Consider the following 120911-nt stretch of genomic DNA (forward strand, 5'->3'; position numbering starts at 1 on the left):
CAGCAATATGAAGAGCACTCTGATTATCACAATATAAAACTGGTGGGCGGATAGGAGAGATGCGTAAAAATTGCAACACATTTAGTATCCATTGAAGTTTACAAGTTGTGTTGGTAAGTGCACGATATTCTACTTCAGTGGATGAGCGGACAACGATGGTTTGTTTCTTAGTCTTCCAAGAGACTAAAGAACTGCCTAAGAAGAAACAATAGCCTGTTAAAGATCGCTGAGTGTCAGGACATCTGCCCCAATCAGAGTTACTGAAGCCGAGAAGCTGAATTTCTGATTCTCTTGAAAAAAAGGTCCTTTGCTAAAGCTGATTTTCAGATATCGTAACACATGCTTAGCATCTTGAAAATGAAATTCAATAGGAGATACCATAAATTAACTTAATTGTTGAGTGGCGTACATAATGTCTGGTCGAGTAGTGGTGAGATAGATAAGACGCCCAACCAAACAGCGATATACAAAAGGGTCAGATAGTAGGAAACTTTTGTCTTAATATAGTCTTGGGGTACTATCCATTGGAACAGAGGCATGTTTAGCACCTAATAAACCAGAATCCTCCAAAGATCAAGATAATATTTTCTTTGATATAAACAAATTTTCTTCGCTGATTGAGCAACTTCAATACCCAAAAAATATTTTAATGGACCCAAATCTTTAATTCGAAAGTGTTGGTGCAAAATAAACTTAAAGACAGCAAGTTCAGAAATGGAATTACCAATGAGAACAATATCTTGACTAGAAGGATAGAAATTTGAGTACTAATGAATTTAACAAATAGACTATAATCAGCTAAGGTCTGCTGATATCCATGAGATAGTAAAAGATGAAAAAGTTTGCCATACCACATACGACTAGATTATTGTAAACTATACAGTGACTTCAGTAGCTTGCAGCATTGATTCAGTCAAGGAGATGTAAACTCGGGTGGCAGAGTCATATAAACATCCTCAGAAAGATCCGTATCTAAGAAAGCGTTATTGACATCCAACTGATATATGGGACAATACTTCATAGAGGCCAATGCCAGAAGTAATCTGATGGTGGCAAGCTTGACAACAGTGGAGAAGGTTTCCTAGAAATCAACACCTTCAGTCTGAGTAAACCCTTTAGCCACAAGGCGTGCTTTATATTGATCAACTGAACCATCAGGCTTGCATTTGATGCGATAGACCCATTTACAGCCAACCGGCTTAACGCCAGCAGGGCAATCAACTAGATGCCAAGTTTTGTTCGACTCAAGAGCATCCAACTCATCTTTCATAGCACTACGTCAATTAGGGTGTTGATCAGTGTCCTTAAAATACTTTGGCTCAACATCAGAATGTAAAAATAAAAGAAACTTATGATGAGAAGATGAAAGAGAAGAAAAAGACATAATTGAAGATAGAAGATAATGACACTTTGATGGAGAGAGATTTATGGAGGTAAGAGAGGAATTACACAAGTAATCAAAGAGATATGCTGGAGGTCGGTGAGGTCAGTCGGAATGATGAGGATGGGGTTGGTCAGGTAACGAGAAAGGTGACGTGGGATGAAGAGGTAATGGTGGGATAGTGTCTATTGCCGAAAGAGGGGAGGTTGTATGACTTGAAATAGATTCGGGGGTCATGGGTTCAAGTTGGTTAGGACACGGCAGTGAGAAAGAAAGAGGGGTTGTTGGAAAAGAGAAAGAATTTGATGGAAGTAATGGATATGGGTGTGGATATGGGTGAGGGGTCCAACTGGAAGACTAATTGAATCTTATTTTTTAGAAGGTGTGTTTGGCAATGTTGGGTTGAGTGTATGGAATCGGACATTTTTTGTGACTAAGGGCAAGATCATTTCATAAAAAATTACATTTCTAGAAATCTCAATTCTTTTATCTTCTAAAACATAAACAATATATCCTTTAAAACCATGTTGAAAATCAATAAACACAACCTTTTTGGCTTTTGGATCAAATTTTGATCTGTTTGCCATTAGGGTAGAAACAAAACATAAGCATCCAAAAATTTTAAGGTCATGATAATTTGGTGGATAATTAAATAAAATTTTAAATGGTGTTTTAAAATTAATTGCAGATGATGGAACTCTGTTAAGTAATTAAATAAACAGCATGTTTAACAGTATAAGACAAAAAAGATGATGGTAAATTAGATTGAAACATAAGAGCACGAGTTATATTCAAAATATGTTGATACTTGCGTTATACCCTTTCATTTTGTTGAAGAGTTTCAACACAACTACGTTGATGAATAATGTCTTTTGAAGCATAAAAATCATGTAAAATGAATTCTGCTCCATTATCGAAACGAATAGCTTTGACTTTAGAGTTGAATTGTGTTTCAACTAAAGTAATAAAATTTTTTACATGATTTTGCACTTCTCCTTTTGATTTTAATAAAATAACCCATGTAAAGCGACTAAAAGCATTAACAATCGTAAAAAAAAAATTTATGATTATATATAGAAGTTTGTCGAAACAAACCCAAATATCAAAATGTAATAAATCAAAACTTGCATTGGCTTTGTTAAAACTTTGAGAAAATAAAAGTTTCTTTTGCTCAAAAAGATGACAAACGTCACAAGTCTCATCATGATGCATAGAGATAAAAGAAAAATGTTTATATAAATGATTAAGTCTTTGTTTAGAAAGGTGTTCTAAACGAAATGCCATATATTTGAAGGTGTAATGGGTGGGGATTGGATGGAATTATGGAATGTGTAGTGGATGAATTTTTATTGAAATTGGGTTCAAGGAGATACAATCCCTCTCTCATTCTGCCCAAATCAATCGTCCCCAAATTGTTGCTCTGTAGAGTGCAAGAAGAAGATGAAAAAGTGAGTTCACATTCAAGTGGTAAAGTAATTTTTGAGATGGAGATAAAATTAAAGTTAAAATGAGGTAAATAAAGAATATCATGAAGAACCAAAGATGGTGAAAATTGAACAATGCCTTTATAAGAAACAGTAATTTGAGAACCATTTAGTAAATGAACAATAATAGGAAAATTTTGTGTGTAAGAAAGGAACCAAGAAAAATTTGATACAATGTGATATGTGGCACCAGAATCAATGATTCAAGTGTTCAAGAATGAATCTGGATTTGAAAAATTGTTAACAATAAAAAAAGTACTCAAAGAACAAAGATAATGAATAGTTAAACTTGACAAAAAACCAAGTTGGTTTGAATGACGAATTTTTTTATTGGAAGAAAGTGTCATAAAAGAAGAGCGTTGGGCTGACGAGAGGTCTAAAAGAGGCTCCTGATGAAGTTGCTGGTGTGCCATTTCTCCTTGACCTAGGACAGAGTAGAGAAGCAACTCAGCAATCGAAGAAGATCTGAATTGGTTGGTTTATTCATAGATGTCAACAGAGTTTAAGAGGAGCTCTGATACCATGATAAAATTGTGAAAGAATAGGAAAAGAAAAGAAAAGATAAAATTTTTATTGATTGTTGATTTATTAAATTGTGAAGATAAAACTAAATATATATAGAGCATTGTCTACGAAAGATAAAAATAAAGATAAGATAAGATAATAACTGAATTTATGTATTTTGTTAAGTTGAATTTGTGGACCGTAAGACTTCTTTATTATTGTAATGGGTTAAGGTGATAGAATGATTTAATAGTTATCTTTTTAAACCCATAGTGACAATTTTAGTATTATAGGATCATAATTTTGTCTAATCTACTCTCTATACGTAATATATGAAAATATTTTTTATTATAAAAAATTTGTTAAACCTATTTTCTTAATAACCTACATGATCTATTACAAAATATATAAGTGTAAAAAGGCAAATAAGTTCAAGTCAACCAAACAATAAAGTTGGATAAAAAAGAAACGAGTTTGATTAGGAAGTTTGTGTTTGTTGTATTCATGTGTGTGATATTCCCCTTACTTTGCTATATAGATAGATGGCCATATTTATACACAACTACTAGCACTTATCATCAGTGCTTATATCAAGAATTACACCAAAACTGTTAACTAATTATATTGAGAAATGTAACCAACTAACTAATACCTTCTTAATAATTCTTAGTCATTTGAATTATAACTCATTCACTACTTATATATCATGTTTAATACATATATATTAAGTGAAATTGATTATATTAATTTATTAGTACATCTATATATATTTTCATGATCTATAATCCAAAAAGCACAAATGATAGTAATTAATTATTGATATTATCAAATAAGCTGTTATTAAGGAACATTTCCAACCTCATATACAAGGTAATAATTGATTAAGAAAATTACTTGGGGAATAATTAAAAGGTCTTAATAAGTATCACACCAAACAATTGTGTTTATAATGAAAACAAAAATCAAATTCACACCTTGATGTTGACTAGAATTCTAGGCATGATTATGGGATATACATGTGGCCTCTCCTTATCAAAAGAAATTTGTGTTGATTTCACAATTCTCATTGATTGTGGTCATGGATATCGCAGTAAAGTAAAAAAGTATTGACAAAAAAAAAAAAAAAATTAATGATGGTCACTACATTATTATAAACTCTAATAATCCTTCTCATCTTTTTCAAACTTTATAAGCTTATTTGTAATTTCATTCAAGTTGATTAATGATTAATAATCAGTCAATGATACCTAATGTTGTTAAAGATTCTCTCCTGAGTGGGACTCCATATATATATAATAGTCAATGATATTCAACACTTATATATACATCTTATATATATTATGTAGGCTCATAACAATGTGGCACCTTTTTTTTTATTATATATTTTTCATTCTCTCTCTATTTTGTGTGTGTTTGGAGGGTCAACAAAAGTTAGCTCAGCTGCACCTCCTGTTTGATGGCATGCTCACAAGAATCACCCTTAATTTTGTTGGTTTCTTAATGATGTATAAAAAATATATAAAATAATAAATCTACAGTTTTTTTTAATGATGAAAACAAAATTGTTGAATAAAACTAATAGCAATATCAAATTTAATTTATATAATGAAAAACAAACTTGCCCAATATAATAATTAGGCATTTTTACATAAAAAAAGTATTTGAAAAATAATAAAAAAAATCTAAAAGTAGTTCAAACAAAATTTCCTTACTTTGTATTTATTACTTACTATTAAAATAATTAAATATATATTAAATAAGATAATTTTAGAGTATTATATTCCTAATATTATTTTTTTACATCCTAAAAAGTCAAACTACTATATATATATTTATGATCACCTTATGCCTATAAAAACAAATTGGAGTTTACTACTATATAGTAATTGTATTATTAATATTAATTTTGTAAATTGTGCGTATAAGGTTATAAGGTAATGGTATGTTAAATGTGAAATGGGAGATGAGATCAAAAGCAATAGAGAAAGGAGATAACGACAGAGAAAAGAAAAATAAATAAGAGTTTAAAATAAACTTTAATTATATAATGATAAGAAAGGGACCGTTCCACTAATGGAAAGCCCCATTGACGTAACCATATTAGAATATAAACTATTCTATATGAGAGATTGAGAAAGACACTGTATAATAATAATAATAACAATAATAATAATAATAATATCCTAATCAAGTTAGATTACTCTAAATTAATTCTTTTAAATAAATATAAAAAATTTAAATTTTATTTTGTACATGCAGCAATTAATTAATTATCGACAAATTTTTAAATGAAATTTCGATCCACGATAAATTAATGATTATCCTATTAAATTAAAAGAGAATATGAAAACTCAAAAAATAATATTTACATGATCCAATATTAAAGTTAAGCTCAAAATAAATAAGACCCAACCTACAAAATTCAAGAATAATCTAGATTTCTAACAAAAAAAAGTAGTATATATGCCAGATCCTACTTGTATATAGAATCTTAATTGTATTAATGTGTATCCCTACAAATTAGTCCTTGAATAGGGGGATCTCAACAATAAGTTAATAGTCAAAATCGTTTCTGAAAGATATTTCGATCTTTATTTTAGTCTTTGAAAGACAAAATTAATCGAAATCGTCCCCGAAAGATACATGACTTGGTCACGTTAGTCCTTCCGTCAGTTGGACGATAACATGTCACGTTAAGTGTCACGTGGCATGATGACGTGGTGGATTAATGTCACGTGTCACAAGATGATTAGTTGACGTGTCAGATCAGTGACATCTGGCACACCACGTATCAATTGACATGATGTAAAAAAGCTATTTATAGTCAAAATAATTCTTGAAAGTTCAGACGTAAGTCATTTTCATTTCTAAAATTTTAAAAATTAATCAAATTAGTCCTTATATAATTTTTTTAATTTTTTCTTCATAATATTAAATTTGAAATATTTTTTGATACTACTAATTTTAATAAAAATGTAATTGACAAACAAAAAATTAGTAATCGTATATTTTCTTCTTAAATTTTTTTTCAATAAAATTATCTCTCTTTTAATTCTTCTCAAAATCTCTCTTATTCTTTTCTATTTTAAAACATTTTCTTACATTATTACATTTTGCTGGAATATATATATATATATACTCAAAATTAAAATGTATGTATTTGTTAACCTAAACAAAGTTATATGCTCAAAATCAAAATTTATGTATGTTAACCTAAACAAATTTATACCACTATTTTTTTACTACATCTTTTTTTTCATTATGGTATTACTTACATATAAGATGTAATGATAGTTATATTAAAAGTCAAAATTCAAGAAGATCTATAAATTTTGCTTCAATTTCAAACTTTACAAAATATTAAAAATTTGTTGCTTTTTTATTATTATTATTATTATTATTATTATTATTATATATGCTAAACGAATTATTTCTTAAGCGTACTACATGCAAAGATCATAATAAATTTTTGTGTGTTTCATATGTTTGAGATAGATTATATAATTTTTCTTTTAATATCATTACCATTACATTCTATATGTAAGTAATACCGTAATGAAAAAAAAAGATGTAGTAGAAAAAAAATAGTGGTATAACTTTGTTTAAATTAACATACATAAATTTTGATTTTGAGCATATAACTTTATTTATGTTAACAAATACATACATTTTAATATATATTCCAGCAAAATGTAATAATGTAAGAAAAAAGTTTTAGAATAGAAAAGAATACGAGAGATTTTGAGAAGAATTAAAGGAGAAAGATAATTTTATTGGAAAGATTTTTAAGAAAAGATACAATTACTAATTTTTTATTTGTCAATTACATTTCTATTAAAATTAATAGTATCAAAAAATATTTTATATTTAATATTATCAAGAAAAATAAAAAAAATTATATAAGGACTAATTTGATTAATTTTTAAAATTTTAGGGATGAAAATGACTTACGTCTGAACTTTCAAAGACTATTTGATTATAAATAACTTTTTTACATGTCAACTGACACATCAACCAATCATCTTGTGACACGTGGCATTAACCCACCACGTCATTATGACACGTGACACTTAACGTGACACGTCATCATCTAACTGACAAAAGGACTAACGTGACCAAGTCGTGTATCTTTCGAGGACGATTTCGATTAATTTTGTCTTTTAAGGACCAAAATGGAGATCGAGATATCTTTCAAGAACGATTTTGACTATTAACTCTCTCAACAATCCTAGACAAGAGAAAAAGTACCCGCCTATCTATCTTTCTTACCGTATAAAATTTCTTTCACACTATGATATTTTTCGACCCAAAAATCCTTCCTACCCTTAAATATTAGAGTCCATTATAGGTACCACTAACCATTCACCATCAAAGACTTGCTTTACTTTATTGGAAAAGACGTCGAAACCCTCCTGAAAGAGTATGGATCTCATATTCAAGCTATGATGTACAGACAGTGATACAGACGCGGGATACGACACAACACGAGATACGCGGACACATGAATTTAAAATTTTTATAAGACACGTGGATATTACGTATTTATAAAATATAAAATATTTTTTAGATAAATTATAATGATATTTTGGTATTTTATTGATATTCAAAAATAAATTAATTTTTAGTTATTATTAATATTTTTTAATTATATAAAATATTTAAAATATTATTCTTTTAATAATTAATAATATATACCATTTATAAACTTATTTCAAGAATACATGATAAGAATAAATTAAAGTTGGATACGCTGACACATAATGGTATTTAGATGTATCTAAATGTATCAAGAGAAAAAATTTTATTTTTTATTAATATACGATTTGACACAAAAAATACGCGTGTCGAATAAATATCGTATTTAAAGTGTGTCTGACATGTAGACACGTAGATCAAGCCAAAATTACATTAATAATAATAATAATAATAATAATAATGATAATAATAATAATAATAATAATATGAGAAGAAATCAAGAAAAGGAAGAAAAAACCTGACAATCAAGGTGAGTTAAAAATGGTTCAAGTGTTCAACTGCAGGTATGTTAGGTTAAAGTATACGTGCCTCAAACTTTTGTCCTATATCACGTGTCTTTACATGGATTATAATTTATGAGTACCAAAAAAATTTCTTAAAGTTCCCATTTATTATTTTTACTATTATTGTTGGGTAGGAATCTATTTGTTTAAAATTTAGAAAATTTTTAATATAGTATTAATATAAAATTAAAGGATTTCATATATATTATAACCAATTAGATTTGAACTTTTAAGACGGTGATCAACTCAAGTGTGAAAAAAACAAAAATTAAAGCCACTAATATGTATATATATTGTTTTTGAATTTTATTGAAATTAAAATGATATAAATTAACAAATACTTACAATCTAGATTTTAATTAATTGTATTATATTGTATAAAATTAAGAGTTAACTGCGTAGAAGTTGGACCAAATAAACAAACATATCTTTTCATCAGGGGCACCTAATCTCCATGATTGGCTTTACTTTCATTTGAGAGCATTATTATTAATATTATTCAGCAAATTTCGGTCGTCCAATAATACATTAAATCCTAACATTTTAATGTGCCAACTTCACAAAAGTCTTTTTCTTTTGAAATTGCCCTGCTATTCAATCTCCACCCCAACTTTAATTTTTTTTCCCCAACAAAAAAAAAATAAAAATATTCCCATATTCCTTATTTTGCTAAACTTCCTACCCAAATAGGAATAATAATGTTTTGAAATTTCGGGTGACTAGAGAATTAGTGCTTTAATAACAAGATCCCATTGGTTAAGAATTAATATAGCTATTAGCAGGCTCTAAACAAAAAGGCTCATATAATATAAGACCCCATTTATAATTAACATGTGTTTGGTTTACACACTTAAAATTTTTCTTCTTTATTCTTTTGTTTCTTTCTTTAAATGTACACAAGTTAGTTGATTGTGCCATAAAATTGAAGATAAGTACTTAATAGGGGATTCACTAAATCTAACAAAATAAATGAGTGATTCTGCTACTCTGTTACAAGATATTGGAATATATTGGGCTTTAAATCTAACGAACCTTAGTCTACGACATTAATTAAATGAATCATATCAGTTTGTAATTAAAAAAAAAAAATCATTAATAATAAATCAATACATCAGTACATAGATTAAAAAGCCAAGTTTGAGCTAAACATTTAAACTTAATTATTAATAAATGAGCTGAACTTAATTTAAACTCGTGAGCTGAATCATAAATTTGTGTGTCGTATTTGTATTAATTAATTAATTAATAATAATAATAATAATAATAATAATAATAATAATAATAATAATAATAATAATAATAATAATAATAATAATAATAATAATAATAATAATAATAATATGGATTTATCTATCATGTACCTTAAGATATATGTTAAAATTATAAAATAAAAAAGTTTTAATTGAAAATATAAAAAACAATAAGTTTCTAATAATGCATTTGTTTGTATATATTTATTAATGAAAATATTTAAAATTTTTTACTAATAATAAATTTATCATATGCTAAAAATATAACAATTTATGTGATTTTTTTATCAGCTTAAACTTTAAAAAAATAGTATTATAATGTATTTATTTATATTATTTTATTTCATGCGTATAGGTTAAATATATTGACATATATTGAGAATAAATTATGTATTTATAAGAAAAAAAGTTTAATTTATATCTAAATTGAGATAGCTTACAAATTTGATCTTAGATATAATTTTAGGTATTTTTGGTGAGTCAACCTTAAGTGTCATATATTTTTTTTAATTTGTCTTGTGCATAATTTCTTTTTTCATGAATAACAACGATCAAATTTTAAGTTTTTTTATCATAAAAATTATAATATCATATGCTTTAAAACTATTTAATCGAAAAATTTAAATAACTAATAAGAAAAATGAGACTTATATCTCTAACGCCTATTGTATGATAGCTTGCATACACTACCCTGAAAAAAGTCTCTATATAGATTCGATCTCCTTCCAAGCATTATCAATTCTACGCATGCATTTAGATTTGTCAAAGAAAAAGATGTTGATAATGACACGTAGTTTCTTTTGTGGGTAAAATAGAATGCACGTAGGAGCTAAAGCAAAATAAACTAAAATATTGGTTATTTTAGTATAAAATTTTTAAAAATAATAATGTTATTTGTATATTAAAATCAGTCACTAAAATGAGTTATTAATATATTTATGTATAAATATATATGTAGTTTAGTTTATTTTTAATATATATTTATATTCTAATATATATTTTATACTGATGTCTGACTTTGATAGCTGATTTTATTGGATATGTAACATTACTCTTCTAAAAATGAAAACATTAAATACATGTATATATTAAAATTTAATTCTGATACATGATTAGTGTAAAACAGTTTTATACGTGTATATCTAATCATATAATATCACATCATTAAAAATAATAACTAATTTTAATTTTTTGTTGATCTCGTAAATAATCATTTAAAAAAATAAATGTGATTGTATAACTGTATAAAGTATTTTATATTATAAATGCATTAAAATTAAACTCGTCTATGTTAATGGTAAAACAAATGCAACTCGACAAAACAAAATTGTTGTGTTTTTTTTATTCCCATGTTATCACTCAGTTTCACAGACCAAAAACTAATCTATGTTAGATATGAGTTTCATTTAGGAGTTTGTCTCCGTATTTATTATTATTTTAAAACAAATATGAATATAAGCATTTGATTACAGTAATTAGTTTATCTTTTAGAAAAGATTAGAATTATGTGGACATATATAGTTGGATGATTAATCAATATACATTTATTACCGATATAGCGAACATATTCTTTATGATCATTCATCTCACCACATATTCTTTATGAGGATTAGTTGTACCTCAAAAAATAGCTGGATAAGTTGAAAAAACCATACCTTAGGGTAATTTGTTGGGTATATATCAAATCACATTACATATATGTCTCGCAATCGAAGAATTATTCTCATAAAAAGAACCATAGATAATATTATATAAATGGAAGTGTTTTAATTGGATTAAAACGTTATTTTTTTAACGTTTTGTTATTTATTTTTCGTTATTTGAAAAATGCAATTTTAATGAGAAACAAAAAACTTAAGGAAATTAATTAATTAATTACTACGCTACTTATTATTTATTATTATTATTATCTCACAAATTAAATTTTCAATTAAAGTAATGTAATTAATAAGATTCGTAAGGAAATTATTTGAAAAATGAAGTTACATTTTTTCATTTTATATCATATTTTGTTTACAATAATGTGGACAGAGAAAAAAAATAAGTATATTATGTTTGCACTGCAAATAATAAGACAAGTAATGTAACATTTTCAATTTTTCATTGCATTTTGGATTGGATATGTTTATCCAAATTTAGAAAAATTAATAATTTAAAATTTGAATAAAATATAATTTATATTTCAAATTTTTTAAAATTTATATTGGATATAATTTAAACAAATCCGATCAAAATTGATAATAGTTTAAATAAAATTAATTAAAAAATAAATTCAAATTGATCCGGTATAAAATATAATAGTTTAAATTATATCTACTATTTAATTTTGTATTGTTTATACCGTAAAAGATAAATAATAACCTCCGTTAGTTTGTTATTTACTTTTTCTTCAAACAATATACTTAAAAATACTTTTATGCTCTTATATTATTTGTATACAAGATAGATAAGAATTTTACATTATTACTTATCTTACGTGATATGAAATACAAAAATGTAATTTTTTTAAATATACGTATAAATTTATTATTTATTTATTTATTTATTTTTTTTACCAAAGATAGGAGACTCGAACCCGCAACCTCTTAATTGAATATAGAGAGACTATGCCATTTGAGTTATAAAAATATATTATTTATTTATTTATTTAGAATAATCAAGTTTTATGTCTTATTTAGGCCAATGAGTTATAGCTCAAATGACATAGACTCCCATACTCAATTGAGAGGTTGCAGGTTCGAGTCATATATCTCTCCAAAATTTTAGCCAATGAGTAATAGCTCAAACGGCATAGTCTCTTCATACTCAATTAAGAGGTTGCGGGTTCAAGTCTCTTATCTTTGGTAAAAAAAAAGAAGACTCCAGAACATTTTTTTGGTTAATTTCAAATTTAAATGGGATTTCTTTTATTAACATGAAGTTGGTTTTATCGGTTTTTTTTTTTTCTTCATATGGATCGAGAATATGAATAATTTATTAAGATGCTGGTAATAGTTTAAACGTTTAATACACAACCATCATGTATGTTTACAAAAGTAAAATAAGGAATGAAACGCACGCATGGTTTTTAGTCGGCAAAGTGAATTAGTTCTGAAATTCATCATGGTCCTAAAAGGAACAAAATATTAAATAATAATAAATAAAAAACATAAATAAAATAAAAAAAAATAAAAAAATAGGTGTGCATGCCGTTGTCTTGTATGTATGAGATCCAACCATACATACATACATACATACATACATATATATAATATATCAAGATTTGAAAAATATGAAAATATATATGGAGAATGAAAGTATATAAAGTCCTGTGAACATCAACATCAGACTAATAATTATAATGGAGAGTGAAATGAGTTGTAAATAATGAGTTTGAAAAATTAAATATAACATGTCGGTAGATATTATTAACAAATTAAAGTTGATGTGTCAACAATAATATTATCTCTATCTATTAGCTGGTTACAGCAGCCTCAATGTATGTTGATAATATATATGACTATACCTTATAGCATATTATGCAAGCAAAGCTATTTAATCTTATAGCTGTGACTTTGCTATCCAAAATTATAATATGTTTTCAGCATGTGTGCCGCCATGCATTACGCCTCTATCACCATGGATCCTTTGTTGCTTCCTACTCTTCCCTTTCTTTGCATTTTTTCTTTTTTTTAATATTATATATACACTAAAATCAGTCACTAACATATTTATATATAATTATATTTATAATTTAATTTTTAATATATATTTATATTTTAACATATATTTTATATTGATAGTTAATTTATTGTAAATTTAAATTTTATTTAAAAATTTTAATTAATAAATTACTGTATATATAAAACAAAATTCAATCTCTTGTGTGAAATTAAATAAGAAAAATTATTAACGGTGGTATATATATTTAAGGGTAAAGTATATTTTTTGTCCTTGAAATTTGGTAAAAATTTCAAAAATACTCCTAAGTTTTATTTTGTTTCAATTTTGTCCCAAAAGTTTTCGATTTGCATCAAATATACTCTCGACGGCTAAATTTTCAAAAAATTTAAGATCAATTTAACAATAATGCATGAAAATTATGCTTGATTTGTTTGTGTTGAGGGTTGTTTTTATAAAATTGTTGTTAAATTGGTCTTAAATTTTTTGAAAAATTAGCCGTCAGGAGTATATTTGATGCAAATCGAAAACTTTTGGGACAAAATTGAAACAAAATAAAACTTAAGGATATTTTTAAAACTTTTATCAAATTTTAGGAACAAAAAATATACTTTACCTTTTATTTAATTAATTTTTAGAACTTTTTAATTGTTTGGTTAGAAAAATAAAATATCTAGCATATATTGACCAATTTCATTGTCATTATCGTATTTTATTCATTAAATATTTATTGTGATATTTATATAAATCAAAGTTTTATTTTTATTTTTTTCTTTTGATCCTCGACCTTGGGTGTGCAACTTCACGTGTATAGGGGGATAACCATATAAAAATAAGAAACCTAAGTCGTTCAAACCATTAAAATAATTGTTGAGAACAACAATCAATACAAAGAGCATGAGCAAACCTATGCTTTATAATTTAAGATATCTCATTAATTATATCGAATCGAAGTCTTATACATACTACCATTGAAGATTTATTAAATCAAATTTCGTACCATACAGTAGTAGTAATTTTGTTTATTTATTTAATTTTTGGGCTAAGGGGACCAAGTGTATTAATTGAGTTAGACGAATTGATGCACCTTTTCTTTTAAGAATTTTTTTTTTAGAAAAATACAAGATTGTTATAAATGTTTTGATGACATTACATTTCCAAAATGAATAATATATAATATAATATAATGGGAGGTGCCTTAAACAACGGTATTAGAATAAAAAGTCTCCATGGCAATTTCCATATACATATATATATATATATATATATATATATAGAGAGAGAGAGAGAGAGAGAGAGAGAGAGAGAGAGAGAGAGATTCCCGGAGAACCGTGCGTGGGCTTAATATTAATATTAAACATTTAAACCCATTAATTATCTCAATTGATTAATGTATCGTTTAAATCTTAATCACGATTTCTTGCGAATTAAAAAAATGAGCTATACGTGCAAGACAACTCAGCTCGCGCTAATTACTTTTTATAATCAAATTATTGAACCTAAGCCTAAAACAAAAAGAGAGAGAGGTTAATGGAAATATGGAATGATTGTAATTTGTAAATAAACCTTTGAGAAAAATTCCTCAATTAATAATGTAGACAATGGTTTTCAGTTTTTTTTTTTTTGACAGTAACAACGAAATTTCATCTCTCCCTTTTTTTTGGTGGATACAGATTAATTTTTACTTTATCTTAATGTCTAATTAATAATACTAATTTAAAATAATTTCCTCCTTTTAATAATAATAATATTAATATTTTAAAGTAAGACATACCAAAATCAATTTTTTTTTATCTACGGTATATTTTAATAAATCAGTGACTAATTTATTGTGAATCTGTCGTTTAAAAATTTATCGTTGATCAATGTGTTATTATATGTACAAAATAAAATTTAAATTCTGACACATATTTAAGAAAAATACTACTTATCTTTTAAAATTCAGTCTTTGATCAATCTTTTTAAGGATTTATTATTATTTAATTAATTTAAATATCTACTTTTACATATTAATTATTTAAAAATAAAAGAATACTTATTTTTTATTTTTTTCTCCTCTAAAAACGGAATAAAAGATACTTAGTTGTACTGTATATTTAAATAGACAATAAACTAACTATTTAGCCAATTTAAATTGATTCAATTGTATTTGGACTAGTTTTTTACATAGTAAATTACTTAAATTTAAATCTTTTCTTTTTTCCCATTGGACACGTAGTGAAATAAGCTAAATTTTAATAAAGTAATTTAGATAGAAAGAGAATATCTATATATGGTATTTTGTTATTTATTTAAAGCTCAATCCCTCTAAACATTAATAGCAAGTTATAAAGATGTATTTGGTTCCTCTTTTTCTTTTGTTTGGCATGTCTTTGGAGTTATTATTAAGTATATTATTTTGTAACTTTCGTTTTCTTATCTATACATTGATTAAGTCCATATATAATGGTTATGGTAGTGAAACCCCATAATAGCATGTCGTTTTCATCTTCTTGCAATAATGTTTCTCCTTAAGCCTAGAAAGCAGGGAGGAACAACAATGAAGTACAACAATTGATGGGTCATTTGCTAATTGCTTTGGTCATGTTCCATGTTTAGTGTTTATTAATTAATATTTCTCTATTATTATTATTATTATTATTATTAGGTGGAAACTCAAATATAGTCGACTTTACGTGAAGTTAATAGTTGAGAGCGGATAGATAATTTGACTGATTTGACTAAATTTTCATCTAATTAATCTCAGCTATCAACTTTACATGAAGTCGACTGCATTTGAGTTTCTACCTTATTATTATTATTGTTGTTACATTTTTTTTTCACTTTTCTTGTTTGCATTAGTAGTAATAATATATATCTAAATAGATCTCTAACAAATTTTATATTAAATATTTTTGTTTTTAAAAACTTGTTATTACATTAAAATTCTTATATTTTATAAAAATAAAATATATAAATCATTCTGTCAAATTTTTTAAAATTTTTTTTATTCAAATAAAATAATATATTTGATTAAAATAAAAAATTTTTATATATATTTTTTATAAAATTTAAAAACTTTAATATAATAATTTTTTTAAAAAACAAAAACGTCAGACGCAAAATTTTTTAAGAATCGTTTTAGGTATATACTCATGTAATAAGTATTATTTCAGTGGAAATAAAACACTATTTATGGATACATATTAAATTCAAATTATCGTTATCATTAAAATGAATAAAATGCAATAGGCCCTCATGAACTTTGATTTATGTGTATATTTTAGTATTTTACACCATACACCTGAAAATTGTCATATAGTGGAAGAAGAAAGAAAATAATCTTGATGTTGACTTTTCTTCCATATAATAATTCTTTTACGAAATATGTTGCATTGAAAAAGTACTCTTAATGAAAATAAAGTTAATCAACCTTATTATTTACCATAGGCATTTATATCCATTACGAGTTCGATAAATATACAATATAGTACAACGTTTAAAAAAAAATATTTTATAAAAATAATTTAATAATTTTATTTTTTAATGTATTTAGAATATATGTATTAAAATATTGATTTTTTGGATTTAACTATCTTGTAGTTAATTAGAGATACATTTTAAAAATTTAATAATAAATAAATATTTTAAAATTTTTTACGCATTCAATACATTAAAAATAATTTTAAATTAAATATTTTATTTCATAATATTCTTAAAATTAATATATACTTTGATAGTACAAAATGGCAAGAGCATAATTTTTTTTAATAGTGACATATTTATTATGGTGCATTTATTTGAGTTGTTAAGGATGTTACTCGACGTAAACACTGGAGACCTTAATTTTAATGTCAGTATACTAAATACTGAGTATATTTTTTAAGATTTAAAGGACAAAATTTAGTTGGTATTTTGACCCAAATAAGAGGACAAAAACAAGTATGATATGATAGCTGTTTCATTATTATTCATATATATACTCGTCAAAGGTAAATAGTGAAATCGATCATCATTACATATTTACATTATTATTAGCTATCATAAAACGTCAATGATATATATACGGATTGATATTATTATTATTATTATTATTATTATTATTATTATTTTATGGAGTAAAGTATCGTTTTTGTCCTCAACGTTTGGGGTAAATTCTATTTGTGTTCCTAACGTTTAAATCGTCCTATTTGTATCCCTAACGTTTGTAAAAGTGATTCAATGTTATCCTGCCGTCAATTACACATCATGAGCGCTTTAGTTTGAGTTTTAAAAATCACTTCTTGAAGTTATAATACAAATATATGAGATAAAATCGATAATCTATTCCGAAAAATAGCTCACCAAATGTTGAAACTAATTCCTACAACATTTATATAATTCACTTTTCTAGGGACATATAATTGAATCTAAACACAAATAGTGGGTATAATATTAAAATCGAACACATCCAAATGAGACCTAATTGAGAATGAATACATCCAAGTGAGAATAATTGAAAAATATAATCTGATTTGTTAGTATAATTGATAGTAGGATAACATTGAATCACTTTTATAAACGTTAAAGATACAAATAGGACGATTTAAACGTTAGAGATACAAATAGAACTTACCCTAAGCGTTGGAACAAAAACGATACTTTACTCTTATTTTATGCTATTGTTTATCATTCTTATACCTTTTATATATCATTTCATTTTAATCTAAATTTATCCTTTTAACTTTATCGTCCAAAGAATATTTTTTTTATATTAAAAAAAATTCAATAAATAGTAAGCATGCTCATATTAATTTATACTTTATATTTTTATAATTTCTTTGTGGAAATAATGATAATTAAGTATTTATTTATAAATAAAAACATTTTATTTAAGTATTTTCCTAATATCAAATTTTATATGTTGGTTGAGAAGGAAAATTAAGATCAATTACCAATAAGATTATCTATCACACAAATTGATCATATTTATTTGAAATTGGATAAATTTTTGTAATTAATCATAAATAATTTTATTTATTACACACAAGTTTAATAATTATTATGCATTTCCAATCAAAAGAATAATTACCCTAAAATGATCATTAAAAAAGATAACTAAATGACTGTACAATAATTAAAATGCAATGCAAATAAACATTATTATATAAGGATTTATATAAAATATATAAATAGTAATAATAAAAGGAAAAATGTTTATGTCACAATTGATGAAAGTGGGGTAGATTAGGATTGGGTGAATAAATGAGTTTGACATGACTGTGTGGGGAAACAGTTATATATATATATATACTTAGAATGAAAACGGTCACATATTATATGATTGGACATGCATGATGTCTAAGTTCCACTGGAATTCATTCATTACCCTAATAGTATGTCTTTTTCAAAATTTAATTTAAGTTTTTTCTTTTCATACTAAACCATTCATAATGTAAAATAATTGCAATAATGATCAAAATAATATGAGTTCGTATATGTGACATAACTATGGAAACATTATCATACCTTATATCTATTTTTGATATCTTACTAATTAAATGTACAATTATCGCTTACATAATTGTCAAATTATGTAAAATAATTTTAGTGATAAAATACTTCATTATTCTTTTATAATTGCCTAATAAACTACTAAACGTACACAGATTAATTTTATAAAATGTAATAAATGTAGTTAAGGGTAAATAAACTATATAAATGGTTCATCCTTATGTAAAAACTAAAAACTTAAGATTTTCTTAATCATGCATCATAAAACAATTTTCCAAATAATAGAAAAGTAATTTTTTAAAAGAAAAAAAAATATAAAAAAAAACTCTTATGGGCATTGACAAATGAAAAAAAAGGCCCAACATTTTTTCTGTACAATAAGTTTGGCACTCTGCTTTTAATTGTGGTTGGCATCTTTTATATTTTAAAAAAAAAATTTACATTAATATCTTTTTTTTTGTTGAACAATTTACAATAATATTTAAATATATAGTTATGAAAATTGAGTAATTATGATAGATAATTGTCATAATAGATAGTAATTATTTAGCATAATTTGTTATTTATAGCATTTTCATTGATTGATACAAAATTACTTTACACTAGATTTCTATCATGACATATTAATTAAATTCATAAAGTTTTATCCAAAATCATGGTATTTTTTTCTTTCTTTCTATTCTATTGGATCCAATGAAGTTTGTGTAACTTATCTAGGGTATGAGAAGATAATAAAAATAAAAAAATATTTATAGAAAAACAGTAGTTAAATTATTTGGATGAAAATGTGGTCCCCATTGCATCCATGATCTTGAGATCAAGCCGTGTAACTTGAATCATGAGATTCCCTTTCCATATCCATTACGATACACATTATAACACTTTATCAAACACACCATCTCGCGATATATTAAAAGAAGAAAGTACATAAATAAATAACAAGAATTTCTCCTTCTCGTCTCTATTTTGTACTTTCTATAATTCTATCCCAAAATTGTTGTACCTTCAAATTCCTTTGGTAAAAATTAGAAATTACGTATGACAGAATACTATGATAAAAAAGTAAGTGAATTTTTGTCATATATTTTGTTCAACTATTATTACCATAAATTGCTATAAAAATTCATATGCTATGAATTGTCATCATTTGATATGTCTAATATTTGTATTATTACAAAATAACCCCTCATTCAAACTCCCAATGATACATAACTTCTTTCATGATAATTTCTCAAGGGATTTACTATTTTTTTGGGGTGACAAGGTAATTTAGTATTATATTCCATAATTCAGTATTTATATCTATAAAAAAAAATACTGAAACTCTGAAAGTAAAATTTATAGTAATAGAATTTTATTATGTAATTTCCTAATTTCATATTAATAAATTAATAAATAAATATAAAACAATAAATAATTTTTTTGGTAATATCATAATAAAAAAAATTAAGAATACTCAACTTTATGGTTAAGTAAAAAAATGAATTTATTTTTTTGGCAGGTACATAAATAGGTTTTTATATTAATGTATTAATTCAATTAAATAATATAGTTTTCATATTGTCTCACATTATTTTTTGATAAGTAAAAAATATTAAAAATAATATTATATATTGCTTTTCTAATTATTTTTATAATACAAAAATTTAAACTAGTAGTAGTATAACATATTCATTTTCACAAAGAAAAAAGAAAAAAAAAAACAATCAACACGTTTATTACTCGCTCCCAATTTCTCTCAACCGGATAAGATCCCACCTTCAATCTCACACCGCTAATCCAACGGTTATCCTTCGACAAAAATCCACCTGGACAGGCTCAGAACCGTAGATCCCACTCTCATCACAACCCTTTCCCTTCAACCACCACCTATTTAACCCTAGTTAATTTCTAACCGTCCCCAATGGTTCATCAATCATCACCATCATCACCACCATCATAATAATAATAAACCTCCACACACACACTCGCACCCTTCTCTCTTCTTATCTTCTCTCTCTTCCACACACCACTCTCTCTCTTTCTCTCTCTTTCAACTCTCTTCTTCAAAATGTCTTCTTCTTTTTCTTCTTCTTCTCAGATCTAACACAACAGACACAAGATTCAGTTATTAAGTGACTCACCTTTCACCGTAAAACGACGTCGTTTCAATAGAATTCGAGAGCTTAACAAAATCGAAACCCTAGCCATGAAGAAAGCTGCGTACTCGTTTCCAGAAGAGGTGCTGGAGCACGTGTTCTCCTTCATCATCTCCGATAAGGACAGAAGCTCGATCTCGCTGGTGTGCAAGTCATGGTACGAGATCGAACGGTGGTGCCGGAGGAAGGTCTTCGTCGGAAACTGCTATGCCGTTAGCCCTCCGATCTTGATTAAGAGGTTCCCGGAGCTGAGATCCGTTACGCTGAAGGGGAAACCGCACTTTGCGGACTTCAATCTTGTTCCAGAAGGTTGGGGAGGGTTTGCTTGTCCTTGGATCAGAGCCATGGCGGGTGCGTATCCTTGGCTTGAAGAGATCAGGCTCAAAAGGATGGTTGTTAGCGACGAGAGCCTCGAGATTATCGCCAAATCGTTTAGGAACTTCAAGGTTCTTGTTCTAAGCTCATGTGAGGGCTTCACCACTGAAGGACTCGCCGCCATTGCTGCCAATTGCAGGTTTGCTTAGCTCTTCTTCTTCTTCTTCACTTTGCTTTGCTTTGGTCTTCTTTCATTTCGCGATCTATTGTGCTGTGTTTTGGTTTTATATCATTACTGTTTACTTCATTACTAGAAATTGTACTGTACTTTTTCTTTTTTGGGTTTTGAATAGTTTTTATTCTGCTTTATTGTTTCTGTTAGTTTTATTTTTTGTTTTGTGGTGTTTGGTTGAGAAATCAAATCAAGTGAACTATGATGTTTAATTTCCAAGTCTAAAGACCAAAGTATGTTGAAATCAGGTTATAGGCAATTTTTTTTGTCTTTTTCCGTTTTTCTTATTAATGATTTTTAGTAAAATCTAGAAACAGGAGTAATTTATTTTCTAAAGGAAAAACTACTAGCTAAATTGTTATATGAAAAGGATAACTTTTTCTTTTAATTTTGGACGGTGCTAGTTCGTGAAATGAGATAGAGATTTGTCTGCTATGTCATGGTAGCTAACTTTTTTTTCTAAGGTGAAAAAATTCAAACATTAATTAAGAGAGTAAATTATTTCATGAGGATGAGAAAAAAGGTTGAAATAATTAAAAGAATTTACAATTAACAATAACATTTTTTACTAATGATTTATTCTTCAGTTCAAGATAAAATTAATGAGGATAATAGGCATTAATCCGCCAGGTAATTTTTTAAATTTCTTATGTAGGGAAAAACTCTAGAGATTTCTGAGTTTGTACCCCGTTTTGTTTCGTCAAAAGAAATTCTACCCTTTCAATGATGGTATTGTTATTTGTGTTTTGTAGTTATTCGACTAGTTATGTTAGTTGGGAGCTACGGTGAATTTGATAGAACTAATAACAGTTAAAAAACATATCCCAGTATTGTTAGTCAACGACAATGATTTTTGTGTATTGGGTCAACGTCTATTGGTTGAAAACCTGAACTTTTGATGGTTTTGTTAACCTAGTGCCTTAACCTCTTTTTGATAAACCTACTATCTGCTCGTGTTGTAGGAATTTGAGGGAGTTGGACTTGCGGGAGAGCGAAGTGGAGGACCTTAGTGGGCGTTGGCTAAGTGATTTTCCTGATTCATACACGTCCTTAGAATCCCTAAACATCTCCTGCTTAGGTAATGAGGTCAATCTGTTGGCACTAGAGCGCCTAGTTAGTCGGTGTCCCAACTTGAAGACCCTCCGGCTCAATCGGGCTGTGCCCCTTGATCGGCTACCCAACCTTCTCCGTGGGGCTCCTCAGCTGGCTGAGTTAGGTACTGGAGCTTACACCTCTGAGATGAGGCCGGACGTCTTCTCGAACTTGGCAGAGGCATTTGCAGGATGCAAGCAGCTGAAGACATTGTCTGGCTTCTGGGATGTGCTCCCGTCTTATCTTCCAGCTGTTTACCCTATCTGCTCCCAGCTAATATCACTAAACTTGAGTTATGCTACAGTTCAGAGCCCCGAACTTATTAAGCTTGTCTCTCTGTGCGAGAAATTGCAGAAGTTATGGGTATGTTGGTCCATATAATGTGATCCATTTATTGTAAGTTTCATGTCCAAACAGTGGTAGTGTTTGATTATTGGCTGATCAAGGTAATTTCTTACAGGTTCTGGATTACATTGAGGATGATGGCCTTGAAGTTCTTGCTGCATCATGTAAGGACTTGAGGGAGTTGAGGGTGTTTCCGTCTGACCCGTTTGGATTGGAACCAAATGTAGCATTGACAGAGCAGGGTCTTGTTTCTGTCTCCGAGGGTTGTCCCAAGCTTCAGTCGGTTCTTTATTTTTGTCGTCAAATGTCAAATGCTGCCCTAAACACAATTGCCAGGAACCGGCCTAATTTGACTCGTTTTCGGCTATGTATAATTGAGCCACGATCCCCTGACTACCTCACCCTCCAACCTCTGGATGATGGTTTTGGAGCTATTGTTGAACACTGCAAGGATCTTCGTCGCCTTTCCCTTTCAGGGCTTCTTACTGATCGTGTTTTTGAGTACATTGGGACATATGGAAAGAAGCTCGAGATGCTTTCTGTAGCTTTTGCTGGAGATAGTGATTTGGGACTCCACCATGTTCTCTCTGGGTGCGACAACCTCAGGAAGCTGGAGATTAGGGACTGCCCGTTTGGTGACAAAGCTCTCTTGGCCAATGCTGCAAAGCTGGAGACAATGCGATCCCTTTGGATGTCCTCTTGCTCGGTGAGCTTTGGAGCATGTAAAGTTCTGGGTCAGAAAATGCCGAGACTCAACGTTGAAGTCATGGATGAAAGTGGACCTCCGGACTCGAGGCCAGAGAGCAGTCCGGTGGAGAAGCTTTATGTCTACAGAACAGTTGCCGGGCCAAGATTGGACATGCCAGGATTCGTATGGACAATGGATGACGATTCTGCATTAAGGATCTCATGATTTGAATTTGCTGTGTGGATTCAGAGCCATGGAGGAAGAATCCTGTGTGAGCATTTTTGTTAATGGAAGCAGGTAAATGCTCTGTATTCTACTCAATAATGCAATAATTTGTTAACTGGCCTATGTTGCAGTTATGGTTGGTGTATGAGCTTGCTAAGTACAGGAGATGAGGGTGTATACAGAAGAGGCTTTGAGCTCTATTGCCAATTCATTTTTCACTTTGGCTGAGCTACGGGATCAATGAAGAAACACATGAACTGTGTTGTTTTTATGTGGGCATCAAATAGAGTTGATATATTATAATTTTTCCTCTTTCGTACCATATGTACTTTTCAGATTTTTAGCATAATTTATATTCATGTTCTTTTCACCTTAGTCTCTTTATGTAGCAAGATATTGTGGACTATTGTTATTTATTATTAGCCTTCGCGAAGGAATAAAATTCATGAATATTCATAATCCGACCATATGGTTGTTTGCTGTGTTTAATATATTTGAAGCAACTTGGGTGTTGATTCTGTTGGTGGATGTGGAGTGAAATAAACAATTGTTTCTTTTTCCTCAACATGCAACTTGCAAACCTTGTACCCCTTAGAAACCAGGAATAAAATCATTAATCTCTATAACTGTTGGAGATCGCTTTTCTTATGAATCCTATATCTTGAAACAGTATCTCTATAGAGCCTGAGGAACCGAAAAAGAGAAAAGAAAAAGGAAATGATGCGGTGATGAAGGGCCCAAAATTGTGGCAATGGCGTTTAAAAATGGGAAAGAAAAGAGAAGAAAAAGGAGTGAGGGTGCCTGGTCTGGTAACAGCAGTGGTAGCGGTCAGGTGTGGTGAGAGCTGCTTTTCATTGAATGTTAATCGAGGAGACTCTCTCCTCGACTGGTGAGCCACGTGATAGATTCGCTCACATTGGATTGTGTCCACTCCACACACTTTACCCTTTTTTCATTTTTTAAGTTTATGTAGAATATACTAAACATGAAACTCTTCTCTTCTTTTCTAATCAGTAACCACCAAACGTTCTTAATATTTTTAGGCTATTCTTTAAGGAGTAAACACGAGAGGTTCCTTTCTTTTTGAATTGTGAAATTTAATTATTTGTTACTTTAAAGTTTAAACATGTTAAATAATGGACCTAGTATATTTCTTAGTAATTTCCTAGTTTGATTTACTGAATTTGTATTAAATATTTGAAAGTTTATACAAGGTATTTATATTCCCTTTAATTTGATCATTAAAATAATAAAATCAAGCAGCATTCAAGCAGTGCCGGAACTACACCGCAAAACCTTGTGGAATGGGCGATTTTGTGCTGGTGCGTTTGGAAAGCTAGGAACCGCTTCATCTTCGACCAAGAGTCTTCACTGCCGGAGCAAATTCTGGAGATCAGTCGCAAGCTCACCAATGAACTTCACCCAAATCCCTAGCTCTTGAGCACTTTTCCTTTCTTAGCTTCACTCCATTTAATTTCTAAATGTTTAACTCGGTTGTGAGGTAGTGTTGGAGACCCCTTTTTTCTTGTATTGAAGTGTTAGATATGGACAATTTCTACTTTATCCTTAATGAATAAAAAAAACAATAATAGTAGAATCAAACTTCAAATTTACAATTGCACCCAGTCTTTTTTACTTATTTATTTATTTTCACTGGTAGGTGTTAGCACATATTGCATACTCATGATCATATTACAGTACAACCCAAATAAAAATGATACCGCCTCTACATGATTAAAAAAAGTTACAATGATGAATTTGCTCTCAAAGTTAAAAGTCACCGTCAGTAACATTTCGTCGGCTTTTTTTTTTTTTTCTTTTTTATATTTTGCATCATCATAGCATTGCTTTGCGAGTTTTGACATGGCCCAAAATTGAAGTTTCCAAATAATGCAGAGCCAAAATGATTCTTGAAATAAATAGGTCACACACCATTGATGATGATGATGATTGCTTCGATTCATCTTCAAGGACTAGAATTCTATGGTTCGCTGTTTTATCTTACTGGTTACTAGTGGCAAATAATATTCTCTCTGCACTTGTACACTGAAATACGGTGAAGAATAATTAAACCCGTCGTATCTTAGAAAAAAAAAACGAATTTACAGTTTTAGTAATATGAAATTATTGCAAAAAAATGATAATTATACTAATAATCATTTAATGAACTTGCTAATATCATTCAAATAATCATTTATATTAACATCTCTTCGCAATTGCTTGAAAGATGTAATTTATGTTACTTAATAATTAATTTGAGTTAATCTATTAGTTAGTTTATTAGTCTGTTTAAACAAGTATAAAAAATTCGAATTTCGTATTGTACATGCAGCATCTGATTTATTGGCCAAGAAAAAATCTTTAATGGAGATTATATTTACGATAAATTAATCTTTAATTTGACAAACTACAAGATAGTACCGTAAAAAACCAAAATAAAATTCATGTTACTTTAAAAGATCACATTTTTTATTGGATTATTTCATATTTCATGGTTCTTAAAGTATTTGTCACAGAGAAAATATTCTTGCATTAGTCCTTCATCAATATATGCATGATATGATGACATCATGGGCCTTGTTTTTCTTCACTCATCAATCGTCCTAATCAGTCAACATTCTCTGCATTGACAATCCTACATAATATTTTCGTCACAAACCACTTGTGGAATTTTACCACCTTACTAATAAAGCCTTGGTCACACTCATCATCAATATTCAATACTCTATACATAATATTTACGGATTCTCTTCCAGAGTTAAATAGAGGGTAAAGTACTAAATTAATTCTTTATATTTGGATCTAATTTTATTTTGGCTCCTAAAATTTAAAGTATTTTATTTAAATTCAAAAATATTTTATTTAACTTCAATATAGTCCTGTCATGAAATCAATATTAAATAATTAACGAAATTCAATTTTTAGATATAGAAAATTTATATAACAAAACTCTTCGCTTGTCGAGAGAAATTTTCGGCAATAGACGTGACGATTGCCTTGTCCTCATTGTCGCTGACGAATTTTCTCGTGAAAAGTGAGTTATTGACGATGTTCTCTATGTGCTTGGACTAAGGTTAATGGCTTGCAGTGATGCATCCGCTGCTGATTTGTGCCTCTCGAATTTGTACCTCTTCTTTAAGAAAGAATATTAAATTTTGGAAAAATAGTGATGTTAATTATTAATATTGACTTCACTGCAGAACTACACTAAAATAAAATGAAACTTTTTTTTAATTCAAATATAAACTTTAAATCTTAGGGATCAAAACAAGATTAGGCTCAAATATAAGGGACCAATTTAGTATTTTACCCTTAAATATAATACGAGATGTTACTACATCAAGATTATATCTTATTGTTTTTTTTTTAATACTTTTAATTAATGACAATATCATTTTTCTTTATACTTGGTGAATGCTATAACCCTAAGACCATTTCTAGTGTAGTGTAGTGTGCTAGTTTTTTCACCCTAAACAGTGGGATATATATAATGGGGTTTTAAATTTGAGACAAAAGGGTGCAAATACAAAAGAAATTTCGTGACTTCGTTCTTGGCTCTAATTATATCTCCCACCATCACAATATTTTCAATCTTAGTTCTCTCTTATAATAGGTTGCATGTTCAATATTTTAGATTGGGTTATTCACTTCTTAGACATGTATATAACGTTAATTAGTCAACTAATATTTACCAAATATAATGATTGTTCATTTTGAAACTTGTTTGCGTCTCTTATTAAGGCCATTTATGTTTAAATTAAAATTTCAGGATTTTATATAAACGTATATAGCAGCTAATTCAATTCAACCATGCTTCAAATCAACAGCAATATTATCATTCAATTAAATAAATAAGGTTTATAATATGCATATGTGTCTATGGGACCATCAAATGCAACAAAAGTAACTAATTATTGTTAGGAGGCAGATGATCTTCCATCAAACGTTCAATTTGAGTGAAGGCTTTAGCAAATCGGTGGCCCCTTTGACATTTGTGGCTGAAATCCGGCCTCTCGTTGCCTAGCCTTTCAAAATCAATGAAGACAACAACTACAGCAAGGTTGTCGTAGAATCCTTTTTATTTGGAGTAAGAACATGAAGTAGTTGATCATATGTGAAATTTGCCATCTTTATTATTGCTGCCTTCTGAGCTTCTTTAATAAGTCTCATTGCAATAATTTCATTTCTTAGATAGAATTTTGTGTATAGATATAATTTTTTTTTAAAATATGTATATATTAATTTGAATCTTCTAACATGGAAAAGAATGGAAAAATGACTAAATTTATTAAATACAAAAAGAGTACTAAAAAAGAGTATTGATAAAGTATTAAATTTTAACACATATATTTAAGTTTTTTTTTTTAATTATAGTAAAAAAATATTAAAATAATATAATTTATAAAGATATAAATTCATGTCTTTTTAAATAATTTTTATTTAAATATAATTTTAAATAATGTACTCAAAACAATATTTATTTTATTATAATTTATTTTAATATAAATTTATCAAATATAAATTATATTAACATTAACTCACTTTTTATTAAAATCAAATTTGTAAGATCAATTTAATATAAATTTCTATTTGCAAATTTTAATCCAAACACAATAAAAAAACGTAATTACATATGGCATACCTTGATGACTTAGCACCAATTTAATTCTCATCAACAAGAAGAATATTATGAAAGATAGATTACAAGAAGATTATCTTTTTAAGATTTTAATTCATACACTTAGTACGAAATTATAAAAGTTGCATAAACATACAAAAAGAAAAAGTATGTACTTATGATCATTGTTAGTACAATTCAATAAATATTTTTTAAAAAATTTTTTTATTTTTTTAAAAAATATATTTATTGAGTTATTACATCTTATATACAATGTACTTCCTATGTACTCCTACTAAAAAATTACAATGATAAACTTATATCTATTATTGATAAAAAAAATCTAGATACATGTATGAATGATCTGAATTGGATATACTTACATATGCACCAACAACACGGATCCATCCTTTTAGCTTGAAACCAACGAACAAAACAACTATTCCCAATGTTTGAAATGTATATGATTCTCCTTAATGGGGCACCGATTAAGCAGCTAGAGCCTCTGTTTACTATTTCCTGGAGTATGATTCCTTGTGTTTCTCGTCACAATTTCTTTGAACAGTTCTTCCATTGCATTGATAGATCAACCAAGGGTGTCATCCGTAAGATTCTTTTATTGGTCAATTTCGACTGCATGTTGTGAATTATACTAGATCAAAAATAGACGCATATTATATTATATATCTACTTAAATAGTAATTTTGCTTATTTATTTTTGTATTAAATTTAACAAGTCTGTACTTATCATCATTGTTAGTACAATTCAATAAATATTTTTTAAAAGGATTTTTCATTCTTTTAAAAAAATATATTTGTTGAGTTATTGCATCTTATATATCATATACTCCCTATGTACTCTTACTAAAAAAATTACAATAATAAACTTATATCTATTATTGATAAAAAAAATCTAGATAACATGTATGAATGATCTGAATTGGTTATACTTACATATGCACCAACAGCACGGATCCATCTTTTTGCTTGAAACCAATGACAAAATGGCTGTCACTGATGTTTGCAATGTGAAGGATTCTCCTGAATATGGCACCGATTAAGTAGCTAGAGCCTCTATTTACTATTCCCTGGAGTATGATACCGATTAAGTAGCTAGAGCCTCTGTTTACTATTCCCTGGAGTATGATTCTTTGTGTTCCTCGTTACAACTTCTTTGAACAGTTCCTCCATTGCATTGATAGATCTACCAAGGGTGTCATCCGTAAGATCTTTTTGTTGGTCAGTGTACAAGATGTCTCTGGTACGGGTTGAAGGGTGGATCGGGAACCTGCGAGCAAGACTGAAGCCGGGTCGCTTGGCTGGAGCAATGGGGGGAGGTACCTGCAAAGACACTCCAACGCTCAAATCAGAATAGATCTAAGAGGTGTAAGGTGTGTGGAATGAATGAATACCTGGAGGGACTTGGGTCCTTTATTTATAGGTGGTGATGAGTATTTTATCTTATCTTATCTTATCCGGTTAAGATAAGATGGACGAATGAATTTGAAAGTTGGTTAGGGGCTCAGGGCCGGTTTTAGGGCCTTTTGAGCGAGGTGCGGGTCGGGCCCGAGGTGCCGGGTTCGGGCGTAGTCCCGGGTCTGGGATCTGTGGTTAGGAGCCGTAACAGTTGCCCCCGCAGCGGGAGAGCAAGCGAGGTCGGTCTGTCGCTGGGAGATATTTGTATTCGAAAGTCGATTAGAAGTTCCAGAGGGCCGGTTTTAGGCCTTCCCTGATAGAGAGGCGGGTCGGGACCGAGGTGCCGGGTTTGGGTCCACATTGGGTCCGGGATTCATGGGCTGGATCCGTAACAGTTGGTTGCCCCCGCAGCGGGAGAGCGAGTGAGGTCGGTCTGGCGCTGGAAGGTGTGGTTTTTGACCGCGGGTTAGGTCTTTTTCCACGGGCGTTCGTTTGTTTCTTTGGAGGGAGATCGGTGTCTCGGCCTCGGCTTGCTTTTGGAGGGCTCGTCTAACCGTTTTGGTTTTGACGTGACTCTTCCGAGCCTACTGCGTCCGTTGCGTTCTTCGAGGCATGTTTTATTGGCTTCTTTTCCTGAGGGGGTATTTAATGCGAGGGGGCGTTTTCCTCTTTTGCCCCTACGATCCTATCCTTGCTTAGGGTTAGTTTGTGTCTTTTCACCCCTCCTTTTTGTAATCGTTTTTGCTTTTTAATTGAGTTCTCTTTTTCATTTTTTCTTTTTCGTTCTTCCTTCTGAAAAATCTTCTTTCTTCTCTGTGAAATTGTTCTCTTGGCGTTTGCTTGCTGCTCCTGCTATCAAAGCTTTTTCCCAGATTACCTTCTGCATTATCAGGTTGGCGTGCTTCGCTTTTTCTTCTTTTTGTTTTATGGTGTATCTGTTTGTTCTGTTTCTTCCATGCATTGCTCTGTTTATTTCCTTTGTTGCTTTCGTTTTTGGACCGTGTTTTGTGTTTTGGGAGGTAGTTTTCGAGTCTTTGGAGGGGCTGAGTGTGGTTGTGTTTGGTTAACAGTGGCGGTGCACCACCGTGTTGGATTAGCAGTAGTGGTAGGTTTTTGTTCTTGCTTTTGCGTAGGGTTGTTAGGCTGATGGTGGTGCTCCTCCGTGTTTTAGGTATGCATCGGCGGAGAAATGAGGGTGTTGGTGCTCCCGTAGCTCCCTCCAGGGGCGTCCCCGCTCGCTATACTTGGGTGACTAGCGACGTGTGGGGCGTTCCGTCACGGATGACGGAGGCCGATCTTCAACGCCTTCGTGATCAGGGGGCGATTTGTGGCGGCGGTGAGATGGAGCGGCAGTATGAGCTTGCCCTTCCAGATGTCGACGAGCGTGTTTGTTATTTAAATCTTCATTCGCCCACTGTTCCGGACTGGATGTGGGTTTACGAGTCGATGTTCACTCGGCTCGGCGTACGGTTTCCTTTCTCGCCGTTTGTTCAGGATTTGCTGAGTCGGTGTTCCGTGGCGCCGTCTCAGCTTCATCCGAATAGTTGGGCTGCTGTGCGGTCTTTTGAATTGGTGTGCCGGTATCTCGACCTTCCGGCTTCTGTTCCTGTTTTTCTTTTTCTCTTCTTATGCACTCTCTCGACTAAGGAAGGGAAGCATAAGAAGGGATATATGTCATTCCGTGCTCAGCCTCATCACCAAATTTTTGGGTTATTTGAGGATTCCTTTCATGGTTTCAAAAGGGAGTATTTTAAGGTGCGCCCTGTCTAGGGGCATCATCCGTTTTGGCTGTCGCCAGAGGGCGTACGCCGATTTCTGACATACTGGAATTTCCGTGCTGGCCCGTTGGTTCTGACTAAGTTCACCTATGATTGTTTGTCCCAGGAGGATAAGGATGTTGCCAACGTCTTGTGGCATTTGTTTGGCGAGCGTCCGTTGAACCCTCGGGATGTCATGGGGGATCCCGAGGCTTGTCGGGCGTATATTGGTGTGTGTCTTGTTCCTTTCCTGATTTTTTATGTTTTGTTTTTCCGGCTTTATAACTTGATTTTTCTTTGGTTTCTTTCAGTTGAGATGGCTGGTGGGCTGACTTCTCTGGCTAGGTTAAAGGCAGCGATGGGTCGGGAGGAGGGATCTTCGTCTCCTTCTACCCCTGTCTCCAATCCTGCCGTGGATTCTCAGCCGGTTTCTCAAGAGATGATTTCCTCGGGTGCGCGGGCCGACGCTCAAGTTTCTCCTGGTCCTGCGAACTCTCCTGAAGTCGTCATGGTGACGGCTGCTGATGCTTCTCGGGAGAGAAAAAGGCCTGAGGACCCGAGCAGCGAGACTTTCAAGGAGGAGGGTTTGGTGCCTAGTGTGATGGACCGTCGTTTTGATGCCCCGGGTTTTATCGATCAACACTTGATGCCTGGTACGGAGCCGTTTTTTGATGGTTGCGATGTTTCGTTCCAGGCCAAGTCGGTGTATCGTGCCCTCCTTTGGTCTGCTGTCATTGTTCGGAAGGCTGAGCCTGTGATGGCTCAAGTTGGTTTGTTGGATAAGAAACTCCGTCATTCGCAGGCCGAGATGGTTAAGCTGAAGGAGAAGCTTGAGGCTGCCGAGATTGCGAGGGAGAAGGCGGTGAAGTCTTCTGAGGAAGCCGGGGCAGAGATTCTCCGGCTTTCCGAGGTTGAGACTTCACTTCTTTCTCAACTGGGTGAGGAGCGGCAAAAGGCTTCTGATGCGGGTTCCCAGGCTGCCGTGCTTCTCGGTGAGTCGGAGGCTCTGAAGGCCGAGGTTGTTGCCTTGAAGAGGGAGAAAACGGAGTTGCTGGCTGATGCTAAGGATGCGATTACCGCTACTGAGGAGACGATGAAGGCACAAGCCCTGGTGTTGGCTCCGAGTGTGGATGTGTCCGTGATGGGGGCTTTCAAGACCGTTCGTGATGGCCAGATAGTCGACCTCGAGTAGCTTTATCTCTTGTAATTTTGAATTTTTGCTTTTAGACTTGGATTGTTTTTTGGATATTTTGGTTTGGCCGTGGGCCGTGTAACCGTGACCACGTGATTTTGGATTTCGTTTAATGAATTTTTCGGCCGTTCGGGTCTTTGTATAATCCGTTTTAAGGTTTTTTCGGCCGTTCGGGCCTTTGTATATTCCGTTTTAAGGTTCTTTCGGCCGTTCGGGCCTTTGTATATTCCGTTTTAAGCTATTCCGTTTGTGTTTTTATTTGTTCCCTCGGGCCGTCGTTTGGTCGGGTTTTTCGTGGATATCCGTGTGTTGGGCCTGGGGGGTGATCAGTCCACCGGTCGTGGCCGTGTTTTTGTGCCGTATTTGGGACACTTAGAAAAATAGAAATAGCTTTTAATGGAATTTTTATTGATGGTTGGGCCTCGTTAAAACCCTCCATCTTTGGGGGGAAAGAGTACCCGGGTTTGATACTTAAGAAAAAAAAATTTAAAATTTAAAATTCAAGAGTCATGGAACATAAATGAATAGAGGACAAGGGGGTGACCTAGTGAGGTTGGCCTAAGTGTAGTATCGCCGTAAATTGGCGGCGTTCCAGGTCCTTGGGATTTCATCGCCGTTAAGCCGTTCGAGTTTGTATGCTCCCTTTTCGATTACCGACTTGACTCTGTATGGTTCTTCCTAGTTGGGAGTGAGTTTCCCTTCTCCTGGGGTCGGGGAACCGATGTCGTTTCGTCGTAGGACAAGGTCGTCGGTTGCGAATTCTCGTCGGACGACGCCATGGTTGTATCTTAAGCTGATTCTCTATTTTAGGGCTAGCTCTTTGATATGAGCTATACTTCTTTCTTCGTCAATGAGGTCTCGTTCTGCTTCCTCGTCGTTACCGCCGACCGTTTTCCTGGGGCTTGGGTCTCGGATTTCTACTGGGATGACTGCCTCCACATCGTATGTTAATCGGAAGGGTGTTTCTCCTGTGGTCGTTTGCGGTGTGGTTCGGTATGACCATAGGACCGACCCGAGTTCGTCGGCCCACAGTCCTTTGGCTTCGTCGAGCCGCTTCTTGAGTCTTTTGACGATTATTTTGTTCGCGGATTCCACCTGTCCGTTTGTTTGGGGGTGTTCTACCGAGCTGAATCGGTGAGATACGCGTAGCCCTTCTAAGAATTCTCTGAATTTTTTGTCAGCAAATTGGGTTCCGTTGTCCGAGATAACGGTCTCGGGGATCCCAAATCGGGTGATGATATGTCGCCAGAGGAATTTTCGGCATTGGGTAGCCGTTATGGAGGCTAAGGGTTCGGCTTCGATCCATTTGGTGTAATAGTCTATGGCGACGATGAGATACCTGAGTTGGCCGGGTGCCGTAGGGAAGGGCCCGACGAGGTCGATACCTCAGGTGCCGAATGGCCGTTCTGCCGATATGATGCTGAGCTGGTGAGGGGCGGCTTGGTGGATATTGGCGTGCCTTTGGCATTTGTCGCAGCTTTTGACTATTTGTATGGAATCCCGGATAACTGTGGGCCAGAAGTAACCTGCCCGGATGACTTTTTGGGCCAATGTTTTGCCTCCGACGTGGTGGCCGCAGCAACCTTCGTGGATTTCGCGGAGTATGTACTCCGTGTTCTCGGGTTCGACGCATTTGAGCAGGGGTTGCGAGAATCCGCGTTTGTATAGCTGTCCTGCGATAATGGTATAGTTGGCGGCTTCCCTTTTTATTCGTTTTCCCTCTTTGGGGTCTGGTGGCAGTATTCCGTCGAGGAGGTATTGTAGGATAGGGTAGGTCCAAGATCCCTGCTTTGAGAATGTCAGATGAGCGTTGGTCGTTGTAGACACGGAGGGTGACTTAACGACTTCCTGGATTAGCGATTTGTTACCGTGTCCGGGTTTGGTACTGGCTAGCTTGGAAAGTAGATCTGCCCTGGCATTTCGTTCCCTAGGAACGTGCTGTATGGTAACGTGCTCGAATCCTTCTTTTAGTTTTTTTACCTTGGCGAGGTATTGTTGGAGTAGGGGATCTCGTGTCTGGTAGTCTCTGTTAATTTGGGAATTGACTACCTGTGAATCGGTATTTACTTCTAGGACCTTTGCTCCAACTTCCCGGGCTAAGGATAGGCCTACCAAGAGGGCCTCGTATTCTGCCTGGTTGTTTGAGACTGGGAATTCGTATCGTACTGACTGTTCGATCACGACTCCGTTTTGGCTTTCGTGAATGACTCCGGCGCCTCCGGAAGTGATGTTCGAGGAGCCGTCAACGTGTAGTTTCCATGATTCGGGGGTGGAGTCTCCTGGTGTCATTTCAGCGATAAAGTCGGCCATGGCTTGTGCTTTGATCGCATATCGGGGTTCAAACTTGATATCGAACTGGGATAGTTCGATGGACCATGCTATCATTCTGCCCGCTAGGTCGGGTTTTTGTAGTACCTGCTTGACCGCTTGGTCGGTTCGAACCGTCACGGAATGAGCCTGGAAGTATTGTCGTAGGCGCCGGGAGGCTGTAAGGAGTGCGTAAGCTAGCTTTTCTATGCGTGAGTAGCGAGCTTCCGCGTCCTGTAAGACTTTGCTTATGAAGTATATGGGTTTTTGATCTTTTTTCTCGTTTTCACGGATTAGTGCCGCTTCGAGTGCTTCCTCCGTTATGGAGAGGTATAGGTAGAGTGTTTCCCCTGTCTGGGGTTTGGCGAGGATTGGTGGTTCCGCTAGGGCTCTCTTGAAGTGTTGGAAAGCTTCTTCGCATTCCATCTCTCATTTGAAAGGGGCCCCTTTTTTCATTAGTTTGAAGAAGGGGATCGCCTTTTGAGCCGATGCCCCGAGAAAGCGTGATAACGCTGTCAATCGGCCGGTGAGCTTTTGGATGTCTTTAAGGTTTTTTGGGCTCTTCATTTCGAGGATGGTGCGGCATTTTTCCAGGTTTGCTTCAACTCCGCGTTGCGTGATCATGAAGCCGAGGAACTTCCCTGCCTCCATCCCGAAGGCACATTTTGCCGGGTCGAGTCTCATTTGGTGCTGTCGTAGGGTGTTCATTACGACCTTGAGGTCGTCGGTGAGTTGTTCGCCGGATTTGGTCTTGACGAGCATGTCGTCTATGTAGACTTCTAGCTTGCTTCCGGAAATATTTTGAAATATTTTGTTGACAAGTCTTTGATAGGTGGCTCCTGCGTTTTTCAGGCCGAAGGGCATTACTGTGTAGTAGTATGTCCCGTCGGGAGTGATGAACGCTGTTTTTTCTTCGTCTGGTCGGTGCATCGGGATCTGGTTGTAGCCGGAATACGCGTCCATGAAGCTGAGGTATCGGTGGCCGGATGCGGCATCTACTAACCCGTCGATGTTTGGTAAGGGAAATACGTCCTTTGGGCAGGCTTTGTTGAGGTCCGTGTAGTCGACGCACATTCGCCATTTCCCGTTATATTTTTTCACTAGTACGACGTTGGCTAGCCATGTCGTCTAGGGGAGTTCTCTGATGAAGTTAGCTTCGAGTAGGGCTTTAACTTGCATTTTTCCCTCGGCGGCTCGGTCTGATGACATTTTTCGTCTCCTTTGTGCCACTGGTTTAGCTTTGGGGTTCACGGCTAGCCGGTGGGACATTAGGTCGGGATTTATTCCCGGCATGTCTGCTGGTGTGAATGCGAACAGGTCTCTATTTCGTTTCAGGAGTTGGGAGACTTCTTCTTTGAGATCATATGGGCGGTTCCTATTAATGAAGGTGTATTCATCTTTGGTTGGCCCTATTTGTAGCTTTTCCATATCTCCTTCTGGTTCTGGCCTGGGTTGGCCGTCTTGTCGGGCGTCCAGATCGGCTAGGAATACCCCGGCCGCATCTCGGGATTTCTTCCTTAGGGCTAGGCTGGTGTTGTCGCATTTGGCTGTGACTTCTCGGTCCCCGTGGATGGTACCGACGGAGCCGTCGTTGGTTCTGAACTTCATAAGGAGGTATTTGGTAAAGATGACTGCGGAGAAGTCATTGATTGTTTTCCTTCCGATAATCACGTTATAGGCTGTGGAGTCTTTTAGGACTACGAATTCAGATAGGATTGTCTTCTTCTGGCTGCTCGTTCCTATGGCGATGGGAAGTGTGATTGAGCCATCTGGTTTGAGAAAGTTGTCTCCGAGTCCCGTGACGCCGTTGCGGTGTGTTTGGAGGTTATCGTTGTGGAGCCCAAGTTTATCGAAAGCTCCTCGGAAAAGAATGTTTGAGTCTGCCCCGGTGTCTACCAGTATCCTTCGCACCAGTCCTGTTCCGATTCTAGCCGAGATGACGAAAGGGGCGTCCTCGGCCGAGGTGCCGTGCTGGCAATCCTCTGGTAAGTAGGTTATCGTGTTGTCGGCCGCAACGGTTGGGGTTTGGTTTCTGACAGCCATTACTTTGAGATCTTTTTTCATCGTTAGTTTTGACTTATTTGATACGTCCTTGCCTGTGATGACGTTTACTATGATGGTCGGGTCTTCCTCCGGGCTTTTCCTGGGGGGTTGCTTTTGGGTTCTTGGGTTACGCCCTTCTCTCTCCGGCGACCTGTCTCTTTCCGCGCGTCTTGGTTCTATGATGATTTTGGTAAATTATGGGAGTTTGCCGTCTCGTATGGCTTGTTCGAGGGCGTCTTTAAGGTCAAAACAATCTTGTGTTTTGTGACCGTAACCCCGGTGGTAGTCGCAGTAGTGGGTTTTGTTGCCTCCCGTCCTTTCCTTGAGTTGTCGGGCTTTTGGAATGATGCCTCGATCTGCTATTTGGTGGTATATCTCGGTAATTGGTGCTGTCAGGGGCGTGTAATTAGAGAATTTTCCAATTCTTGGCGGTCGGCTTGTATTTGTCGGTCTGGGGTGGTCTCTTTGATTCTCTCTGGGTGGTGGGTTTTGGCGAGAAGCCGAGTTGCCGTGTTGGGTGTTGCCGTGTTGCCGTTTGTTGGCGGCGACGACCTGGCTGACTTCTTCGTCATTGATGTAATTTTTGGCGACATTCTGGATCTCGTACATGGTCCATACTGGTTTGGTGGTGAGGTGTTTGCGAAAATCTTCGTTCATGAGTCCGTTGGTAAGGCAAAGGCTTGCGACGGAATCCGTGAGTCCGTCGACCGTCACGCATTCGTCGTTGAAGCAGTCGAGGTATTTCCTTGTGAATTCTTCTTGTTTTTGCGTGATCCCCAGTAAGCTGATGGGGTGTTTGGCTTTAGTGATTCTGGTTGTGAATTAGGCCATGAATTTTCGTGTCACATCGTGAAAACTGGCTATGGATCCGTTTGGGAGGGCGTTGAATCATTTGATCGCCGGTCCTGCTAGGGTTACCGGGAAGGCTCTGCATCGGACCGCGTCGGCCGCTCCTTCCAGGTTCATTCTGGCCTCGAAGGCCGTTAGATGTTCCTGGGGATCTTTGGTTCCATCATACTTCATGTCGGTAGGTTTTTCGAAACCTTTGGGGAGTTTTGCTCTTAAGATTCTTTCTGTGAAGGGTGTAGCTCTCATTATTGTATGGTCGTTTCTCATGCGCTTGGTGTTTCGGTACCTCCGATCTTCGTCTGAGTAGTGTTGATGACTCGGATCTCGGGAAGCGCTGCGGTTGTGTTTTTTGTTGTATCGCCGTTCTGGCGATTTCTCGTGCCCGTGGTCGCGTGAGGCACTGCGACTGTCTCTTCTGTTGTGTCGTCGGGTTGGCGACCTACCGCGGCTAGACTTTGATCTGGAAGTTGCGTGGCTTCCGTGTTCGTTGTTGTATTTTTCTCTATTGGTCAATTTGCCTTTGAGTTCCTGGACCCGGAGGCAGAGATCCTGTATGATCTGTGCCGCTTTGTCCCTAGCTTTCTCAGGGTGTCGTTGGTCCGTGACGACGTGGTCGTTCGTGTGGTGGACAGTACTTGCTATTCTTGCTTGGTTTGTGACCTCCCGGTGTTCTGGGGTTGGGTTAAGCGGTCGGGAGTCATCCTGGCTTGAGGGGGTTTCCTCCAGGACGTCCCCCATCCGGCTCGGCTGGCGCAAGTTCCCCACAGACGGCGCCAATGTACAAGATGTCTCTAGTACGGGTTGAAGGGTGGATCGGGAACCTGCGAGCAAGGCTGAAGCCGGGTCGCTTGACTGGAGCAATGGGGGGAGGTATCTGCAAAGACACTCCGACGCTCAAGTCAGAATAGATCTAAGAAGTGTAAGGTGTGTGGAATGAATGAATACCTGGAGGGACTTGGGTCCTTTATTTATAGGTGGTGATGAGTATTTTATCTTATCTTATCTTATCCGATTAAGATAAGATGGACGAATGAATTCGAAAGTTGGTTAGGGGCTCAGGAGGGCTGGTTTTAGGGCCTTTTGAGCGAGGTGCGGGTCGGGCCCGAGGTGCCGGGTTCGGGCGTAGTCCCGGGTCTGGGATCTGTGGTTCGGACCCGTAACAGTCAGCTTCTGTAACATTCTAACTTTTTAAATCAAGTCATTTTTTTAATAACTAATTAATTAATTAAAATGATAATGATTTAAGATTTGAATTTAAAATTTAAACATATGAAAGCACTAGTGGTAGTAAATCTCTAACCGACAGTAAATAACCTTTTAAAACATAGTCATAACTAATTCTACATTTATTAGATTTGAATGATATTTTGTTATATGAAAAGATAAGAATACTAGCTCTATTCCTTAAGTTCAGTATAAAATCAAATTCAAATTAAATTAGGTAGATAAATCGGTTACAAGTTCAGAGTAGAAAATCGCGATCTTATCAGCTAGCCTGATTTACTAATAGTATTTTAGAAATATCTCAAGCTGTAGTTATCCGATTTACTTCGTTTAAGATTTGTTTTAAATCTAATTCAATTATCTATAAATTTTTCTCTAATAGCTAATTCCAAATTACAAACGTAGAAAAAGTTATAGGGCTCACAAAGTGACGATCTAGATTGAAGATTTCACCTAAATGCCTCCTAACATAATCTGCACATACCTGAGAGCTATTTGATCATTCCTTTCTCATTCTATTCCCTTTTTCTATACAAAAAATTCTAGTATACACAAATTCTAGCCATGAAACAAGTCTCTCTTTACTAACAAACCGCATCTATTTGCATCGGAATACCTAGCAGAACTTCACTCGAGGTAGGGGTTTTGTGATAATTTTTATATGTCATATCTTAAATGTTTTTGAATATATATGTTAGCATTGCACGTCATGATATAATGTTTCTTTTCTCCATACCCATTATGCATTATAATAACAATCTTATGTGCATTAAAGAACTGAGGGAATGATCCTTCGGTAAGGGAAGGTGACCCCCAAAGACAAGATAATCGAGATGATCCTTCGGTAAGGGAAGGTGATCAACAAACTTTTGGGAACCTTCGGTAAGGGAAGGAGACTCCCATCAATTTTATATAATAAGATATCTTTGTTGATATAACTCTTTTCTTGTGTATGTCTAAATAACCTTGATTGTAAATTGAACTGAGGGAATGATCCTTCGGTAAGGGAAGGTGACCCCAGAGACAAGATATCGATATGATCCTTCGGTAAGGGAAGGTGATCGATTGAGATGATCCTTCGGTAAGGGAAGGTGATCGCCAAAACGTTTGGGATAAGAACCTTCGGTAAGGGAAGGGGACTCCCACCTTTTATACCGGTTTGAGCTCAATACATTCCATAAAAGCTACGAGAAAAAGTAATGAAAAGTGCAATGAAAAGTGTGATCATGATTGTTCTTCTTTATCTTTTTTTAATTTATGATTATGTTTATTATTGCATTTAAAGATTCTTCTTTTTTTCAAAGTTCCTTTTTGTACGATGTGTGATATTGTTTAAGATCTTTATTTTATTCAGATCTATTCTGTTTGACTTATCTATAGCAATGTTACTATTCTTCTCTTATTTATTATTTATTTCGTCTTGCTTTATGGCCTATGAGAATAGCATACCAAGGTTTATGAGTTACCTTTATATGTTTTAACGCTATAGGCATTTTGTATGCATCACACATGTCATAACATAAGTAAATAAGAAGCATATAAAAGTCACACCACTCCAACTAACAAGGGTTTTTGAAAATAATAATTGGACAACATTGCATTATCACTGTTTTTATTTTAAAACTCGGAGTGGTTGGGGATGGATACGATGACACCATATAGATAAACTACTGAGAAACTTTTGTTTCTCACCCCTCTCTCCATACCATCTTCAGGAACGATGCAATACGAAGCAATACAGTTGAGGTGAAAAGACAAGTGCACTAGTGGGAGCAAGCTATCGAGGACGTAGATAAAAAACATTAAACGTTTACCTTAAGAAGGAAGAATATGCAATTGTTTTAGCCATAGTTAAACAAATTAAGAGAATTAGGATTTCCTATATGTCTTGTTTTATCCTTATTAACTGATTGCAATTGTAACTATTATGTTTCCTTTTTTATTTGGTATAAGTAAAGCTTGTCATTGTTGTACCTTCATAGTTTAGCACACCGATTTTTCATGTTAGTATTTTCAAATCCACTTATATTTTTCAACTAATAACTATTCTAATAAAAACTAATTATTTAATATTTTTATCTATAAATTATTTTATATAAATATTTCACATTTGTTTTAAAAAAAAATTTTCACAAGGTTTTGAATATCAGCTACTAAATATAATCCAAATAAAGCTTAACTCAGTCTAAAAGTATTAGGGTGTTACAACTTCGACCGCATATTGTGAATTATACTAGATCAAAAATAGAGGCATATTATATTATATATCTACTTAAATAGTAATTTTACTTATTTATTTTTGTATTAAATTTAACAAGTCTGTATTATTAGTACTCTTTATTAAGTTTTGTTTTTTTATTTATTTTTCTTATTCATAGCATAAATATTTTTGTTTAGAGTTTTGTATGTTCACTAATATTTATTGTTGTATTTTTTTAATAGAATTTTCTGTAGTCAACATTCATCAATTTTTTTAATCATTTTTATTCATATATTTTTTTATAAAATTTTATTTTTTTATTTGATTTTGTATAATTTTTGCTATACATTCTTAAGTTAGTATATATTTTATTTACTATTGTTAATTTTTATAATTTAAATGATTTATTCTATTAAAAAGATCTTATTAAATATAATAAGAGTACTAAAAAAGAGTATTGATAAAATACTCAATTTTAACACATATATTTAAATTTTGTTAAAAAAAAATTATAGTCCAAGAAGGTTAAAATAATATAATTTCGAATGATATAAATTCATGTCTTCTTTAATAATTTTTATTTAAATGTAATTTTAAATAATGTATTCCAAACAACTTTTATTTTATTATAATTTATTTTAATATAAGATTATTAAACATAAATCACGTTAACATCAATTCACTTTTTATTAAAATTAAGTTTATAAAATTAATTTGATATAAATTTTCGTTCCCCAATTTTAATCCAAACATATACTTTGAGGTCTTGGGATGAATTCGAAAAAAAAAAAAGAACGAGAATTTTAAAGAGAAAAAATAGAAATCATTTTAACAAAAACTTATAACAACTCCATGTAACAGATAATGTAAAAACAAAAAAACAACACATCCTATAACTTAATACATATATAGTATTTAATTAATTTTTTTTTGTGTTTGCTACGGTACGATGATAAATTCATACGTACCGATACGTTTAAAATATGGACAAATAACAATAAGACATGTGGAATTTATTTTCCACGTCAGCATTTATTTTTTTTTTAAATATATTATATATCATCACTTTTACTAAAATATTCTTTTAATTAAATAAAAATAAAAAATATTTATTTATTTAATTTTATAAAAAGACTTAAACATTCTTCCTTTATTTGATTAGACAAAAATACCCTTTTAAATTAATCAAATTTTAGAATTCAATTAATTCTAATTTTATAGTTTTAAATAATTGAAACAACAAAACAAAAATATATTAAAAAAATAAAAAATCAAAATTGTTCTTCATCTGCTTTAAACATATTAAAAAAACAAAAAACTAAAATTGTTGTTCATCTGGATTCAGAAACCTTCTCGTCTCTATGCTCCTCGATCTCTCTCATCGTTTTGGATTAAACTGTCATTTTGGTCCCGGATGACCTTCCTTCCCCTTATCTTCAGTCTTCATTCTAAATCCCTATCTTAACAGCTTCTCCCCAAATCAAAAAAGGAAGTTGAAATAGGAAACCCTAGCTTCTCCACCACCACCGCAAGGAATGCCGCCGTCCGTCGCTCTCAGGCACTACCATCGTCGTCTGGTCGTCCATGCTTCTTCCTCCTTCAAGAATCGCAGCTTCTTCTTCCTCGAGCTCGGCGCGTCAGTTCCTGATATTCATCTGCTCCATCGCGCTCCTGCCGCCGTCCGTCGGACGCTCAGTCACCATCGTCTTCGTCTGGTCGTCGCAGATTCTTCCAACCCACCACCGTCTTCTGAGTTGTGTTCGTCGCCTGGCCTCTGTCTCCATCACGATTCTGCCCCTCTCTTCTCAGACTGCTCAGAAGAAAAACCCATCTCCATTCCAGTTTCCTTCCTTCGAGTTCAGAGAGCAGAAGCTCAACCAAGAAAAAAACCTTAGACTTCGACGGTCAGTTCACTGCTAACTTCTTCTGCGTTTTTTATTTATGCCATGTTCAATGATTATTTGATTACTAATGAGCTCTAGTTCTGCTGTGTTGCTATTTTTGTGTGTTGTGATATTTTTTTGAATGATCTTCTGCTGTGGTGCTGTTTTGTGTGTTGCTGTGTTGCTTTTTTATGTGTTCTTTTTTTTTTTATTGACATGCATCTGAGTGATATCACCACTGTAACTTAACTACTTGCTCTGTTGATGTGCTTTTGATTTCTGAATGTCATGCCACTTGTTATGTTGCATAATCTGATTTAAACGCTTTTGATTCTCTTTGGTTCTTTTCGGAGGCCAAATCTGTGCATTTTTACAGTTTTGAAATACCTTGGACTGTTCTGTTGTTTTGTCCTGCCTTGTCTTGTTTGTGTAGTGCTAGTGACTTTGCCTTATTATACTAATGAAGAGAAGAATTTCCTGGTGTGCATGTGGACATTGGTGAGCTATCAGATTTATATCATGTGAAATCCAAGAAGTCGTAGAGATAGTTTACAGAAATATGAGCTGTAGTTATAAAACAAGACTTGGTAGGATGCCAATTATAACTACCATTTTCTTTTGCTGTATTTTTTCTCTTCATTTTGCTGGACTTGTGGCTCTGGTAATGTTATTGCTTAGGACTGCAACATCAATGACAAGCTGGAATTTGTTATAGTTGTGCATTTAGTAATAATTGTGAAGACCGTTGATTGCTGGGGCTAAAGTGTGTTGTTTATTGTCTGATATATACTGATATTTACATTATGCAGGCGTACAAGGAGTGGATTCTTAAGACAATTGAAGATACCTGGAATCTTTTCCATCACAAATTCACTGCTCTTTGGGATGAGCACAGACATGGTGCGGGTGAGGCATATCTTCCAGCTATATAATATAATCCTGAGGTTCAGCTGCTTGTACAGAAGAAATACATGACAGATTTGTTTCATGATAGTCTTGGGTTTGGTGCTGCCAAAATGATAAGGTGAAATTGCTGATCATCATTTTTAACCAGAATGCTATATGTTTAATGGGACTTATTTTGTTAGTTAGATATAAAACTATTTGAGAACTTATGCTTAAATTGGGCAATTGACTTGATCAGACTCTTTTTGACCAAAATGGCGACAATTTTGATTGTAGTTTGCATTCTTCCTATAAACAATATGGAATGGTAATATTAGAATGTGTCTTTTGCATGACTCTAGTCTAAAGTGCTCGTGTGAGGAAACATATTAGGTATAAAATTCAGTGACAATGTTGGAATTGCTCTCTACTTTCTAATGTGTATATAATCATTTACACTGATGTTTACTTGAGGAACTTGTGATTCACAGTTTAGTCCCTACAATGTTCTGAAAGAAGGCATATACACTTATTGGGCTCCAGAGGTGTATCAATCAAGGTGGATATTGTACATAGATCTTCAAGAACTAGTATCCTTTAATTTTCTGCAACTACAAGAGCCTATTCAAATGGGACAAAGAGTGAGTGAGTTTCACCTCGAGGCATTGCAACAAGATGATGTATGGAAGAGAGTTACAAATGGCACCACAATTGGATATCAGAGGCTTTTGCTGTTTCCAAAAGTAAAATCTCAGCATTTGAAGCTTTTTATTGACAAGTCTAGAGCTGATCCACTGATATCATACTTGGGGATCTACATGGATCCAGTTACCATTTGGAGCAGCATATATGATGATACAGTATTAACAAGCCATTTCAATGCCACTCAAGTTATTCATGTTATCACACAAGACAACTCTCATACTGCTACTTAAACACCTACAATGTAAACTTGCTCAGTTATTTTTCTTGTAGTTGTATGTTACACGGAAATAGAAGAAAATTTTTTGCTCATTTATGTATGTGTGAATTGGTATCTGTTTTTCTCCCCATGTATTTTGTAGAATCTTGTAGAGGACTCGTCTCTCAATAAGGAGAGCACTAATCTGTGCAAATTGCTGTGTAATTTACTTTCATAGTATCAAGAACAAATCTTCCAATTTCCAATGGTCATTAACTTGCACGCATTGGCCTTCAAAATTCCTAAGATAATTTTTTTTTGTTGACATGTTTATTAATAAATCAAAGAAATTAATAAGTTCACCAATATGTATAAACTAAAACTTCAGTAAATTAAAAAATGGAGAAAAATGGGGACACCTTGTTCTTGCCACAGAGAAGGAGAAAAAAATTTGTATTCCATACAACAAAAATGGTAGCATACAAACAAGGAAATTTTTTTTCCATTATTTGTTACCTAAAAGTACAAGGGACTGGCCCCAGAGAATTAAATGGCACCAGGGTCAAGCACCAAAAATGAACTGTAAAGAATAGAGTAAAACAAAAACAAGGTTGGGAAAAAAGAAAAAGAAAAACCACTGACATGCAACACACTTTTTTTTTGTGCTTGTCAGAATCTCTCAAAATTATTCTAGCCATATCAGCCATCTGAGGTGCACTTGAAAGGATTCATTTCCATTCTGAGTCCAGTCCTGAAAATGAGACATATTTCCTCAGTTATGAACAACAGCACTATCAATGGTTTGAAATAGTTCAAATTTTGAGCATATGTTCAGAAAAATACAAGGAAGCAATCAGCTTCACTAGTCTTGGCTACCAAATTCTTTAACATATGTAAGTTCCTTTAATGTTTGTCTCACAAGTGAGAAAGCAAGCATCTATCTACCTGTAGCCGAATATCTATCCCCAGATTAATAAAGGGCATTATAAACTAGAAAATCAAATTGTAGAAAAATTTTAACATGATTTTAGAAAATAGCAGAACAAAAGAAAATAAATTTTGAACCCCATCATGAACACTAATACACCAAAATGCAGATGGTGCATGAAGACACAAGCGAAAAAGGGCCAGTTTTTGAAAGGAGAAGTTGAATGGAAAATTGAACCATGCAGCAAATTCCTAGTGGTGCTAAATAAATAATGAAAAAAAATCAAATGTAAATTAAAAAAAGGGATTTTCGCACTCATAAGTAATATAAGTCTAACTAGAAAAGCACACTCTAGGTAAGGGAAAATATTGAGACGCATTAGGAGAAAGCGTACACGCATGTCACCTTAGATAACCATTCCCATTGGTAGCAGAAAACATTGATGTCCTCTCTCTCCCGGATGTTAAAAAATCTTGCATCCTCTCTGTCCAGTCAGAATTTATTCTGCAAGCAAAATCTGCTACCTCCCTGCATCATCAAAGGTTACCATGCACATGAGCTGGGAGAAAACACGCATCTTTGAAAACATACTAGCATAATCACCACACAAAAATCTTTTACTCAAAATCAGCCAGGGAAAACATGGAAGGAAAATGGAGTGTTGAAAACATAGCCACTACTACTACTAAGGCTTAGCTCAAGTGGTGCTCAAATCAAATGGAAAAAAAAAGGAAGAAACATGAGGGAACTAAATGCTAGGAGAATGGAATAGGCATAATGAACTAAACTTTTTTTTTTATTAAAATTATTGGTCAATCAAATTCTATGAAACCTAAGAGCTATTAGTGCATAAGAATGTTAAAACAGTTTTTAAAACTTAAAAAAATTATAATAAAGTTTTCCAGAGAGAGAAGACAAGAATTCAACCATTCTTACAATGGCACCACTGAAGGATATCCTTAAATATGTTGGCTGGTTTATAGCTTTAGTAGTTGTATAGTTGTATTGTTTCTAGGGAATATAATAAAGCGACCAATTTTTTAGATCAGCAACATAATAGATATGTCACAAAATTTGATACCTTCTATCTACCAATATGCAACAATACAAAGGCTATGGGATCAAAGGCATACAGATCACTACGACTTAGTGAGGAATATGAAAAAGAAATTCCTAAAGTGGATCACAAGATTTACATCCTTAATCATCACAGGACCAACCTCAGAGAGAAGGTCCAAGCATGGTGGTAGAATCTCTTTGGAAGTGTAACAACCCCGGTTTTCGAGTATGCGAGATCTATTCTGAAAGTACGAATTTCTCCGGAAGATCAGTGAGGGGAAAACCTTTGATATATCATCAAGTATCTCAATCCTCATTGTCATTATGTCATCTTTAAGTTAGAACCTTTTCCGAGACAAGCTCGATAATGCAATCACGAGGAATCTAGTTTTTGAACCGTATCGGTTAGGAGTTTTAATTCGATTTTTCGTAAATAATCTCAGTTTGACAAACCGGACTCGATTTATGAGAGGAGAGAGATAATAGGATGATATTATCATTATATGAGTATTAGAAGCCTCTTGAATGATATTATAAGGTTACCTGATCAGTTTTAGTTAAAAACAGAAAACCGGTTTAACCGGGTTCACAATTTACTGGTGCAGCTTAGCACCAGCACTCCCTGATGACTTTAGCAATGCTAAGGCCTCATTATTCATGTTTCATTCTCATAATAAATATGTTACTAGTGTCATTTATGCTAGTAGCTTAGAAAATAATTTTTAGACATGTTTTTGCAAGTGTTCCGATACATCTAGTTTTAGTAGTTATACACCTGAGATATTTTAATATTATTTTAATCCACCTCCAAGCCAACCAATCACAACTCACCCTACACCCCCAAAACCCCCAAGGCTGGCTCATTTTCACTTTGTGGCCGAAAATAGGTAGAGAGAAAAAGAGAGAAAAGTTCTTAGTTCCAAATCTTCAAAGCTTGATTTCTGCTGAACTAAAACTCAAATCAAAATTCCAATCCGACCAAAATGATCCTCTCTTCTTTCTCTACATGATCATATGACTTATCAAGGCTGGGATCAAGGTGAGTTGGCTGTACCATCTCTCTTTTGATTCAGTTTCAAGGAAACATGCTTAAATATGTGTTTTCTTGATGTGATTTAGGAGGAAAAAGTGTTTAAGGACCACCTGAAAGTTTGATTGAATTAGGAGCAGCAAGACCAGGTAGGGTGTCACGAAATTAATCTTGATTAATTGTGTTTGAGATGTGTGAATGTTGTATTATTTGGCTGTGCTAAAAATTGGTTGCATATATGATTGATTTTTGGTGAAAATTTGGTGAAATTCTGATGAAATTTGATGAAATTTAAGCTTTAAAGTTCATGTTCTTGGGCAGCTGGAAAAACGAAACCCTAAGCTTAAATTGAGGTTCAATTTGTGTTGAAATCATGTAGAAAAGATGGGGTTTTAGTGGCTGCTAATTTATTATGAATTATAGTAAAAATCGGTTGCTGAAAAGACTGAAAAACGGGTAAAAACAGAGAAAGAATCTGAAGAATTTATGAAGAACATGAAGAACACTTTGAGTGTGGTGAAGAACAATGAAGAACACCTTTTTGATTCATAAAAGGGCAAGGAAGTAAAATTTTTGGTGTTTAAGGGGTTATATGGTAATTTCTGGAAGTTAGGGTGGTAAAAGTAAAAATATTAAAAGTTACGGGTGGTAAAAAGTGAATTTTAAAGGTTAAAGGTTAAAGTAAAGTTAATTTTCGAAAATATATTAATAAAATAATAAATAATAGTAAAATATTAAATAATAATATTTAATTAAAAATAATATTTTAATAAAAATAATAAAATAATGCGAAAAAGGCAGTTTTCTGTAAAAGTTTTAGAAAGACAACTTTAAGCGCAGAATCTCATAATTACCTTCATAAAGCACTTAGGGAGTGGTAAAAACATATTAGTGAGGCAAAGATAAAGAAAAGATAAAAAGTTGAAGAAAAGATAAAAATCGAAGAAAAAGTCTGTAAAATTTTAACAACAGAGAAACAGACAAAGACTAGTGAACGAACTAGGGCAACATAGCTAGTTCTTGATTTGCGAATAGGGTTAAGTATTATATGAAAAGTTAAACTGTTTCAGTATAGACTTAATGAACCTATACTTGGGGCAGGCTAACTAATCATACCGAAATTTACATAAGCTTTAAATACATACGTTAAATAGAGAAAGCAGAATAAAGTGAGGAAGCGCAGAGAAAGGAACAAACAGAGCAGAATAAAGAGACAAAGCGAAGAGAGTAATATGATAAAGAGTAGAGGACCTATTGAGAGGTCATCTGTTGCATTAAGGCAACCTCAGAGATATCCATATGTTCATCTACTGCATTGTAGCAGTCAGATAGATAATGGTGCAACCACTGAGAAACGCTTTCCTGCGGTACAGATCCATATTTTATTTCTGTAAGGCAGAGGGGTTATTTCCTGCTACAGAAGTACCGTGACCACCTGTTCCATTTCTGTAGTGGCAGAGGGGTTATTTCCTGTATACAGAAGGTGTGTCGGCATACAACCCTGCAGTGGCAGATGTGTTATTTTCTGCGTGCAGTGGACCCTGTGGTGGCAGAGGGGTTATTTCCTGTACACAGGGGTATAGCCAAAAGGAAAGTCATATCCGGCTAGTAATGCTGGGTTACGTCGGGAGCGGGTAGAAACCGACAAATGAGCTCATTACTTGCACTAGGACTAGACATGCATCATTCTTGTCTGTGCATTATTCTCTATTGCATTCCTACTTGTGTTTGATCAATTTCTTTATGTTTGTTTGCTTGAGTGCTATGTCTATGCTTTATTTTCTTGCACTCTTCTGTTTGTGTTCTGTTTTCTGTTTTTCCTATCTATTTTAACTACTGTTTACTACTTTACTGTATTCTAATATCTATCTGCTAATCGGAATCAAATAAATGAACGTAACTAATAACCCCGACCCTACTAAGAACTCCCAAGTTCTTACCCCTTCTCTCCCTTCCTCTCCCCTCAGATGGAGACTGGCGTGATCTTCTATGAGTTCGAGGACCCTTACGTCTACGAGGATCCGGTACATCACAGTTACTTCATTATGGGTTTGGAGCCTCGTATTAGACGATATGCGTTACCTAATCGAGCTTTTCAACATCCTCTGTCTAGCCCGCATTTTGACCCTGATGCTCCTTACGACTTTCCCTTATCCTGGTTACACCCTGACGCACCTGGACATCCTTTTCCTGATGATCCTGAGCACCCTATACCAGCTCAACCTTTGAATGAGGCGGTACCTGAGCCTATCATTCCTGATGAGCCTGAGTTAGCTGATGACTACGTACCTGTGATACCACCAGAGTGGGATTTTCCCCCTGAGCCGATCCCCGACTTTCCACAGCCTGATGAGCCGGCACTACCGGACGGTGGGGTAGCTCCTATATACGCGAACGGACCTGTGCTTGCGAATGGTTTTGTACATAGTGACAGCAGTGTTTCTGGTGGATCTGAGGACATAGTTGCAGCTGTGGACGATGAGGAGGAGGAGGATCCTGAGATAGAGATAGAGCAGGATGAGGAGATGGACGAGCCTCACGGCGATTCTCCGAACGGCCACATGTAGATATAGCTTGACTGCGGAAGGGGCATTCTTTTGATGACACTCTAGTCTGACATTATCTGTTAGTTAGTCTCTCACTTGTGTTAGTACACCCGAGAGCTAGGAGCTATATAGTGGTTAGGCTAGCCTGGGTGCCAGATTAGTGGCTTTTTGTATGGGCCAGGCCCTGGGAGTGTCGTGTATATATTAGCTATGTAGGATGACGAGGATGTAAACTGACTTGATCTGGTGTAAACGCCGCATGTTTTGTTATAGTGTACATGATGTATATTATCAGTTGTGTCTCTATGTTTCTTTATGCCGCTTTTCTGTTACTCCCAATATATGCTTGTTTATTTTACCTTGTTATCCGCAACGATACGATATAAAATAATAAAAAAAAAGCTACCCGTAAAATTGGCATCGCTCTAACAAGGAACAGGCTCATATAGTAAATAATAGTTAATAATTAAGAGGGATAAGTTAGTAACACTTAGCTTCTTGTATGACCATGGCATACTGGGAGTTGGGTCGTTACAGGAAGCATGGATTGAGCCATACTAAACCAATATGAGTAGTTTTAACATGGCAGGAGCAATTTTACCATGGCAAGTTTTCATCTTCCACTCAATGAACAATTTATTAAATCAACCACAGCAAAACACAATATAACAATCAAAAGGTAGAGAACAACACCAAAACAATAATTTATCAAATTAACAAGTTAATAAGATCAATTAAAACTGAAAATCAAAATAACAAGAACAATTAACATTTTAAACTACAGCAAACTAACAACAAAATAAGAACTAGAAAACATACTAACCATGAAAACAACAATAGAAAAAACAATAACTGAATAATTAATACAAGAAAGAACAAGAAGAAGGAAAAAAAATCACCCTAGGATGGAGCAATTCTGAAATTCAAACAGTACAGGGAAAGGGAGGAGCTTTAAATCGCGACGGAGATGGCTGAATGGAGGCAGACCATGGCGGAACGGTGGTTGAAAGGCCGCGGAACAGAAGCTGAACAGAGGCTCGAACACGTGGCATAGAGGACTGAACAGAGGGCTAAGCAGCTCGAACAAGGGTTGGCCAAAAAGGGCAGAACAAGGGTTGGCCAAAAACCAGACGCAGAAGCTTGGCCAAAAAGGAGGCGGATGCGCGGCGAACAAGGGCGACGTTGCGCCGAGGCTGTAGCAGCGGCGGTGGCTGGATGTTGAGGAACGGCGACGAGAGATGGCTGCTTCGGTGCTTCCTCCAAGCTGCGTTCGAGTTCTCTTCTGTCTTCTCTGCGTTCTTCAGTGTGTTCGTTCAAAGGCCAGAGAGAGGGAAGTGAGGGAGTGAGGAGGAGCTCGATGAGAGGAAGGAGGAGAGTGGCTGAGTGAGACTGTGAGAGATGAGAGGCCAAGAAGGTTGCAAGAATTTGAAAAGTGCCACGTTCAACTCTTAAGTAGCAAGTTTAAAAACAGAGCAATTTCTAGAAATTTGGGCAGCAAGTAGCAGCAAAATATAAGCACATGAATCCAAAAATTGCAATTAACATGAGAAAAGCATGGATTGCATGTACAGAGGCAGCATCAAACTTAACTTCACAAGTACAGTTCAGCAGGGAGCAGGTAGAATCAGGTCACATAAAACAAAAACAGCACAGCAATGATCACACCAACATCATTCAGCAAACAAGCAGTATTAAGCCATGTTGGATAATCAAGAACGGAGCAATTATCAGGCCTAGAATCCTCTAACCACAACCTAGCTACCTAACAGCATATATATCTATCTATCCTAACAAATAGAATTAATCAGCAATCTAACTAAAATTAACAACAGAATTAATAAAAGAAAGTAAATAAGCAGAGCAGGAAGCAGTGATGAGGCAGGGGACCTGGAATGTAGCAGAGACAGACTGGGAAATGGAAAGGGGAAGAAGAGCAGAAGTAGTGCCACCCAGAGTTGGTGGTGGCCGGCTGAGCTCGCGGCGGCGCAGAGAGCGGCGCGAGCGGCGGAACGATGCAGGGCAGAGAGATTCAGCTTCTCTCTATGGCTGTGACGAGAGCTGGGGGGGGCAGAAGCGTTTGAAGGGAAGAGGAGAGGCGAGAAGAGAAGAGGGAAGGTAAGAATGGTGGTCAGCTTGCCGGACGGTGGGTCGCCGGACGGAGAGCACGAAGAGAGAGGAGCGGTGAGAGGGGGGTGAGAAGAGGGAAGAAAAATAGGTAGAGAGGGAGGTGATTAATTTAGGGTTCAGCAGCTTCGTTTAGTTTAGCCTTTCTTTCTTTCTTTTTTTTTTAAAGAGACAAAACGACGCAGTTTAGGGGTATTACTTTTAAACCAAAAACTCGCTAAAAAACTGGACGGTTATGTCGGTTCATCGGTTAACTGCCAGTTCGATCGGTTTTTTAACCGGTTTTTTGCCAAGTGGTTTCTGGCCTTATCCGGATCGGCTAGATGATTGGTTCCCGGTTATTTCAGTTGAACCGACCGATCCGGTTCGGTTTTCAGAACCATGGTTACTGGTTAGGGTTCCTCTAACCAACGGCACCGTTTTGAGCAAATTTTAGAAAATCGGTCGGGTCCCAGTTCGGCTCGACCGACCGGTTCTAGACCGGTTCGACGGTCCAACGACGGTTTCTGAATCTTTCGATTTTGATTTATGACCGATTCGTTTTTTATACCGGTTCAGGTGACGGTTCGGTTCGACCAACCAGTTCTTGGCCAGTTCGAGGTTCAACTGCGGTTTTTGAAATTGGGGGTTTTAACATTTGTCCGAGTTGTTTTTAGTATCAAATTTTCAATTAAGCTTACAACACAGAAGTGGTTCAAGGAATCAAAATGTTAGAGTGAAAATTAAGCTTCGCCTAAATTCAACTATAATCGAACGAAAGACAGAAACATGAATTTTCAACAAGAGTCCATAAAAAACATAGTGCATAATAATTATTTAAGTAGAAGAGATGAAACTAACAAGTCTTAGTAGTTAATATAAACTAAACATGACTACATGACAATTACGATTATTTAATTTTTGTTTGACTCCTTTTGTTTATACTTATTGTAATTCCTGGTAGCAGATTCAATGACATTACGCAGCATCAAGTTATGGGGCATTAGAATCAAATCCAACGCAAGTCGCATCCTTGTACCATCATTAACCTGAAAAATATAAATATTTTAGGTTACCAACAAAACCATACACATTAACAATTGAAGTATTTTTTTTTTACCAAAAGAATATTACATTTATTGTATAACTATACGTCTTCCTGTAGTCTGTCATCCAGGTTGCCACCCATAGTGAAAGAAGGTTTCTGTGATGAGGTTAAAGCCAATTTACTTGTTCTTTTCTTCAACTAAGTAGCAATATAAAGAATTTAGGTAATATGATCATCCAATTCAAATTGAATTTCATGTTTCATCTAATTTAGTAACTAGATAAGATTTTAACAGAAGACTTAATCCATAGAAATCGATATCCAAGATAATTCCACTCTGCAATCTTCTTCATTCACGGTTAAACTTTGTTTCTATGTGGTCAGATTTTAATTTTAGAACTTGGTATAAATTTGTTTCCATTTTTTTTTGGGCAATTGGATGAATTGAGGCAAATATATGAGGAACTGCCAGAATTTCTCCAGCATGTTGCTATGGTGCATTCTTTAATTTGTTAAAACAAGTATTTATATTTTTTCTTCATCATGAACATGGTATATATTTTTGCAGGTTTCATCATTAGAATCGGCACAATTTCCTGTTATATTCAAGGACAAGCCTATTCCTTGTATAGTTTACATACAGCAGATAGGTATTTTGATTTTATTGATTATATTTGTATCCTTAAGAAGAAAGTAATGGTCCAATGGGTCACTTAGTACATATCGTTTTGTCTTTAAGTTCTTCAGGGTCTTGAGTTCAAATCCTGCTAAAACCTGCCTTTGGTTTTATCCTTTTTTATAAAGAGAGTACCCAATTCACCTATTCCCAAGGTTCTGAAAATCGGACCGGATCGGCCGGTTCAACCGGTTTAACCGCGAACCGCCATGCAAACGGTCCGGTCCTCCTCTAAAAACTGCAGTAGAAAAAACCGCTGGAAAATCGATGAACCGGTCGATTCTGCTAAACGACGCCGTTTTTTATTGTAAAAAAAAAAAGTAACCCGACCCGACCCGCTCCTGGAGCACCCCCCTTCTTCTTCCCCGACCCCCATTCATTCATGATTCATCTCACTATCTGAAGTCTGAACCCTAGCCGCCCAGTCGCCCTCCATCGTCGCCGCGGTCTCAGGTCGTCAGCGCCACCACCGTCGCCTGGTCCGCAGCCCCAGTAGCCCTCCATCGTCACCTGGTTCCCTGCCCAGTAGCCTTCCATCGTCTTCATCTTCTCAACACCAGTAGCCCTCTCATCGTCTTCATCGTCGCGTGGTCCTCAACACCAGTAGCCCTCCATCGACCCCAGGTGAGTGACTCGTCCTCTGCTCATCTTCTTTGTTCTTAGCCTCTTCGGTCTTCTTCAGTCTTCAATATCTGTTTGTTGATACTCTGTGAACTTCCTCTGTGAACTTAGATTTTTGTTCAATTTCTGTGAACTTCGATTTCTGTTCAATTTCTGGGAACTTCGATTTCTGTTCAATTTCTTCGGTCTTCAATTTAGTGTTTTGCACTTTTGCTGCTCTGTAACTGTTAATTTGTTACTCTGTTTTAATTTGTTACTTTGTAATTGTTAATTTGTTATTCTGTTTTGTTAATGCTGATGTGTATATTGAAGCAGCACAGAATGAGGTGATTGTTAGGGTGAGTTGCCCTCTTGATTCTCATCCGGTTTCAAGAGTGATCCAAACATTCAAAGATGCACAAATCAATGTTATTGATTCAAAACTCGCAGCTGCAAATGACACCATATTTCACACCTTTGTAATTAAATCCCAACAAAGATGTGAACAGCTCTTCTGGGTGTGAGAGAAATTGGAGTCTTTTTGACCAGATTCATACAAAAAGAAATAGATTGGAGCATGATAGACTGAATGACATTGTTTATGTTACCTATAATTTGCGTCTTATAATTATATTTTAGGATGTGTATTTATAATTTATTTATTATTCTATTCTAAAACGGTTTTTCTGATTGAACCACCAGTTGGACCGGTTAGACTAGTAAACCAATGAACCTAATATTCTGAAAACCGATTCAAACCGGCCAGTTGAACCGGTCAAACCGTGAACCGATAAGAAAAACAGTTCGGACAAATAGCATAACCGCTCATTTTAGAAACCGGAATTGGACCGTTGGACCGGCCGAGAACCGGTCGATCGGACCGAACCGGGACCCGACCGGTTTTCACATTTCAACTCACCGTTTTGAATTTTAAATTTAAAAAAAAAAAAGAAAATTGAAAAAAATAAAAAGAGCGTCACCAACACCAAGTCACCGTCTCCCTCTCTGTCTCCCACTCATCTTCCCTCTGCATCCCTCTCTCAAAAGAAAAAACCGTAGCCTCCATCGCTACTCTCTTCTTCAAGCTATCACTGCCGCCGTCCTACCGCCGCCGTCGAATCTGGTCTAGCTGTCGCCCCACTGCTTTAGCGTCGTCTCCGCTCGTCTCAGCCGTCGCGTCGCATCGCATCGCATATGCTCGAAGCCGCCGTCCCACTGCAACTCGTCTCGTGTCGTTTCTCCGTGGAGCAGCCGCTGTTCCGCCGCGTCGGTTCTGGTCCACCGCGCTCCAGCCCTCCTCTGCTCCAGTTCTGCCGCGCTCCACCCTCCTCTGTTCCAGTTCCACCGCGTTCCACCCTCCACGGCTCCAGTTACGCGACGGTCCAGCCACCCCTTCTCCAGTTCCGCGACGGTCCAACCACTCCTTCTCCAGTTCCTCAACGGTCCAGCCACCTCTTCTCCAGGAACCCTATGTCTATACCTTAATCATATAACTGTTTCAATTTAGAAGATTCATATGCTTCACCCTTTTACTTCTGTTATGTTGTTGCTCTGTTTACTTTAATATTTTTGGTTTTATTGTGGTTTTTTTTTATTGAACTTGTTAAGTTGATAATTTGCTAATTTATTGGGCTGCTGTTGTCTTGATTTGTTAAATTGTTGGGTTGCTGTCGCTGAATTTGTTGGATTTTTCTATTCAAGTTTTGTTGTTGTTTGTTTCATATACCTATTATTGTTCTTCAGATTATTGGGTTGCTGTGTTTTTTTTTTTTTAATTGTTAATTTGTTGATTTTTTAAATTGTTATTGTGATTCTTGGGATATAGATTGCTTTTGTTTTTTGTTATTAGGTTGTTGGTTTTTCTATTCCAATCTTGCTCTTGTTAATTCATTAAATTATTGTTATTGTGATTCTTGCTGTTGAGATTGTTCTTGCTAGTGAGTATATTAATTTGGATTTGTTGAAATTTGTTAGACTATAACTATATTTGGTGTGTTTATAATAGAGGAATAGAGAAAGGGGCAGCTAGCATTGTTTGATTTGTTTCATTGATTGTTGTTTCAATTCTCCCTCTTTTCTGTTGTAAGAAGCTCACCCTCTCACTAATTCAATCTTCCTTCTTAATGGTTGTGAATTTGCTTATTTTATTGATGGTTGAATTATTCACAGTATACCTTATACTTTTCCTAATTCAATATAATTGTTGAGTTTGCCTGCATGGTTATATGATATCAGTTTATTTATGTTTATTTTATTATAAAACGGTTTTTTCGGTTCAACCACGGTCGAATCGGTTGAACCTATAAACCAGTGAACCAGTAGCTAGAACGGTTCGATGACCGGTTCGGTTTTCAGAACCTTGAGTGAACCAGTGACTAGAGCGGTTTGATGACCGGTCCGGTTTTCTGAACCTTGCCTATTCCGCAGCCAAAGTTGTGGGCATCATGGTAAAAGAAAGTGAACAGAGCTAATAAATGTTCATGCTTTAAAGTCACCAATCACAGTCTAACGGCTAATTTCACCTGTAGTTTTTCAGATTTGATGTGGCTATATTTGATGTAGAATTAAATATATTGTGATGGAGATTCTCCTGTACTAGTGATTGAAATTTAATTTAGCTTTGATTATTGTTTGTTACTGTAAAATTGTGTTCAATATAGGATATTTGATGTGTATCTTTGAAGAAAAACTTGAAGAAACCACTCTGGAGAAGCTTGTGGATTGGGAATACACAGTATGTTGATGTTTGCACCCGGTAAACAAATTTATGTAACTGATATGTTCTATTTGGACAACGTTAATTTCAAATATAGTTTTGTGACGCAGATGCAGAGACAAAAATTTTCAACATGTACACTAAATAAATAATTTTTAATAAATTAAAAGTATTATTAAAAAAATTAGTCTCTTCCATAAGAAAATCAATCTTTTTTTATCTTTTAGAAATGTATTCTATCTAACACTTTTGAAATTTAATTTGAGTGATTATTCAAAATTTTATTAGAACAAAGTGTATTTTTGGTCGGAGGAAACGAATTCTAGGAATATTTTTTTTCTTTTTAAAAGCACAGGCCCAAAGAGAGAGAGACAGAGAGAGAGAGAAGAAGAAGAAACACTTGGACCAAAGAAAAGGTTTGTAAATCACGTAAAGCAGCAAGAGATTTTTTTGATCAAAATGAAAAAGATAAATGAGAATATGTTAGGAGAAAGAGAAGTCTTTGAGTTTGTATATTATGGTGTTTGTTACTTGTTATTATGCTGATATTTCATAAGTTGCCCACCATGTGTTTGATATAAGTTCCCAATCACGCCATTCCCTTGTTTTCATATGGATAATTACTATTTTAAGAAGATATATTGACTTATCAATCATTTGCTCTTTATTTTCTACTTTGATTGTCAACAATGTAGCTTTTTGTTAACGATTTTACGTTCATTGATTCAATCACATGACTTGGTTGTTGTTTAATGCATGGTTGGTGTTTAAGGTAGGTGGACAAACCCCATTTTGTTATGGATATAGCACATTACTATTTGGATGGCAATGCTGATGCTGTGGAGTTTTGTCCACATGATTCGTACCACCATGTTCTGGCTGCCTCGACATACAATCTCCAAGAAGGTGACCGTCCCAGTCGACATGGAAGCATTTCTCTCTTCAGTGTTGATGGCAGTGACATAGCTGGTGGTGATGACCACCTTGACTTGGTTTGCAGTGTGGAGACCTCTGGCATTTTCGACATAAAGTGGAGCCCGCCTGGACAGCATTCGAATCCTTTTCTTTCTCAAGCTGATGCTGATGGATACTTGAGAATTCATGTGCTGGAAAGTAGCTGTAATGGGGTTGAAGGTATTGATATATCCTTCATTAAGCTTCCTTAACACTATTTGAATATTTCAAAACCAATCCAACTCTAGATCTTCATTTCCTTCTAAGCTTGATAGCAGGTATTATTTGTAATTGTAGCACTTTTGTTTTCAATTACAATAATAGTGCACTAGGATTTGGTTTCTCTATGACATACGTTTCTATTTTGCCAAGGAATGTTCCTAATAAGAGTTTTTTCAATTGATAAATATTGATGCTATGGCAGGGATTAATCTAAAGCATATGATCAGTGAAAAAATCAGCGACTCTATGTGCTTGTACCTGGACTGGAACCCTTCAGGCAAATCCATGACAGTGGGGCTTTCTGATGGCTCTGTATCCATTGTTTCTTTCCTTGAATCCAAGTTGGAAATACAAGAAGAATGGAAGGCACATGACTTTGAACTCTGGACAACCACATTTGATATCCACCAACCAAATTTGGTATATACTGGCTCTGATGATTGTAAATTCAGTTGTTGGGATTTAAGGGATGGTCCTTCCAATCTGGTATTTCAGAATTCCAAAGCTCACAAAATGGGTGTTTGTTGCATTCAAAAGCGTTCTCATGATCCAAATAGCTTAGTAACCGGTAGCTACGACGAAACCTTGAGGGTATGGGACTTGAGAACAATCTCAAAACCTGTTAATGAGACTTCAATTGGCTTAGGGGGAGGAGTTTGGAGGGTGAAGCACCATCCGTACATTCCAAACTTGGTCTTGGCTGCATGTATGCACAATGGTTTTGCAATTGTTTCCATCAAGGGCAACGAAGCGCAAGTGTTGGAAACTTACAAGAAGCATGATTCCCTTGCATATGGAGCAGATTGGCAGAAAGGTGAAGCAAATCACAGAGTTGAGAGAACCAAACCAATTGTGGCTACTTGCTCATTCTATGACAAACTTGTTCGGGTATGGAAGCCAGAAAATGAGATTAACTTGTAAGCTTTATGCTTAATGTTTGTAGCAATCTGGAAAAAAATGTAATGCTTAACTATTTATTTGTTGAATCATATGATTGCAGGAAGGTTGGAAGCATGAGTGACACAAAGCATTTCCACTTTTTTATTATTATTTCAAATCCCTTATTTATTGATTCCTTAACCTAATCAATGAAGAAAAAGATAATGATCATCATTATTTTAGGATTTTACTAATTTCATCAAAGAGATAATCTACATAAGAGACTAAGTTAATTTACCTTATTATAAAACTCATGACTAAATTAATTATTGAATAACAATTAAAATAAAGTTTATCGAAATATGTTGGTGAAGAAAATTCAAAAGCTATTGGACCATATTGGCACGACGTTGTTATTGTCATTTTATTAACAATGTCAAAGTAGATAATTATAAAACTCGACTTAATTAATCAATTTTAAAAATTTTAAGGATTAAATTGATTAGCTAGATAATTTATTAGTGTTAAATTTAATTTTTGTTTGATTCTAAAGTATTTTTCAAAAAAAATTACGGATGAAAAAAATTATTTAACAGTTGTTAAAAAAAAGTATTCCATCGTTTAATAGTTGTGCAAAAGAAAATTATGAACGGAAAACATTGTTTAATTGTTAAAAAAAATTCAACTATAATCTACTTCTAAAGTTTTTATTAAAAAGAAATTAGTTAAAAAAAAAGTGATGGTTTATGAGCAAAACATACCAGGCCATGTGGGCCGAGGGTGCAGCAGCCTGTTAACCCTTTACCCTCTAGCCTACACCCAAGTCCCGAGACCCAACTCTCAACTTGGAGAGGACAGGACAGCATATTGCAAACCCATTTAGCCCAACCAAGAATATCCAAACCCATGTTCCATCACAATAATGCCCCTACTCAGGTCACAAGCTCACGATATTAAGTTCGAAAAATGTTACACCTTCTCATAAGTTTTATAAACCCGTGTACTCTAATATATATATGACCGAGGTGAGACTTGTCAAGCGAAGAACTTAGAACAATGTTATAAATATTTGAATAAAAAATTTGATCTCTAAAATCTATTTTAAAAATATATATATCTGATTCTTTTCGCCTCATTTTTAAATCTTTTAGAGGCTTATTTATTGTTAATATTTTTTGTAAATTTTTTTGTCAATAATATAAATTTTCGAGTACCATTTTAGTAGTTTATTTTAGATAATTATAAAACTCGACCTAATTAATGAAATTTAAAAGCTATAAGGAGATTTATTTGTTGTTAATATTTTTTGTGAATTTTTTGTCAATATAAATTTTGGAGTACTATTTTACTAGTTTATTCTAAATAGTTATAAAATTCGACTTAATTAATGAATTTTAAAAGTTATAAAGATTAAATTGATTAGCTATAAATTTTATTAGTGTGAAATTTAATTTTTATTTGATTTTAAAATTTTGTTTTCCAAAAAAATACGAATAAAAAAGATTATTTAATGGTTGTGCAAAAGAAAATATATGAAGACAATTTTTTTTAATTGTTGTTAGAAAAATTCAATTATAAAAAAAAATAAAAGGCCAAAGGGCTAGTGTAGTGACCGAGAAAACAAATCAACAGACACCCATTCAAGTCCAATTGCAACATAATAACGCCTAACATTACCAATACTTGGCAATCATCATTACTTCTCATTAATTATATAAACTCTTGTTCTTCAACATACATCACCGATGTGGGACTTCAAACTTAATGGCGGAAACCGAATTGTATTTCATACTTGGCAATCGTCTCACTCTACTCCAACTACCTCCGCAACCGTCTTCGCGCTTTCTACCCTTCCATCCATCCAATCTCCTCCGCTTCCTGTCCAACCTCGCCGCTCCTTTCCGATCAATCCACCACCGCCAATGCATACCTCTTCCTCTCCCTTCCAATTTCCGCGACTCTTCCATGTATGCTCATTTTCATTTTCCGATAACTTCTAACTGAATTGAAATTGATGTCACGTGCTTCGATTCTACTCGTGAATTTAATTTCTTCTATTCTACTAAGATGTTGAGAACTTCAATAAAGGATTTGGATAGAATTTTTTGTATGGATATATATATTTTTTTAAAATATGTATATATAATTTGGATCTTCTAACAAACATTAAAAAGAATTGAAAAAATAATAAATGAGATTTAATGGCTTTAAGATTATTTGATGAAATTCACTATCAATTCAAGAATATTTACCACTTATTTTTATTATTTGAAATTGAAGCCTCTCTACTTATTTTTAAAGAATTCACGCCATGCATGATTGTTAATTATATAAAGAACAGACTGATTTATTAAGTTGTTATATTTGTATTTTAGACACATTTAAAATACAATATTCATCTAATATACATGATTTTTGTGTTTAATAGTATCTTAAATAAAAAAATATTTTTTTAATATATTTAAATATATTTAAATTTTATCAAAAGTTTTGTTGGAAACAACTACAACTACTACTCATCCCACAACACCTTCAGACATTAAACATAGCAACATTTTGCATCTTAGATACCCATGTTTAAATTAATTTTACTAAAGAATAACAAAAGAAATTATCTTTTAATCTTAGTACAATTGAAATAAAATATTATTTTAACTTGATTTATATAAATATTTGGAGTCCTATTTTTATCTCTTTTAATAAAGGATATAGGTATTTTTTTACTATAGTAAATGATAAAAGCAGATTTACTTAAATCTTTTTTATGAAAACTAGATCTAAGATATCACAATTAATTATTAATTTTATAAATTTTATCAAATTACAATTTAAAAAATAAGTAAACTTACATCTACTATTAATACAAAAATAATCTAGGTAACATAATGCAGCATCTTAACATATTTAGATCAGAAGTTCATTAGGTTCAATTTTGAACTTGATAATGCCGTGGAGTTTTACCTTCGGGATATGGATTTCCTCGAAAAATTAATGCTTTCAAATTAGGATGTTTTTTTTTTAATGAAAGTAAATCTATATCTATTATTAATGATAAAAAAAAATCTAAATAACACATGCTAGCATATTTAACTTTGTTCTTATATTATATTTTAAAATAAATTTAAAAATAGCATATTTTAACTTTGTTCTTATATTATATATTATTTTTTATTAATATCAAAATTTATTTTAAATGCTTTCAAAAAATAATTTATATTTTATATGCACATATCTAAAAAATTGAAATTAATATATATATATATCCAAAAGAAGAATATGCATGAATTTTTGAAGTTTAAAATTAGAGTAAGATATGAGCCAAATGTATAATTAATTTATTCTTATATATTTAGACTAGGATAATAATCAAAATTAAATCCAGAATGAGATATGAAAGGACCAAAATAGTAACTCCATATGAGGATTTCTCATGATGAGTATCGCTTTCTAACATATAGAACACTAGTTTAGAACGTCCCACCAAACCAGAAAACCTTAGCTTGTAGTATATCCATTATTAGATTACTGAGTTACAATTTCGATATAAAAAAGGGAAAAATATACAAAAATTAATCTTTAATTAATTAAAAATTAAAAATTAAAAATTCTCTTTGACATTATGATCAAGAATAAATTAAATAATTAAACAAAACTAATTAAATCAAAATCAAACACAAAGAACCCTGCATCAGCAGTAAAGTAAGGTCTAAAAAATTATAAAAATATTCAAAAAAAAAAATAATTAAATGTTCACTTTTGAGACACCAACATAACTAAACTTTTACCTTTCAAAAAATTTATAGACTTCCAATGATAAGTGTTAAATCAAATATTCATCTCTCACTTTCCAATACAAATTAATACTCATAATAATTGAGGCTATTTATATCAAATACATTATCTTCTTTTAACACCTTTCAATGACATCTTTTCTTTGCTAACACCAAATAACACTCTGTTCTCATATATATAAACTACTGTTTTATATATTTCTGTCGAATAATGTATCTAATTCCAGATTCATAATTTTAAATTGAGAATATCTTCTTATATATACCATATAACAGAAAATAACAATCTTAGTGTATATTTATTCAATTTCATCCATATATATTACCTTGTTTTGATAAAACATTATTTAAATCATATGCATCAATTAGAGTTAGGGACAACATAAATGATGTGTTGTAGCAAAATTATAATCAAGCATCATTATGAATAAGTAACTAACCGAACTAATACGTTATTTAAGCATAATAGAAAGGATTACTATTATTTCTGTGCTGCTATATGAATATATGATTTTTTTATCCCCTGACGCCATCCTCTATGTGAAGTTGAGGGGAAAAACAAAAAAAAAAAGTGGTTAAAAATTGTATCGAAGCATGTCAAATAATAGTAAAGAGTAAACATTTATTTTTTTTCTTACTAATTTTAGATAGAACATTTTAATTTATAATAAATTTTTAAAAAGTTTAGCAAATTAACTTTTAATTAGTTAATATTAACTTTTTTTATTACTTTTATTAGACATTCCTAAATAATGTTCTGTGTTACTTAGATTGACTAACTTGTTGTAATTTTTTTTAATAGGAGTACATAAAAAATACATACATAGTATATGAAATGTAATTACTCAATAAATATATTTTTTTTTACCAAAGATAGAAAGATTCGAACCCAATTTCATTGTCATAGTCTCTCTATACTCACCTAAGAGATCGCAGATTCGAGTCTCTTTATCTTTAGTAAAAAAAATATCTGCTGAATTATTATACATTATATACTATATATTCTTTATGTACTCTTACTAAAAAAATATATTAATAAAAAATAATAATAATATGCATATGTGTCTATAGAATCGTCAAATCCAATTGTAATTAAAGAAACTAAAATGTTAACAAAAAAACCAATAAAGGTAACTAATTATTGTTAGGAGGCCGATGTTTTCCATCAAACGTTAAATTTGAGTGAAAGGCCTGGCCCCTTTGACATTTGTGGCTGAAATCCGGCCTCTAGCGGCCTAGCCTTTAATCCGGTCTCTCGCGGCCTAATCGTTCATAATCCACAAATAGCACAACTACGGTCATGTCATCGTGGTTGATCAATTATGATTGTTGCCTTCTGATCCCTTTTTTTTTTTTTTTTTTTTTTTTTTACTAAAGATAGGAGATTCGAACCCACAACTTTTTAATTGAGTATGGAAAGACTATGTCATTTGAACTATTATTTATTGGCGCCTTCTGAGCTTCTTTAATAAGTCTCCTTATAATAATTTTATTTTTGGATAGAATTTTGTTTATAAATATAATAATTTTTAAAATATGTATATATTAATTTGGATATTCTAACATGGAAAAAAATGGGAAAATGACAAAAATTTATTAAATACAAAAAGAGTACTAAAGAGTACTAAAAAATAGTATTGATAAAGTATTAAATTTTAACACATATATTTAAGTTTTTTTTTTTAAATTATAGTCAAAATTTATTAAAATAATATAGTTTACAACGATATAAATTTATGTCTTTTTAAGTAATTTTTATTTAAATATAATTTTAAATAATGTACTCAAAACAATATTTATTTTAATATAAAATTATTAAATATAAATTATATTAACATTAACTCACTTTTTATTAAAATTAAATTTGTAAAATCAATTTAATATAAATTTCTATTTGTAAATTTTAATCCAAACATATGCTTTGAGGTCTTGGAATGAATTAGGAAGAGAAAAAAAAATAGGAATTCGAAGGAGAAAAAAGAGTGAGTGAATGAATGAAATGATCAGTGTATAATGGAGAAAAAAGATTTGTGTAATGGAGAAAAAAGTTACTATGACTCCATTCTCTGCCTTTTCATTATTGACAACTTGAATGAAGTTATTCTCAGCTTTTAAAATACCATCTATAGATAACAAAAAAAACTATGACAATCCATAACGCATTGGATCTCTATTTAAATTATAAAAATGTTATATAATTGATATATTTTTTATTATTTATTGTTCATAATTTTCATGAGATAAAAAATATCCTTTACCAATCGAAAGATTCTCTATATTCCTTACCAATGTAAAAATAGCTAATCATAAAAAATCAAATAGAAACCATCCTAACAAAAACTTATAACAACTCCATGTAACAGATAACATAAGAACAGAAAAACAACACAGGTATAACTCAATACATACATAGTATTCAATTAGGTTATTTTTTTTTATCAAAGCGTTGGACGATAATGAGATTGTGTTAGTATTAAACATAGGTTTAGACACCAAAAAAATGAGTTTGTTGAGTTGTTAAACTTAATCCAGCATTGCCCATTATAACATTATTAATCCGAAATGATAAACATGAGAATTAAACACAAGCCAGCTCATTGCCAATTAAGCTAATTTCATTTTCTATCTATATGCTACTAATGCATTTATAAAATATTTGGAGGGTTATATGACCTTCCATTGCCAAAGAGACGAAGCTCCACCTCTAACAACACCTATACTCGAAGATTGAAGAGAAAAGTTGATGAAAGGCTCTCTCCACTTTTCTAAATGAGAACAAGACAGTATCAATCTCTTAAACAATGCGAAAATCCGAAAACAAAATTTGAAAGTATTACTTCCGATATGGCCAATTGTGTTTATAATAATTCAAGTTAGTTGTTGCATGTTTTCAAATCATAAACCCCAAACAAGGCACAATAAAAAAACGTAATTATATATATATGGTATACCTTGATGACTTACACCAATTCAATCCTCATCAACAAGAAGAATATTATAAAAGATAGATTACAAGAAGATTGTCTTTTAATTAAGATTTGAATACATACACCTAGTAAGAAATTATAAAAGTTGCATAAACATACAAAAAGAGAAATTCTTTTGACAAAATTTTGTTTGAATAATGTATATTTAGACACATTATGTATGTATGTGTAGCATCTCCCTCTAAAAAAACATTCATACATAATGCAAATTAAAAGGATAAAAAGAAAAGATGAATCCAACTGCAAATATAATCAGAGTTTTAGTGGTAGTGCAAAGAAGAATAAAAGAGAAAGGAGTCGCCACGGCCGCTGGACGTAGCCATAACTACTATCCATGGACAAGACTACATTTTCAGAAAATAACCATTTATAAAACTACATTTATTTTTGCTAAAAATCTGTAGTCATCGAGAAGGAGAGAGTTAATTATTATAGGCCAACGAACTAGTTTACACGTTTCTAATTAAATATTTTTAGTAAAGAGAAACCAGTCGACTTCACGTGAAGTTGATAATTAAGAGTCTTAAATGATTTGACTGATTTGACTAAATTTTTATTTAATAGCTCTCAATTATCAACTTCACATGAAGTCGATTGCACCTGAGTTTTCACCTTCTAGTAATTGCAGTGACTAATTTTATAGAGTTTATATAATGTTATTCTAAAAAATTTAATTTTTTTGTTAATTTTCATAATTTTATTAAATTTTTATAATTTAAAAGTTAATAATTAATTTTTTTATTAGACAAAAACTTGTAATTAAATCTTTGTTAATTATTATTTAAAAAAATAATCCTAAAATATTTATTTTAAAATATTTTATAATTCATCGTACGTTGATATATCAAATATAAAAATGAATATTAAACAAAGAGTATTTTTTAACAATAGTAAATAGAAAGGACCTTATTAAACATATGTGTGTATATTGTATATTGGTTTATGAAAATTATTATCTCCATTCATATTTTGTTCATTTCTTTTTAAATTATTTCTTGCAACAAAATTAGACATAAAAAAACAATTGAAATCAACAAAACATATACATTAAAAAAGTCACCAAATATAATAATGAGATCCATCATCCTCTTTTCCCAACATAAAAAAAAAAAATATCATCAAATACTTGCCAGAGTCTCAAAGTATGGGTAAACTTTAACATCTACAAAAGAGTTATCTTCTTCTTCGTAGAAAATTTTGCAGCTATGATTCTTTAAATTATAAGACACTAGTTTTTTGTAACCAACTAACAGAATTGCACATATTGATTCCTCTTGTTCATCTTCATTTGGTGGTTGGCAAATAACACATAACGGATCAGCGTAAGTTCGATCTACATGACATTTTAGAATCCATTCACTGTAATCTTCTTTTAGCTCCCAAAAATCATATCTTCCACTGTAACGACATTCCTCTATAATTAAGTACAGATTCCCTCCACTTTCTCCGAAATGCTTAACTTGTAATAACCCTGTACGTGGTATTGGTAATACTGGTAATTTCTTAAAGCAAAGCCGATCAATATCGAGATACGCTGAATGATCGTACCAATGTATAGCGCCGTTGCAATAAACACCACCATCATCATGGCAGGGATCAAAATTTTTATTTGGGAAAGAAAGACGAACATCAAGTTTACTCCATGAACCTGTCTGTGACGAATAAACACTCATCTTGGGCGTGGTCTTTGTGCATTCCAAAAAGATAACTTTATAGTGAGGAGATTTCCAAGGTTCGAAGGCAAGATATGGCCTCGAAAATCGATATTCATAGCCAAATTTGTCTATACGAACGCAACGGCCAGTTGGTGAGTTGTTTATGTAAAAACTGCATTGCTTAACAAGTTTGTTAGACCATGGCATTGGGATACTATCCCAGAGTGTTAGACCATTGCATGATCGAAGAAGAATATAGCTGAGTGTTCCTTCGAACTTAACATGAGCATTGAGCTGCATGAACCTGCTGCAGTTGTTGAATGGGATCACGCAAGCTTTCTTATCCCTCAAGCAATCGAGTGTTTTTTGGCACAACATTCCAGATGGGTAAAGGTAATAAGGGTTAGGGTTAGGGTTGTTTTTGTGTTTGTGTTTGCGGCATAATCCAAGAGTGTGCCAATAACAAAATTGGGGATTCGAGATCAGAGACATCCACTCCTTGCACACGCACTTGCATCGGAGCGCATCTTTAACCGGCAACCGGAGAAGGATTTCTGTTAGCAGATTCACGTTTCCAATCACATCATCATGCATGATTGATGATGAACAATGATTGTATCTGAAACTAAATGTTCGTGATACTTATACATATTTCATGTTACGTAAAATATGCATCATTTGATTTTATTTAGCCTTGGGATTAGGTCAAATAGTTTTACGTAGTTATAAATAGAAAAATATTTAGTTACTCTGTTGGTCCTATAATTTCGCGAAATTTTCAATTAGGTCTATATATATATATATATATATATATATATAGTGTTAGAATTAGAAACTTTTAATTATCTGGAGGGATAGAGGCTTCTCAGTGGTTATGTTATTTAATTTCTATTGGTTAATGGCCAACGAAGCTCTCCTGCCGAACGAACTTTGCCATGGCAGACATATGTCTGAAGACGATCGTTGTGTTATTTGTAATGAAATTGGGTCTTTGCTCCATGTAGTACGTGATTCCAAAGTTGCACATCATACATGGAAGAGCTTACAACAGATTGAGTCCTGAGAATTTCTTCAACTAAACAAGCTAAGTCCATCAAAGACTCGCTGTTGGTGGAGAACTTTTCGAACCATTCTCCTTTTAAAGGGGTTTCATGGCCCCTCCTCTTTGCAACCACCTTGAATACTCTTTGATTACGTCGAAATAATTATAATTTTGATAGGACCAATGCAGTGTATGAGGATAAAATCCACGATCTTGTGTTCCATCTTGCTAAAGATTACTTACCATCTAGCCCAAGAGGAATGTGGTCGTGTGAGAAGGACAATTGGAGAGTTTTATGAACGGCAAATTAGGTGGCACCCACCTAGTTTAGGGACTGTTAAACTAAATACAGGTTGATCAGTGGTTAATGATGATAGAGCCTCTTGTGAAGGGATTCTTAGAGATGTTGAGGATAAGTTTTTAGCCTGTTTCACTGCTAATCTAGACTCTTGCATTGTTACTTTGGCTGAATTATGGGCAATTTTGTTTGAGTTTGGATTTGGCAAAGAACATGGGCTGCTGTTACGAATTTGGAGATTGAAGTAGATTCTAAGCCAGCGATTAATCTCTGTCTTCATTAATTGGTGGGCTTACACTCCGCAAAACCTTTAGTTGCAGTCATTAGGAGTCGCTGCAGCACGCGATAGGAATTAACGTCTGCACTATGAATTCAAAAAAGCAAAAAATTCATACGTTGACTGCCTAGTATCTTTGGGACACAGCTTGCAATATGGATGTCATGTTTTTCCTCTTTGTCTTCCTGTATCTCTTTGTTTTATGATTAATCTAGTAAGAGTTTCTTTTCCTAGAGTGATTTCCATGTAGCTCCTTTGGGTGTTCTTCTACCCCATTGTTTATCAATTTTTTTTTTCAAGTTATAAACCTCAAATAAGGCACAATAAAAAAATCATTACAAATGGCATGGCCTTGAAGAGTTATTAACACCAAATTCCCAACAATAAGAAGGATATTATGAAGAATTACAAGAAGCATGTCATTTAAGATTTTAATACATACACTTACTAAGAAATTATTATAAAAAATTTGCTTAAATATCCATCACAAAATAGAAAAATTATGTTGACAAAATTTTGTTTTAATAATGTATAATTGGATACATAAATGAATAGTATCAAACCTTTATTCACAGATTAAATATTAATTTCAGCCCAAAGGTGAAGCAATAATTTGGAGAATAAAGGGTAGAAAACACATTATTTTTTTTGTCTCACAAGTTGCCACACCTCGGTTCATGGGTCTTTAGGTCTGCTTCCGATGGAGGAATGGAGAAAGGGCCATGACTCATGAATGGAAGCAATGACTTCAACTGAGGAGATAACAAGGCAAGGACAAGGAAAACAACAATGAAAAAGTAGATAACGAAGCATTGTCAGCAAATGAAGGAAGAAGAAACGACGAATTATTGGCTATAAGAGAGACAAAGAGCGGCTGGTCAACTAGAAGGAAAGTTGAGAAGAGAAAAGCTTAAGAATTAGCACAATTTATTATTTTTTACCAATATTTTTAATTATTATTTTTTTAATTTAATAATTTAATAATATATTTTTAGTCCGCACTTTTGTTAATTTACTATTGTCTAAAAATAATAAATTCATATTCCTTGATTGGAGAAATTGGTGCAAGGAATAGTTGTATTAAAAAGCATGGTGGCATTTACCTTGGTCCCTCTTAATGTTTGTCTAACACAATTATATTTTTTTTTTTACAAAAACACCCTTAGTCAATTATTATAATATTAGTACTATATCTTTTATTTATTACAAGAATAACCCAATATTAGTCATTTACCATCATATCCCTATTTCTTTATTGGGCCAATTAAAATTATATTAATGACTAATTTAACAAAACACTAGAAACTCTGAAACCTCTTAGGGTTGATATGGAGCACGCATCTGATAATGGAGGCAGCAATGGCGGTTTCGACAGTGGCACAAGAGAAGTGCGACCACCGGTAAGTCCTCTCTATTGCATGAATATTGTATTTTATCACATAGTTTCTTCTTCCTTCCACATTAATGGTTCCTGTTCATTTTTTCATAAATTTAAATCCGTTTCTTGTACATAGTTGTCGATATTTTCTGCTTGGCCATTGATGTTTTTTCTTCCTTTTGTTTGTTTAATCGATATTGAGTTTAATAGCATAAGGGAGATTGTTTTCTACATTTTCAACGCTTTCTTCTATTTTACTTATTTTAGAATTTAATAAGTTAAAAAAAATATAGAACCAGAACAGTGCTATTATTTTCATGTTAGTGGTCTCTGCACTTTGATTTATTAGAATACTATTTGTTTTATATTTTTCCGGTTGCAAATAAAATTACTAAGTAGGATCTTGAAGTGGATGATAAAATGGAAGAAAGAGTATTCTTTGATGAGATGATAGAAGAGTCAGATGATACAGAGGAATTTCAAGGAATGTATCAAGATGAAATTGAGCAGGAAGCTGTGAATTCTGAGGATTTAGGGGAGCAAGAATTTCAAGCAATATTTGATGGGAATGATTTTTTACATGAGGTGGATGAATTATATCGAATAGAAGATATTGAAAATATTGCCATGGTTGATTTTCTGAACATAGGTGCTCATGAGATGGAATGTTTTCATTTTCCTAATCTTCAGATAGCATTTGATTTCTATAACCATTATACAAAATCTGTTGGTTTTGGTGCTAGAAAAAGTAAGACTTGAAAAAATAGCAAAGAAGAATATGTGAAGCAATTGTTTGTGTGCTCTCGTGAGGGATTTAGACCAGAGAAATATTATAATATGGAAAACAGAAAAAGAGAGCCAAAATCGGAGACTCGTTGTGGTTGCCTGGCTAGGTTTGTAGTTCGTTTTGTGGCTTACACTGGAAGATGGCATGTGGCTTTGTTTGTTGAATCGTACAATCATGATTGCCTTGATCCTAGGTTAGTTGGTTTTCTTCCTACACATAAAAAAATGGCAAAAGCTGATGCTAGTCAAATGAACAACATGAAGGATGCAGGCATTAGCACACCCCATATATATGCTATGTTAGCTAATCAAGCAGGTGGTTATGAAAATGTTAATTATACCTTAAGGGATATGTATAATGAGATTGCTAGGTGAAGGCGTCATGTCCTGGGTGATGCTAGAGCGGTATTGCGATACCTCAAAAACCAGAAATCTGAAGATACAAACCTCTATTATGAGCACATAGTTGATGCTAAAAGGGTATTGCGAGCTTTATTTTGGTGTGATGGAAGAAGCCAATTAGATTATGAAGTATTTGGAGATGTGCTTGCCTTTGATGCGACATACAAGAAGAACAAGTACTTGTGTCCGGTAGTAGTATTTTCCGGTGTGAATCATCACAACCAAATAGTGGTATTTGGAAGTGCTCTAGTTACCGATGAGAGTAAGGAGGTCTACGTGTGGTTATTACAACAATTATTGGCAGCCATGAAGGGAAAAGCACCTGTATCTGTGATTACAGATGGTGCTCCATCAATGAGGTTTGTAATTGAGACGGTATTCCCAAATGCCCATCATAGATTATGTGCTTGGCACCTCATTCGGAACGCCACAAGTAATGTTGGAAACCCAAAATTTACATCTATGTTTAAGAAGTGCATGCTAGGAGATTATGAAATTAGTGTGTTTGAGCAGAAGTTGTTTGGAATGGTTGAGGAGTTTGGTGTAGTTAAAAAGAATTGGATTATTGACATGTACGAGAAAAGGCATATGTGGGCCACTGCACATATTCGAGGCAAGTTTTTTGCAGGATTTAGGACAACTTCTCGATGTGAAGGTTTGCACTCTATTATTGCAAAATATGTTAAATCTCAATACAATTTGGTTGATTTCATAAAGCATTTTAAGCGGTGTCTTACCTACCTAAGATATAAGGAGGTTGAAGCTGACTATGTTTCCATATCTGGTCTTCCAGTACTTAAAACAGCATTAGAACCTCTGGAAAGGTCTGCATCAAATTTCTATACACGAGAGATTTTTTTATATTTCGAGGCATGCTTGTTAGGGCTGCAAGAATGAAGGTTGTGCAAGATGTGGCATTTGATTCATTTGTACTTTATACAATATCTAAATATGGAAGTCTAAATAGTTCATGGGAGGTGTCTGTAGATAATGAAAGGACAAAATTTAATTGTTCATGCTTAAGGATGGATTCTTTTGGAATTCCGTGTGAGCATATAGTTTGTGTGCTGGTGTTTCTTAACATCCTTGAGCTGCCAAAGTCTCTTGTGTTGACAAGATGGTCGAAGAATGCCAAGACAAGCACTTTCGATTCAAGTGGCGTTACTTGGGAGTCTATAATATTGAGTCAATATGGTTGCTTGATGGATTGGTGTTGGCAGTTGTCCTATGTCGCTAGTCGAAGGCAGGAGAGATTCCACCTTGTTCGAGATACTGTTATGAGCCTAATCGAAGATTTCAAGATTGAAGATGAACAAAAAAAGCAAGTTGGTGCTGAAGCTGATTATTCAGATGGTATTTTTCCTAAGAATCCACAAAATTGTAGGTCTAAGTGTCGTCCTGGTGAGAAGGTAAAACGAAAACTACAACGATGTAGTATTTGTCGTATGGAAGGGCACAATAAAAAATCTTGTCCATTGGCAAAGGACATTCAGCAGCAGACCAATGCAACTTCTTATGGTATAAATAGGAACCATGTTGAGGAAGGTTTGGATGCAGATACAGAAATGGTAATACTTACTTTAATGATTTGCGTACCACAACATATTAATTATATAATTTTCATTAATAAGAGTGGAAATTGATCAATATTTTATTTGATATTGCAAGAATTTTGGGCATATGATCTTGAAGAAGATTATGAAGAACAAGAGTTTTGGGCAGGAGATTCTGATGCAAGTGCCGACGTGGAACTTAGTGAAGAGTTCTCGATGTAGTATTATATAAATTATTATTATGTGATATTTGAATAAAACTTGAGTAATTGAACTTTGTGTATGAATTTTTATGATGAACTTGGAAGTGGAGTTTGCTTAATTGCTATGAAAAAAGTGAGATTTGAGACAAGATTGGTATATTTACAATAATGAGTACATTTTGAGTTACGGCTTACAAGAGACGGTTTTGTGATCCTGTAATTGTAAGATGCAGAACTCAGCAAGAAGAGTCTTATTATGATTAGTTAAAGTGTGAAAGATTGTAAAAGAAGTGCAGTTGGGTTAATTATGAAGAAGGTTCAATACGGTTTGAGGACCCTTCAGAAAGGTTGTTGCTTGCGCTTTTGTATACTGACATTACTCTCTGTTCTTCTTAGCTTTTGTATGAATTTTATTGAGGAATATGTGCATGAAAGTAGATAGCTTATATTTAATGTATGGTTGCAGTAACAGTTAAACCAAGATTTCGGGGGAATATAAGCTTGATGCATGAAAGGCATCCTTTCTATGGCATGATAGTGTGGTTATGTATTTGTTGAGACATGTGTCTGAACCTGGAATAAAAAAAATTATGTGTGAATCTTTAACTAATCATTTTCAATTTGGAATGGCAAAGAACACATGATGAATATAGGTGAGCATAACGTTACAACAAACTCACACACATGTAAACTCACACACATGTTCCAACAAACTCCTAAATTAAAAATAGCAAAATATTATTGATCTTTGTATTTATTATGAATATAATAATATAACAAAGTTTTCAGACCAGACAAACTTTCTCCTTTAAAATAATAATTCAACAAATAAATTATAAATGTCACTAATCTCGTTCACAATTGAGGATTAAAGCAAATTTTGAAAATAATAACTGAATATGCAAAAATGTTGCTCTCCATGCTGTTCACGCTAAAGCGTAACCCAGAACTCATTGCTCTTCTTCTGAAACTCATATTTGTGGTCATTGAACACCCCCAACAAAAGATCTACCACAACAGATGTACGGATATATTGCTCATTTAGCTGCAAATATGGATTAATTAGTTAAATAATATGTTCAGCATGCATATAATTAATCAATATGTCTTTGGCTAACTTACAATGCCCGACACTGTGGGATTAAACTTCTCTCTCATAGACAACCATTGAAGAACCCAGAGACCAGAGTCGCGACTAAAAGTTCAGTGGCAATATTAAAGATGTTAGTGTCAATAAAAGATCACTTTAATTAAAGATGAATATAAAAGATTCATTGTAATTATGTGTATCTTTGAGGATATTTGGGCACCCTCTAGCCTCTTTCACATCAAAGTTCATAAAATCTTTTCTTTCAAGAATGTCACCTTTTAGGTAATGACCAGAAGTTACCATATCTGATAATTTTAAAGCCTGAAAATTATATTCATGACAAGACGGTTAAGGTTTATGTATTATTTTACATGTGTATAAAGAAATGGATTAAGGACACCTCACCAAGGATTTCATAATTTCTTGTCTTGGCTCAACTTGATCATCATTTAGATTAGAATCAAACTGATATAATTTTCCATCCAATAAGCTAATGACCATAAGATACCAGTGGTCACCTTCTTCCTTAATTGACACATAAATCAACAGCGAATAGTTATGTGTGGGTCATTTCACATTAAACTCGTAAATTTAGATTTAATGAGGTTTTGCATAAATTAATCCATTAAAGAATTCACATGCACTCACAAATTTAAGATCCGGTGCGACAGGCATAAAGCGATATATATAGGCAGCATTCATTTTATCCAGTGAATGTCTCATAAAATGTTCCACCTAAAAGGATTAAAGAGATCTCATTCTAATGAATTACACATAATTTAAAGAAAAGTAATATAAGTTAACATGATATTTACCGCAAAAGATGGCGGAAGCATCCAAAAAGTCTTATTTGCTTGGTTCCATGTGGCCTTCATTACTACAAGCTTGATTATCTACAAATGAGAGTAAAGCAATTTATGGCTGGAGACAAATATTCATAGCCAAAAAAAAAAAATACATGCAAAAAACAGCTTGTGTAGCCGTGTAGGTACCTTGTCCGAGATTGGTCTTCCGGGAGCTAGACAAGCAAGTTCTTCCCTAGTTACTATCGTGTCATCCACATTAATCATGGTCTCACTGAAATTCAGATGTTTCATATAAGATAGTTCAACAACACTAATCCTACAAGTATGAGCTGAAAAAGAGGAACTCACCTTGGATCTTCAATACTTGCACAAAATGCATATGCTAATCCTTCAAGTTGAACAAACTTTAGCTACATTTTAGCACATGGTCTGAATATGACCATTCAAAACCAGTAATCAATGATTGTCACCTTAATCATTGCATTATAGTAACGTGATTTCTCCATTTGGTTAGAGTTAGAGCCTTGTGGCAGTGACCTCTCACCTTGGAGGCAAGGCACACCAGCAGATTGAGCAGGAAGTCGACGTGGAACAAAAAATAATGTGGCATCCCCTGTCTTTGTCATCTTAGCAACTCGCATATTAGGAGAAGGGGAGGTGAGCAATTTTTCTCGAGTCAATGAGGATTCAACCTGTGAAATAACCATTAGAATATGAAATCCATCCAATTTTTAGGTAAAAATAATGCAATGAGGTTTGAGGTTAAGCTGGTAAGTAAAAAATAGTTGAAGACAAAGTTTCAATAACCAAGGTTCCATTACCTTAGTCGGCAATGTCCTGCAGTAATTGCTGGCAAGAAAAGCTGTAGACTTAGCCTTGGTTCTAAGTTGAGGGTTGACAATGCACTTTCCTTTAATGCTGTCAAGTCGTGAAGATTGTGATGCCTGAGACAACCCCGATTCATGCTTATCTGATATAGTGGCATCATCTTCGGCATCAGAGATATCAATGGTGACATCATTGTCGAGTTGTGCGGGGCTGCATCTCAACCTCTTTCTCAATGGTGGATCAGCGACTGGTGTCATCATTGGGTTCCTGTCTACACTTTGCTGAGTAAAATCAACGTTGCTGACTGAATCTTTGGGAGGTAGGTTTGTGTTGTACTCATCATGGTCTTTGCACTTATCTTCATTATGGTACAGCTTAAACTCCATCACCTTGAGTGATCTCTCTATGTTGCCAGAAGCCTTGGTTAGTTCTTCCATAGACTTCTTTAGCTCTCCTAGCTCCTTCACATCTCTCCTCAAGTCCTGTAAATAAACAGCACCAAGGTCTACGTTAATGGCTAATCAAGTTGGAAGTGGAGACTTATTTAAATGATTTTATTCCTTTGGATTATTGGATTAATATAATCTAATGGCTAACATACTTCAATTGCACGAAATAACTCATCTATAGAAATATTCTGCAGTTGCGGCGATGTCGGATCTTGCGTAGGGGTTGCACTTGTTGCAACAAATTTCACACCATTTATACGCATAAAAGGGTCAGTTTCAAACCTGCAACCAAATATTAGAAACATTTACTATCACGTAAATATTGAAATTGATGAAAAGTAAATTTATTTACTTGAAATTTGAGACCGAATCAGGTGCAACTGCAGTGACATTCTCTGCAGTGGCCATTGAAATTGTAAAACGTATTGCCGACAAGGTTAGGTTGGTTGACAACAAATAGGGTTTACAACTGGCTGACCGTTATGGATTTTATAAAGGAACAATTACAGGAAACAAATCGAGTGAAATTAATTGAGATATCCCGAGATTTTATTACATTTAATTCAGAAAACATTTAATTCAATATCAAATACAGAAACTTGCTATCACATTAATGAGCATTCAATTTTTTAAAATACCTAGACGTTACTCTAACTGTTAAAATTTATACTTTAAATTTTAAATTTTAATATGTCCAATTTTAAAATTCAAATTTAGAATACTGAAAAAAAAGGGTGGTTACGAAAGTTGCAGTATAAATTCAACTCACATATATAAAAAAAAAGTTTACTTTAATCTCAAGTATAAATTCAACGGTTGTGGCAGCGTTTTTCAAGGTAGGAGAAGAGCAACAGAAGGCAGCAGAAGAAGCTCGAGAGAATCTGAAGAGGCTTGAAGTTGGACTTGAGGGAACGCTTCTTTGGAGGTGATAACATTGGCTTTGCGGACATTTCTATGGGTGACTTCCATACTGGATTGGAATAGCTGAGGAAGTTGTGGCCATCAACCTTATTGATGCAGAGTCAATGCCTAAGCTTAACTCATGGTTCCATGCTTTTATTGACATCCCAATTATCAAAGAACTCATGCCTCCTCGGCATAAATTGCTCCATCTCACACCAAGGCATCACATATATAAAAAAAAATTTCTTTAATCTCAAGTATAAATTCAACACAACACACTAAATTTATGAATATTGTAATTTCTTTTTTCTACTTTAAACTCAAGTATAAATTCAACTCACATATGTAAAAAATATTTTACTCTACTATAAAATATAAAACTACTTTAACACATTTATTCTAACAAGTTTGGCTAACTCATAAGTTTAATTTATTGGAACCGCCTCTGTGAGCTCCTTTGAGCTAAACTCATTAATAGTTTAAGAAATTGGATCCATATATTAGTAAGTGGAATTTGAATAAATACTAGTTTAACCGGTTAGATCATAACTTGACTTAATGTATATATGTATGTGTATTACTTATTTGAGCTAATATATGTTATCTTCATCATATTTGAGCCATTTCTTAAGTTTAAACTAACTCTATATTTTTTATAAGCTAAATTTTAAAATAATCAGGGATATTTCTAGGACTTTTCATGAAGACATGAATTAACTATTAAAATCAACCCAGTTACCATATAAGAAAACACCCTTCACTCATAAATAAGGAGATTTGATTCTTCTCATTAATGAACTCTTTAGAAAGAATTCTGACAGTTTTCTTATTATACAAGCACATGTTATATTTATCACAACTATTTCCAGAGGCATTCAAATTTTTAATACAAATTTTCTCACTCAATTTTAGTAAAATCACTTTTTCTTTATTGTTGTCCTAACCATAGTGCTAATATTATTTTCTATGTGGTATGAACATATTTTGAGCTATAAATAGTCTTCTTAGAATTCTATTTGCTTGATTTTTTTCATTAGTTTCACAATCATTTTCTCCGTAAGCATACAAACAATATCTATGAGTGAATACAAGCTATTCGATGCATAAAATAGGACAATGTATGCCATACTTGACATTAAATTGAGTAAAAATTGACATCATACATATTTACCCTGTTAAATAAGTTTAATTATTATCATTAAATAACTCTTTTTAGAGAAATATGAGTATTTTCATGAATGTATTTTTAACACCAATTAGCTATTAAAAAAAATTCATCAATAATCCTTCACTCATTCCCTCCAATTAACAAAGTTCAATGATGTCCTGCTCAACCATAAGTTTCAACAACATTAAGAAAAATACAAGATTATTTACTGACCTTTTTTGTTCTATGGCTAGATTTATTCTATTAGCTTATAGTTGGTCTCATGCATGTCTTTTCATTGATCTTTTGTGTGGCACACCATCATTTTCAGATTTCTAAGCATCTTATGAACCCAAACAGCCACAGCCATAGACCTGTTGATGAAGAAGGTTAAAAAATTAAAGAAATTACAATAAAATATTTTTTTATGTTATTCTAAAAAATATAAAAATAAAAACATTGTAAGAAAAAAAGAAAAAAAAATGAAAACCTTATTTGGGGAAGTAAGGAACAACTCTGATGCTTGACAAATGGTTGGAAGTCGTGGGTCTCCTTTGAGGCCATTCTCTTCAGCAAACACTTTTTCCCTTTTTTTTCATGTTTCTTCTTTTTTGGGTCTCTGTGTATGTATGTGAGGCACCTTCGATAAAAAATACCTCCTCCTCGAAAAACACCACACGACGTCGATGACCATACAGACGAGAAGAACATCACAAATTTTAGTGGCGGGGTGAGCAGGGGTGCAGAATAATGTCGATCCAGGATCTGACACTTGCATGCGTTCATGGGTAGTCTCGATCCAGACCTTGGTAGTTGCTGTTAGTGCCGGGGTTCATTGCAGTGGTGAAGAAGGGTTCATTGCAATGGTGAATAAGAAGAAAAAGAAGAAAAAAATCAGAAGAGGAAGAGACCCCATCTGCAAAACAAATAATAAGAGGAAGACAAATTCAGACCTGGTAGTTGCTGTTAGTGCCGGGGTTCATTGCAGTGGTGAAGAAGGGTAATTGCAATGGTGAAGAAGAAGATAAGAAGAAGAAGAGACCATCTGCAAAAAAAAAAAAAAAAAAAAAGAGAAAAATGAAAAGGTTTATTTGTAAAAACATTAAATATTAGGGAATATTTAATAAAATTAAATATATAAATTTATATTTAATCTACACCATTAGATATAATATTAAAATAATCTAACGGTTTAAATTAAAAATTAGCCTAAAAGACTAACGTTAGTCCTAAAGATGGTTGGAGGAAGTTAACAATGTTTCCTTATTTTAGCCCTCCAAAAATTAATATTATTCTATTGTCCACTTGTCAATTTTATAACTTGCCCGTCATTTTTCAGGAGTTTTGACACCATAAACAACACTTATATATAAAGATTGAAAAGGAAAGTTGACCAAATTAAAGGCTCACTCGACTTTTCTAAGTGAAGACAAGAGGGTTTCAACTTTCAATCTCTGAAACAATGGAAAAACAGAATTTGAGATTACTTCCAATATCGTCAATTATAGTTGTTGCATGTTTTTAAGTCATAACCCCAAACAAGGCACAATAAGAAACATAATTACAAATGACATGCCTTGATGACTTAGCACCAATTCAATTCTCTCATCAACAACAAGAACATTGCCTTTTAAGATTTTAATGCATATACTGATATACACCTAGTAAGAAATGACGACCAAACTTCCATGAACATAGAAAAAGATAAATTCTTTTGACAAAATTTTGTTTGAATAACGTATACTTGGAAACATTATGTATCTAGCATCTCCCTCCAAGAAAACGTTAATGCATATATAATGCAAATTAAAAGGAAAACAGATGAATCCAAACGCAGATATAATCAAAGTTTTCGTAGTGTAAAGGAGAACAAAAGAGGAAAAAGTTGCCTTGAGCCATAACTACTCTATCCATGGCCACTGGCAAGGACAAGTTGTTTCAGAGCAATATGTAAAAGATTTACACATTATAAACTAATTTTATGGTCATGCTATATTAAAGAGTGTTTTTCAATGAAAACTAAAGATTATTTTTTACAATAGAAATAAAAATAAAAACATCATATACAACACACTATCAATTAAATAAATTTTTCTAATTTTATAATTATTTACAATCTTCACTCTTCATTCAATTTCACTTCCCACCAAATAAATTCTCCTAATTTTATTTCAACTTGGGTAGATTATGTAGAATCTAAAGCGACGGTAATTGATGAATGGAACTGGAATTAGAATATACCTTATTGCGTTATTTAAGTCCTTCAGTTGGTTATTCGGTTTAATTTGATTTGCCTCTCTTTCTGATATCAAACAACATCTTTATCTCAAGAAAATAATAATAATAATAATAAATTAAAGATTCTATCTTGGGTAAACAAAGAAAGAGAGAAATATTCTGATCATGACTTATGAATAAAATATTTTTGTCCACTAATAAAAAAACGTAAGGCATTACCTCACCTTCAAATAGGAGTATCTGAACTACCTTAAGTTACAGGTAGATGAAATAGAATAACTTATTATTATCAGTTTATCACCCATATAAATGTTATAAATATAATTAATATATTTAATCCCTACAATATTATAAATTTTTAATATTTAAAATTTAGTAAACTACCTTCTGATCTATAAAAAAGTATATGATGACATTATATATCTTATTATAGTCTCTAAAAAGCTTGATTTTTTTTTTTTGAAAAAAAATCTTAAAAAAATATGTCTGACATTAATTAGTGTAATCTTCAAACAATACATGTAGTATCACCTATTTTTTTCTTTTGGATAGTTAATGTAAATTCACTTTGACTTTTGAAAGATATATCACAAAATTTTTTTCTTTTATAGATAAATTTAATATCAAAAGTTTTATTCACTAAATTTTTTGTTAGCCTAAAGTAAATTTTTAAATTATTATATTATATGTTAATTGTTTATATTCTAGCACAAAAAAAAAAAAGAGTCAAATCTAAAATGAATAAAGCTCAATCTACAAGAATCAAATTTAAGTTTATTTTATCGTATTATCCGACTTAATATATCCGACATATGTATAGACTATAGAATTTTAACTATACCTACAAATTCACCTAAAATATGAGATCTCAATAACTTCTAAACAAAAAAAGAATACCCTACCCGATCTCTCACAATTATTTTGAAAGGATAACGAGGTCTTCAAGAAAAAAAAACACCCGACCCGGTTCCTAATCTTTTTTTTTTTGGACTGATTAACCCCTGTGTCAAAAAAAATAACATTCACTTTTTTTGGCACAAGGGCTAATCAGTCCCATAAAAGTAAAGTTCAGGGACCAGGTTGGGTATTTTTTTTTTTTGTCAAAGACCTCGTTATTTTTTGAGGTAATTGTCAGAGATTGGTTTAAATTTTTCTCAAAAAAAAAAATAACCATCCATCATTATTATGAGTAAATAAATTACTAAAAGATAATAAGATTAAGATAACAAACTAAAATTATCTTTTTTATTGTATAAATATGCCGTTAAACTCATATTTTTCAATCTAAATTTATTTAAATTTGTCTAAAATCCTTATTAACTTATACATCGAAATACTAATATAATCTCGGAACACCAATCAATCACATTTATGTAATCATGTAAATGACTCTTATTTTATAAAATAAGGGGAGGAAAATACTGTGTTTTAGTTTACTTTGTGGTCCCACGGAAGAGTTCCCTTGAATCCATCATCCACTTGCAAGGGTTAAAATCTACATGCAATATTAGAGATCATTATTTTTTGTGTGGGGGAGAGCTGAGTGTATCTCACAATGATGAGAGAAGAGATGAGTTTTTCATTGCTATGGTGTGAACAAATCGGTCCCTTCGATTTGTTTTATTTTTAAAATTAACAATCACAAATCGGACCATCTGATTTGTGTTTTTAAAAATAAAAAAAAAATTTACTGTTGAAATCGGACCGTCTGATTTCTATTTCAAAAAATAAAAAAAAAATTAAAAATACAAAACGGACCATGCGATTTGTAGTTTTTTTTTTATCAAACAAATCGGACCCTCCGATTTGTACTTTACTTTTTTTTCCAAACAAATCGGACCGTCCGATTTGAATAAAACACCATATAAAAAAAAAACACCTAATCTTCCCATAACAATGTATTACACATATATTTATGCAATATAAAAAAAAATTAGCCGCAATATTATGCCCTTAACTGAACAATTGTTGTGCTTCTCCCTCCAAGGCTCCAACTATTAGATAATTCATATCAAGATATTTGAATTATGTTAGAACAATTTTTTTTTTATTAGACAACGGGATGAATGTCCAAAAAAACCAAATAGAAAATATTTTAAATAGTAATAAATAAAATTATGGATAAATCGGTCTAATTTGATCTAAATAATAATAAATTATATTAATTTTTATTTTATAAATTGAGCTAAATTATATCATAAATTTTTTTAAATTATATTTTTTAACTATAAATACTCATATATTGTTTACAATGAAATATACATATATCTTATTTATAGCAAAATATAACGACCAATTAAAATTTTTACACATATTTCATTTACATCCAAAATATAATTTTAAAAAAGCTTGACCTATCTCGTTTGTATTCGTTTACGGTGTAAACAAGATAAATAATACGATACAAATTGGTAAATATTTCTAATAAACTACATATTTAAGTAAATAGAACATTTAATTTAGTTATTTAAAAAATCCATAAAAACTTAACTTTTTTACTATACTAATACTATAAAATATCAGAATTTAAATATTAAAATGGTTTTCACAATAAAATTTTAAAAATGATAACTAAAATGGGTATTAGTATTAACATCAAGTGCAAAACAAAACTAAATAAATAAATAAATAATCATATTTTGCAATGGCCCGTGACATTAAAATTGACAAGTTTGGTTTTGTGATGAGTCACTTCCATAAGTTGAGCTACTTCTGATGAGAAAATTGACCTGTGCTTTAGGTACATGCTGACAGGTATATTATTTTCCCAAGTTGTTGGAAAACCAGCCTGTTACAAAGGATTCGGGCAAACTAGCTGATTTGATTCATTTATCATCACCTTACACCTCCTTGTCTGCTTAGCAAAATAATAATAATAATAATAATAATAATAATAATAATAATAATAATAATAGTAGTAGTAGTAGTACACAGATTATTTTTTGCGAAGATAAACTTCAAAATATTTTTTTAAATCAAAATAATAAATATATAGTTAATAAAATTAGTGAAAAAGGAGAAAGAGAGAATAGATACAATTAATTTTGAACCATAAAAACATTTAAGAAAAATGTCTTCTCCCCCTACAAATTAAAGGATCAAGATTCAAGGCAGCGAGCGATAGATTTTATTTTGGATTTGCTTTTTAACTTTATTCTTTTGTGGACACTCTTAGCCACGATGTGATTTCTCACCAACAAATAATTAACAAGGTGCAAATTCAGGTGCAGTCGACTTCAATTCACGTAAAGTTGATAGTTGAAAACTATTAGATAAAAATTTAGTCAAATCAATCAAATCATCTAACGACTCTCAATTATCAACTTCACGTGAAGTCGATTGTATCTGAATTTCCACCAATTAACAATTTTAATTATTAATTATTGTTTGTAAAATAAAGACACATCCTTAAACGTTTGTTATTAAACTAGGAGTATTGTGCTCTTTGTTAATTAAATAACTCATGATTTTTTATTTATTAATATTTTATATCAATAATTTAAACTTAAGTTAGGTTTAGAATTGAATTTATAATTTAGATTAAAATCTGATATTTTTTGTTTTTTTTTATATCAACTTTTAAAAAATATTGTACTTCTTACTTCTTTGTTCCAAAAGCATTAATATTTGCATTTGCATTTGTAAAAGGTATAAAATAATGTAAAACATAAAAAATGATCGTAAATATATTTGATGGAAAAAAATTGTCAATTTTATTTATTTTTAAATTCAGCTGATCCCATCTTCTATTCAATAAAACCACAATTAGAATATTTAGTAATTAATAGTATATTAAGAAAGACTTATTAATTTTCAAATAAACCAATTTGGATTTGTCGAGTGGTCAGCTTACTCGTCCGCTTAAGCAAGTGTTGGAAGTTCGAACCCCGCTTTGTGCATGCAGCAACTCATTGGCCAGTGGCAGATCCTTAAATGGAGCTCAAATCTGCGACGGATTATTAGTCTTTAACCTATCAGGTTGGGGAATACCGTTTGGGTAAAAAAAAATTCAAATAATAATCTATATATCATTGGATATAGAACTGGTGGTGGTGCTGGCGAGGGAGGGCGAAAAGAAGAGAATAAAAGAAAATCTAATTAAGCAAAGAAGAAAGGTAAGGAATATAATACCACCTTTCTTTTCGGGTATAAAGTTTGAAGAATCGAAGCACTCTGTATTTGAAAGACAAGAGCTTCACTGTTAGCTTTTTTCAGAACATATATATATATATATGGACAACGCAAAAAAGATGGAAAAGTTAAATTCTTTTTTCTTATTTATTTTTGTATGCAATCCTAAGATTATATTCTGCTCTGAAACATTTTTTCCAAGTCTTCATATTCCTTTCTTTGGTTACAGTACCATATTGCTACACAGTGTTATTAGTGACTGTTTTAGTAAGGAATAAAATTTACAAGTTTATTAAAGGTAGGTTACAACTTTCATAAAGCTAATTAATTTTTATGAGTGTATTTAGTCGTTAGGATTATTGTATTTTTCTAATTTCTCAACATGCATGGGATTTAAATGAAGTTCAAACCTCATCGTTCATATGTAATAAAAAATGTTTACAAATTTATTTTTAGATTTATTTGCAAGAAGGGTATCTTTATTGGTGAAGTTGGTGAGATTGCTACTCAGTTTGATTTTCATTATTCTCATCATAAAATTATTTATTTCAAAAATTTAAATTAATAAATAAAAAATACATAAATAAATTTACATAAAATATACCACATGCAATAACTTTTTTGAATTTGAAGCATAATTATACATATACCTTTTTTTATTCTTAAAATTCTATGTCAAAAACTTTTAAAAATAATAAAAATCAAACTCTAAAGTTTTTTAGAACAATAGGATCAATTTTTAAATTTTTTTATCATAAAAATTTTAATATTATACTATAAAATCATTCATCTAAATAATTTAAAGAATAAGTAAACATACATAAATAGTACACATTTATCGGTTATATTAATCAAAACCATCGGTGTTTTTATTTGCTATATGAAAAATGCTATTTGTCCTTTAAATTTTCAACCTTTAGTCAATCTTTTAATTTAAATAATATTATTTAATTAATTATTTAAATATTCATTTTTATAGGAAGTTATTTATTTTTTTATGAAAAGTTATTTATTTTTTAATTTTTTTTAAAAGTTGAATGATGGATAATTTTTAAAGATATCTAATTACACTGTTGCTATATTTAAGACGGTCAAACGAGACAGTTTAATGTAATCCATTCTTAAACTTGTGGGTTATATGGGTTAATTCATTTATTTTTTATTGTTTATTCATGAGTTTTAATTTTCACGTTCAGACCATTTATGTCGGCTTAATGAATTATACCAATTGACCTGTTTATTTTTTATATTTTGTTTTTGAATAAATAATTAAATTTTAGTGAAAATAACTATTTTTGAACCAAAAACTTTAAATAAACGGAATTTTTTTAGTATGTGGGTCAAATTTTTTGACTATATCAAAAAACAAAAAGTGCTGAATTATTTTGAAAAGCATACAAATAAATAAATAAATAAATAGACTGCTTGATTTAGTCCACAGACTAATTCGTTTAGCTTGCTATTTTTTTTGAATTAATTGGTGTCAACTCGAAATTTAAATGAATCTGATATTAAAAGCAAAAATTTGCCCTTTTAAATGAGTAAACGAATTGCCCTCTATGATTTTTGTTGTAATTCGATAGTTGACGTTTTCATGTCATTTTTCCATCATTGTGTAACTAAACATTTTTAACTTCTTTTTTTATATAATTAAGGAGGGAAAAATTACTAATTAACTTACTAGGTAGTGTTATTACTAGTAAAGTAAAATGACTAAACAGTGTGTATATATACATTATATTATGCAACAACCCACTTTTAGTGCTGCTAGGTGCTACCCCTGAAAAGGAGATGTATATAGAGGGCCAATCAAGCCTTATATATAGAAGAAATAATTATTATATATGTTCCTAAATCTAGAACAAAGTGTTATTACTTTACACTATCTAATAATAGTAAATGACTCAATTCCATGATTAATTCCTGTCTCCTACTTTAACCATATGTTTTCTATGTAACAATTTAGTAATTCTGATGAGTGCAATTAAGGTAAGCTATAGAGTAAGCTAAGAGAATTAATTCCATTAGATTCATGAATTTCATAAGAGAATGATAGCAAAAATAAAAAATGAAAAAAACAACCATACACAGAGAGAATACAGAAAGTTTGGCCTTTATGATGCATGCGCAGATGGAAGATGGAGACAGGTAAAACTACATTATTGTGTTTTAAATTTGAGGAGTGCTAGGAGCTAGTAATTTTTATGTTTTGTAACTATTAATTGGTCATTAATAGTATTTTTAATGGTGTGAAATTATATTTAATGGTGAGAGATCACTCATTTTTCTTTTGATGGTTAAGTATTGATCACAAAACATAAAAATTGTTGCCCCTAGACTTTCTCTTTAAATTTTTATGCTGCTAACGTTCTTTTGATGAATTATTATGATAATGTTAGAGAGATAAAATTTAAAGTTATTTTATTTAACTTAACGGTATTTATAATTTTATGTATGTAATATTCATAAGTATATTTAATTATTCTAGCACAAATTAAAAAATTGATAATTTTAGCCTACTTTGAATTTTTTTTTTTATTTTCTACTCAAGCTTTTTGAATTATTATTATTATTATTATTATTATTATTATTATTATTATTATTATTATTATTATTATTATTATTATTCACTTTGCATATAGAGATCTGATCTCCAGCCATGAGAATATTATTGTCTCTACAAATAATATATATATATATTGCATTTTAAAGCAAAAGAGAATGGACACAGTATTATTGCGTGTAGATATTTTCATGCATAAGCATGCTCCGAGGATGGCTTCAAGTTTATGTTAACATGATATCTATGTTACAAGTATTATATTTAACAAAAATGTTATATGCTGTGTGGATATCAAAATCAGTTATTATATATTTATATATAAATATATATATAATTTAATTTATTTTAATATATATTTTATATTGAGTAAATAGACAAAAATACAAATAAAATAATTTAGAAGGGACAAAAATATACACCAAAAATTATAAATATCAAAATACACTCCAGAAATTATTTTTTTTTGGACAAAAGTATACTCTAAGTCTTACATAATCACTACAAACATAGTACTTTTGTTTATCAAAATTAGTCTTTGAAATGTATTTTCGATATTTATAAACTTTAATTTAGTGTGTATTATTGTTGATGACAAACTCTTTTATACGTATTTTTTTCAATTTTTTTTATATTTAATATATATTTTACACTAATAACTAATTTTAGTAGTGTACACTAAATATAGTCGTAATTAATTAATAGTATTTTACTTGTAGTACGTAGCACAAGAACAACACAAGTACACATAAAATAAACTTCATTAAGAATATTTAGCACATTACATTGTAATATGGCTATATATAACATGATCAATTTGGCTAGAAGAGATCAGATAGCTAGAAATTAACCCACTTCATAATAATATATATAAACTAATTAACAATAATAGTTAATTAATTAAAAGTAATTAAGCTCATCATCACTACAACACCCTATATATGATTTGAGCCATTATTCTCCTTCTTGTACAATAAGCTAATTAACTAATTAAGGTACATAATCAAATATGGGACATTAATTAATTAATTAATAGAATATTAATTTGTTCAAGATAAAGTAGCACTATATGGCTTGAGGAGTGGGATGAGGGAGCCACTAAGATGAAGGGACATAACTTCATTGGTGGAGCCCACAAGCTTGCCTCCGATGAACACTGCAGGGACAGGTGCAGTGCAACCAAGCCTTGTTATGGCTTTTTCCATTTCTCTTCCTTCATTGTCCTTATCAATCTCATGAATTGTTGGGTTCACCCCAAGTTCTTGGAACAGAATGTTCACAGCATAGCATAGGCAACATGAACTCTTTGTGAATATCACCACTCCCTTTTCAGATGCCAACCTTGTTACCTTCTCCATGATCTTGATATTTCAATTTATCTGTCTCAAGATAAATAAAGAAATCAAAATTTAGATTTTTGAATTTTCATGGAATAATGTTAGTGTAAAAAAGTTTACATAAATAAAAGATAATTAATTATATATTATCTGTTATATTAATAAAAATAACTAATTTTTAAATTTATTATTTAAAAATAATCTAAACACATAAATTTAATTGAATGGCCGTATAATATTTTTTATATGGTTAATATATCAAAATTAAACTCTAAATAATATTGTATATCCTGACAGAGAATAACTATCTATAAATGACTTTGATGGTGATAATTAAATTAAGAGTCTTATTGATGTGATAGATAAAATTAAATGGAGAGAATATAATAGTTGGTGAAACTAGGAAAATAAATAAAAAACAAATACTAAATGTAAAATGAGAGTTGCATTTGCTTTACAAGATTAATTAATTACCTTATACTGTTGTATATGGCTAATTGGAAACACTTGAAACACCAATTAGATCAAATCCAAAATAGTATTTGAATTTGACCCTATATATAATGGATGATGAAAAATGGGGTGGTTGAACAATGTTTATTTGTTGCCTAATGAGGAGAATTGGGAATGAACTCTTAAATTATTTTATAAGAGGCTTTGAGTTTTATTTGAGAAATGAGAACCAACATACTAGGCTATTTATAGGGACATGGTGTAGCAAAGAGAGTGCTTGCTTTGAATTGAGCACATTGATGTGAGGAGAGAAAAGAGGTTGTGCTTTTTAGATGCCATGTAAAGAAAGAAAATAATAAATGAATAAACAAATAAAAACTTTAGAGACAAAGACTATTGTGCATGTATGTATATATGACTACTTTAATTTAGACTAAGAACAAGTTGGGAGACATATATTATTTGCATATGCCTAAGTTAGTAGACATGCAATGAGAACATAACCGTGAAATGTGAAGAATTTAATTTGAACCCTTAATAAAGATTGAAATAAAATAATAGTTAATACTTTCGAAAGATTACTCAATTTTTATATTAGTCTTTCAAAAAATAAAATAAATCAAATATGTCAGGTATGAGTTGTGATGTCATGACTACTTAATATATCAACTCGTCAATAGTTAAAACTAGTAAATTACAGAAGTGACGAATGAATAAATGCGACTGGTATTTTTAGAGGATGAATTTAATTAATTTTATCTTTTGATTTTAAAGATCACATAATTTTTAGCGACGCTTTTGAACATTAACTCTAAAATAATATGAATAGTAATAATATCTTGTCACATGACGAAGCAATAGTGCAATATATTCATTATTCAATTTTGTTGCGTAAGGCGTGTATGTCCATCGACCATTTGTTAGAAACTAGTGCTTTATGACAATAGAAAATGCTTCAATTCATTCTCTATCAAAAAGGTAACAAAAGTGTAAATACCGGGATTGTGTTGGTCAATTTATACCAGATTGAAGATTCTTATATTATCAACCCACTTTGAATTTGAATCTTTACATGCATAAAGAGAGAAAGAGGTTGAGACAAAGATGGCTTTCATGGGATTCTTGTTTTTGCGCCCATCAATTTCGGCTCTCATAGATCAGATGCACCCTTACTACAAGCTAAGTATATATTATATATATACTTATGTTCTATGTTATTACTTGCATCGGCACTTATTATATATAAATAACTAGTAGTAACTAGTAATTAAGCAGGTTTTAAATTGAGATGGTGGATTGGTGGTAGTTCTCTATTGGTGATATTTCTATTATGCTTGTTCGGTTAAGAATTTTTTTTATATTCAAAGCCAGCGTGATTCTACATAGATATTTTTACTCTCTTCTATGTTTATTTTATTTTTTTATAATAATAATCGAACTTTATACTTTTTAACATAAACTAAGAAAAAGAGGAACCGAGCGAACTCTAATTCTAATTTATCTCATCTAAGAAATTCTTCCAAAACAAAATAAAATACCCTTTAAGAAAAAAAAATAATGTTAGTCCGTCCTATTCAATTATGTTCACGAGTTTATACATTTTCTGAAAAATAAGAGATATAATAAGTGTGACGACCTAGTTTTAAAACTTGATATGAATAAGGCTTATGATAGAGTCGAATGGTCTTTTGTTTGAGCAATGATGAAAAAGTTAAATTTTTGCGATAAATGACTAGATTGGATGAAAGAATGTGTGACAACGGTTTCTTACTCTGTTACTGTGGATAGTCAACCACATGGTTATTTTAAACCATGTAGAGGGTTGCGTCATGGCGATCCTCTTTCTCCCTACTTATTTCTATTTTGTGCAGAGGGTCTCTCCCATCTACTCCACAAAGGAGAACAGAAACAGGATAGTTTTGATTTGAGACTGAATCACAGATGCCCCAAAATTACTCATCTATTTTTTGTAGATGATTCAATTTTATTTAGCAAAGCTACAGAAGGAGATTGCCGAGGCTTACTAAGTATCTTACAGACCTACGAGGGTATAAGTGGCCAAGTATCTTACAGACTTACGAAAATTTTGCGGCTGTTTTACAAAATCGCCGCCAAATGACATATTGCGGCGCATATCGCGACAGTTAGAGACAAGGCTGCAATCAGGATTGTATTTAACGGCGGTTTTTCTTGAACCGCCGCCAAATGACATATTGCGGCGCATATCGCGGCGGTTAGCGGCGATGCTTCAATAAGGATTGTATTTGGCGGCGGTTTTTCAGCGAACCGCCGCTATCTGTAACGTCAAGTGACTCGTCATGTTACATTTTGCGGCGGTTTTTATTCCAACCGCCGCAAAATGCGTATAACGACATATTTCATTGGTTTTCTTTAAGGGAGACACTCTGATAAAGATGCTTAAAACGTCTTTTTTTAAAGATGTTTGTTATTAACTAACATTTAATACATATAATTGATTAAACTATATTATTTTTGTCAAAGATTAGACAAATTGATTTTGTCAAAAAATTGATAAACCAAACCTTGAACCGATTTAAATTAATATTTCTTTATAAAAAAAGACTACAATAATCTTATTATGGAAAATGAGTAAAATATTTTTATTATATTTTTTTTAATTTTAAAAATCTTAAATTCTAACCCTATAATGATACAAAAAAAAAGGAAAAAAATATTAAAATTTAGGAATATATATATATATTAGTCAATTTTTATAATAGAAATATTATAATTATTTTTAATAAAAAAATAAATTTAGACCGGTTTAAGGTAGGATTTATTGATTTTTTGGCCAAATCAATTTATCTGATCTAATTTTGATAAAAATAACGTAGTTTAATCAATTATATGTATTGAATTTTAATTCTTAAAAACATCTTTAAAAAAGACGTTTTAGGCGTCTTTATCTAAGTGGCTCCCTTCCTTTAATAACAACCATCTGGATATAATCTAGTTAATTTAAGACTACTATTTTAGCCTACATATGGTTTAATCATTGTTACTTAATTTCGTAACACTTTTTTTAGATCTGTTTTACGTAAAAAATTTCACAAATTAAATAAGCTATATATGTTAACTCATGTGAACAAATTTACCAATAAGATTTTCTCGTTTACTTTATTGTCATTTAAATTTGCATTCAAACATAAATATAAAATAAGAAAATATAGTCATAGGCTGGTTTTATAAAGTTAAAATAAAGTTGTAACGAGCATATATTAAAGTTACTCTTCTTTGAAGTTATGCCTTACTAAACATAAATCAGGAAACTCTAAGAGTAGATAAACATGTAAACCTGCGACCCAAATCATTAAATTAAGAGAATCAATATAACTCTTATAATAAAAAATCAAAATTTCTCTTCAACATTGTATTGACCTAGCGAAAAATTAATAATTAAAAATATTTTCCACAAGTCATTAAAAATTTAAAACTTTATAATTTTACCAAAATTATAATTTTAAATTTTAAATTTTTTATTTTAATGATTTGTTGAGCATTTATTAAAATAAAAAATTAAATTTTTTTTTAATAACAATCTTAACTTGTATTCTTAGATATAAGAATTCATAATAACTAAATTCAAAATTAATTAATGTTTTATCAAAATTAAATACTAAATAGAATAAAAATATTTTTATATGAAAACCAATCAATCATCTATATAATTATTAGCACTATATACATTGAAGAGTCATTTGGCTTGGTGGTAACATGACATTGTTAAAGTTTTTCCTTCTTCCAGGTTCCAGGTTCGAGCCCTGCCTTCTTCATTTGTGGAAGGTTTACATAGAATTGATATTCTACAGTGATCCACATGTTGTGGGTCTATTGGTGGGCGCAGATTTAATGATTGAGTCGGTTGAACCATTGGACCACCGGTTGGTTCGATTCTAATAACTATGAACTGGGATTTAATGGGAAATTTAAATTTGGCGGCGGTTTTGAAACCGCTGCAAAACTATAATATGTTTTCTTCATGTTCGACATTTAGCGGCGGTTTGTAACCGCCGCAAATTGGGCAATTTCAATTTTCCTTGGTATACTGCGGCGGTTATTCCAGCGGTTGACTAAAACCGGCGCTATCCATTTTGCCGCGCCCTATCTTCCGGTGTTTCATGAAACCGCCGCGAAATGTATTGCGGCGGTTCAAAATCGCCGCTAAATGGCGTTTTTGTTGTAGTGTAGAGAGAGAAAAATGCAATGGATAAGTTGGCAGATTACATATAGACCCAAAAATCAAGGAGGACTAAATTTCAAAGACTTAAAGGCTTTCAACCTTACAATGCTTGCAAAACAAGGCTGGAGGCTACTTACTAAATCGAATTCACTATAAAGTCTACAGGAGCAAATACTACAAGTTCACAAGTTTTCTGAGAGCAGAGACAGGGAATAACCCATCATGGGGCTGGAGGAGTGTCTTGGAAGGCAAGAAAGTCTTGGAAAAAGGACAAATTTAAAAAATTGGTAGGAAAATATGGTGAACATTCATACAGATTCTTGGGTCAATGACTACACTGCAATTATGTCTATTTCTAATCAAAACACTGATAAAATTCCTCAGTGGGTCTCAGAGCTAATTTTTCCTAACAAAACTTGGGACCAGGATAAAATAGCAAAAATTTTTCAATCAGAAATCACTGAAGCAATCATCAATACTCCTATCTGTGAAGGAGATGATAAACTAACCTGGATGCGGACCAACAACGGCGGATATTCTGTAGCGCCAGGTTATCAAGTAGCATTTCTCTTCTACCACCCTCCAGCGGAGTTCCTCCCTGATCAATGCAAGCAACAAGAGCTTTGGATGAACATATGGAAGATGAAAAGCCAACCTAGAGTAAAAAATTTTATCTGAAAGATGGCTCATGAAGGGTTACCAGTTAACCAAAAGCTGCATTCTAGAATCGCTTCTTCTAACCCGATGTGTATTCGCTGCCAAATGGAAGAAGAATCAGTGGGTAATTGGATTTTTGACTGTCCGAACTCAGTGGAAGCATGGAGCTTCGCAGAGCTTGAAGTTTCTGCACAACAAATGAAACTATAGAAGCGATGGTTAGAGTTCATACAAGCAACCAGACTTAGAAGCCACAACTATTCAAGTGATATAGAGCTAGCAGCAAACCCGTGCTGGCAGATCTGGAAAGTAAGGAATGAATTGGTCTTCAATAAAGATCGGAGGATACCTTGAATGTGTGTAGACGCGGCTCGCCGATCCATGCAGAGGAGATGAAGAAGATGAACTGGACATGGTGTTCTTCGTGAGAGAGAGGAGAACGAAACTTCTACTGAGGAATTAAGAAAGTTACTTAATTAATGTAATTCAATTACATCACAGTCTTTATTGGATATTTTCCAAAATTACCCCCTATGTGTAGTCCCTAGTGGACAGTTCATTTCATTTTATTAATGAAATATTTTCTTTGAAAAAAAAGTTTGTGAGTTCAGCGGTGCGGATTTGACAAATTCAAAATTTTATCTTAATCTGCTTTTTTTTTTTGCGATTTCAGTTGGTTATTAGTTCGTCAGTTCGGCCTGTTTTACATAAATACCTAATTATATTTCTAATCCTGTTATTGATAATATTATAATTTTATTGATGTGTATTATATATTATAGTGCAATGATGCGAAGTTTTTTGTTGTCTTTGCAATTATAAATTTGGTTCTATTGCAATACCATGAGTAAATAGCTAAATTAGTCCCTAAAAGATTACTCGATCTCCAAAGTGGTTTTCGAAAAAATAAATTAATCAAAATTGTCCCCAAAAAATTTAAAAATGGTCACGTTAGTCCTTCCGTCTCCCCTTTATTCATTCCGTCAGTAACGCCGTTAAATCTTGCTTATGTGGCCATTAGTGTGTCATATCAGCATGACAGGTTGGTGCATAATGGCTGATGACAAGATATATTTAGAGATTTATGTCAAATTAGTCCTAGAGAGAGTAAATCCTAATCCCTTCTTCTCGTTAAATGCCATTGTTGCTGCAGCAGCAAATTGATTCTACAAAGGCCAAAATTGTTGTTGAACTGCATCATGGGTAGGTAAGTGGGGATCGCAGTTGGCCACTGTCGCAATCACACGGAAGTAATTCTTCGAGCTCTTCGCTGCGATGGCGGAGGAGGAACATGGACCAAGTGTGCTTTTGTGGGTTGAAGATAGTGATCAAGAAATCTGGGACAATAGAGAATCCAGATAGATTGTTCCATGTTTGTCTAAGATACTGGGTGAGTTATGAATATAGTCTTCTTCAAGCTCTTAGTTATTTGTGTGGGATTTTGAGATTTTTGTAACCTAATATTTTGCAGAAGGGCAACTACTGTAATTACTTTAGGTGGGTTGAGGATGATGAGTATGAATGATTAGATAGTGCAAAGGGAGATGTTAAAACTGATGCAGAAATGGAGAGTGGTCTTGTTGTCTTGAACCATAACCTATCATGGAGAATGATGAGCTTAGAAGCTGAAGTTAGAGCACTTAGGATGCAATTGTATTTTGGATTAATAGTTGTGATTGTGGTGGTTATGATTATGTGTGTATTCTTTAGTGCCAAGTGAAGCAATTATTGTGAAATTGTGGATGTTGTGAACCTTCTTAGTTTGTTGTTATTGTATATATATGAACAAACTTCTGAGTAAACCTTTTGATATGCCATGTTCATTTTTTTTAGTATTACAAAAGTCTCTACATGCACTATTTTTGTTGATCATAACATAATTTTAGCAAATCAGAAAAAACAGAATTAAAATGAAGTGAACTAGGATTAGCATTACAGAATTAAAATGAAGTGAACTAGGATTAACATAATTTTTGGTGTGGGCTTAGGTTTGGGTTCAGGTGTGGGTTGAGGAGAGGGTAACTTGGTGGGTTGAGAGTTGTTCCTTTTTGGTTGAGGAGATTTTTTTGTGGTCTTCCAATCTGGTTGAGATATTGCTTCATTGTGGTTCTTATTTAGTTTCTATTGGGGTTCAGGGATGGTTGGCAACTGTAGTACATTATCATCATCCTCGCTCATGCAGTCAACCACGTGTGGCTTAGAAACTACATGCTTAAAATATATGTTTATCAGGTGATGATTCCTCCTGCAGTCCTTAACCAATGCCAACAGATCAGCATCATTTTCTAGCCTCCTCAAGCCATCGTCGAGACGTGTTCCAGGAACCTTCCACAAACAATTGTTCATCTCAGCATATCCTAACTCCTTATAATATCTCTTCACAAAAAACACATCTAGAGTATCTGCTTCTACACCCATTAATACTTCAGTATTATCTGGTTCGTAAAACAGATATCCTGATTCATCTGTTTTGAACTTTTCACCATGGTGAAATACGAAGGTCATAGGGGGACCTTCCATCTGCAACCAAAACAAAAACACACTGAACTATTGGAAGATTTTTTAAAAAACAAGCAAAGCAGAATCATCATCAACTACAAAAATAAAATACACACATGCAGGTATACAGAGCACAAACATTTTTCTCAAATCTCGAAAAATAGAGTCATTCATGGGTCACCACGCAAGCCCTAAGCCTGAACATATTTTTCAAACCCTAACATTACAAACAGTAACAATGGATTTCCAACTATCATAAAAACACATTCGTCAGGAGATAAAACTACAATCACTCTCAGAAAATAACAAAAAAAGGTAACCTACCTCTCACGCAAGGCAATGGTGTGCCCTCTTCGCTTGACCAAGGTTGTCACAAACCGGTCACCTTCAACTCCAACACAATGTCGTCGTCGGTCTAGGCTGATAGTCGCCATTCAATGCTTCGTCTTTGTGGAGGTGAGAACCGAAGACGAAGGGATTAGAGAGATGTTTTGTTTTCAGAAGAAGGATGGAATTAGAGAGATGTAACGAAACAGGGATGAAAAATGAAGCGTTGTAAAGGGTGACCAAAGAAAACGACGCCGTTGAAACTTTTGTTGACATGTCACACTAACGGCCTGGTAAGTAAATGGTAACGTCGTTAGTCAAATAATAGACAAAAGGACTAACGTGACCATTTTTAAATTTTTGGGGGATAATTTTGATTAATTTATTCTTTTAGGGATCAATTCGGAGATCGAATTATCTTTCAGGGACTAATTTGATTATTTACTCCAAATACAATTATGAATTTATCAATAACATTATGATCAAATTATGTAGGTCGGTTTCGTATATACTATAATTGTGGCCTATCATAATTCCAGAAACAAAATTTAAGAGAAACTCTGAGAAAAAAATTGAAGAGCATACAAAATGATATATAATTTTTCAACAATAAAAATACAAACATTATTTAGTTTAATTTTCAAATAACCATTATAAATTGAAAAAATGTATTATATATTTTGTTTGCTATTAAAAAATTAAATCATATATTTTAAAATTTTTCATAAGTGATTTGGTTGGATTGATTTCTACTGATTTTTACTGATTTTTATTAACTTTAACCGATTCTTACCGATTCTTGTCTTTAAATAGTCTTGGAATTGAATCGGATTGGTTGGAGATCCAGTTTACCAGTCGGCCGATTCGGTCCGATTTTACAACTATATTATATACTTGTATTGTATTTCCTGTTTGCGGATTTTTCCATATATATATTGGGCTCAGCTTTTTTTGCTCCTAGTTTTTGGACTTGTATTTTTATTTCTCCTCGAGAATTTTTACAGATTCTTACTCCTCTTAAATATTTTTGGGTCTGAGAAAAAGCGGGCCCAACGTGAACCAGATTATCTGAATGGGCCATTGTCTTGGTACCTAAATTTGTTCTAACATTGATGATCCAACTAATGTTGAAGGATTCAAGGTCAAGGAACTAAGCAGACACAAACCAAAAAATAATAAGTGAAACTAAGAGTTTGTTTGGGAAGTGATAAAAATGACCTTTTGTTTTTTTTGAATTATATTAACATCTAACAGTTTTTAAAAGATGCTTTTAATTTTTTGAAAAATTATTAAGAATTTTTAAAGAAGTAAAAAAATATAACTTTTTTTATTTTTAAAAATTTATTTTATCATTTTTATTTATTAAAAAGAGTTTAATTAAATTATTTACTTAAATATATAATAATTTATTTATAAACTATTTTTAATATAAATTTTTATATTTTAATTTTTTAAAAAAAAATAATTAAATTATTTATCCAAATCGAATGAAAGTGAATAAAATGTTATGTATTTATTAAAATGTTGTCCAATGAAAAAAAAGTTGCTAAATTTTGAAAATTTAAAAACGTAAGATATGTTAGGGGTGTGCATGGGCCGGGTGAAACCGGGTTTAATGTGACACAGACCCGACCCGAAATATATACTGGGCCTATTTGTTAGACCCGAACCCGACCCTAGACCCGATGAAACCTATACACTTTCGGGCCACGATTATACCGGGTGAAAACCGGGCCGTTAACATTATATTACCTTAATACCTTCTTGTAAGTTAGCATATAAAAATATCCAAATTTCCAAGACTCCAATCATTATTTGACATAGTAAAATTCACTTAGAAAAATATAATAAGAACCAACTCTTCTCTAAAATTAAAGCATAACGATAATCAATACTAATATTGCCTAATAACACCAAATATTTAAATCAATACAAATAACACAAGATTATGCATTAGTCTAAAGTCTTATGCATTTTAAACATAAAATATTAACTTATAGTCTTATATATAATGACTAATAACACAAAATATTAAGGTTTACAACACTTAAATTTCACATAATAATAGCCATCATCCATCACTAATAACAAAATATTAATTATGTATGATGACCGGGCCACTGGGCCGATTTCGGGTGACCCGAGCTATGGCCCAGACCCGACCCGAAATAATGACCGGGTCTATTTTTGAGACCATACCCGGTCTTAGACCCGATGAAATCACACCAAATTAGCCCCTAAAGTGTTCGAGACAGGGCCGGGTCTTCAAGCCAGGCCGGGCCATGCACACCCCTAAGATATGTGGTCAAAAGTATTCACATATTGATCGAAATTTATATAACAGTCTTCTAGTAGTAATAGGTTAGAGTTGAGATCCAAAATGTAGGCAGTTAAAATGGGCTAAACCTATCGGGACAGTCCGTCTACTTGTTTAAATGGGCGGGTTTTGCCTATAAAATTAATTCTGTTTAAATTTTGGGCTAAACGGGTTAGTTCGCGGATTAAATGGGTGGCCCGTTTAAATTTTTTTACTTTTTTTAAAAAAAATAGTATTTTTAGTTAATATTTCTTTCGATTCGATCCGAAAATCTGACTCATCAACTAAAAAAAATTATTTTTTATGGTTTTTGACCTAAAAGTAGTATTTTTTGTCAAAATATTTTTCAAAAAATAAAATAAAATGATAAACGGACTGGTCTGTTTAACTAAAAAATTATGGCCCGCAAATAGAGCAGGCTTAAACGGGCTAGTCCGTTTAACCCGCAGGCTTAATGGGCCGGCCCTAAATGGACCGGACTAGCCCGTTTGATAGCCCTACCAAAATGTGACATCTCACTAGAGAGTAGAGATGCTCTAACACACGTGTGAAAGTAGAGTTTATAAACCCTAATAAATGAAGCCCAAGATATATAAAACTCTAGCGTTATTTTTCCACGTTGATAAGAAATGGATTCCCTTCGTTTAACGAGTGAACAAAAGAGTTACACGTGTCATTACCACTGTGTAATTACGCTGTTCATCATAAAGAACCAGCAATCCAGCATAAAAACAATCTAGCTTAACGCACTCAGCTGCAGTAAATTAAAATTGATGGTTGAAAATTATTAAATTCTTTAATTAATTTAATTAAATTTTTATTTTATAATTTTTTATTATTAATTTTACATAAAATTGATTATATAGTTGAGTTTTTATCTTATTTTAATTAAGAGTATTTTATGTTATTAATTTGATGACATTCTAAACTGGAATATTTGGGACATCATAAAAGATTATTAAACAGTAAAGAAAAATTTTAAAAATTAGAATACAGATTACACAAAAATTTAAAAGTAATAAAATGTAAATATAAAACGTAAAATTTAATATTCAGAGGCATTTACTTAAAAGATATAATTGTTACCTATATATAACAAAAGCTACTTTTGACATATATAGCTATAAATTTATATATTAAAATATGAAATTTTTAGTTATTATAGTACTAATCAATTTATTTGTTGAGATATTAATGTACTATGCATTTTTCGTTAGTAACATATATAAATAATTGATTATTTAAATATTAATATATGACTTTATATTTTTCATTATTCCCATACAAAAATGAAGCTCTCAAAAGATTCAAAAATATTATGAGTACACAAAAAACTAGTTACACATATTTATACGTAAATATTAAAATATATGTAATATTTCACATATTTTTGAAATATTTTTTATTTTTAATATATATTATATTTCATATGATGAATAATTAACTTAGTGATTAATTTTTAGTTACACATATAACATAATTGTAAAAGTCATATACCATACCCATTCTATTTGAATTGTAAAACTATTGTTGTATGAATTTTCTTCATTATATTAGGGATGCTATTGCTTGACCAAGTAGACGTAGTGCCCATGCATAAAATTTAATTTAATTTAGAAAATGGTCCCCGTCCTATATCTATATAGAAATAAAACAAAATTATCTTGTTTTGTGGATATGGACGAATAAGAATAGCGCGAGAGGCACAGAAAGTTTTAGCATCACCTCCATTTTTGTTGCCATGCACGTTCTTGACTCGATACAAAGATTGTATTATTGCAATATATGCATGCATATATATAATAACCCTAAGTATATGAGCCTATAATAATAAGATGATTATCCGTCGCACCAGGTACCCAAATTGAATGGTTAGGAATAAAATTGCTTTAAATTATTATGATCGCGGTTACGTTGTGTTAGATGCGGTCGTGCTTATTATTGTCAAATGCATCATATATAACTATGTAATGATGCTTTGTAAAAATTTAAAATAACTATACCATATGTACACCAAAATCAGTTAACAAAGTCAGCTATAAGTATAAAATACATATTGAAATATAAATACACGTTGAAAATAAATTAAATTACACATATATTTATATATAAATACATTGATGACTGATTTTAATGACTGATTTTAAAATACGAATAGTATTTTTAAATTTAAAAATAGAGTTCATTTCGGAAGTCATTATTTTCATTTAACATCGGTCGTGTTTTTTAAATTCTAAATTCTAAATTTTAATTTTTTAAAATAAAAGAATAATTTTATAATAAAAAATTTAATTAATATTAATTACTTAAAAATTAATTTTTATACTTTTTCCTATAAATTAGCTTATGTAGCTTATAGCACTTAATTAATAGAAAATGTATAGAAACCAAATTTTATATTAATCAATTTTCTTAATATCAAAATTACCCTTTTAACACTTACGCTAATTTAAAATTTTGCATTTAGGTTTCAGAAATTAAAATTTATAATTTAAAATGGTTAAAGACAAAAGATGAAATTGTGGTAATACTAAGTGTCGTGTTAAAAAAAATATGAGAAAAAAGATTGTGAACAAAGGAATTAAAGAAAAATAAAAAAAAAAATTGCTGAAATTAGCTAAAAAAATTAGTTCCCTAATTGGACTACTATGATGACTTGATATTATAGCAATAGTAGCAATCCTATCACAAGGAATGAAGATTATTCCTTTTCAGTGAGTGGGTGAATTTCATGAGAAACTTTCTGTTTATTCATAAAAAGTTATACTCAGCAAATAAAGACTTTATTCTATTTATGTCAAGTCGCTTGCAATTGAATTATTGATTGAATGATGACTTCATATATTATGCTTTGGAAAGTGGCCTCTGGGAGGAACATTTCATGGTGACATTGGATACAAGATTAAAGAGTGTAACTCAAGCATGTTTTCTTCCATGGGTTTTGAAATTTCAAGTTTTAATGAAACTATATGCTATAATAAGCATCTCTATCTTTTCCTAATATATGTGTGTGTGATATAAAATTTCTAGAAGACCTACTTAAAGAAAATTAAACACTACATGTACCTACAATAAAAATACATAAAAAGCAAGCTAAGACTATATTTTCATATATATAAACTTTCTTTCATTACAATTTAAATTAAAGAGGACACCCAAGAAAAAGAAGGGGTATCCCTAAAAGAGAAAAAAAAAAAAAAAACTAAGGTTAACTTATGTTCTACTATTTGATACATAACTTTTTAATTTCTTACTACTATTATATATATTTATATGGACTTTTTAAACTCTGTTCGACATATATTTTACGACAAAAATACAGAATTATATATTGAGACAATAGAGACGGAAAAATCTGTCTCTATTGTTTTTGTATTTTAAATAATATAAATACTGAAAAATCTATTTAGAATAGAGATATTTTTTATCTCTTTTTCTAAATAGATTTATGCCTATCCAATTTATCTGTATTTTCGTCTTTAAACAGAGATTTAGTTGATGCAAGCTAGTTAGGTAGGTACTAAAACCATATGGCTTTAGCATCCATGAGCAATTGTTTGAGGGAACCATCAACATGGAGGGATATAACATCTTTTGAAGAGCCTACAAATTTTCCACCAATGAAGACTGCTGGGACTGAAGGGTTGCATCCCAAGCTTCTCAAGGCCCATTCCATTTGCCTTCCATAGGGATCATTGTCAAGCTCATGAACTGCAGGGCTTGCTCCAAGCTCATAGAACAATTGTGTGATGCTATGGCACATGCAACATGAACTCTTTGTGAATATTACTGCTGCCTTCTTTGATGCCAAATCCTTAACTCTATCCATATAATTGGGAAAAAAAGAGTATGTAAGGTAGAGAAAATATACAATGGTTGTTCTATATAAGGCTTTTGTGTGTTTTGTTCCTTGGTGTGGACTTTGAGATTTCATTAGGTCTTATTTATAGTGGTTGGTTTGACGTTTGAGGATAGTAATGGACTTCATAATTGCATAATCTAGAAGGTCACACAAAAAAAAAAAAAAAGACTAAATTAATTATTCATTGGTGAATGGATTAGGAAAGGGAAAGACTTGCTGCTAATAAAGTTCATTCCCTTGAGATATTTGTTTGAATAATATTGAACTTTGGATAAGGGAAATTAAAATTATGCTCTCTGATCATTTGGCTGATGGTGACGACCAAGTTGCATTTAATTAGCATCACAAAACATATGCTTCCGCTACGTTACCAACAGCATATCTGCCAATTTTTGTCAACTCTGATTTATAATTGTGTTTCATAAAAGTGTGTTTGTGGATGTGTCTAATGAAAATATCTTTTTTATAGCTGTGTTTAATAGAAGTGTCTTTATAAATATATTTTCTGGATATGTCTCTTTATATATGTATTTAAAATATATTAATTATTAGACACATCCAGGAGCACACTTTCATGAAACACAATTATAAATAAGAGTTGGCAGATAATATGTTTGTACCCTATACTTTTCCCAAAACATATATATTGTGAAACAAGCAATAATTAATATGGGAATGTAATGCTAGAGAAATAGTAATTTGAAATTATTTTTTAATTTAATTTATATAATTATATATTATATATTTATTATTTTTTTCCAAAGTTAGGAGTGAGTCTCAAATCTTGAAACTTCAAAGTGAGTATAGAAAGACTATGCCATTTTAATTATAATTCATTGGCAATTATATATTTATATATTTATTATGTTTAATACCATATGTTAGATATAATTATTTATATATTTTTTATTAGTTTAAATTACAAAAAAAATAATTTCATAATATGATATTAGAGCTTTTATAATAAAAAAGGTTAGAATTTCTTTCGTCAAGTCTCAAAAAAAGAATTCAGCATAAGGTAAAAAGAAAAAAAAAAGAAAAAATTTATACAAAAATTTATACAAAAATTTAATTAAACTCAAATAAAGCTCTTATTTAAGAAAATGTATTAAAGATATAATAATTTATGTATATTTTTTTTATCAATTTAAATGTTTACGGAAATTAATTTTATGATATTATTCTTCAACTATTTTAATGATAATTAAAAAATACAAAATAAAATAAATCATAATTAAAGAATATAGAATAAAATAATTATAAATCACTTTAATTTAATTTTTTATTATCTCCTATGTATTTTATTTTATTTTATTTTACTAAAGATAAAAAAATTCGAACCCATAATTTTTTAAATGAATATGAAGAGATTATGAGATTTGAATTATAACTCATTAGCTACTATGTATTTTAATTTATTTGTAATTAATAATTCATACTATATAATAATTGAGCTCAACTGGGGGTGGCCGTACAAGAACAATAATCAACGGATTGGAATAAGAACATTTTTTGTGTTTTTAATATACTTTAATTTATTAACCGAAAGATCTCTTTCTTTCGGCCTCTGATTTGCAGCATCAAGAACATTATTCTAATTGTTAATTAATTAATTTATTTATACAAAGAATTAAAAAATGATACAAAGACAATGCTGCGTTGTCAACATAGTCTGCCAAAAGAATGGAATCTTATATCCAATTAGAAATGATATCACTATGCAAAGTCAAAGTCCCTGAAAGACTCCCATGTGTCCTTTACATCCCTTTCAAAGAATTGCATTACAAAAATTATTGTAGTTTTTTAGGGTTAGGGTTATGATTTTTCTGTTACTTAGATGTGTTGGAAAACTTTCTTATAACAAAAATATACAAATATTAGAGATGTCAAATTTATTTGGATAAAAAATTTTAGTATAAAAATAGTTCTTTTTCTTTGGTTTTTTCTTTTTAATAATTTGTGGACATTTGACTTTGAAATAAAGAAGAGAGTTGAGAATACATCAAAATACTTATTACTCCAACTTAAACCTAAAATTTAGTATGTGAAAAATGATAAACGTTTTTTGTTGTTTTAAAATGACTTTACCGAAGTAAACACCACAAATTTTTACCATCACTCTACTGTGTCTAGTAGTTTCTTTATATATGTTGCCTATTAAAAACAATTAAAAAATATAAAAAAACAATGCTTTTTTTTAACAACCTAAATAATAAATTAAAAAAAAAGTTAATTTTAATTTTAAAAATTAAATTTTGAATTAATTAAATTTAATTATAATAAAAAAATTAATTTTAATTTTAAAAATCAAATTTTAAATTAATTAGATTTAATCATAATTTTAAAATTTTTTATTTAAACAATTAATTAGCAAGGAAAACTAATTTTGTAATATATCACTCGCTTTGTGTATAAACTGAAAGTAAATATTAAATGTAACTAGATATACTTAATAATAATCACCATAGCATGCTTGACAAGTTTTCGCCCATCACCCACACCCACAAATTTAACTTAAAACAATGCCAATACATCATTATTATGGTTTTTCTTTTTGTAAAGACTAATTAATTAGTTGTGGTATTAATGGCAATACCAGAGATAATTACAGTTTTTTTTAGTGTTTATATTATAATTTTTGACTTTTTAAATGCTCTATCTTATTATATTGAGTTTTTCATTTAAAAAAAAAATAGACGTGGTGTAAGTGGATGATTTTGATGATCCGATTTTCCAATCAAAATCCAAATGATCAAATTTAATCGGAATTAATATATATCCAATAGTTAATTGGATAAAATCAGATAAAATTCAATCAGATTTATTCTCATTTGAATTAAATATATTCAGCCTTACAAAAATTTAATTCAACCTTAGCTTAATACCCTATATTATCCTATATATTCAATTTAAAAAATATAATTTGTAGTAGCGTTGATCTTTGATGTTAATTTATAGTTTAATATTTTATATATTAATTTGTCATAATATTATTTATAATGATAATTTTTAATTTAATTTAATTTTTCTTTTTTTAAATACTTATAGCATTTTTTGTCATATTTCTACAATTTTTTTTGTTTATTTTATCATTTCAGTTGAATATCCAATTATACAAAGCAAACTAATTCAATTTTAGTGGATTCGAATTTAGAATTTATTAGAATTTGAGTTAAGAAAAAAATTAAAATCAAATCCAAACCAAACCAATTATATTTTAATTGATTCGAATACATTTTTTATTTAAACCCAATTCATCCAACCCAATTATATACCCCGTGTAAATTAGTCAACAGCTACAGGATAAAGTGAATGTTCTAGTAATTTAGTTGGCTTGATATGATCTTACCAACATTTCACATTATCATCACTTAGTTCGATTACGTTACATATACATTAAAGTTGGTTATTAAAATTAGTCGTTAATATAAAATATATATTAAAATATAAATATATATTAAAAAAAAAAATAACACATATATATTTATACATAAATATATTAATAACGATACTGATTTTAGTAACTAATTTTAATATACGAATAGAATTTTTACACTTAGTTATTACCATCTTATTCTAATAATTGGTTCCCTATGATGCTGGGATTGGTATATAGCTGATGATGTGGAGATAGATCATGATAGGTTTTATCATATCCAATTCCATTCAATTCCTTTCCTCCATTCTACCTTTGGTGAGTTTGGTCCTCGCATCAGATTCATAGAATAATATAGTAAAAAAAAAGGTTCCAACCTTCCTATACGTGTCATATTAATAATATATATGACCCTTTGAGTATGGAGGGGATTCTTAATTAACTTGTGTATGTTCATAGTGATGTAATGAAAATAACAATTCTGTTAACACTGTTTGATTTCATGTTTCATGCAACCACCTAGGGTATAAATTCCAAGGCAAGCTAGGGTGGCCGTGGCTGTTTTGATATATTCATCATGTTTGCTTAGCTAGGAAGAATAATTTTTTACTACTAGTTTCATGCCCATAGAATTTAAGATTCTTTGACATTATTTGTTAGTATTATAAACTTGTTCTTCAAGGGGAATAGAATGTTGGTAACTACTACTTGAGAGTTAGAACTCGACAGAAGGTATAATTCAAGAGTGTGATAGGATAAAATTGCATCCATATCTATTTTTGGTTACATGAGTGAGAAGGATTGAGCAGAAGTTCCTACAGTTGTGGAAAAAAGAAATGAGAACTAACTGATCTTATTTAAATATTTAAAAATAGAATTTAATTTTAATTATATATTATTAGTGTAAAATAATTTATATACTATTACATTGTCACGTCAGTAAAAATATTATTTTTTATATTAATTATTTAAATAGTCATTTAAACGAATAGATGTGATTGAATGGTTATATAAAATATTTTATATTATTAGTACATTAAAATTAAAATTTTAAAAAATTATGTTTATTAAAACATAATATTAAAAAAATTGAAAATAAAAAACTAAAAACGTTTGTTAGGTGGATACTATTATCATTAAAATAGTTGAATAATATCATTAAAATAGTTAAATAATAACTATGTGGATAATTGTTTGATGGCCGATGAAAAAATTTCTAACAAAGTGGGATGATTGACGAGGATGTGGTTAGGATAGCAAACCGTTGGAGAGGGGGGAGGAGAGGGTATTTAGACAAATTCCATTGATATTGGGTTGTGATGGTTAATTTTTTTGAAATAACTGTTTGGATTTTTTTTCTTTGTATTGGACCAAATTTAAAACTCATTATACACATTGTCAAGATTCTTCATTGTCAAGGTTCCGCTAGGGAGACAATAAGAAATCTTGATAATGTGTACAATGGGTTTTAAATTTGACCCAATACAAAGAAAAAAATCCAAACAATTATTTCAAAAAATTAATCATCACAACCCTAATTTACCAATGAAATTTAAACACCCTCTCTCTCCCCCTCAACCGTCTGCTACCCCATCCTCATCAATCATCCCACCTCTTCCACGTTAGAAGCTTCCTCACCGGCTACCAAACAACCATCCACGTAGTTATTAAAATAATCATTCGACTACCTAGTGAAATGACCATCTAACATTTGTTAATTGTATATACTTAAACTGCATCAAACAAAATAACTATCCAATTAAGAATTAAAATAACCATTTACATACCTAGTAAATTGAATATTCGACATCTAAATTCGTCAATCTTCAATCTACTTGAAGCGAAGTATAGCGACAGCAACAACCTGGACACGAAATCCTCAATCCTCTGTATAGCCTCTCTGCAAAATTCCCTCCCTTCGGAATCGTCAATCCGAACACAAATTTGCCGAAGATCGAGTGGATCCCGATCAAGTCCATCATGAATTCCAATACCATCACTCAGGCGAGGGTTAAGCAGATATACGCCTCGTCCACCGTATCGTGCTCCTTTGAGCACCGCCGCACCACCAGCTTTATCGCTGGTCGGATAACCGTCATCTTCCGGAGAGGAGAACTTACACGGACACCAGGGGGCTCTTGTGGCCGCCGCTGCCGCCGGCCTTTCCGGTGAGTGCTACGGTGAGAACGAGGAGGATCCAAGCTGCGACGTCGTTGAAGGCAGCGGCGGCCATGGCGGTCTTGGTTGTGCGACGGACGCAACATGTGCGAAGGAAGTGTCTTCGTCGGACGTTTTCGGACAGTTGGACGGCGTCAGGTTGCGCTCCAGACGGCGGTGATCTTTGCAGCTCAGTTCGGAGAGAGTGAAAGAGACCGTCAGAAAAAAAGAAAATGCAGCACGTTCTTCGCGCGTATAAAATGGAAGAATACATAACTTCTCCATAATCAAATCCTTATATTTTTAAAATTTAAAATTCAAAATTATTAGAAATTAATTAAATTAATTATTAACTAATTATAATTTTAATTTTATCTCTATTATACACGTTGTATACTATATTTATTGTCTCTTCATAATATTAAAAAAAAAGCATGTTTTAGCTCCTCTCGTGCATATACAATAGTAAAAAAATAAAGTTAAATATTAAACATGCTAGTACAATTCATAAACTCTAAATTAAGTTTCTACATTTAGGATCTAAGAAAAGACATGCATAGCCAATATGGCAATATCTAAAGCATTTTTTGTTATAAACTGAACAAAATTAACATAGTAGAATATCAATAAAATACATCTAGAAAGGCATGAAAAGCCAAATAACAAAATACACACAAAAAATATCTTTAGTGTTTTAAAATTCAAATTTTAAATTAAAAGTTAATTGGAATGAAATATTCACTTCATTATACTCCAGAAGATAGATTTTTTTTTTTCCAATTCGTACCTCTCTCTTGAAGCTTTGATTGTCAACGACGATACCTTCACCAAAAGCTACACGGGCGCTTTGTTGCCGTCATCGACACGACGATTGACAAGGCGGCAGCGACTATAGTTTTTTTCTGTATCTCAATTCATTGGTCTAATCACACATTTTCCTTCTTTTCTTTTTACCCCAATTAGGTTCTTCACTTATCCATCTCTTTTTCTTTGATACGTTGCTTTTCATAGTTAAAGAATTGTTTGGCATTGTGCATAGCCACCCTCAGCTCCACCTTGTTCATTCTTTTCTTTCTCCGATCCTGATATCTCAATTAATTTCATGTATTGGTTAATTTCTATTCCCCAATTACGATGGCTGCAAATTTTGAATAAAACACATTTTTACACATTTACGCTGTCAATGACTGCGAAATTGAGATAAAAAAATATTTTCTATTTTACGGACACTGAGTACGAAATTGTGAGATAATGCATAAAAATATAAAATTTTTTAAAATGATGTACAATGAAAAACATAATTTCTTTTATTGAAATAAATAAAAAAAACCGGTATTTGAAGGTGTTTCATGATTTATTAAAGTTAAATGTATTAATTAACTATAGCTAATTAATTATATTAATTATTTAATTCTATATGAATAAATAAATTACTTTTGTTTTAATTTATATTAATTTTTTCGTCTTATATGTATTTTGATTATTGGCTTTAAAAGTGTTATAATCAAGAAGGGATCTAAAAATTTAGTAGAGAAAAGGTTAAAAATTAAAATATTATATAATCGAATATAATATTATATATTTAGTAATATATATAATCATGTTTAATATTTTTCATTAAAAAATAGTAATAATATTTTGTTATATAAAAAAGTTATCTTAGTTTTTATAATTTTTTATTTTAAATTCGATAAAATATAAAAATTATTTATTTTTAAATTAATTTATTTTATTGAGTATTATTGTGAGAGTAAATTTTTTTAATGAATAATAACAACTTTGTTATATCTATTTAAAATATATTTGTAATTAAATATATAAAATATAATTATTTTAATGAATCTATTTAATATGTTATAATTTTAATATTATCAAAAATATTTTTTTTTAAAATAATTTATTTTCATGTATATACTATAATATAAATATTTTTTTAGTTATCATAAATATTAAATATTTTTATATGATATAATAGGTGTGAAAGAGAAAAAATATTTTTAAAAAATAATGATTAAAAATTTGAAAATTTTTTAATAAAAAATAATTAGAAATAATATATTTCACAATTTAAAAATTGTTACTTACTTTTGAGTTTAATAATTTAATTATTTATATAAAATAATTATTTATTTTATTTTTTAAATAAAAAACAAAATTATATAATATATAATAATTTTATATACTTAAAATGGTCAACTTTTATTTTTGGGACTTCTTTAAATCTGCCTTATCTTTTTTTTATTTGATTAAGATAAATATTAAATTATTTAATATTTTATTTGATTACATTAATTATAACTAATTACTTATAATAATTATTTGATTTGACCAGAATAATGAATTGATTTTATTTTAATTTACATTAATTTTTTGTCCTATGTGTTTCGATTAATAATTTTTCGGTTCAATTAGGTATCCTTTAAAAATAGTACAACATTCAGCCTTTTATTATAATAATTAAAAAAAAATTAAAACAAACACAACTAAAAATTATGAATAAATTTACTGTCTTTTTAAAATTAAATACACATTCAAAATACAATCTAAAAAAACTGAAATTTAAAATTTAAATTTTAAATTTCTGTTTCAGATTTAATATATTTAATTATTAATATATTATAATTTAAATACATATCTAAAAATCAAATTATTCAAAATTCAAAATTTTGATTTTAAAATTATAAAATAAACCTTAAACTATCAAATTATTAATTAAGCTCGTACAAAACACTCAAAGAAGCAGAGAAGTCACGTTTGCGCCATGTCAAAAATCCAGAGGCGCACATGGAAAACTCAGAGGTGCACATCGAGAAGTCATCCTCTGCTGTCGTTCATCCGTGCCACCTTCCTCTTTCATGCTCATCCTCAACGCTGTCTTCCTCCTTTTCGACGCTCATTTACAACGCTGTCTTTTTAATGTTTAAATTTAAATTTTAGATTTATGATTTTGGATGTGTTTTAAAAATATTTTCTGTATAACTTCATAATTTTAGATGTGTTACAATTGTTTTTTAATGTTTAAATTTAAATTTTAGATTTATGATTTTGAATGTGTTTTAAAAATATTTTTTGTATAACTTAATATTTTAGATGTATTACAATTGAAAAAGAAACTACAATTAAAAATATTTTAGTTTATGTATATAATTATATTCGACCATTCATAATTGTATTATTAACATTTAATTGTATTATTAAAGTTGACTGATTTTAGATGTGTTTTAAAAATATTTTGTATAAAATATCATACTATCAGATGTGTTATAATAAAATAACAACACAATTTTAAATTAATTGTTGATTATAATAATTTTGAAAACTAATAAGTATCGAAAAAAATTTAACTGATAATTTAAATAATAAATATTATATTTATTTGATCGAATAAAAAATTAAAAGATTAATTGTATTATTAACGTTTAAATTTAAATATTTAAAGTTAGCCTGATTTTGGATGTGTTTTAAAAATATTTTGAATAAAATATCATACTATCATGTGTTATAATTGATAAATAACAACAGAATTTTAACGACCATATCAACTACATCTTTTCTCTTAAACTCCAGATTTTTTTTTGTTTCTTTGCTCAAACTACTTACATAGAAAGTACTTTATTTGCAACAATTTTATTAATAAAATTAAATAAGATCAACCTTGTTCCAATTAAATAAGCAGAGTGTTTTTATGTTTAAATTAAAATATAATAAAAAATGTTGAACATGATATTTCTTAACAAATTACATAAACACATATGTGGAAAATAATGATACTTTTCACCAATGCAAAATGAGAGAGTGCTTCAGCCGTAAAGTGGTGATGGTCTTCACCAATGAAGACGAGATGGAGAATTCAGCTGGCAGCGTCCTTTTTGTTTGGGATTCACTAACGCGTGTGAATGTCCCGTAGAATAAGGAATTTAAAAAACTGTATCTGTTACGTGAAGTTACGAAAGTAAAGCAAAGTTACCGTAATCACCAACGAAGTGGGTGAATTTTAAAATTTAAATTTAAATTAAAATCTAATTACAAATATGTATCTACAAAATAGGAACATGTTATACTAAAAAAATAATTAAATATTATTTAAATCTGATTAAAGGCCGATTAGTATTGTACAACTAGCATTTCCCATAATTTTTATATATAGTAATAGGCTTGAGGTTTGGCCTATCCCTAGTAGTTTTATTAGATATGAAGTAGCGAGAGTGAGAGACCATAGTCTTCTATAGCACCACATACACATCATCCACGATGGATAGTCCATGTGACACTGTGATCGGAGACAGAGATCTCTTAACAGAGATCCTTCTTCGATTGCCAGTGAAGCAAGTGATTCAATGCAAATGCGTGTGTAAGAAATGGTTGTCACTCATCTGCAACACCAAATTTCGTTATTCACATACTTGTCGTTTATACCACAAGTACAATAACAACCCTCCACCCACTGCTCTTTTAGTTCAAAATTTCGCAGACACCAAGGCCCAAAGAGCTTCTATAGTTCCTTTACACGCCAATAACAACAACGGCAACAAAATCTTCTTCCACCTTGATCTTGATGGATGCAACTACAGGTCTTCTATTATGCACTCTTGCAATGGTCTATTATTATGGAATGTTATACCGACACCCCAACCTGGTCCAACAAGTGAAGACTCACGAGCACGCCACTTTCGCATACAGAACCCAGCGATGAGCGATGACCACTGCGTTTATCTAGATTATCCGGTTGGCGATGTAGATTCCCCAGACGGTGATGATATATTTGAACCTTTTGAATTGAAGGCTTATCTTGTTTTCGAACCTCTGAAACAACCTCTTTCCTACAAAGTTATTTTATTCGGCCAAATGGATCCATCGGTTAGATATCATGGTCGTAGGGTCGAATTTAAGGTTCTCAATCCCAGAATTGAGATTCGCTTGTATTCATCGGAGACGTGTGGTTGGAGTGAAGTTATTTGCAACCTACCTGATGGCTTACGTGTCACAGAGGGAGTTTATTGCAACGGTGTTATTCATTGGTTTCGTTTAGATGATGACAATTCCGTTTATTTTGATACCAACCGGCTTTGCTTTGATAAATTGCCAGCAGTGCCATCTGTTGATGACTCATGTGTTAAGTATTTTGGAGAATGTAGAGGGAGGTTGCACTTGATTCTATCTGATACTTTGGAGTTTGATATTTGGGAGTTGGAGGAAGATTACTCTTCATGGGTTGCCAGATATCGTGTCAATCTTAATCGCATGCATGATGGGGAATCGGCCTTGTGGTGGAATGTTTCAAGTAATCCATTTTCTGTGTTAAGTTTTGTTCATCGCCAAGAAGAAGAGGAGGAGAACTCCATGCTTGTATTGTTCAAAGATGGTAAAATAATGTCTTATAGCCTGGAAGATTATGGTTTGAGGGTTCTCTGTAAAATTTACAGAGATGAAGTGTCTAGATCTATTCATCAATACTTTGAGACAATGTTATGTGTTGGAAATTCATAGATGTAAAGTGAGTGCATTAGGTCCTCCAACATTGGATCGGATCAGTGATGTAAAACTTCTTATTCTTAAGTAGTATGCTCTGCAAACAAAAGAATAATAATGTGGTGGTTTCTGTTCTATTCTTTTCTTTCTTCAAACATAAAAATTACACTGCATTAAATACATTACTAGTATGCCAAGATTTAGACTTAGTTTAGTAAAGCTTTTACTTTTGAAAAGTAGCTTATAAAAGCTAACTTTTAAAAAATAGCTTTTTAAAATTTATAGCATTTATGTTTGGTAAATCAAATTAAAAATTGTTTTTAATAAATACAAGCAACAACAATTGTATTTGGTAAAATAACTTTTAAAATTTAAAAATACTATAATAGATATAAATGCAAGTATTAAATTTGAAAATTAGTTAACATGTGAAGTTATATTAGACTTTTAAATTTTGAAAAGCACAAGCCAATTTTAAAAAGTTCTATCTTAAGTGCTTTCAAAAATACCCGATCTTTTAAAAGCTGCAAGCACAAGTACATGATCTTTTTTATTTACCAAATACAAAATGAGGTGCTTGAGCTTTTAAAAAGTACAAGCACATCATTCAAAAACCTTTATCAAACCAAGCCTTAGTATGACTAGAATTAGTGGATGACTATGTCATTGACCATTATTTCAATGGAAATATGACAAGTGATAAATGTGGATTGCAAAATAATTTGTTTTAGTGTGTTATATTACGAAAATATTAATAATCAAAATAATTTAGTAAAAAATAATTTAAAATTTATCTTATTTATTTAGTATTTATTAACGGTATAATTGCTGGATCAAATTTCTTGTGAGTTACCGCATGGCCAAAGAAGTAATTTGACACATTTAAATTTTGATCATTTCTATTTAATTATTTAATATTATTTTATTTATAATTTAAGATAAATAAAATAAAAATAATATCAAAGGATTAAATTTTTTTAATTAACATCAGTTAACTATTAACTCTAGTTTTTAAATTATAAATAAATTTTTCAAAAAATAATTTTTTTAAATAAAAAAATTAATTAATATTAACTTATTAAAAATTAATTTTTTATACTTATTCACAAATAATTTAAAAAAAATTAACTAATATTAACTGAAAATTTTATTCAATATTAACTAATATATTTTAAATTTTTTATATTTTTCATAATTAATGATAAAATATTAAAAAATTATAATAATAAATATATATAGTTTATATTAATTATTATTATTATTGTTGTTGTTGTTTGAATCAATCAATAACTATATATCACTAATTTATATACACAATTATAATGATTATTAAATTGTATTTTGGTCAAATAAACTAAAGAATCTATTTGTTTAATTTTGTACGAGAGAAAAATATATTTTCTATAAATGGAAGAAAAGAAAACAGACATTTAATAAAAATAAAAGAAAATTTCTAGCTAGGAATAACATTTTTAATGTAAAAAAAAAAAGAGAAAGTTAGTTAGTATTAGTTTAGAAATAAGACAAAAATAAAAAAATATTAATCACCTAATATTCTCTTTTAAAGAAGTGTCAATTTCTCTCATAATTACTACCATTTTGGGTCAATAGCAAAAGAATAATAATTAATACCATTTATTGGATCAACAATGAAAGAGTAATACTTAACAAGGTGGTCAACAACAAAAAAATAATAATCAACAAACTCAAAACATACACAAGAAATTATTAGAATAATTTCACTTAAACATAATAGAAAAATATTTGAAAAATAATAAAAAAATCAATTCAAATAGTCTATAATAATCTTATTTAATATTTGTTAATTATTATTAAAATAATTGTATAATTTTAAATGTAATAATTAATGTAAATTAAAAGAAAATCAAATTATTTATTCTAACTAAATCAAATTATTAATATAACTAATTAGTTATAGTTAATATGGTCAAATAAAATATTAAATAATTTGATATTTAATTATCTCAATCAAATCAAATAATTAATGAATTATAACACTCTAAAAAATCATTAATCAAAATACATAAAAAAAATTAAAGCAAAATAATTTATTTATTTTAGTCAAATTAAATAATTAATATAATTGATTAGTTATAGTTAATATGATCAAATAAAATATTAAATAATTTAATATTTATCTCAATCAAATTAAATAAATAATTAACTATGACATTCTTAAAAATTATTAAATATATAAGATGAAAAAATTTTATGCAAATTAAAATAAAATTAATTTATTTATTCTAGTCAAATTAAATAATTAATATAATTAATTAGTAATAGTTAATGTGATCAAATTCTATTATTAATATAATTAATTAGTTATAGTTAATATAATCAAATAAGATATTAAATAGTTTAATATTTATCTCAATCAAATCAAATAAATAATTGACACTCTCAAAAATATTAATAAAAATATATAAGACAAAAAAATACATGCAAATTAAAACAAAATCAATTCATTTATTCCAATCAAATCAAATAACTAATATAATTAATTAGTTATAGTTGATATGATCAAATAAAATATTAAATAATTTGATATTTATCTCAGTTAAATCAAATAAATAATTAATTAATTAGCACATTGAAAAGATGCTATATTAACTAAGTTATTAATGAAAAAAACTCGATTTTAGTAATACATAATAGATAGATTAAATTAAATAAGATAATTTTAACTATTGTCTCTTTTGTTGAAATAATAATTAACATGTCCATATGTGTTATGTTAAATAATTTAGCTAAATATATGTGATTTTTTTATATAAAAATAATAGTTAAGATATTAATACATATTATACTATACAACTAAAATAAACACGTTAAATTATCTAATAATTTTTAATTATTATTTTTATAGAAAAATTTTAGTAAGACATACAAGTAACTATTTATCAATAATAATAATAACATTCATGTTACATTAATATAAAAATAAATTACTAAATAAGTCACGTATAAAATACATTTAATTAACAATATAAAATAAATTTTAAAAATAAATAAGTTAAATAATATATATATTTATATATAAATAATTAATAACTGATTTAATTCTTAATTTTATATATACACATAGTGAAAGTTCATATACAGTTCTATATATTTATAGTGAATTTAATTATTTAAAATTATTAAATAATAATTTAATTAGACATATCAAATTATTTAATAATTATCAATTAACAGTTTCGCACAAAAATAACTATATCTAAATCATTATCATGTACACATAGGATTTATGTAATAATAATAATAATAATAATAATAATTTGGCAGCATATATGCTTAATAGGCTTGAGGTGTGTGGCCCATAACTAGGTAGTTATATAAGATTATAAGTCATAAGATATGAAGCAGTAGAGAAACCATAGCCTACAACACTACGCGACTACTCTGTTGGTTTGGTAAACAATGGAGAGTCCATGGGACACTGTGATACGAGACGTGGATCTCTTAACGGAGATCCTTCTCCGGTTGCCAGTGAAACAAGCGATTCAATGCAAGTGCGTCTGCAAGAAATGGCTCTCAATCATCTCCAACTCCAAATTCTGTTATTCCAACTCCACGTAAAAGTCAATGTTCAACTACATACTTTAAGATTTTGATATTTTTAAACTTGCTCGATGATGCTTCATAGAACTAAAATCTTTTGAAGCTATTTCCTTTTCATTATATACAATTATACAATCTGCTAAAAATTCATCTTCCATCTTATTTCGAAGCTTTGTTTTAATAATCTTCATAGCTGAAAAGGCCTGTTCAGTTGTTGCTGTTGTCACAGGAAGAGTCAAAACAAGACGAATTAATCTATCAATTAAAGGATATATATTTGATTTTCCTGTCCCTGTCAATTTTTGATACAATTCAGCAAGAGTAGACAAATTTTGAAAATCTGGAGCTTTAACCACATCAAGTTCATAATGTTGTAACTCATAATCCAATTGAATCTTTTCTTGCTCAGAAAAATCTAAAGAATAGAAATTCTTTACAAGATTGCATATGTTGCAAACACTGAATAACTTGAAAGCATCTTTAGGATCTAAAGATGTACTCAATATGAGGAGCTCGGTTGCTTGCTCACTAAATCTACTATTTAGCTCTTTCAATTGAAAATCTATCACGCTAGTAAAAATGTCAACACGATAGTGGTGTTCAACAGTGACAACATCCTTTTTACGGACGCTTTCCGGGATCACGCATCAATGTATCAATATTAACTTGATCTATTTCAGTCCTTGTTATTTTGGAAGCTTGAATATCTTGCTCAACAAGTTGTGTCACAGGTTGTTCAATAATATTTTGAACATTACTCAAAGAATCTGAAGCTGAATTTTGTTCATCATATATTCTCTTTTTTCTCTTGAAAAAACGAGTGAATTGTTTTCATTTTTGACATTTTTAACTTAACTTGAACTATTTAACAAAAAAAATAAAAATAATTGCATATATATTATTTTCTTAAAAAAAAATATTAAACCTATTGAGCAATAACAAATAATTTTAGAAACACAAATATATAATAACCAAAAATAAAGTTATTGATTTACCTGATTATTTTTTTATTCCAAGTCTCACCAAAAAATAATTCTATTGAGTTTTGTCCTCACTTCAATCTTTGAACACTGTCCATTATAAAAAAATAAATTAATTATTTTAAATAAATAATATAAATAATACTTGACATTGTTATTAACTTAAAAAAAATTGAAATATACCTCTTTGAATCTTTGTTGTGCATTCAATGGTTAATATTTTGCTGTTCACTTCTCTTCAATGGTTTTTCTTCATATGTCTTGTTTTAGTATGGAAGGAAAATTAGAATGAGAAAAGTAGAAGACCAAAAGTTTGAAAACCACTAAAAGAGAGAGAAAAGTGGCCTCTGACGGTTTGAAACAAATATTTGAAAAATGTACTAGGGTTACTTTAATTAATAGTATGGGCTTGGGATAGTATAATAGAACTATTTTTATTAATTATTAAAATGGGCTATTTGTTAACAAGAGCAACAATAATTCAAATATCCAATACATAGTGCAGTTTTTAGTTATTTTAATTTATAAAATTTTGTAACTTATATTTTTTTAATATTATATATAAAAAAATTTAATATTATTAATTATTACTATTTACTATTTTTTTAAAAAAATTTTGGGGGGACCATGGCCACCTTAGGTCCCCCGTGGATCCGCCACTGGGGAGGAGGGGGTGCTTCACCTCGTTGTGGGATCAGAGAAAACAGAACTCGGATCATGTGAGTTGTGTCCCTCAAATTGTAAAAAAAAAAATACTCAGTACAAGAAAAACGGAGGGTCCGAATTCCACATTTCAGATTTTAAATTTCATCAGCTGCAAATCGGACCATGCGATTTGTGAAGGAAAATTTCATCACCAAAAAACTCGCATGGTCCGAATTGTGTACTCTGAATTTTTTTAAATTTTTAACACAAATCTACTTTGAATTTTTTTCAACTTTTTCAACACAAATCGGAGGGTCCGATTTGTGTACTCTCACAATTTTAAAAAATACCAAAAATTACCATGTTAAAGTATATCACTCATTTTGTTTCCATATTAAAATTTTTTAACCTGTAGCGGTTTCTTCTCATACATATTTTAACCTGAACCATTGCATTCCTATCAGAGTTTACTTCGTAAATCATAATCCACCTTATTTCTATTACGATTTTTATAAAAATAAGAAAGATAAGAAAGATGTATTTGCCTCTTTAATGTATAAATGTTGTATTCTAATAATATTAAAAGATAAACAATTTATTTTGATAACTTGCCCTATTTTATAAACCAATTATTTTTAACTTAGTAAATCAAATATAACACCAT

At 31.5% G+C, this 120911-nt stretch overlaps 12 protein-coding genes, 1 long non-coding RNA gene and 1 other non-coding gene across 45 annotated transcripts; 6 read left to right on the forward strand and 8 right to left on the reverse strand.

Annotated features, from left to right (window-relative positions):
• Positions 1 to 20692: 20692 nt before the first annotated feature.
• On the forward strand, positions 20693 to 24286 carry LOC112728490 (protein TRANSPORT INHIBITOR RESPONSE 1). The gene is made up of 4 exons (XM_025778632.3): positions 20693 to 21442; positions 22438 to 22930; positions 23028 to 23871; positions 23957 to 24286. The coding sequence occupies exons 1-3, from the start codon at positions 20979 to 20981 to the stop codon at positions 23823 to 23825; spliced, it is 1755 nt and encodes a 584-aa protein (XP_025634417.1). The 5' UTR covers positions 20693 to 20978; the 3' UTR covers positions 23826 to 23871; positions 23957 to 24286.
• Positions 24287 to 34194: 9908 nt separating this feature from the next.
• LOC112730632 (uncharacterized) lies at positions 34195 to 35541 on the reverse strand. Its single transcript, XM_025780699.1, has one exon. It carries the CDS (start codon positions 35539 to 35541, stop codon positions 34195 to 34197), a length of 1347 nt encoding a protein of 448 aa, XP_025636484.1.
• A 702-nt stretch (positions 35542 to 36243) lies between these two features.
• Positions 36244 to 37179, reverse strand: LOC140176889 (uncharacterized). Its single transcript, XM_072208449.1, has one exon. It carries the CDS (start codon positions 37177 to 37179, stop codon positions 36244 to 36246), a length of 936 nt encoding a protein of 311 aa, XP_072064550.1.
• Positions 37180 to 42710: 5531 nt separating this feature from the next.
• On the forward strand, positions 42711 to 45372 carry LOC112728491 (uncharacterized). Its single transcript, XR_003166260.3, has 3 exons — positions 42711 to 43335; positions 44124 to 44338; positions 44691 to 45372. It is a non-coding gene; the product is annotated as an uncharacterized protein (transcript).
• A 156-nt stretch (positions 45373 to 45528) lies between these two features.
• Positions 45529 to 46976, reverse strand: LOC140177380 (uncharacterized). Its single transcript, XR_011869228.1, has 2 exons — positions 46434 to 46976; positions 45529 to 45851 (listed from the first exon to the last, which is right to left on the reverse strand). It is a non-coding gene; the product is annotated as an uncharacterized lncRNA (long non-coding RNA).
• A 962-nt stretch (positions 46977 to 47938) lies between these two features.
• Positions 47939 to 55563, forward strand: LOC140177147 (uncharacterized). Of its 2 annotated transcripts, none has more exons than XR_011868953.1 (3): positions 47939 to 48126; positions 48207 to 48266; positions 55427 to 55563. XR_011868953.1 is itself a non-coding variant. In XM_072209866.1 (3 exons), exon 3 carries the CDS (start codon positions 50085 to 50087, stop codon positions 50682 to 50684), a length of 600 nt encoding a protein of 199 aa, XP_072065967.1. In that variant the 5' UTR covers positions 47939 to 48126; positions 48207 to 48266; the 3' UTR covers positions 50685 to 50957. The 2 variants fall into 2 exon arrangements, 1 of the variants encoding a protein (XP_072065967.1); XM_072209866.1 differs by lacking the exon at positions 55427 to 55563 and adding an exon at positions 50085 to 50957.
• A 479-nt stretch (positions 55564 to 56042) lies between these two features.
• LOC112728492 (uncharacterized) lies at positions 56043 to 60032 on the forward strand. 23 transcript variants are annotated; one of them, XM_072209863.1, is made up of 6 exons: positions 56058 to 56562; positions 57751 to 57845; positions 58162 to 58222; positions 58579 to 58940; positions 59185 to 59870; positions 59983 to 60032. In XM_072209863.1, the coding sequence occupies exons 4-6, from the start codon at positions 58604 to 58606 to the stop codon at positions 60001 to 60003; spliced, it is 1044 nt and encodes a 347-aa protein (XP_072065964.1). In that variant the 5' UTR covers positions 56058 to 56562; positions 57751 to 57845; positions 58162 to 58222; positions 58579 to 58603; the 3' UTR covers positions 60004 to 60032. The 23 variants fall into 23 exon arrangements, with proteins under 23 accessions (XP_072065960.1, XP_072065954.1, XP_025634424.1 ...); XM_072209865.1 differs by having other exon boundaries at positions 58583 to 58940; XM_072209864.1 differs by lacking the exon at positions 58162 to 58222 and having other exon boundaries at positions 56057 to 56562; positions 58583 to 58940.
• A 7725-nt stretch (positions 60033 to 67757) lies between these two features.
• LOC112730633 (F-box protein At5g07610-like) lies at positions 67758 to 68888 on the reverse strand. Its single transcript, XM_025780700.1, has one exon. It carries the CDS (start codon positions 68886 to 68888, stop codon positions 67758 to 67760), a length of 1131 nt encoding a protein of 376 aa, XP_025636485.1.
• Positions 68889 to 71184: 2296 nt separating this feature from the next.
• Positions 71185 to 74716, forward strand: LOC112728494 (uncharacterized). Of its 3 annotated transcripts, XR_011869229.1 has the most exons (3): positions 71185 to 71311; positions 73271 to 74045; positions 74146 to 74716. XR_011869229.1 is itself a non-coding variant. In XM_025778648.3 (2 exons), exons 1-2 carry the CDS (start codon positions 71240 to 71242, stop codon positions 72046 to 72048), a joined length of 432 nt encoding a protein of 143 aa, XP_025634433.1. In that variant the 5' UTR covers positions 71223 to 71239; the 3' UTR covers positions 72049 to 73262. The 3 variants fall into 3 exon arrangements, 1 of the variants encoding a protein (XP_025634433.1); XR_003166261.2 differs by lacking the exon at positions 73271 to 74045 and having other exon boundaries at positions 71204 to 71311; XM_025778648.3 differs by lacking the exons at positions 73271 to 74045; positions 74146 to 74716 and adding an exon at positions 71689 to 73262 and having other exon boundaries at positions 71223 to 71311.
• A 238-nt stretch (positions 74717 to 74954) lies between these two features.
• On the reverse strand, positions 74955 to 81755 carry LOC112728495 (uncharacterized). 6 transcript variants are annotated; one of them, XM_072209872.1, is made up of 14 exons: positions 81698 to 81755; positions 80410 to 80501; positions 79947 to 80272; positions 78176 to 79830; positions 77559 to 77688; positions 76951 to 77439; positions 76600 to 76821; positions 76478 to 76517; positions 76316 to 76400; positions 76139 to 76216; positions 75972 to 76058; positions 75729 to 75848; positions 75356 to 75428; positions 74955 to 75278 (listed from the first exon to the last, which is right to left on the reverse strand). In XM_072209872.1, coding segments are annotated over exons 4-8 (849 nt in total). In that variant the 5' UTR covers positions 78178 to 79830; positions 79947 to 80272; positions 80410 to 80501; positions 81698 to 81755; the 3' UTR covers positions 74955 to 75278; positions 75356 to 75428; positions 75729 to 75848; positions 75972 to 76058; positions 76139 to 76216; positions 76316 to 76400; positions 76478 to 76511. The 6 variants fall into 6 exon arrangements, with proteins under 6 accessions (XP_072065973.1, XP_072065969.1, XP_072065972.1 ...); XM_072209868.1 differs by lacking the exons at positions 79947 to 80272; positions 80410 to 80501; positions 81698 to 81755 and adding an exon at positions 75599 to 75644 and having other exon boundaries at positions 75143 to 75278; positions 76478 to 76821; positions 78176 to 78313; XM_072209871.1 differs by lacking the exons at positions 79947 to 80272; positions 80410 to 80501; positions 81698 to 81755 and having other exon boundaries at positions 75143 to 75278; positions 76478 to 76821; positions 78197 to 78342.
• Positions 81756 to 89128: 7373 nt separating this feature from the next.
• LOC112728497 (monothiol glutaredoxin-S11) lies at positions 89129 to 90336 on the reverse strand. 2 transcript variants are annotated; one of them, XM_072209873.1, is made up of 2 exons: positions 90197 to 90336; positions 89129 to 89764 (listed from the first exon to the last, which is right to left on the reverse strand). In XM_072209873.1, the coding sequence occupies exon 2, from the start codon at positions 89741 to 89743 to the stop codon at positions 89435 to 89437; it is 309 nt and encodes a 102-aa protein (XP_072065974.1). In that variant the 5' UTR covers positions 89744 to 89764; positions 90197 to 90336; the 3' UTR covers positions 89129 to 89434. The 2 variants fall into 2 exon arrangements, with proteins under 2 accessions (XP_072065974.1, XP_025634437.1); XM_025778652.3 differs by having other exon boundaries at positions 89129 to 89768; positions 90197 to 90335.
• A 12922-nt stretch (positions 90337 to 103258) lies between these two features.
• LOC112729449 (glutaredoxin-C11) lies at positions 103259 to 104105 on the reverse strand. The gene has a single exon (XM_025779641.3). The coding sequence runs from the start codon at positions 104003 to 104005 to the stop codon at positions 103697 to 103699; it is 309 nt and encodes a 102-aa protein (XP_025635426.1). The 5' UTR covers positions 104006 to 104105; the 3' UTR covers positions 103259 to 103696.
• Positions 104106 to 109193: 5088 nt separating this feature from the next.
• LOC140176891 (cation/H(+) antiporter 20-like) lies at positions 109194 to 109647 on the reverse strand. Its single transcript, XM_072208450.1, has 2 exons — positions 109535 to 109647; positions 109194 to 109494 (listed from the first exon to the last, which is right to left on the reverse strand). The coding sequence occupies exons 1-2, from the start codon at positions 109645 to 109647 to the stop codon at positions 109194 to 109196; spliced, it is 414 nt and encodes a 137-aa protein (XP_072064551.1).
• Positions 109648 to 113822: 4175 nt separating this feature from the next.
• LOC140176892 (F-box/kelch-repeat protein At3g23880-like) lies at positions 113823 to 115058 on the forward strand. The gene has a single exon (XM_072208451.1). It carries the CDS (start codon positions 113823 to 113825, stop codon positions 115056 to 115058), a length of 1236 nt encoding a protein of 411 aa, XP_072064552.1.
• Positions 115059 to 120911: the final 5853 nt, after the last annotated feature.

The sequence above is a fragment of the Arachis hypogaea genome, chromosome 12 (genome assembly GCF_003086295.3).
Source record: "Arachis hypogaea cultivar Tifrunner chromosome 12, arahy.Tifrunner.gnm2.J5K5, whole genome shotgun sequence".
NCBI classification, from domain to species: domain Eukaryota; kingdom Viridiplantae; phylum Streptophyta; class Magnoliopsida; order Fabales; family Fabaceae; genus Arachis; species Arachis hypogaea.

Bases quoted from the DNA above. Each gene is read 5' to 3' on its own strand.
- LOC140176889 (XM_072208449.1), bottom strand. From the start codon at position 37,179: ATGAAAAAAGATCTCAAAGTAATGGCTGTCAGAAACCAAACCCCAACC.
- LOC112729449 (XM_025779641.3), bottom strand. From the start codon at position 104,005: ATGGATAGAGTTAAGGATTTGGCATCAAAGAAGGCAGCAGTAATATTC.
- LOC112730633 (XM_025780700.1), bottom strand. From the start codon at position 68,888: ATGCATGATGATGTGATTGGAAACGTGAATCTGCTAACAGAAATCCTT.
- LOC140176892 (XM_072208451.1), top strand. From the start codon at position 113,823: ATGGATAGTCCATGTGACACTGTGATCGGAGACAGAGATCTCTTAACA.
- LOC140176891 (XM_072208450.1), bottom strand. From the start codon at position 109,647: ATGGCCGCCGCTGCCTTCAACGACGTCGCAGCTTGGATCCTCCTCGTT. The intron at 109,495-109,534 runs GTAAGTTCTCCT...TTATCCGACCAG, and splicing joins AAGAGCCCCCTGGTGTCCGT to CGATAAAGCTGGTGGTGCGG.
- LOC112728494 (XM_025778648.3), top strand. From the start codon at position 71,240: ATGGAGCACGCATCTGATAATGGAGGCAGCAATGGCGGTTTCGACAGT. The intron at 71,312-71,688 runs GTAAGTCCTCTC...ATTACTAAGTAG, and splicing joins CAAGAGAAGTGCGACCACCG to GATCTTGAAGTGGATGATAA.
- LOC112728495 (XM_072209869.1), bottom strand. The intron at 77,440-77,558 runs GTATGTTAGCCA...GTTTATTTACAG, and splicing joins AGTTATTTCGTGCAATTGAA to GACTTGAGGAGAGATGTGAA. The intron at 76,822-76,950 runs GTAATGGAACCT...GTTATTTCACAG, and splicing joins GCAGGACATTGCCGACTAAG to GTTGAATCCTCATTGACTCG.
- LOC112728497 (XM_072209873.1), bottom strand. From the start codon at position 89,743: ATGGAGAAGGTAACAAGGTTGGCATCTGAAAAGGGAGTGGTGATATTC.
- LOC140177147 (XM_072209866.1), top strand. From the start codon at position 50,085: ATGGAGACTGGCGTGATCTTCTATGAGTTCGAGGACCCTTACGTCTAC.
- LOC112730632 (XM_025780699.1), bottom strand. From the start codon at position 35,541: ATGGAATGCGAAGAAGCTTTCCAACACTTCAAGAGAGCCCTAGCGGAA.
- LOC112728490 (XM_025778632.3), top strand. From the start codon at position 20,979: ATGAAGAAAGCTGCGTACTCGTTTCCAGAAGAGGTGCTGGAGCACGTG. The intron at 21,443-22,437 runs GTTTGCTTAGCT...CTCGTGTTGTAG, and splicing joins GCCATTGCTGCCAATTGCAG to GAATTTGAGGGAGTTGGACT. The intron at 22,931-23,027 runs GTATGTTGGTCC...AATTTCTTACAG, and splicing joins AGAAATTGCAGAAGTTATGG to GTTCTGGATTACATTGAGGA.
- LOC112728492 (XM_025778635.3), top strand. From the start codon at position 57,759: ATGTGTATCTTTGAAGAAAAACTTGAAGAAACCACTCTGGAGAAGCTT. The intron at 57,825-58,582 runs GTATGTTGATGT...TGTTTAAGGTAG, and splicing joins TTGTGGATTGGGAATACACA to GTGGACAAACCCCATTTTGT. The intron at 58,941-59,184 runs GTATTGATATAT...ATGCTATGGCAG, and splicing joins TAGCTGTAATGGGGTTGAAG to GGATTAATCTAAAGCATATG.